Here is a 124,731-nt window from a genome sequence, read left to right as displayed (position 1 = left end):
CAAAGCCACCGGCAAAATGAAAATGCTAAGTTGGAACCGGCGGTCTTGGGTCTACCCTTACAGTTCAAGCCCTTCAGGCCCTTGTGGCTCGAGAACGACCGGATCTCCTGTTTTTAATGGAGACAAAGAATGGTCCTGCAAAGTTATCAAAAATTCAGAAACAACTTAAATTTCCTCATTCTTTTTTTGTTAACCCTATTGGTATAGCAGGGGGTTTAGCTATCTTTTGGCATGCTCAACTCAATATCAGCATAGTTCATTCAGATCCTGACTTTATCGACCTGTTTTGCACTACTTGGGGAACCATATACCTACTCGTATCACCTGTATCCATGCGCCGGCAGTGTTTAGGCTTCGGCAGCAGTTCTGGGATGTTCTTCGGCGAATTGCAGTAACCAACTCTTTACCATGGCTCTGTGTAGGAGATTTCAACGAAGTTATTTACCACTGGGAGAAAGTAGGGAAAAAGTTAGCTGATTTTCATCGTATGTCCTCTTTTCGCGAGGTCTTACATGACTGCTCCTTGATTGATATGGAGAGCAAAGGCTGTGCATTTACCGATAAATAACCGCAAGGCGAAGATAGTATTAAGGAGCGTTTGGACAGATCTACGTGCAACTTTGAATGGAGAATAGCTTTCCCGGATGCTTTGTTGTCGGTGCTCTTCCGCGGTGGGTTACGATCACAGCCACTCCTTCCGAATACTATAGCTTCCCAACCTCGGCGAGCCCGCCCCTTCATATTTGAAGCTTTTTGGCTACAACACCCGGACTGTAGCAAGGTTATTTCCAATGTTTTGCAGCAACCAACCAATGCACACCATGCTTTACCATACCTCTTAAAAAAGGTCAGTCTCGCACTTTCCTCGTGGAGCCGCCAGACCTTCTCAAATGCTAACAAAAGAATCTGCGAACTGCAATATAAACTTCAACAAATCACAAACCAACTGGATATTACCTATGACAGACATGAAGTAACAACACTTAAATCAACAATTCAGCGGCTTTGGCAACAAGAAGAGCAGTTCTAGGCTATGCGGTCGATAATCAAATGGTTGCAATGGGGCGACATAAATACTAAGTTCTTCCACGCCACAACCATTCAAAGAAGGCAGCGTAATCGTATTACAATGTTACTAGACGAGGCACTCGGCTGGGTTAACGATGACACTATATTAAAGGACAAGACTCAACTTTCTCAAATCTATATCAATCCGTTGGGTTTCGTGATTATCATCCAATCCTCAACCAGTGCCCCTGCTTAGTCACCCCTGAAATGAATATGGCTCTCACCACCGGGGTTACTAAGGCCGAAGTCCGTGTAGCCACCTTTCAGCTAGGAGGGAACAAGGCCCCGGGCCCAGATGGCCTCAATGGACTGTTTTATCAATCCAACTGGGACACTCTTGAGGATGTAGTGTTCAATTCAGTCCAACAGTTTTTCCTTTATGGTAAAATGCCCATGGCTCTCAACCAGACTGCTGTTACCTTAGTACCAAAGATCCCCCTCCCACAGAGTCTTGACCACTACCGCCCTATTAGTTTATGCAATTTCGCCTATAAGATCATTTCCAGAGTCCTAGCTAATCGACTGAAACCTATCTTGCCACAGCTGATTTCACCTGAACAATCAGCCTTTGTTTGTGGGTGCCAAATACAGGACAATATTTTGGTGGTCCAGGAGGTTATCCATCAGATTAAAGCCAGAAAACGTCGGCGTAACTTCCCGGCAATCATTCGTATGGACATGCAGAAAGCTTTCGACAAAGTCGAATGGGACTTCTTGATAGCCTACCTACACAAGATTGGCTTCCATCCTCAATGGGTCCATGGATTTTCCAATGCATATCAACCGTATCTATCAATATCAAGTTTAATGGTCAACAGTTGGATTATTTCCGCCCTACTAGAGGTATTCGTCAAGGATCCTTTATCCCCTTATCTTTTCATCCTCTTGGCGAATCTATTATCCAATCACATTCATCGAGCCATTGACATGGGATAGCTCAAATGAGTTAAACTTAACGGGTTTAGTCCTACCCTCTCTCATTTGTTCTTTCTTGACGATGCTATTTTCTTTGTAAATGGCACCACTAATGACTTGCCATACCCTAGCAAGTATTCTGTCTCAATATTGTTTAGCTTCGGTCGGTCCATCAATCGAAACAAGTCTCGGTATCTTTCTCGGTAAGGGACTGCCGAGCCATCTTAAAGCTAACACGGCTAGTGAACTCGGAATACCTATCTTTGGAACGAATGGGTAGATATCTAGGCATCCCCACGATTGGGGTCAATCAAAACGAGCTCTTTTCTTGGATCTTAAGTAAGGTGAACTCAAAATTGGAGGGATGGAAGGAGAATCTAATCTCAAAGGGTGGCAAGGAAGTCCTTATTAAAACTGTTGTGCAAGCCATTCCCCAGTATGCAATGTCTGTTTTTAAAATTCCATTATCTATCTGTAAATCTATTGAAAAACAGATTGCTAGATTCTGGTGGCAGAATGATTGTCGAAAATCGGGGATACATTGGAAACAATGGGCTGTGTTGAAAGAGCCTAAGGCGAAGGGAGGACTAGGCTTTCGAGATTTGGCGGCTTTCAACAAAGCCATGTTGGGCAAACAGGCATGGCATCTCATCCAACAACCGTCCTCACTGTGGAGCAAACTACTTAAGGCACTCTATTTTCCTACACAAGACTTTCGCTATGCCCGGAAGGGACTTCGCCCTTCTTGGGGCTGGCAAAGCTTACTGTTAGGAAGGGAGGTTATACTTCCTAATCTACAGTGGTCGGTTGGCAACGGCACAAATATCAACATTAGGCAGGATCGGTAGCTTCCTAGGGGTATTTTTGGTGGACCTGTGCAGCGTGAAGAACCAACAATGGTGGCTGATCTACTAGTTCGAATTCGAATAAGCTGGGATATTAAGACTCTAAACACCTATTATGATGCACAAACAATACATGACATACTCGGCATTCCGGTGTGACGAAACCTCATCAGCGATAAACTAATGCGGACAGCTACAACAAAGGGCCGGTATACGGTTCCACCCGTGGCTATCATTCTATCGGAGGAACGAAAGAGAGTCTCGACCTTACATGCCTCATCGTCATATTAGTCGCCTCCTCAACTTTGGAAGCGCATCTGGAAGCTTCATCTCCCACCGAAGCTCAAGGTCTTCTCCTGGAATGTCTGCCATAACGCCTTGCCCACAAAGGACAACCTTTATCGACATCATATCAGCCCCGATCCCCTTTGCCCTCTTTGTCACACTCATCAACCGGAGACGATTGGGCACCTCTTCTTGTTCTGCCCCTGGACATCTGACATATGGACACACCCGTCAATCGGTCTTTCTCTCGCAGACACAAGTATCCGCCGCATCGATGAATGGTTTGCTAGCCTAAGTTTTGATAAAAAGCTCGTACCTTCCCTGGAGTTGATTATAGCCATCTGTTGGCAGCTCTGGAAAGCCAGAAATAGCGCGATCTTCTCCAACCGTTGCTTGGATCCATCCTCTGTTGTTCTTGCAGCCACAGCCCAAGTTTGTTCTACTCAGCTCTCCCATTCGTCTCTGTTGTGACAAAGTCATTAGGGCGAATCTTTGGATTGTTTCTAGAGATCTCCTCCTTCGGGGTCCCTCCGAATCAATATAGATGGGGCTTTCATCTCCGGCAACCTCACCGGATCTATTGCTGTCATTTGTCGAGACCATTCTGGGCTTCTGAAGGATGGATTTACCAGATCTGTATAGGCCGCGTCCGCTCTGCAGACAGAAACACAGGCGCTTATCTGTGCTCTCCGGTACGTGCTTCAGCGCCCTTCAGTGACTACCCCTCTGGAGATTGAATCGGATTGCCTTGTCTTGGTTGACGCCCTCAAAGGCCGGCAAGAGCCTCCATGGGAGATCCACCCCTTTCTCCACGAAGTCGCTCTCCTCTATCGCTCTATCCCTCTTTTGCAAATTAGGTCTTGTGCTAGGGTTGCCAATTCAGTTGCTGATTGGGCAGCACGTGCCCACAACAAGGGCTGCCTCTCCCCTTCTTGGGCCGAATCCCCCCCTCCCCCCTTCTCGACTTGCTGTTATCAGATCTAATAGCTGCTGACTGTATTTCCTCTCTTTATAATTAAGTTTTATTTCCTGATCAAAAAAAAAAAAAAAAAAAAAACCTTCCTCTTATTTATTGTTTACCTTAGCACTAAGCGAAGGATCTGCGAGGCTCGCCATAACCAACCATGATCAAAGGTGCAGCGAATGGCCGGACTGAGAGAGGCACGTATTAGTCACTATCTTTCCTTCTTGTTCTTGAGATTTACTTGCCGTCCTTGTCTTCATGCCCTTGCCTAATTCACTTGGAAACAATTTTCAGATGCAATTTCTGGATATACGAAAACTATGGACAGTATCCAACATAAAGAAATGGAGGGATATCGCTGAATCTTGGCAAAGACAAAAGACGAGCTTGTGTAGGTCAAAAGATGGACTGACTGGATCTAATTTGGAGGAACAAAAGAGGAAATGAAAAGAGATAGAGGAAAGAGACATGACAGAGTCTTAAGCAAAATTCAGCACTTCATATCCTGCTGTTTTGTGATGGTTGTATCTATTTATCTATTTCATGCGTGCCTTAAGTTTCGATATGAAGTGTTATAGCGAACATGCACGTTCTTGCTCCCTAGATTCTAGCTTGGTTTCAATGACTTACCATGACTTAGTCACCTTCATGCATATTAGAAAGGATAGAATCACCGAAATGCTTGTCATGCTAAACAGCGTGAGCATGGGACTAAAACTTCCATTCTCAAGCCTCCTGAGGAGTCTCCTAGTGAGTTTCACGACTCCCCCTAATACACTTGCAGATATTGAAGATCAGAGTTTCTTTTCACCATGGATACCTCCCTTCTATTATGCATGTGCACTTCACGACCCGCCCGGTCTGGACATTGGGAAACAACACGACCTAAAATGGGAGATTGATGACTAGAAGACGTCCCGTGATGAGCGGTGGTTTGGTCTACTTATTTTGACCCGATTATCTTACCATCGCCTCATCTCCTTCCTCTCGATTTCTCCCCAGACCATCCATTCTACGTGCCCAAGCCGGAACCAGTTTTACCTGAAGACGAAGCTATTTCGTAGATTGTGATATTGTGCCTAGTGTTTCTTTTGATGTATGTGGTTTTAGATTTTATTATTATTATTATTATTATTATTATTTTATCAGTTGAACGTTTCTAGGATCTCGCGTGTTGTTGTTATATAGGTCTGAATTTCCAAGTTTGAATGAATGTGATGATAAACTTCGTTTCCATGCTTGTCATAAGTAAGACAATAAAATTCATATGTTTGGTCACCTCAAAACGGACTTAGACATTACTCAATTCGATTTATGGGGCAATCGTTAATCTAGTTTATCAATGTTTTGTTTTGCATAAGAGCTGGAGAACCCCCTAACATATTTTATGTAAAAAGCAAAATTTCACGAATGCCTAATCTCAATGTCCTTCAAGATATATGATTCATTTTAGTGTTACAGTTACAAGTAGGGTAGAAAGTTATTTCAATAACGAGTTTCATGAAACGTAAAATTCAGATTCCTTACCACTGAGTTTACAAGGTTTTAATTTGAAAGATCATTTTTTTTTTTTACGACCTTCAAGATATGACAAGTGTACCCTTTGATGTTTGGGCACCTTTAGCTAATTTCATTCTTATGTTTTGTAACTTCATCAAACAATTCATTTGTTTGCACATTGGATTTGCTTTTCCTCGGAGATGACAGGCGTGTTGGATTTTTCATCCTGTTTCATGCTTTGGACAGGATTCACAGAGTAAAATCTAAACAAGTGCCCGGTCAAAAATCCCAGAAATAAACTGAACAAGACAAGAATCATCGAATCAAAAGAATCATGAGCTTAAAGAATGGAAAAACGGCATAAATTGAATGCAATAGATGTAAAATTCTTAGGTGGTCCATTAAGTACAATGTAATGTTAAGCGGCATCGCTATGTTACAAGCTCATCATCAAGGACAGATTCTTCTCGGTCCAAGACTCTTCGGCAGCTCTCCCTGGTTGTACATCAGATATGCGGTATCCACCTATGGAATTTCATCTTCTAGCAAGAAAAAAGCAGGCGCCTACAATGGGGTAATTGAACCGATAAAATCCTCAAAGAAAACGTCAGTTGGCCGCTATCTTGCTTTATCCACCCATTGAACAAAGCATTGCCACGATGAAAATCAGCAGCTCAGACAACGACGGTCAAAGGATTCAGGATCAGAAAACCCAAGGACTCCTGAGACAACGGTTAATGGTGACTGAAGTAGCTATTCTGAATCCTGAACCGGAAAACCAAGAGAAAGTTGGAATTACCCCTCTTGGAAAAAGTCATCTTTGCATGCAGGATTCTTGAACAGGGTATCTTTCCCAGTATTTCTCAACCGGAAGAACTCTTCAGAGGCTCAAAAAGTTTGAAATTGTCAGGTTTTTGATTTGCTTCTTGTGTGTCTTCTGCTGCTAGTCTGAGGCTCTGAAGCTTTAGCTGAATCATCTTGAAGGGCCTGTGTTTGATTTACTTGATCCGGACCAAAGACCACATTATCTGCCTTTTCCTTTCTCTTTCCAAGATGTGAACTATCGTAGCTTTTCCTATTCATCTGTGGACCACCCACTCCGCTATTCTTCACATCCTTGTCGATGCACTCAGGCATGGAAGCAACTCCACTAGGTTCGGCATTTGGTATTCCATTGCTAGGGGCATCGTCCGTAATCATTTCTGGAGCTGAGCTATGTGGTCCAGTACTGAGTTGAGGCCTGGGGTTCTCCATTATCATATCTTTAGCAGACACTCTCACTTTACTACCACTTGGGTGGTTAAAGCTCCAACGAGCATTCTCGAACCACTTTTTCACCTGTAACCAAATCCGTAGGCAGAAAGAACTTTAGACAAATTTAGTGGCCCAAACTTAGAAGGAAATAAAAAAAAATAAAAAAATAAAATCAATATTGTGAGTAAAAGAGAGAGTTACCTGCTGAGTAGTAATTCCTAGCTCCCCAGCTAACTTCTCTGATGCAGCTCGTTCTGGATATTGATTTTCCTTGAAGGCTTCATGGAGTCTCTGCCAAAAACGATTTTCTGATCAGAAAACATTTTGATCCTCACACTGCACTGTCTCCTAAGTTCTTTTACAACACCCGGGTCACTTTGTTGCCTAAAGTGCATTTTGTCTTACTTTATTCCCTACTTTTTCTAACACTACCAATTTGCCAGAGGCCCTGCTGCTGCTGCATCGTTGTCCAGAGAAAAGCATGCGGCACAAAACGTAGGACAACTGTGGAAAGACTGAGGGTTATCACCTTTGTAATAACAAGTGCATTACCCATTAGGAATGCATTCTCTACAAACATTTGACATGAAACATTGGAACCTTCGCACCATTTCGGCACCAATGTGTCACATGCTTTTGTGTGTGACATTAAAAAAGGTGTCGGTATGAAGGATATATGAAACAAAATAAACTTCAGGGAAGTGGAAACTAATGATATTTAAAGGAAAATTGAGCAGGAAAAGCGTAGTACTTTCCCTCTTCTTCAGACATAAAAAATCAAGGTACAAATGCAATCCCTGAAATCAGGCAAAAAAAAAAAACTCTTTCAAATGCAAAAGTGCTGACCCATGAACTAGACTCTTCTTAAAGACAAGACACAGAGATCATGATATATGAAGTAGCCACTAAACCAATACTGCAATTTGGATCATATGGTATTGGAAGGAGAAGGCAGAGAAAGGAACGTGAATGCTTTGAGCCATCATAATACCCAGGGAAGAATAAATTGGATAATTTCTCCAAAACTAAGACAGTGAAACATGCAAAGCATGTACATCCTGAAGTGACAATGAGAACACCAGATAAGAGTCAAGTCGTATGTGAACGGATGGAAGCACTTAGGGTTGGCTCAAGTTATTAGCTTATCCAAGGTTCTCCAGGTGCTCAAACTCATAACACACTACACACTACTTAGTCACAAACAATCACTGTCCGACAATTTGCAAAGAAGTTTATACACATTTGACTTAAAACTGCTTCAGGATTGGCATCAATGTTTACTATCCAAATGGAATATTTGTCTTTTCAATCATCTTGCATCCTAGTTCACTCTCTCTGTGAGAGAGAGAGAGAGAGAGATTTTGTCATATCCTAATGAGGAACTTTAGAAATAAATTAGCAGTGCTTGATCACCTGAGTTACAGCTTCTCCAAGTCTTCTATAAGTTGATCGAGCTTTTCTACCAGTCGATTCAGGTGCTGAAGAGCTTCTTCGTGGTATGGCTGTAATACTATTAGTACTTGGGGAATCCATCCTGTTATTTGTCCTCCTCCTTGGAGTCTGTTCATTCCCATTTTTGTTGGGCTCTATAATTTCTCCACTGGTAAAATTTCCATTGTTTGATGCCAAAGCGACTTTATCAGCACCTCTCTTTCTTTTACTTGGTTCAGCGGTATCACTCCAATCTTCATCATCACTTGAATCGGAAGATTTACCTCCAAATTCCTCCTATGGGAATAACACAAGAAAAGAAATCATGTCAATAATGAAAATACAAAAATGATAGCAATAATAAGAAAGGCCTTGAAGGGATGTGTACTTGAAAACTGTTTCCTGTTTTACACATAGAAAACGGATAAATCTTATAGACCTGTTGTATATTCGACCATTTCATTTATTTATTTTTTAACAATTTCGAATTTTAAAATCTCACTTCAATTGCTTCTACCTTTCTCCTTAATATATGAAGAAATAATGCAGCACCCACAACCAATATAAAGAACAGTTCCAAATTATTAAAATGATCAATTACTTTCAGTAAATCCCATGCGTGATAAAATAGTGTGTAAAAGATGTAACTGTAAACATGAAATAGAATACAAGTTACAAGTTAAACAACTGCTTCTTGACTGCTAAAATCCGTAATGCAATCTAATCGCTCACCAAAAACAAAAATATGAATTATGAAAATACAATCAAAAGAAATAGAGGAGGGTGTTCCTCTCTAAATATATCCACACCCTCAGAATGTCCCAACTCAGCATTCATCTTGTGCATGGACACTTAATACACAATAAAAATCTAGACATCATTGATATGTTAATTTTATACTCCTTCCATCCATAATCTTAGTTTCCTTCAGGTTTCTATTGAAAGTATCCAGTGCAACCACCTTAGCACTTGCCACATCAAATAAGACTTCTGTGGTTTCCCACATATGATGAACAGAGGAGGTATTAATATAAATATGAACAGTAAAGGGACTGCAGAGACTACACATGCCTCAATAGAGGGGTTGGCTGAATATTTCAACATCCACTACCTTTTTTCTTTCCGAGTAAATGGGCACAATTGATATTATTAAATTATTGAAAATGCCGAACTTGTGATTTCAATTTATCTCCAGCCTTTAAAAGAATCATAACATGATGTTGTCAATAGGTCAAGAACTTAGATCAGCCCCATCCCTAGATCAAAGCATCTAAATGTCAGATATCTGCAACTCCTTAAGCAGTGAGTCACTTCTAAAACAAGATAAAAAAGAGAATGCTTAAACTAGCTCTCTTAGTTTTTTTTTTTTTGTTTTTTGGATCAACAGCTGTCTCTTAGTTCAATGGGGCCAATGGTCTTCAACAATGTCATCTCCCACCCTCTAAAATAATCTTCACTTTTCCTTGCCGTCACCCTGGTCAACTCATGGCAATTAAATGCTTCCTAGCATAACAAAAGGGAGGGAAGGAAGAGAAATTATATTGCCTTGCCATTCCACATCTACTCCCAGGACAATTAGTAAACAAGCAAGCATTAGAAAATGTAGAACAAAATGCTGTCATCTTCCAAACGAATCATATGGAAGGATCCAGCTATTGTCCTAAAATTATTTGACGAGCACAGATATTTTCTTGATATGTCCCAATGGAACCCCAAAGAAAAATTAAATCCATAAAGAGACTAATTCTACTATTGTGGTTCTGTGGATCACAATGCTCCATGCAGACAAGCTTACAGAAAGTACTTTAATCAAACAATCACTAGCAACCACCCTATTTGTCCCATAAATTAGCTCATACTGGAAATATGGTAATTGCAAATTCTGCAAAAATCATTATATACTGAAACAACTGCAAAGACTCACATCATAGAGCTTTTTGTAGTCCAGACGCTCAACATGTCTTTTCCCAGGCATACAGACAGAGACATCTTTGTCAGCATCTCCCTCCAGCAAAGATTGCAGTTCACCCTTCACAATTTCCTTCTTTTCAAAACTGTTTCTAGAGCTTCTTCTGCCACCACCTCTGTAGGAATTAACCTCATCTGCTACACCTCCAACAGCGGCTGCAAGATCCTCAGAATCAGAGGTGAAATCAGAACTAGAACCTTCCTCCTTAACCTTCTCACTGTCCGGAGCATCAGGATCAAAATCATCATCTTCCGAATCATCAGAAGACAAACCGATGCGATCATATTTCAAAGAAGCCCCCGATTTATCAGATGTAACATTACATCCAGATTCATCAGAACTAGAGTCATTTCCCTGATCTTCAGAACTAGAGTCATCTCCCAGATCTTCATCAACCTGAGGCGCATCTGGGTCATAATCAGCATCATCTGAGTCGTCAGAAGGGAGACCTAAGTTTGGGTCCTCAGTCTTATCAGCTGTTGCAACCTCAGGAAAAACTTTCTGCATCATCAAGGAGAATGGTAAGGGAAGTAAGGCATAGTGGAACAGTGAGAACTAGCTAGAACCGCAAATGGAACGACAAAAATTTCCATTTCTGACCTCCCAGCTGTCAGCAATAGAAAGATTTGCTCCTTGTGATTCATTCAGCAAGTCTATGCAATCAACTCTACAATCACACCCAGGGCATAGCCAACCCTGGTCGGCAGGAGGAACTGTGCAATAAGCAAACTATTAGGCATGAAATAAGATGCCAATTATCAACAAACAATTACTAGCTTATTGAAAGGAAATTACCGTCTTCTGCATGCAACGGTGGTTCCAGACAGTACTGATGAAACCCGCGATCACAAGCACCATCGCACAGAATTATATCATTGTCAGCAGTCAAATCTTTTGAGCCACACTTTGCACAGAATATCTGCCAGGAAACCATCCCAGGTTATAGCATTACCCAAATCACTGTTAGTGAAGTGAAACAACACTTGGTAAGTTCTTCATAGATGTTTTAACAAATTCCCAAAAGACACTTGCGAAGGAACCAGTTAAGGAATTTTTGCAATTTCCAATGCACTACTTTCCTCATGCTATGCATAATTAATACTTGAAAAATTGAAATACTCCGCATTAAGTATACTTAGCAAGTGCCCAGAGGCACTTATTAATGAGACCCAATTTTGATATTGCACAAAAGCCAATTTAATCAAGCTTCTTCCGTACATCCTCACTGTCTATCATTCCTTCTGAATCAAATAGAGCTTCTGGCAGCTTTCCTTCTGCACATAATGAATCCAGCTGCTGAAATAGATCCCTTATTCTCAGCTTGCGTTTTACAATTTCTGATGTGGCCCGCTGAAGTTCCTTCTCTGGCTTTATCTTTTCCAAGCTGCCAAATAACATTAGCGATGAGCAGCTACAGCTAAAATTTTTATCTAGGCACTCTAACGGTCATATGAATAGCATATGCAAACTTAAAAGTTGGTCATTGTCAAACAAACTAAAGAAAGTTACCACAATAAAATTGATTGAAGTTCACTGGTTTCTGAACTTCACTGGATTTTGGTAAAAAATAAGTGGAACTTTACAAAACTATAAACAGAAATGAGATGTTAAGAAAGCTCCCTTTTTAGGCTGCAAACCATAATCCACAAAACCTTTTAACACCATCTAATCAATTGTATTTAAAAATAAAATAAAAAATACTTGCAAAAATCATTTAGTTCAAGCAATTTTAATGTGTAGATATGTGAACTAGTCTCAAAACTTCCTACTCCTCAATTCTAAGAAAAAATGAAAAGTTTCTAGTGATCAAACACTATAACCCTATGCAGAAACTCCTGCTGAGATACCGAATCCTCAGAAGGAACTGAAACACATTCTCGATATGAAGCACTGCTAGCAAATTGTCAGCCCTGTACGTTGAGTGCATCCAACTCGCCAGAACCATGTCCATTGAGGTGCCTTCAGAAGCTCAAGGCTATCATTCGGATATCTTTTACCCACATGACAATCTATCGCCCAAGATCATGTTAAACCTCTAGGGTGGACAAAGGAGCACCAGAAAAGAGAACATTCCCTAGTAGCTATAGATCATAGAACATTCCCTAGTAACTATAGATCATTCTCCTATGTCACCTTGATTGAAAGTGGAAGTGGGCAGTGTTCTGACTCACCATTTCAGAAAGCCATAGACTTCAGGACTCATCTAAAAGGATCCAGGAAAAAAAAAAGGACACAGGTATGGAGACATGTCATTATATTACATCATAGATTATCTAGAGCAGACAGACACATTTCTTTTCTTTATATATTAATGATTGACTGCACTATATCAATATATTATTCAAAATGTAACAAATAGCACACTTTTCTTAATATTATGTGTTCATCAAGAATCACATAACTAAATATAATATTACAACACAACATATTAACTATCTCAATTACTTGTGAATTTAATTAATGATACATGATTATCTAGAACTGGATCATTTTGTATATAAGATGATTCCGTATTATAAATTAGAGATAAGTACTGTAAAAATCCTAAAACTTGTCACAAAAATGCAATTGAGTTTTAAAACTTGCAAAAAGTACAATCAAATCCTAAAATTTATCAAATTGTTTCAATCGAGTCCTAAAGTTAACACCGTAGCCTTTTCTATTAAAAATGTTGACGTAGAATTTCAAATATCTTTTTATTTTCCAAGTGGATTTTTTAAATTATTTTTTATTCAAAATTTAAAAACTAAAAAGAAAAGTTAAATTTTTTTTTAATTGTCTAAAAAAAAAATTCAGTGGCTCCTCCTTGCCGCCATCCATTGCCGGAGGGGCCGGCGACAGTCCGGCCCCTCGCCTGGCCAAGGCGAGGCCACGCCAGCCCTAAGCGAGGGCCGGCGAACCTAGATCTAGCGTGCCCAAATCTAGGTTCGCCGGCCCTCGTGGGAGGCCGACAGATCGTCGCCCGCCCTAGACGAGGCCTCGTCGGCCCTTGCTCGGGATTGGCAAGGCTTGCTGGGTGAGGGTGCCCCGATCTAGGGCCACCGACCCTCGCGGGGCGGGGCCCAACGACCGTCGCCCACCCCGAATGAGTCGTTGCCGGCCTTGGGCGAGGCCTCGTTGGCCCTCACTCAGGGTCGGCAAGGCTCGCCGGCCCCGAGCGAGGGCCGACAAGGCCTTGCCCAAGGCGGGGACTGTTGCCAGCCCTCGCCTGGGGCCGAGTGAGGGCCGGCCACCCCCGCCCAAGGCCGGCAACCATCGCCAGCCCCTTCGGCGATGGGTGGCGGTGGCGGCAAGGGTGGGGGGTGGCAGCCACGATTTTATTTTCTTTTTTTTTTTTTATCTAAATTTTTAAAAATAAATTTTAACTTTTCTTTTTAGTTTTAAAAAAATTGAATAAAAAATAATTAATAAATCCATGTGGAAAATAAAAAATTATTTAAAATTCTATGTCAGCATTTTTAACGGAAAAGGCTAACGGTGTTAACTGTAGGACTCGATTAAAATAATTTGACAAGTTTTAGGATTTGATTGCCTTACGGTTTAGGACTCAATTGCATTTTCGTGACAAGTTTTAAAATTTTTGCAGCACTTATCCCTTAATTAACACCATCATCTCATTATTGTAATTTTTATTCTATTATATTATATGAATATAAAATAAGATGATTAATAAATATAGTACAAGTAAATCTTGATGGAATTGTGCCATTGAAATATGTTGTACTTTGGTCAGCTTAGATGATGCAACCAAAGTTGTTGTGGAGAAGAGATTCTTCTCCCATATTAAGCAACATAGGTTTCATTCATACATTGAAAAACAAAATCATAGTAATCAAAATGCATGAGGATTTTGATGGTGCCAGTGAAGTGGTCATGATCAACAAACAAAGAGATATTCATGATTATTCCATCTAACCTCATGGGTATGTTGGGTAATTTGATGCTATTCTTTACTTATTACATATGTTATTCATGAAATTAAATAGTGTCGGGGTAATAACTAAACTGAAATGCATAATAACCATTACATTACAACCTTATTCCATCTCTATACAACCAAATGGGCTCAGTTCACTGTATGTACCCTTGTCACTTGGTATCAAGTTCATCAATAATGACATGCTGCAGCACATAATCAGCAAAATAGATTTTTATGAAGCAATCTGACATACACATACCTTAGCCCTTTCCACCCTTCACCAGAATAAGCATCAATCAAGTTTCTCTCATATCCAATTCTGTTTAACATATAGCTCAGGTTTTTCCTAATTCTAGAATATTCATCTGCAATACCTTCCCTTGCTTGCCTCTTCTTTCTCTGCTTTCTTTTTACTTCTTCACCTGGGTTTACTACATCATCCTTAGACTCAGCTATAGACTTATCTTTTGATCTTGAGCGAAGAACTCTGTCGCTGCCAAGTGATGACCTCCATGTGTTTCTTTCTTTCAATCTCTTAGAAGTTCTTCTGTCCCTATGGCCTGACCCTTCGGAGTTCCCTGTAAGATTCTCCTGTTGCAACTCTGATGGATCATAACTAGAGCTGTTAGTCAGCTCCTCCATGTGGACTTGCAGCTGCTCATTAACAACAGAATCTCCATTAAATTCAATATGTTCTAATACAGAAGAACCAATCTCCACATTAGATCGTAATCCAGTACTTTCGGTTTCAATTTTATCAGACACGATAGTACTCACTTGAACTGATACATTTTCACCATGGTCAGGGACAGGTAATTGATTTCTTATACTACCAGATCCACAATGGGTCTCATGTAATTGAAGATGTTTAAGGCACAGAACACTTGCAGCTTCATCGCTCATTCTTATGTTCGGAGAAAGCAGCATCCTGTGTTCAAAGGTTGAATTCTCACAAAAAGGTTTGCGCAATTGCTCAGCAGTATCACTGCACAATGGACTACCAGTTTCTTTTATTCCAAGTGTGTGTCTTTTTTCTTCTTGACCAACTGAATATCTGGAACCAAACTGGTGTGCCGCTCCATTATTATCTTCCTGAGTCACCAGATTCTCAGAGAAGGCATGGCTAGAAGGCACAATTGTTGATCCTTCAACGCCAAGTTCACACCTCTTTTCTTGGAGTGAATGTGCACCATCTATGCATTGTGAATTGAACTTATGAATGCTTTCCCCAATATCTTCTCCAGCACTTGCAATCTCAGTGTTCTTTGTTTTATCTATCACACTTTCAGGAGATATTGCAAGATTCTTCACCTGGGATGGGTCTTTAGAAGGCATTCCCATCCTGTTTATTTCAAAAGACTTAGATACATGTGCTCCATCATCCACAACGTCTGCGCAAGATTGATTCCCCATATCCACAAGCCCAATTTTTATACCTTCTGAAACAAGGCCCTGTCTCTTTTCCAGGATACTCTCCTCAAGTCCATTAGCTTCACTACTTTTTGTAATCTGTTGTGCAGAAACATACTCCATCTGCTTATCCTCAGCCATTATTAAGGATCAAGACACCATGTAATTGATGCTTATTAGGCAGATTAGGGATGCTCACTTAATTAAACTCACTAAAAGACAGCTTCATTAGATGCTTCAAGCAATTTAATGTGGAAGACTTCACTCATCTATTATATCGAGCAGTCTCAAGAACATATACAACAAATTTTTCCCAGGAAATTATGCAGAATGAGTCTACAAATCTTGCCAAAAAACAGTAATGATGCCGCATATGTACCCTCCAGAAACCTGGCAAGAGGAGAGGAGACCAGTAATCAATAGAAGGAGAAGTAACCCATTATCAACAAGGATAGACATGCACCCAGGGATTATACATTCTCGTAAGGACACAGTTTTGTCTCTACAGCAGTTTGTAAAAGATAATGCACTCTACTGAAAGATTCACGGAAGCAAACTTTAAGTTACCTCATCTACAGGATTAAACAGCTTCTATGATAATGATTTTGATGGGAAAACAACATTTAAAACTTGATGGCGTGATGCAGTAGATAATAAAGGAAAATTTTGGCAAGAAAATCTCAAACAAAATTCTTATGAAGAGGGTGAACTCCACTCTTGTGCTTTAAACTCATAAAGCTCAGGTAATATCATGTACATGTAGTTCTCAACAACTTACCATATGGTTGTTCTCCCTTCAATAATTTTCTGTCTTTATAAATAAATAAACCAGTTTCAGAGGGATTTCACATGATGAATCTCCTATTTCTGATGTTTTGGTGTATAAGTTTAATATTCACATCAAAATTTGTACCCAAAGAACGAGAGATCGATAGAGATCTCTCCACAGAGCTCAAGAGGGATGGTTAAAGTGGAGAAATGTGCTGTTATTTTGTGCAATAACCAAATATCTGTTAAGTATAGTGGTAAACTCTAGATGACAGCAATAAAGCCATAGATGCCCTATGGCATGGAGTTTTGGGTTGGAATTCTAGGTAGTTAAACATCAAAATCTGCACAAAATGAGTGTGGTGTAGATGAGAACGCTTTGTTAGATGTAAGGGCACCTGAAAAAAACAAGACAAGAAATGAATCTATTTGAGAGATTACAAAAAAGTAGCCGTGGCTAAAATCAAGGATAAGATGAGAGAAATTAATGTGAGAATTGAGATGGTTTGGTCACATGGAAGTAGAGATGATCGATTCTAAGGTGGGCCAATTCCCAACCAAGAATTAGAAAACAACCTTGGGACTCCCAGTTCCAAAATTTTGAAACCGGGAACTGCACCTATCAGTTTTGGTTCCTGGTTCCACCCAGTCCAAAGCACAAATCTGAAAAATGTGCAAGGCAAATGGGAATGTGAAGGGGACACGAAGCCCACGACTATTTTGGAGACTTTCATGAAAAGATTCGCCTTGACCAAACAAGAGTGCCTTTTCATTTAAAGAAAACACCATTTTTTCTCATTTTAAATGAGAAGCCAATAATTGACCTAAAGAAAAAAAAAAAAAGAAAGAAAAAAAAAAAAAAAAGGCCAACGAGGAGAAGAAATTACCTTCTTCTTGAAGTTGAAGGGATCATGGATCGAACTTATTTATTAGGAAGGAAAAGAAAACAACAGCGAGAGAGAAGAAGGGTAGAAAGACGAAAAAATTTGCTTTTGCCTCCCGCCCCAAAAGCTGAAGAGTGATTAGGGTTAAAGTCCCCAAGGAAAGCATTACCATCGAGGAAATTCACTATTTTCCGGGAATCAGTGGCACTAGTATAGTGACAAAGTGGAGGAGGATGTTCTAGTGCTTCCAATCGTAAGCTAGGGCTAGGTCTTGCTTGGATAGCTCCAAGGGCATGGAGTCCTCAATGGCGACGCAACGGTGGGGCGCTCATAGAAGGACTGAGCACAGGTGGGGAAGCAAATGAGGGAGCAGAGCATTCAAGAGAGGTAGTCAATCTGCTTGCCCAGCACTCCTCAATTGGCTTCTCCTCCAGCTTAGTCATTTTGAAGGATATTTGTCAATGTTCTTCGTGGGTGTGTCAATACTTGTGTTTTGAGTAAAAACCCAATTCTATCAGGGTACAACAAGTAGTTTCGTCCTTGGAACCGGGAACTGAACCGGTTCTCTCTAGAACCATCCTTAAATCAATCCATCCAAGCCAGTTCGGCCTGGTTCGGGGTTGAGCCTGGACCGGTGCTCACCGGGATCGATGCTCACCCCTACATGAAATGAGGAAATTCAATGCTCCAGTGAGAACATGTGATCAAGGAATGGACATATGAGTTAAAAGTGGCAAGGAAAGACCTAGAAGAACGTGGAAGAATATTATAAGGAAAGATATGGAGCATCAGAGAATCTACTAGGATTCATAGAGTCAACCCAACCTAGTAAGATAAAGATTGGTTTCTTGTTTGTTACACTCTTCTATTTATGACATTAGTATTGATTTAGTACACAAAAATAGTGAAGCAATGGCAACTGTAATTGAAACTGGTGACAATGGCATCTTCAAATAAATGTCATCCCAATACATTGCCGTGAGGTACTATGAAAAGCTAATACTAAGCATTATTCAATAGCATTACCCTAGTTACATTTAGATTTTTTCCTGAGCAGAAAACAAAAAAGACACCATATGAAGAACAAAAACAGAAGGAAAGAAAAGAAAGTCATATGATATACGATATCATGATGATGATTAAGGGAACACATAAACATGGTTTCTTCACATCATCTTCTCAGCATCTTATGGAAAAGTATTCCTACTCTCGTAAGAAGATGTCATTTCATGATGCGATGACCTTACTAGTTTAAAGGATAGGGGAAAAGTCAAAATTGTGTAGGCATTATGCAAGAAATTTCATATCAAGTGCTTGGAACTTCGTAAAGATGCACTTGGAAACACAGTGCAATGGTATAACACGAACTATATCACTAATAGCCCTTTGGGTACAGATTTCTCAGAGAAGCTTCAATTGTGAAAAGGAGTATAGCAGCTTTTATGGAATGTTCGACAAACGCCTCATAACTGCAGTATCTCCAAAGCTGCAGCTATTAACATCATCTTTTAGGATTGTCTAGCCTACTCTTAAGGTGTTACTGGACGAAAATGTTACAGTTATAGCATGGCTACAGTGCAACCATAGCTAAACAAAACAAGCTCTGGCCCACTCACAAAAAGGTTTAAGCGGCCTGCCAAGGAAAGGGTTTTATGTTGTCAATCACCGTTCATGATGGAAACAACGATGTGCCGAAGAGGTCAGCATAGTTCAAACATCAAGTCTAATAGAAAACATCAAATGACATGAAATCCCATCAAAGAAGCTACGGCACGTGCTAAAAAACCCCACAACTTCTATCCAAGAACATCCCCCCTTCACACAAAAGCCACTGCATTAGCATCTTAAAGAGCACCTCCAGCACCCAGAACCCATCAAGAACGCACGCCACCCTAAACAAATTTTACAAATTCAAGAAGTCCCATTCGGCAGCAACTCAGCCAGCGAATGGAAAACGGAAATGACGACAACCCACTTCGTTCCCTACTCAGAACGCCACGCACCGCGTCGTTTCCGCGCAAACGGCACAGCTGAGAGGTCAGCTTCCACAAGAACACGGAAAACAAGAAACCGCGACGACATACACCCATCCATTGCACAACCCAAAAGGACGAGAAACGAAACCCGAAAGCGAGAAATGAAGCGCTCACCTCTTGCGGCGGGGCAGGCACTCGGAAGAAGCGTCCCTCTCCCTAATCGCAAAGCCAAATGATACAGTGAAAAATCATTACAATTCGTACAACAGCCCAGTACAAACACACATGCAGCGACCCCGACGAGCCCCGGAGAGAGAGAGAGAGGGGGTAGAGATGAAGACGGCGACGGCGGCAGCGGTGGCGGTGGCGGCGGCGTTTGGAAGAGCTCGCACCGGCGACAGAAAAAGCGGGGAAGATCTCCCTCTCTCTCTCTCCCTCGCCGTCTCCTGCACTCAACTTCTCAGGGGTCTAAAGGGAACAAAAAGACCGAAAGCGAAGGGGGAGCGGGCCTTCCCGGGCCGGGCTTCGTCGGAATCGGAGCCCGGCCCAAGAAAATGGGGCCCGCTTGGGCACGAAATACGACTATCGTACCCGCGTGGTCTACTTATTATATGACGATTTTTCTCTTTTGACTAGAAAATAATTCCTTTTGATGAGCATGCAGTTTGACATAATTGTGTCCCATACGAATAACCAGGAGTGGTTGGTCGTAGGGTAGGTAAGTTTTGCACCAAAACTATTTATATCCTTTTTAAAAAAAAGAAAAAAAGGAAAGCAAAATGGTTGATTGATTTGGACACGGTCTTACAAGATTCAAGTCCTCAATAGAAAAATATGGATTGGGTAAGAACACGAAAATTGAACTAGTCACTCTCAAAATTTGTTCCCAACTTTTAGAACTAGGAAGTGGATTAATCTTTTTGGGAAACAATCCAATCGGTTGTTGCTATAATTAAAGGGTTAATACTAACAAAAATCTATAATGGTATGTTTATAATAAATTTATTCAAAACTAATGTTTTTACCACAAAATATATCAAACTAATATACCTATGACAAATTTCTCTAAACTAATTTTTTTTACTATAAAAAATTCAGAATTTGGTATTTTATGATAAATATACCTTTCATTAATTTTCGTTGAATTGGATTATTAAAACCATCATCAAACTCAACATTTTTAATGGTAAAATTTAGTGAAAATTAATAAATGGTAAATTTGTTACTAGTGTCTTAATTTAAGATTTTTAATTGGAGTAAAATTGTTACATGTGTACCACCATCTTTGGTCCGGTTGGATAAGTATTCCAATTATCATTTGAGAAGAGATCCAGAAGTGGCTGGTTGGATAAGTATTCATGATCGCTCTTCAGAGGAGAAGAGTTCGAATCCCGTTGACCGCACGGGATCTTAAATGCGATGTCAGGATGGTGGATTCTCCGCTAGCATCGTCCCAGGATTTACCCCCGTTACCTCGCCATCTGGGCTTGAGTCCGTGTCAGGTGTTGGTACGGTGCGCGGGTCCTGGTCATCAAAGTGTGCATTAATTTGAGATTGTTTCTAATATTAACTCATGCCCAAATGACAATGGCATGGAATTGAGGCCCAGAGCCGACGGGCCGGCCGAGAATTGGGCTGCCCGGGAAGCTCGCGGTCAACGCCGGCCCGTCCCCTCCGATTTTGTCGTCTCCTCCGCCGCCGCTTGTGGCTGCAGTTGGCCACGCCTTCAGCCGCAAGTCGTGGGAGGGAAGAAGAGAGAGAGAGAGAGAGAGAAGGCGACGGGTCGTGGGGGGCGGTCGAAGTTGTTGCCCGCCATGGCAACCCTAGCCTCCTTCCTCTCCTCTTCTCCCTCCCTCCCTCGCCTCCACCACCGCCTCCACCGCCACCACCGCCTCCACCACCACCGCGGCGTTGACTCTCTCTCCTTCGCCGCCGCCGCCGCCGCCGCCGCCGCCGCCGCCTCTCCCGTCCGCATCTCCGTAGCCCCCAGGAAGGGCCGGGCCTTGATCGCCGCCGCCTCCGCCTCTTCGTCGCCGGATGCCTCCTCGTTCGATGATCTCGGCCCCGGAGAGGACGGCCGGTCGGCCGATTCGCCTCAGGTTGGTGCTCGATTCCGTCGATTGGCCGGGGGTGATTCACCTCGGAAGCATGTGATTTTCGGTTATGATGCTGTTTGCGAAAGCGCTGTGGCTTTGGTGTTCTTCTTTAGGAACTAGGAAATTGCTCTTTCTTAGGAGCCGCCGGGGGAATTTGATCTTTTTCCTAGTTTTCATGGAGATTCTTCGCATCGTTTCCAGTAAATAGCAAGTTTCGATATCTTGTTCATTTTTGCGTGTGGCGCGGATAGATATCTATCCGGAAGAAGATGCAATTTGCTCAGCATGGGTGTTTGTGGGATGAGATGTGAAGATTGAGTTGGAGGCTACAAGGGATTGCTTTTGAATTTGAGGGTGTAATGGATGGAACTGAACCACATGAATTATTAGAAACGAATCTGTTCTATCGCAGGAACCATTAAGGGAGCGAGAGAAAAAGTTTTGATTGATGAAGGATGAAATTTTGTCTAGTTGCTAGCGAGTTCTAGTTCTGAGCATTCGAGAATGGAAGCTTTTTCCTTAGCGAGATTCATTTGGCAAATCGGGACGTCCATTTTTCTGAAGATGTTTCTGTTTCAATCGTTAAATGTGGCTTTTAGGATTGCATGTTTAGGTTCTTGTCTTGCTCCCCCAAAGCTGACACTAAGCTGTTGGGATTATGCTTTTCAGAAATCGGCTCTCTTCGCTTTGATACAAGAGATAGAACCGCTAGATGTGAGCCTCATCCAGAAAGACGTAGCCCCGACTACTATCGACGCAATGAAGAGGACTATATCGGGAATGTTGGGGTTGCTTCCGTCGAATCAGTTTCAAGTATATATTGAAGCTTTGTGGGAGCCACTCTCAAAGTTGTTGGTTTCTTCAATGATGACAGGGTATGCTTATATTGTAAATATGCATAGGCATCAACAATTCATATCTTTGAAAACTCAATTCTCTTGAATTTATAGATATATAATGTTGCTCTAAAATCAAGGTTCTGTTTTTCTCTACTTGAATGCTCCATTAGTTGCATCAGGCCTATGCATTTGAGAATTTAAAGAAATTATCTGAGAATTCCATTTTATTTTCTTCAGTAACAGATTGTTTGTCTCCTCTTATGCATTTGTGATGGAAATTTTTCTTGGAATGCAGTTATACACTGAGAAATGCGGAATATAGGCTTTGCCTTGAAAGGAATCTTGATACGCATGAACAGAGCTTTGAAAATCAGACTGAGGACCGCTCACAAAGTGGCGTGCCAGAAATTTTACTAGATAGTGCTAGAAGAATCGACTTTTCAGGAAAGAACACAATATCACTCAAATATGAAAAAGTTAGAGAAGAGACAGTTGAGGACATTGATAGTAAACGTCTAGGCAAACTTTCTCGTGAAGCTCAGGAATATATTCTTCATTTACAATCTCGTTTATCATCTGCCAAAAAGGTTTGTGTTCCTTCTTACGCTACTTAAATGTTAATTTTTTTTTTATGAGTAACTTTGTTGTTAATTAAGTATAATATACAGTTGTATCTCTTTGTACTTGCAGTCGACTATGTTAGCACATGTGCTTAATCATGTCTCTGATAAACTAAACCAAATTGTAGTTTTAATCTTGGAGCCCCATTTTGTGGGCTGCTGTTAGTCATCAGATTGAGGAACTGGAAGCTATCCAGTTGTAAGTTTGACATTGACTGGACTATGGCAAAGCTTAATATGTCTTGATGAGAATAAAGTGGCTGAAGGAGATGATGAAGTGTGATAATAGATCGGTGTAGGCCAAAGATTATGTTTCCTAATAATGCTGTTATGAAACTGGTGCCTAATTTTTCAAAGCAATCTAATATCTACTTATGTCATATTTGATCCAGGAGTTTTTATGCCCAATGTCCTCAATTTTATGGCTAGATGTTTTGCTTTGAGGCATGGTTGAATTTAATATTTAATTGAAAGGTCTATTAGAATAATGGTGCAGAAATATTCATTCCTATATTTCTTTTATGAAGGAACTGCATGAGGTCAAGAGGAAAACTGCTGCTCTCCAAATGCAACAGTTCGTCGGGGAGGAAAAAAATGATTTGCTGGACTACTTGAGATCACTAGAACCAGAAAAGGTTACATCATGTTAAAATTAGATTCTTTTCAATGGCCACTATCTGCATATGGATATTATTTATGCATGTGTGTTACGCTTGTTTCCTTTTTTTGTGTATGGCTTCTGAAATCAACAGTGGCTATACCAAACTACTCTGACACCACGTTATTTCCATTAATTTTTCTGACACCCTCTTGTATTTTACAATGTCAGGAGATATCTACTGATAAGATCTCAAGATAGTTTTTGATGCAGAAGGAGTGTCGGAATAGTTTATGAAAATACATGGCATGGACAAGCAATTTGAGCAAAATAGGAGGGGTGTTGGACTAATTTGTGAAAATACAATGTGTGTTCGAGTAATTTGATCAAAACTAGAGGAGTGTGAGAGTATTTCCCATTTATTTGTAATTTAACTAAGGAAAAAGAACACCACGAGTGTCATAACTTTTGTATGGTGCTCAAGTGAGCGCCATAACTTTTTTTTTTCTTTTGATCACGCGGTACTCAATTAAATGTCATAACTTTTTTTTTCTAATTACTTGAGTGTCATATAACTTTTCAATCGATCATTTGAGTGCCATAACTTTTTAGAAATGTTCACCACAAGTGCTATACCATATGTTGGATTTCCCATAGTTCGGTGAAAGTTTTAAAAAAAATTTGGCACTAAGTGATCAATTGAAAGTTATAGCACTAAAGCAAATGTTTTTTAGGAGTTATGGCACTTAAGTGATCGAAAAAAAAAAGTTATAGAGCGCTGTACAGAAGCTATGGCACTTGTAGTGTCCTTATCCCCTTAACTAGGAAACCATCTTCCTCCACTCAATTCTTACCAAATAATTCCTCATATTTACCTAATACAAAGTATCCACTGAACTTTACAAAATAGTATTAGCAAACATATTTGAAGCAGCAGTGCTCCTTTACCACTTGAATATTCTCTGCTTTGGCAGGTAATGATTCAGAGAAATTCAATTTGTGTCTGTTACATATTCCCAGTCAAACCTAAGAATGATTTTCATGATGGGAACCTTGTTTGGTGAGAGAACTTTAGATGCATGTTCATGACAAAGAATGCCAAGGAGAGAAAATGAGTTGCAGGAGCATATCTAGAATGAATTAGATTGAAAAAAGTTCTCAACGATTTTCTCCTGTTTTGCCCTCAAGTCAATCTTTCTCCAGTGCAACTGATTTGTACTTTGAATTAATTAAAGCCACTTATTATACTTGTTCCAGAGCTACAAAATTCATCTCTCAAGTCCTGATCCTTTCATTATCGACCCAGATCCAGCACATAGATCTTAAATGTTTTGAACTTAGCATGTGCTTTTCCCATGGCATTACTGTTTTGAAAAGTGATGACTTAGCATGGCTTTATACTTTATGGCTTTCCATATCATTTACCTATCTTCTTGGTTATGTGGATTTGCATTTTGTTTGCCTTTCTAATTTTGTCTGTTATGACCATTCAACTATTTTTCATTTTTATGTTGGAACTGTCACAGCCTGCACTACTCATGACTGTGAATCATGTGTCGAGGTATTGCCAATTCGCCATCCCTCCTCTTTCTATTCTCCTTTATTTGCATGGATGCGTACTGCATGCACCTATTAATGGATGAAACTTTTAACTAGCAAACTTCATGTTTGGATGAGGACATGTAGCGGCATCCTCACTCCAAAGCTATTCTTGAAGTGCTTTTACTTTCCATATACAAATGGAGTAATGAAATATGTGTAAACAGGTGGCTGAGCTATCGGAACCTTCCTTGCCTGAATTGAGGGGAACAATCCACTCAGTCATTCATGGTCTTCTAGCAACTTTGTCTCCCAGAATGCACTCTAAGGGTCCTCCTTCATCAGAGTACTCGTCAAACCAAGAAGTATGTTCCGGCGATGATGATCACCCTGAACTTGTTGATAATGTGTCACTCCAGTTCCAGCCAGTTGTCTCATTAACTAGGGACTACCTAGCACGACTGCTCTTCTGGTTAGTCCAGCTCCTTTTATCTTTTTGGGGCACTGTATTGGATATAGTCAATTGTAGATGCTTGATTGCTTACCTGATTATGGGAGCTTAGTATATCTGAAAAATCAAGAACTAACTTGCTGGCATGATCCAATGTAAGCAAGTTTTGCCTATATACTCTCAATATGGCATTCTTTCTTGCTCGAACTTCCATAAATTAGATTTATCTCTTGTCCTAGTATTACTGTATGTTGTGTTGAGAATCACATCTACTGTTGCATTACACACTTTTAGTCAAGTTCATCCATATTTTACTTTCTGCCATTCCTGATGGCTTTAAGTCTGTACTTCACTGGACCAGAGATTGTCATAGTATGACACTCGATGGCTGACAACCTGGCCTGCCACATTTTCCGCGCAGAAACACTTTGCAGCTAGAAATTGAGCATCCTATTGTACTTGCTCTGAAATATATTGCAGATAAATATTGTCCTTCACTGTTTTATACTCGGTGAACTCTGTTTAACTGTTGAAACTGACAATGGTTCTAGCTATTCTCATCCATCATTTTGCTTCTCCAGGTGCATGTTGTTAGGGCACCATCTGAGAGGCCTTGAATATAGGCTGGAGCTTGTGGAACTTCTATCTCTAACAGTTGATACTGAAAATGATGCCCCTGAGAGTGGACAAGTTTCTTAAAGAGTCGGAAGCGCCTCTTTGTTGTTTCTTTAATCACTACATGAATGCAGGATAGAATTACGAGGGAGTTCATGTATATTGAAGAGACGCAGTCGCAGTTCACCTGTCCCGTCCTATGATCAACACAAGCTACATCTCGTCATTGCAAATTGTCATAGCACCATAGATCGAACCAATTCTCCTCCTGTAAGTACATATGTTTATGTCATTGTCAATAATAAGTTTACCCAGCCTGTTCATGAAAATATGAACATGCCTGTCTGCTGGTTAATTATTCTTTTTCTTGCGCATTCTTTGGGCCATGTCTTTCTGTTCAGTACTTTTGGAGATGTTGCTCTCAAAAAAGTAAGGCGTATGTGTGTTTTTTCTCGTACAATTAAGAGAGATCGCTTGAGCTTAATCACAAATTCCATATGACAGCTATAATGAGATATCTGGACTGTGGAATGGTATGTTTTGTACTCAAACACTCCACACATGGTCTGCCAGGAAAAATCTTAACGTATGCGCAAGGTGACCGTAGTATTTGGACGATGTGCAAAAAAGTAGAACAAAAGGAGTATGTGAAGGATAAGAACGACGCTGAGGGAGATTTTCGTAGAACATAAGGTATGTGGCACCTTGATCGGATTATTATTGTGGGAAAAGACTTCACGAGATCCCGAAAGAGGTGCCTTGGTTGGAACTACGAAATCACCAACCTGATGAAATTCAGTTTAGTGTCAAACCTTAACATAACTCGAGACAGCAATACATACGATCAAAGCCAACATTTAGCTGGAGAAATTCCCAGTAAAGCAGCCGATGGTAGCCTTCACCACGATCTTGGCCAGGATCAAGTAAATCTTCTACCGGCAGCTTCCGTGATGATGCGAAAACGCCGGAGCAGTCCTGGTCCGGCGATCCAGCGCTGGCTCTTGCAACGCGCACTTTAGATGGACGTCAACGGGGCACCCCTTGCAGTGGCTGGTGTACCGCCAGGAATCACACACATGCTGACAGACTGCGCATTTACGAGGCTCGTCACACCTGAGTGTGAGGAGTGGGTGGGGGTGCATGGCGTACTCCACCGTCACCGGCAGGTCCGTGCTCAGTGGGTGGATGTCGAACCCGCATGGCTCGCACCTGTAGTACAGGCCGCAAACCTCCTTGCGGCAGAGGTCGCAGACCCTACCGAGGGACAGGTAGACGAGGTCGAGCGGGTGGCTCGGGTGGAGGTGGGAGGAGAGAGTGAGTGGGCACATGGCGCAGCGTTCGTGGAGGTCGAAGTTGCAGCCGGAGCAACGGTAACGGCGTCATTGACAACCATCACTAAACAACAAACCTATGCCAGAAAAGGGGGATTCTCACATGTCATCATCCATCTTCACAAAATCTAGTGAAATGATGAATGCCTTCCACGCATGTCGCCAGTTTTGCCAAGCCTGAGTTGCAAAAGAGGGGAGGAGAGTGATGATGAGTGCACGAGCGATGGGATAACACAAAAGCTCCAAAGACATCAAATTAAAACTTTGCACACGAATTTACATACATGCTTTCCCAAATGCGAAACAACAATCATTTGTTCATCACTTTAAAGACATTCACAAGTCCTCTGGCCCATCTCTCTTTGGAGAGAGGGAAAGAAGGAGGGAGAATTTGTGGGGTCGGTTTAAGCTGGGTGGCGCGATTTGATTAATTATGGGGTAGCCCCTTTACCTTCTTCTTTTGGATTCTTTTTCTAGTGCAATATTTTGTTTAATTAGGAAATTTTCGTACCTAAACAGATCTAGGTGGATGTGATATATTGTCCTAATGTGGTTAACATACAAAGCAAACCCCATAAGGGATTGCAATCTCAAACTTCATCTAAAAAGTTCCATCAAGTCTATGTATAGCAATCGTAATTTATATTCTATGCGATGAAAAAATTAAGTGATTTGAAATCTGTGAATATTATTCTCATGTAATGGGATTTAGAAATCGAGTTTAGGGTTTTTCGTCCTACAACCATTTGTTCAACCCTCGTTTCTTTTAGCTCAAAAGGATTGTCCACTGGAAAATTGACTAGAACTAGTGTTAGGAACACGAGGAGGGAGTAGGCATGGATGTGTGACAATCAGTGTCCGAATTGACACCCTTTGTTCCCCAATACCATTGACTCCACAAAGGCCCCCATCAAATCGCCCAAGCACATCATCCGAAGTAATTAGGGTGTTCATAATCCCAAAAAGTAACGGAAATCCCATTGTTTACAACAGAAACGTGGCTGCAGACATTAGGGTGTTCCAAACTTAAGCCAGTTCAACAATCTTGTTAGGAACATATTTGGGAAAAGATAGGTCACACGATCAAACGAAACAATATAGAGGTTAGCTAGGAGACTAGCCTTGATAGGACATTAATATAATGCTCTCCAGGTCGGGGTTCATCGTCTTGGAGATGGTGAGATTGCACCTAAATGCTTATGCTAATCATAGCATGATTTGATGAACTTAAAGTTTCATAGTAAGTGTCATGCCGTACTATGATAAAGGCACGTAATTCTCATAAATATATTATAAAATGAATGAACCATCAGCCAAAGTTTCCTTTCTCTCTCTCTCTCTCTCTCTCTCTCTCTCTCTCTCTCTCTCTCTTTCCTTTTCATCTCTTAATTCGCACGAAGTATTCCCATACAAACAATGATGAAATGATTTATTAAAATGAATTACACATTTAGGAGGTAAACTAAGATTTGTAAGGCAATGCTTACTTTTTCTTTTGGACCCATGTATCTCCATGTTTTGAATTTAAGCCAAAAAAAAGAAAGCATGAAAAAAGGTAACATATATACTTGGTCAAAATTATTAGTAATTAAAATAATTGTTAGTCAAATTTCTTAATATTAAATAAAAAAATTTAGGTCAATTAGATTCAAAAAATTTAATATTCTTAAAAATGCATGGTTTAATACTAACCCATGAACCCTTTGAAATGGTGGGGTTTAAGGGTAACCAAGAAACCCTTGAAAATACATGGGTTAAGGCTAGCTCATGAATTCTTTGAAATTGCATTGATTAAAAATCTCTTTAAAATGCATGGTTTAAGCTTAACCCATGAACCCTTTGAAGTTGTGTGGCTTAAGGATAACCAAGAACCTCTTAAAAAATATAGGGTTTAAGGCTAACCCATGAATCTTTTGAAATTGCTTTTTATTTTCATTGGGGAAACATGTCATTCAAGAATACTCTGAAATGGGCATTGCATATCAAACATAATTCATTATAAGAAGTGTTTTGGTAGTGAAAGCATATTAGATGAGATCAATTTGAGCACATGTCGAAACAATATCTATTTAAGAGACAGAGGCTGCAGGCCATATTTTCTCGGTGGGAAGAGAGAGAGAGAGAGAGAGAGAGAATGGCGGCATCGACGACCCCTCAAGCTCAAGCGATTCCACCGCAAGCTTCCAGGACTTTTTTATTTTTTTTGTCAATCATACTCTATTCCTACTCTACACTCACTCTCACTCTCAAACTTTTGCCATACTTCTTGTAGAGCGTGAGAGTCGAAACCCACTCCTGAAACTTACACGTCATCACCCCATCCCTCCCTGAGAAGGTGGGGATTTGAATGAACCACTGCTTTCATCCCCACCCTCTCCTTGAGATCTACATCAATCGGGAGTTCGAGTGCGATGGTTGCAACGCCCTCGGCCAAGGAAGGCGTTACGGTGACACCATACAAGTAGGATGACGTTTACAGGAGAAGTTCAAAAGAAGTATAGGTTTGTTGTTTAGTGATGGTTGTCAATAACACTATACAAGTAGGATGACGTTTGCAAGAGAAGTTTGAAAGAAATATAGATTTGTTGGTTAGTAATGGTTGTCGATAACATTGTACAAGAGTACTTGCCTGTCCCCACTTCTATTGTTTCCATCGGAGAGATTTTTAAGATGCTTACTGACCTCAATGCATCCGTAAAAAATGTGAATGTTTAAGTATATACAGATTACAAAACAGATTATTAACCGTGCACTACAAGTTAAATTCCAATTATTCTATTAGTGAATGACCGAAAATTCAATCAATTAGGGGACGGAGTTGCATAGAGAAGAGAAGGCATTCGCATTCTTGCTATTGTCCTGCGTGTGTGACAAAGCAAATACATGTTGGTGGTCGAGGAAATTGTAGTCAAGGAGTCTCGAGTGCTACTAAGAAAACCTGACAATCGTTGGCAAATTCTTCCTACCTAGTATATACGAAAGTAAATTTCATATCAAATGAATAAGCACATCACATTTTGAGTGGTAATCCCTTTTTTGCCTCTAAATGGGATTTGCTGCGATATAGGGACAGATGCATTAACGTGGGTGCCATCAATACCCTGTGATTTTATGAAAGTATAGCATTACACAATATTATCAGCTACATATATTTTAATAATGTAAAATTGATATAAAAATCATACCTTGGAGTAATGTCTATGGTATGATCGATAAGAATCTCCTCTGGAACAATATCAAAGGAAGGCGGCCTGATAATCTCTTTTAATAATTTGAGAAATGCTTTTAATACTACAGTAAAATATTTACTAATTGTTTCTCTTGAACGTTGAAATCTCTCACATAAATCTCTATTGGAGTTTTTGTGACCAACCATAGATAAGAAAATCTCAACTTATTCATCTACCCTTACATATCGACTATATTTCAACCAGCCTCTTGCCCTCATTAGATCACATAGGTTAAGAAAAACATGTCTCTCTAACCTAAACACTTCATATATCCTATCTGAATATCCGTAAACAATTTCCCTTATTATGATAATTTACTGTCCTTTATAAGTTCTTTCATGTGCACAAACATGTTCAAAGTAATAAGACATAACCGTGCTATCATTATGTTAATATCAAACTCATCCAAATACCGTTCAATTGATCCCTCTTCCATAGTACCTATGTCATCACACAAATACAAGAACATCAATATAGATATATGTAAAAAAAAAAAAAAACAATAGAAACCAATAACGTAAATAATAGAGTGAAAGCAAACCAAATATAAAAAATCAACACAATTCATAATATCCAAATTACCACACAAATGCAAAAGTCTCAACATCAATATCTTGAATAACAAAATAACAACCAACAACATAAGTCACATAGTCAAATAAAACTCCACGTAATCCACGACACATTTTCTAAGATCTACTAAAGACATTGGAGAAGTCCATATCTCCTTTTAGTAGGGGATTTGACAAAAGCCTCACTCCATGTAGCACTAACGCAGGCTCGTTTCACTGCTTTGTTGTAAAGATTATGCTCTAATGTAGGCATGGCGACTAGGATATCAATCATGGTAGATAGGGAGAATGGGTCTACATGTGATAATGTTACTTGTGAGTTGATAGAACCACTCATAGATTGACTAGTCCTGGTTTTGATCATCTCTTGTATGGCTTTGCAAGTGCTAGCAACACCAAATGAGTGACTCCTCCTTCTCCTCTTACCATTTGGAGTTTTATCCATCCTATGTTTGTCATAAACTAGAGTAGGAGTTTTGTCTAACATAAAAACTCCCTCATCAATATGGTGTTCACTTAAGTCCTCTCGTCCATCGTCTACATCATCACCACCGGTGCCAAGTTCATCTAACATCACCAAATCTTCGACATTCTTGATGGGCAAGGTGGGTTCTCTTTGTTCTTCCCCCATTTGTTGTCATGGCTCTGATTCTCTCTCTTGATTCTCACTTTCAATTGTCCTCTGTTAGAGACTGGTTAGTTTTACCCTAATAATTCAACCTCATACAAGAAAAACCATTGATTCATACAATTGGTCATCACGCTTGGTTAAAAAGCCAATGGCGTGAAACTACCGTGCACTGGATTATGATTGAACGCCTCTAAGTCAAAATCCGGCTAAAAGTGACGCATGCGCTCGTCACTGGATTGCCGACCTGCAGTAGGGGACTTGTCCCCATGGGCACGTGTTGTTGGTGAAGCCCTCGCGATGGATGAACCACGTGGGCCGCCTTGAAACACAATTCTTATTGAGCGACGGGTATAATCTTTTGCAGACGACTTACATACATGATGGGGTATTGTAAGTGGTGGCCTTGTTGTCATGATCCACTAAAATTCAACCATTGTCGCTTCGATTTGTGCCTCCTCCCAACTTCTAACTCCACAACCAACAAATTCCTCTTCCTCAAACAAAGCTCGAGGGTCACCATCCTTCATAAGGCCCCCGCTAATTTCTCTTAAGTCCCAAGCACTTGAGATCGCACCCACAGCTTGAGAGCGAGGAGTGCATGCATCATTGGAAGCCTTGTCATCTCCTAAGGCTTAGGCAGAAGGGGAACGCTCTAATGCTTTAAGCCTCTAAGTCGTAACTTGCTCCCCATGCCAATGCCCCATGACTTGAGTGCACACATAAGCGGAAATGGCTGACGCTCCATGACTTGAGTGTGTTAACACCTGAAATTTTTTGTCGACATTTTAATCATTCATTTTGCAAGAAAAATATAAAAAAATAAAGAGCAAAAAAATAATAATGAAAAAGAATGAAAACAAGAAAAAAAATAAAAAGAAAACAAAAAGGAAACAAAAAGAAAAAAGGGAAAAAAAACACTCAAAAAAATATATAAAGGCTCGCTCTTTTTTTGGCGGGAGGAGGCCATTTGACGATTTTTTTCTCTCTCTTGGAGGTCTCTCTCTCTCTAAAAAAACCGTTCGGGCTCTTTCTCTCTGGGGATTCTCTCCCTCTCCTCGGTCGTAACTACCTCCTCTCTCTCGGCTCTTCCTCCATCGGGACTCACATACTCTCTCCCTAGATTCTCTCTCCTTTCGCCGTCTCCAAAACCGACGATCTCTTCCTCTGAATCGGTGGTTAGGGCCCTTCCGCAATGGCGCCGGCCACTCCTTGATTTAGCCGCCGCGCACGGTAGCCGCCCCGATCTAGTCCCGCGCTCTGACATGGCGCCCGAGAAGAACAGCTTCGGTGCCAGTGGCGGCATCGGTGAGGCTCGTGAACTTTAGCTTGTGCAGGAGGAAATCTCTCTCCCTCGCCGATTCTCCCACAGCAACCGAGAGAAGCGAGCAACCTCCTCCTTCGCTGAAATTCTCGTCTCTGGCCGAGTGGAGTGGGAGTTCGTTCCGGATTCCACCGCCAGTGTTCACCTACGCAAGAAAGACGGAGAACTGTTTTTTTTTTTCTTTTTTCTCTCGGTTTTTCTCTTGGAAACTGACTCTTTCTCGATCGATCGCTCTTAGGCGCTTGATTGGAAGTTCTCGCTCTCTCTGCAAAACGGCCGAATGATCTTGGAGTTTTACACGATCCTCCTCGATCCCCTGGTTGATTGATCTATCAATCGTCATCACCTCATCATCGCCAAGTTGTTTCTTTTCTGTTAAGTGGTAAGAATTGCTTGTACACATAGATTTTCTACTCTGATGTCTCTATTATGTATTACTCTATGCCATTCTGGTGTTAATAGTACTTCACACTACATGCTTACAACATGTTCGACAGAAAGCCTGACTCCATTGCCGATAGTTCATATTGCATTCTGTTTACCAACGTCTTGATATTCAATTGAAATTGCGTTGGTTGTGCCTTTGCTAGATTTCCTGCACATAGTTAATTGAAATGTGAACTAATTAGATGTATAGGTGATGTAGGTTGAATATTGTTCATGATTGTTTGCATGGATTGAATCATGTTCATATGTGATTTTATATATCAAATGGTGTTCCTGCATGTTACTTTGAGATGTTGAGTCTGCCGAGGAGAAGGAGTAGACTGTTCTGTATGCTCTTCTGCTTTGCTTGGTTCATTGAGTATTTCAATGTTGATGTATACAGTTTTGTAGCTCTGTTCTATATGGGTTAGGTTGTTGTGAGCCCTTTTGTCTACCTCCTCATGTGGTACAAGAATGTGCACTTTGTAATGTGTTCTTTTGATGAAGTTCTGCTAATTTCAATCTGTAGACATTGTAATTGTGTCAACATGCAGGCATGTCTGGATAGATTTTGCTTCTTTCTTGATATTTTATAATGGATGCCGAGAGCACTTGGATTTGGTCAGCATTTACTAGATTCAACAATTGTTAAACACGGAGCTATAGTTTGTAAATGATTAAGTGTTCTGTTTTCATGCCTTTAATGACCTGTGTTGTTTGACATTTTCACATGATTTTTTGTGATTAGATTCTAAAGTTGATGCCTAAATGAAAGTTGTTCATTAGATTCCAATCTATATCAAATAAATATTTCGTGATAATCGAAGATAATTTACTCAGGTCGAGTATGTCTAGAATATCCTCGACCTTATTTGAAAATTTTCTGTTCTGATTGATTCTCTGTTTCGAATGACCTTTTGTGCAAATGACCTGATACGAGCTGGTTACTGTGGTTTTCTGTGTTTGATGCCTTCATGAGAGCTGAAGATGGTTCGACTAGCTTTCCAACGAGCTATAATACACCCTAATCCGATATCATTAGCCACATGAAATTTTCTTTAAAAGTTAGGAAGTAATTCTGGAAAATTGTTGTGTTCTGCTCTGATGTGGAAATTCGTATGCCTGTTTTGACTGATATGTTTTGGTCCCTGGAACGAGCTGGTAGATGATGTTATTAGGACTTAATGTCTCTAGAGATTTGTAATAGACTTCTCAAGCTTTTCATAGACATATTATATGTGCGATTTGACTATCGTTTGCTCTGCCTAATGAATGTTACCATATCAATGTTTGATTCTGGAAATTAAGAGGATATATTAGATTGATTTTCATTCGTGCTATGATTTCTATGATGATTTTTTGATGAAGTTGTCTGCATGAAGCTTGTGCCTCATTGTCTTCTTGACATTTGAAACACGTGTTACAAGTTTCGCATTAATGCATGGCATATCATATTTGGATCTCGTTTGATGTGAATATCATGCACCCATTTGGCTAATTGCAATTGAAATTCGTCAAGCATGACATTCTTAGTTCCAAGTCATTTTGCAATGTTAATGACTTGTGTGACTTCTTTGCATTCTGATTTAGGGTTAAATGTTTACCCAAACCTTTTTCGCATTCAACCTTATGTCATGTGCAAGTTTCACATTTTTGTATATTGTCTTGGTGATCTTACGAACTTTTAAACATGCCTTGTATTTTATCCTGTTTGTGACTTGAATTTGCTGGATTCATGTTCATATCTGATGCCTCTATCTATTCGTTATCATAATGATTTATATGCGTTGTCTTAGTCATATAAGATGAGGCAAGGGATCCTTGTTTCTTAGATTAGGTTTAGATTAGGACTCCGAAGATGGAGAAGGCATAAGGCATGAAGATGGTGGAGGTCGATGTCCACTCCGACCATTATCATGTAATGCTCATTTTCCCGACATATGTCTCGGGTTCCATTCGTTGTATAAAATCCGACGAGTTGCAGGTTTTCTTTCTTTTCTTTTTAATTGTTTTCTCTTTTATATTTTTTAGGACTACCTGATAGATTTATTGTTTTTCCTTGATTGCTTACTTAATGTCTTGCAATTTCAATTTCATTGGTTGTTTTCCTTTCTATTTTTTTAGAAATAGAATAGCATGAAAATAATAAACATGCATGATCACTTAGTCTAGGAATTGATGATCCCGAAAATGTAAAAAGAAACGCATGGACATGTTAGGAAAAACACAACATACTGTTTAGGTACCGAAAGGGCGCTAATAGCAATATTAGCGTAACCCAAGTCCCCAAACTTAGATATCCGGTTGCGTAGGAATCGAGGGAACACTCCCGACCCTCGATTGGGTTTCAAGCCGACCCCCAAAAATGAAGCTAGTGGCAACTCCTGTATATTTTTAGGTTGTTATAAACAACTAGATCGCAAAAATAAACCTACTGTCACGCGGGGTACGAGCTTGGGAGAGCTTGCGATCTTGAGATCAAGTACCCCTAAACCCGACCTTTTCCACCTTGGACATTTCGAGGGGCGGTGAAATTAGGTCGCGACAGAGTGCATACACAAGCGGAAATGGAAATGCTCCGAGTATGTGTGTATTGCTCCAAGTATGTGCACGTGACTTGGTTCGGCCAACATGCCACGACTTGAGTGATGCATAAGTGGTATGAGTGGAAATCGAAACGCTCTAAGTATTGTGTATGCACCCATGACCCGAGTGAATGCATATAAGTCTTGTTGTGACAAGGCATAAGTGAATATGCTCTAGCTCTGGGTATGTGTGTATTGCTCCTAGTGAATGCCGATCGATCTTGTGCTTGGTCGACATGCCATGACTTGAGGGAAGCGGAAACGGCCGGCGCTCCATGACTTCATCATGTAACTTGCCAAGGCCGACGTGCCACGACTTGGGCTCCATGACTCCAGCTCCATGACTCCTAGTGAATGCGGATTGAAGAATGACCAAAGGTTAGTTCTGATCACTGACCTAATTTCAGTTATTACCTCATGGAAGAGGATGAATATTTTTTTTTTTTGGGATATGTGTTCCAGAAGTCCTACAACTTGTCACGAAAATGCATTTCAGTCCTAAAATTTACAAAAAGTGCATTTAAGTCCTAAAACTTGTCAAATTGTTTCAAACGAGTCATAAGATCGATGCCGTTAGCCTTTTCCGTTAAAAATGCTGACATGGCATTTTAAATAATTTTTATTTTCAGATTTATTTTTAAATTAATTTTTATCCATTTAAAAAAATAGATTTAAAAACTAAAAAATTAAATTTATTCTTATCTTATTTTCAACAAAAACTAAAAAGAAAAGTTAAAATATTTATTTTTAAAATTTTTAAAAATAAATTTAAAAAATAATGTTAACTTTTTAAATATGTTTTTTTAATTAATATTTTAACTAAAAAAATTATTTTTAATTAAAATGTTTTTTTAATAAATATTTTAACTAAAAAACTATTTTTAATTAAAATGTTTTTTTAATAAATATTTTAACTTTTTTTTTAAAGTTTTTGCTGAAAATAAGATAAAAAGAATAAATTTGATTTTTTAGTTTTTAAATCTATTTTTTTAAAATAATTAAAAATAATAATTAAAAAATTCACGTGGAAAATAAAAATTATTTAAAATGCCACGTCCAGCATTTTTAACGGAAAAGGCTAACGACGTTGATCTTAGGACTCGTTTGAAACAATTTGACAAATTTTAGACTTAAATGCACTTTTACAAGTTTTGGACCGAAATGCATTTTCGTGACAAGTTGTAGGACTTCTGGAACACTTATCCCTTTTTTTTTTTTTATCGTAATTAGACATTTCATTTAAGTAATGCTAAAAAACAACCCGCTTGTACTGCGTTCGAAAGCAGTATATTAAACAAAGCTGGGGGAGGGGGAAAAACATCAGCGAAAGACAGGGACCCGCGAGAATGGGCCTTGGCAACCCAGTCCGCAAGTGCGTTTGTCTTGCGTTTGGTAAACCTAATGAGAAGATGAGAGAAACAGGGGAGTAAGGCAGCTGTTTCCGCTAGCAGCGAGCGGCTCTCCCATGGCGTCTTCTGAGGGTCGTGCACGGCGTCGACCACCTGGAGACAGTCCGTTTCGATGATAAGGGGCTCATCAGACTTCTCGATCCGCAGAAGATGGCGCAGTGCTATATTCAAAGCTTGGACTTCGATCTGCAAAGAAGAATTTGCTGTGGCTGCACAGGTGAAACCTTCTTGCATAGAACCAGTATGATCACGACAAATATATGCAGTTGATCCTGAGATATTACCACTTCTGAAGGCTCCATCTATGTTGATTTTTAATGTACCAGGATCAGGGGGCCTCCACAGAGATCCTGGAGCCGAGCTAGGGGGGATGGATCTTGTTATGGTGGACTGCAAATGCTTCCCCAAGTTGGAGGTAGCCCATGCCGCTTCCACAACGAAGACGAGATCTGGCTCCTGGTGATGAAATAGACATCTGTTGCGTGCTTTCCAAACATGCCAGAGGAGAACAGCAATAACCTCCATACCTGGTGAGTTTTGATTTTCCACGAACCTGTCAATTAGCCACTCTTCAATATGCTTAATTTGAGTAGGTGGAATTCGTATGCGAACCCGAGGGTGAGACCATACGGTCGAAGTCCACGGACAGAGAAGGAAAAGATGTTAGTGTTTCCGGAGTCTGAGTTGCGCACACCCTATAGATAGGGTCTACACTAATATGTCGGTGAAAGAGATTAACCTTAGATGGGAGGGCATTTTGAGTGATGGACCAAAGGAAGAACCTAATTTTAGGTGGGATGTGGAGTTTCCAAATTTGCTTCCATAGGGTTGAAGGTAGTTGGAAAGAAGAGGATGGTCTGCTGTCCTGAATGTGGATGTTGGTTTGTCGAATTATTTGATAGGCACTCATCACAGTTAATTGACCAATGGTAGTCTCTGTCCAAATAAGCTTATCTTTTGTATAAGTTGGGCGCACCGGGATGCTGAGAATTTCCCTGATAATGTCTTCATCGAATAACCGATGAAGCAAATCTTCATTCCATTTGTTCTGATCAGGTAGCAATAAGTCAGCCACCATTCATGGCTCTTCTCTAGTGACAGGGCCTCTTAAAATTCCTCGGGGCAGCCAACAATCCTCTCTGATGCGGATCTAGACCCGTCCCCTACTGACCATTTCAGTTTAGGCAGAATAGAATCCCTTCCTATAAGCAAGCTCTGCCAACCCCATGAGGGGCGAGCGTCTTTTTTAGCACTTGTAAAGTCTTGTGCATGGAAATAAAGGCCTTTGAATAGCCGATTGCATGAAGATAAAGGATTTTGAAGTAGTCTCCATGTCTGTTTGCCGAGCAATGCTCTTTTAGATGCAATAAGGTCCCTAAAACCTAGACCCCCTTGATCCTTCCTTTCCTTTAGTAAATCACAACCCTTCCAATGGACACCCCGCTTTTAACTATCATTTTGCCACCAAAATCTCGCAATCTTCTGTTCAATTGCCCGGCATATAGACACAAGAAATTTAAATATAGACATTGCATATTGAGGAATAACTTGAACAACACTTTTTATTAAAATCTCTTTTCCCCCTTTTGACATGAGGTGTTCTTCCACCCATCTAGCTTGGAAGTCACTCTCCCTAGGATCCAGGCAAACATATCTCTCTTCAAACCACCCCAGTCAAACGGGATTCCAAGGTATTTGCCAGTCTTGTGAAGTACTGGTATCCTAGATCATTGTGCCAGAGTATCCTTGAGACTAGTTGGGCAGTCTTTACTAAGAAAAAGACCGGATTTATTTCTATTAATGACTTGACCAGTAGCAAGATAGTATTGATTCAGGATATTGGATAGATTATGGCATTCTAGAATAGTCCCATCTAAGAAAAATATTGCATCATCTACAAAGAAAGGGATAGTCTTACTCTGAATGGCTAGTGTGATTCATTTAGTAACGAAAAATTTGACCTACCTAGATAGTATAGTATAAGGTCAAAATTAGATTTGATAAATAGCAATGCAATGAATTGTTTCAAGGCCTGCCTAATTAATTAATAAATTGACTCCCATTAAAACGAAATTCATTTGATTGAGATTATTTACCAATTCGACATAGATTCAAAATATTTTATCGAATCATATGATGAAGAAATTGAATTTGTTCCCTGAATCAAATAAATTCTTAAAGAAAAAATTTCGATAACTTCTTGATCTTGATCCCCCTCCCCAGATCAAAGGAATTTATCTTATTGAGAAACCCATGTCTTACTCCATAAGTTTTAGGGAACAAAACAAGAGAACAATAGCCTGACAAAAGGTTCTCAATTCGATTCGGGTGCCCATTTCAATTAAGCACTAAATAGAACCTATCCTTGATTTGAGATATTGATAAGGTGAATACCCAGTATATTCAATGCTAGGCTTATAATGAGTATAAGGACGTCCAAAAATTCTCTTTTCTCCTTATGAACTTTAAGGTGTATGAAGTTTCATATTTGGTTCTTTAAGCAGGGCCGATAGAGACTCCATTTAACTTAGGTTAATCTCGGCAAAAAGCAGACCTACATCAAAATAACCCTTCTTTGAAACACTTTGGTAGTGCTCCTAAGTCAAAACCAAAATAATGAATCAGAGCACATGGAGACATCTCCTTATTGGCAAGAAAAAAGATGGCAGACTAACTGATATTTCGATCAATTAATGAAAGAGCCCAATGCAAAAAAAAAGAAAAAAAAGAAGGCATGTTGGGTCTTTGAACCAGTTCGAATCATTTTGATAATAATCATGTAATCAAAAGAATTTATCTTATTGAGAAACCCATGTCTTACTCCATAAGTTTTAGAGAACAAAACAAGAGAACAATAGCCTAACAAAAGGTTCTTGGTTCGATTCGGGTGCCCATTTCAGTTAAGCACTAAATAGAACCTATCCTTGATTTGAGATATTGATAAGGTGAATACCCAGTATATCCAATTACCATCCTTCCTTTTAGAGCAGTTAAAAAATACTATGATGGCTCCGTTGCTTTTTATATATTTATCTCGTCTTTGATTCAACAATCCCAAAGTTTTTTTTTTTTTTCGTACTCTTTCCTAACAATAACATAAATATTGTTAAAAGTTTTCTGTTGTGAAAACAAAAAAGTTTGTGATGCTGAAATGGTAATGGTCACCGATAAATAAGGTAAAATTGAGAATACCCTTTATTTTATACTAATTTCATACTACTCTTTCGATATATAATCTAACTTCTTGATTTGAATATTTGAAATATTGGTTAAAGAAGAAAGATTTATAATAATTAGGAATAGAAAATTCTATTTAAGTATTCCATATCTTGATTTTTTATTGAACCTATAAAAAGATATAAGAGCCGGTGAATTATAAAGAATTAATTAAAAATAAAAAGGTTTTTTTATGGAATATACATATCAATATTCATGGATTATCCCCTTCATTCCACTTCCAGTTCCTATGTTAATAGGAGTGGGACTTCTACTTTTTTCCAATGGCAACAAAAAATCTTCGCCGTATGTGGGCTTTTCCTAGTATTTTCTTGTTAAGTATAGTTATGATACTTTCGGTCTATCTATCTATTCAGCAAATAAATAGAAGTTTTATCTATCAATATGTATGGTCTTGGACCATTAATAATGATTTTTCTTTCGAGTTCGGTCACTTAATAGATCCACTTACTTTGATTATGTTAATATTAATTATTACTACTCCCATTTCGGCTCTTATACATGCCGCTACTATGGTAGCAGCAGGCATTTTTCTTGTAGCTCGACTTCTTCCTCTTTTTATAATCATACCTTACATAATGAATTTCATATCTTGAATAATCCACATCAGCTTCTATTGTAACAAAAGATTCCCCTTTTACGTGGAAAGGGCCCGTATCAATAATTCTGATTTTACATATGGACAATTCCTCAATATCTTGTTCATTCGCAACAAAATATTTTCTTTGTGTGGCAGTAAAAAAAAGATACGCTTTTTTGGAGAGATACTATTTCACCAATCGAGTCACAGGTATCCAACATATTCATACCTAATGATTTTCCACAAAGTGGTGACGAAAGGTCTAACTTGTACAAATCTTTCCATTTTGCAATTCGATCCGGTCCATTAGTTCGTAGAGCTATTTACTCGATCGTAGACATTTCTGGAACACCTCTAACAGAGGGACAAATAGTCAATTTTGAAAGAACTTATTGTCAACCTCTTTCAGATATGAATCTATCGATTCGAAGGGAAGAACTTGTATCGGTAGGGATTTACAATCTAATGGTTACCATGAGTATTTCTTAATTCTTTTTTGTACAGTACCGGTATTTACAATCTTTACTTCTCTATAATATTGCTCAATACGTTCACGGATAATATTACTAATTTCGTCGGCTCTAATGGTTACCATGAGTATTTCTTAATTCTTTTTTATACAAAAAAAAAATTCGAATGAGAAAAAGCAAAATAGGGTAAACGAGTGAGTTTTCAAACCTTTCTTTTTATTTTACAGCAAGTTACTTTGAAAGCCAGATTACAAGGCCAATACAATAAATAAAAAAAAGAGACTTTCTTTGTTACTGGACCTTACCCAAAAGAAATAGGGGCTTACCAAAGCCAAAGAAATGAAATGACTCGACGAAGACTAAAAGGTTTGACCTGCTTGCCCCAGAACCTGCTTTTTAACTTGCTTAAGGGACAAGGACTTACACTCTATCTCAAATTTCATACTACTCTTTCGATATATAATCTAATGTTTTGAAAAAAAATTTCTCATATCAAATTCGAAGTGCCATGCTATTATTACTTAATATTCCTATTTCATATGGCGAAGGCATAGTCTTTTTTATTTTATTTTTGTTCTTAAAAAACTCATTAGCGCCAAGCGTGAGGGAATGCTAGACGTTTGGTAATCTCTCCGCCGACCAGGATAAAAGATCCCATTGAAGCGGCTAATCCCATGCATATTGTATGCACATCAGGTTGAACAAATTGCATAGTATCATAAATAGCTACTTTGGGGATTACCCATCCGCCAGGAGAGTTTATATATAAATACGGATCCTTGTTATCATTCTCTATAGTAAGATATACCATAAGACCAATAAGTTGATTCGAAATCTCGCTATCAACCTCTTGGCCTAAAAAAGGTAATCTTTCTCGATAAAGTCGGTTGATTAGGATAAAATTTATATCCCTTAAGAGCCGTACATGCATCTTTTGATGCATACAGTTCAACAAAAATTGCGAAAAAAAAGAATCAATGTGTAAATTCCAGACCTCTTTCCTTCTTTTTTTGTTCATAGTAGGGCCCTTTTCTAATCTAATTTTTGAATTTCTTAATGAAGCGGCTTTTTTTTTCTTCCATTTTTCAAGAAAGATGAGTTTTGGTTTTGTCCCCTTTCCCTCCACAAAAAATCCATTAAACTTATGAAATAAACTTCTCATTGATGTATTGTTTCATCGAGATCTAATCCAAATCACGATGTCATTTTCTTGTTCCTGAATGGGCCTTTTTTCAATTCTTTTAGGTTTATGCTTTACTTGAGTAAAAAAATCTGCCCAATTTTTATTTGGACATATAGGACAAATGACACTAATACTACGTCTTTTTTTCTACGACTTACTTTTTTTTTTTTTTTCAATTCAATTCATGTCTTCTGCCAATGCCAAATATTCGACGTATTTATATATTACTTGCTTGATTAAAAGTTTAAGACTACTCTTATATATATATATATATATATAAGATTTTATGATCTATAATATAAGTAGTAGTAATCATAAATATATTACCAATTGGGTTATTTCGAAACGGAGTTTGAATACTTCATTTTATTGGTCCAACCAATCCAACCATAAATTATTCTATAGACTTTTCTAATTGATAATAGAAATTTGAATACCCTCCAAAACAAAAAAAAGGATATAATTTCACTTGATTTCACTTCACGCTCCAATTTTTTGATAATTCAAAATCTTTTTTGGGTGAAACAGAGGATATCTCGATCGGGGAGAGAACGGGGAAATCCCATATGACCCGATATATTTGACAAGTCGCACTATACCGGTACCTCTATTGTAGGCATTATTTTTTTTTCGTACAAAAAAGAATTAAGAAATACTCATGGTAACCATTAGAGCCGACGAAATTAGTAATATTATCCGTGAACGTATTGAGCAATATAATAGAGAAGTAAAGATTGTAAATACCGATACCGTACTGCAAGTAGGCGACGGCATTGCTCGTATTTATGGTCTTGATGAAGTAATGGCAGGTGAATTAGTAGAATTTGAAGAGGGTACAATAGGGATTGCTCTGAATTTGGAATCAAATAATGTTGGTGTTGTATTAATGGGTGACGGTTTGATGATACAAGAGGGAAGTTCTGTAAAGGCAACGGGAAGAATTGCTCAGATACCGGTGAGTGAGGCTTATTTGGGTCGTGTTATAAATGCCTTGGCCAAACCTATTGATGGTCGAGGTGAAATTTACACTTCTGAATCTCGATTAATTGAATCTCCTGCTCCGGGTATTATTTCGAGACGTTCCGTATATGAGCCTCTTCAAACTGGACTTATTGCTATTGATTCGATGATCCCTATAGGACGTGGTCAACGCAGGGATTCTATAAAATGACATTGTAGAAAGCAATACTCTAACCACTGAGTTAAGTAGGTCATTTATCATCACAAAGAGAAACAAAAAGAACTCATCCCATCGATGAATTATAAATCCAATATTACTTCTAAGCAATACCAATCAAACTGGGAGATATGTGGTTGAATAATGTAATATTTATCTTGACAAGAAATTATCTACATAATATGATAAAATATGTATCATAAACACAAGGGCTATAGCTCACTTAGGTAGAGCACCTCGTTTACATGTGCGCCAATGTTTTTCAGAGGAGTCCATCACATCATGTAATCAAAAGAATTTATCTTATTGAGAAACCCATGTCTTACTCCATAAGTTTTAGGGAACAAAACAAGAGAACAATAGCCTGACAAAAGGTTCTCGGTTCGATTCGCGTGCCCATTTCAGTTAAGCACTAAATAGAACCTATCCTTGATTTGAGATATTGATAAGGTGAATACCTAGTATATTCAATGCTATGCTTATAATGAGTATAAGGACGTCCAAAAATTCTCTTTTCTCCCTATGAACTTTAGGGTGTTTGAAGTTTCATATTTGGTTCTTTAAGCAGGGCCGATAAAGACTCCATTTAACTTAGGTTAATCTCGGCAAAAAGCAGACCTACGTCAAGATAACCCTTCTTTGAAACACGTTGGTAGTGCTCCTGAGTCAAAACCAAAATAATGAATCAGAGCACATGGAGCCATCTCCTTATTGGTAAGAAAAAAGATGGCAGACTAACTGATATTTCGATCAGTTAATGAAAGAGCCCAATGCAAAAAAAAAAAGGCATGTTGGGTCTTTGAACTAGACTACTTAACAGGGGGATTCACCACAAATACTAGCGTGGCTCATTATTGCCGAGATAATGGTCTACTTCTCCATATCCATCGTGCAATGCATGCAGTTATTGAGTTCCCTGGGATTGGCTTTGGGCCTTTCTTGCGCAACTTAGGTGGAAGGCGAAGAAGGCCTCCTTCCGGGGGGGCCCTAGCCATTAGTGAGATACCACTCTAGAAGAGCTAGAATTCTAACCTTATGTCAGGACCTATGAGCCAAGGGACAATCTCAGGTAGACAATTTCTATGGGGCGTAAGCCTCCCAAAAGGTAACGGAAATGGGGCGTTTGTTAATTTCCTAGCTTGTTGTGAGATAAAGATACTTCTATCTCATCTGAAGAAGGAGTGAATCAATGAAAGTGGAAGAACTGGAGTTTAACCCCTTTTTCCGGGCAGACCAATCACTTCCCGAAAGGATCCTTACTTCGTATTAATTCTATTTCTTTTTATTTTATTTATTTTCATTTCATTCAAAAATTGTAATTTTTCTTCTTATTTTCGGTTTTAATAGAAATAGAAAGATATAGACTAGAAACGACATCTCTTATGTCAATGGACACCAAAGTGATATTAAATGAATGGAATTGTGATATGGATGGAATATAATGAAATAGAGCCACTTTGAGGTTCCCTATGAAATGAGGCATGTAACGAAGCCACTATGAAGATGTTCCGGGAGTTACGAATGAAACTTCGAGCTCATATTGGTTATGAGTTGAGAACAGGAATTGAACTCTATGAGATCGGATCTCCTGTTGTTCCTCAGTAGCTCAGTGGTAGAGCGGTCGGCTGTTAACTGACTAGTTGTAGGTTCGAATCCTACTTGGGGAGATTTGATTCATTTGGAATTAAAGTCAATTCGAATTAAAGAATTTAGAATGAAAGGGTTCGTTAACCGTTAAGAGTAGGGAACCCGTTCCACCGACATACGTAAGGCTTTAGCTAGTACCCTAAAGTGTATATCATGATTTTTCTGTCTATCAATAACTGCATGCATTGTACGATGGATGTGAAGAAGTAGACCATTATCTCGGCAATAATGAGCCAAGCTAGTATTTGTAGTGAATCCCCCAGTTAAGTAGTCATGCATTACAATAGGAACTCCCAATTCTCTGGCAAATACAGCCCTTTTGATCATTTCTTTGCATGTACCTATAGTAGCATTCAAGTAATGCCCTTTACTTGTGTGGATAAGGCCTATGTTATAGAGTATATAGCTTCGATCATAGGGATCAATTTCTAGTCGCATAGCTTCATAATAATTCTGTAAAGCACCCCGTAGGAACTACGAGATCACCCCCAAGGACACCTTCGGCATCCAGGGGTTGCGGACTGACCATAGAATCCTGTTCAATAAGTGGAACGCATTAGCTATCCGCTCTTACATTGAGCAGTAAGGGTTGGAGAAGGGCAATCACTCATTCTTAAAACCAACATTCTTAAGACCAAAGAGTCGGGCGGAAAATGGGGGAAAGCTCTCCGTTCTCGGACCGCCCGGATCCCACGAGTGAATAGAAAGTTGGATCTACATTGGATCTCACCTGAATCGCCCAATCTATCCTCTTGAGGAGAGGTTTGGTTTCAAACCCGGTTCGAACAGAAGAAGTATGCCATGCTAATGTGCCTTGGATGATCCACATCTCAGGGTAAAGGTTTGGTTTCAAACCCGGTTTGAATAGGAGAAGTACGCCATGCTAATGTGCCTTGGATGATCCACATCTCAGGGTTAGGCGTTGATGAGCACAATGAACTATCCAGTACAACCTACATGGACGAATTCGTTAGGTCGAATAATTGAATAGCATAGGTAGAAATATCAGTATTTCATTAATTTAAAAGGAAAAGTTCATACCATTTTTATTTATATATATTTTTAGAATTATTTTCTTTTTTTTTATATATAATATAATTTCTATATATTTATTTTTATTATTTTTTTATTTTTTTTATTAAATAAAATAGTAATAGAAAATATTTATTGGGGTAGGTATTATATAAATTAAATGGGCCAAGCAGGAATTTTAGGAAAAAGATCTTTTAGATCTCTTTCCTTTTTTTTTACCATTCCTAAAATCGAAATATCATAATCTTTTTCCTATTCCTGTAGATCGTATATACCTTATTTGTCTATTTTTATCTTGCCTAAGTAGATTATCTTGAGTTACACATACATTACCTTGGGCTAAACTAAAAAACGACTATTTTGAAAACGAGTCAATGATGACCCTCCATGGATTCACCTATATAAGCCGCAGCTAAAGTTGCAAAAATAAGAGCTTGAATACCACTTGTTCCCCCCTTCTTTCTTACCATGGCAAGTCTTTGTGAAATAATTCCGATGAGAAGAAAAACAAATTTGGGTTGCCTATTATGAAGACAACAGTCCCATATTTGAAAAGAAGAAGCAAGTCGAATAGTTTATACTAGCGATGGAGCCGTGCCTTCAGCATAATGAGAATAGTAATATATTCAATTATCTCAATCTAACTTTTTTAGGATTAAAAGTTGTATCATGAATAAACTTTTATGACAGTAGCACCATCAATTTTGCAAACCCAACACCGCGCCTAGGGCTCCTTTTTTATTTTATTTTATTCTTTACCGAAAAGGAGTTAGTTAGAGGAGGAGTTGGCATCGATCTATTTCATAGGCGGACCGGCCCTAGGGGCTTAACAAGAAGGAAAAACTAATCGTCTGGGAAAAATTAAGAAAGCAACTGATTTCTAACAAAAACAATTCGCCAAAATAAGGGTGAAAACAATTAGTTAAAGTAGATAGAGTGCTCTCTCAGACAATCTATAAGATAGGTCTGCATCTTAGGCATTCAATTCGATTCCAAAATTAGAATTCAGAATGCATACATGTATCCATGACAACCTGTGTAAATAGGGCTTTACACGGACCATATAAGTAAGAATTTCAGCCATGAGTTCTCGCAAAATCAATCGTACAATCACTGTCTCGAAGAAGAAAGTGAAGATCCGCTGGGCTTGCTCTTCAAATTCTTGTTCAATTCTTGATTGCCAACCGTGACGTGATGACCATCTTTTCTTGTGCTGTGCTCTGTAATCTTCCCCTGCACAACTGACCCTCTTTGAATTGTTGTTAGAGAAACAACCCCATAAGCTCCAGAGGAGACTCATATTGATGTTGACAGTAATAATGAAGGTGTGAGGGTTAAATTTAGCCGATTTTCAAGGACTACTTAAGAGATCTCTCTAGATTGAAGTAGTGACCTTTCGTGCAAGCTCTTAGTAAATATTCTTCAGAAGCAATGTGAGAATTTTCCTCACTCCACGTTTGCATTGATGTCTAGTGAGCACACTTGAACGAAGCCACCATGAGTTCGATCACTTGGATTTCTTGGCCGCTGATAAAAAGCCTGTGGGCCGTGTGGGGGATTCAGTTCTTGGTCGCTGTTGGCCTTGTCTGCGAGATTGTTTTGGCGATGTTAGGAAGCCATCGGAAATACAAGATGCAGATTCCACTCAAACAAGGTGGCCATACAAGCCGACGATCTCATAATCCGATTAATTAAATTAGGATTAACATCAAAATCAAGTAAAATATTACCTAATTATGAATCAGGTAAACTAAATTCAATCACTAACAAAATGCCTCCCACGTGTCAAAAAATCACTCGCCCAAAGCAAATAATCAAAGCTCCCTGCAAGACAAAGTTTGTGGGCGAAATTTTAGAATTTTGCTTCAATCAAAAGTTTATTTCTTTGGTCAAAAAACAAAAATGTTATTTCATATCGACTCCTATCAAATCTCATGACTCTACAATGCTTTAATCTATGGTTTCCATGAGATTCCACAACTTATCAACTCCAAAATCAAATTTTACGATTCAAATTTCACATAATTTGATTTTTACTCTAACTTAGAAAATTACTCCGACTAGATGAATGGATGGCTTGAATTTTTATTGGGCATTGTGAGACAATGCTAATCTAGCTTGGTAAGGTCTCCGTGCCATTTATGCGCAAAACCCTCTTTTGTCTTTTCCTTTTTTCTTTATTTCTCTTTCTATTTCGGTGTGCTATGTGTTATAATATGAGTAGGGGTGTGCATGATCCAGGCGGGCGGTTCCTGACCTAGAACCGGGAATTGCCCGCTAAGGACTGGTTCCGAAAAATTGGAACCGGGATCCACCCGTTTGTTGCATGGATCCACCCAGGAACAGGATCGCCGGTTCGGTCCGGTTCCTGGATGGATCCATTGAACCAATCTTGACGCGAAACAATTTTGGTTTTCAATATAAAACGGTCGGGTCTATGAGTTGGGAAGGAGGGGAGGAGGTCTATGGTCGGGTTTTCAACATAGAACGGTCGCGAAACAATTTTCCGCGGTTGTGGCGGGTGGCAGCCGACGCAAGGGGGTGAATAGCAACGGTGGAGGAGCAGCGGCGGCGGCGTCGATGCTCGGGGAGGAATCGAAATGGCGATAGGATTAGGAGGAATCGAGGAAGAGACAAAGAGAGAGAGAACCGAAGACGAATGGAGTGAGGGGATGAGATCTAATCTAAGGTTTTTTTTATTATTTTTTTTTTAATATTAAAAAGGTTCCGGTCCAGTTCGGGTGGGCGGATCCGCCCATGGAACCGGGAACCGGACCGGGTATGCACCGGTTCCGAAAAATTGGAACCGGGAACCGGACCAGTTCCCTCAAGAACCGCCAGTTCCGGGCGGTTCCGGTCTGGTTCCGGGCGGTCTGGGCGGTTCCCGGGTATTTTGCACACCCCTAAATATGAGCCGGGACGTCCACTTTTCTCCTTTTGTTGACTAGTCAACCTTTATTTTTCCCTTTTATTGGTTGTCAACCCTTTTTTCACTTTTTGACCAATCAAATTCTACGCGAGAATAGTTTCTTCATGACCCGATCGAACTGCCAATACTTTGGAAAATAGTGAATTGACGTGGATTCAAAACATCATGTAGACTACTTATACCTGAAAAATGCTTTGTCTAATAACAAGTTGCATTAATTTGATTGGCGGACCACGTGTTCTATACTATTTTTGAATTGGAGTGAGAGAATTTGCGCCTCTTTTACACAGCTTTTGTAATGCGAATGGCCCCCTAGTGTTCTGCGCAACGGCCCTCGTTGCATTAGCAAGGAGAGACCTTAACATGTCTTAATTAAATCCACTCAAGTCCATAAGGCATCCAAGCGGAGTTTATGTAAACTCGCATCCCTCTCACTCCTCTTCCCAGCCACCTCTCCGACAATGGCATCCTCTCCTTTCATTCCCTCCTTCCTCTTCGGCTTCATCTTGGCCTCTGCCATCTCCTCAGCCATGGCCACGGCCAAACCCACCGCACATGTATTCCCCATCAAGAAAGATAACTCCACCAACTGCTACTACGCCACCCTCCAGTTGGGGACTCCCACCCACTGCCATGAATGCCGTCCTCGTCCTCGACCTCGCAGGCCAGTTCATGTGGCTCGACTGCAGCAGCTACAAGTCCTCCTCCTTCCGCCACATCCCTTGCAACTCCTCTAGGTGTGACATCACCGGCAGCGGTGGCTGTGTCGACTGCTCCTACGTCCCCGGCGGACCACCTGCACCAACAGCACTTGCGGTGTCATCTTGGTGAAATCTTTCTCGGACATGATGACGTCCCGCGGACTTGGCGAGGACGTCCTGGCCTTGCACTCCCTGAAATGGAACAAGCACACGTCCAAGAGTAAATTCGTAAGTCGAATATCTTCTTTCGTTTACTTTTTCCTTTCAAGGTGTTGGCCAAACGCTAAACACAATAAATGATTGTTCGTAAAATTCTAAATGCAAGTGAACGTGTCGAACAAGTAATATAATGATAAGAAAGAGTATCATCCCAATGAGATCGAGTATCATCCCAATGAGATTAATGATTAATAAACTAATTAAATACGGTAGAACTACAAAAAAAAGTCATAAACCTATTACAATTGTACCAATTCAGTCATAAACTTTTTTTTTGCCAATTTAGTCATAAATCTTTTATAATTGTGTCAATTCAATCCATCCAGCCAAAATTGGCTGACCGGCGCGACGTGAACACCAGCCGTCGACAAACGCTAAAGTGGCATTTTTTAAATTTATTTTTATTTTTTCGAATTTTAAATTTTCTTTTCTTTTCTTTTTCCCATCTTTTTCTTCCCTAGCCGGAGGCGAGGGTTGGCAAGGTCAGCCTCGTCAGCCACTGGCAAGGGTGAGGCCCAGCTAGATCCGGCGAGCTTGGCCCTCGCCAAGGCTTGGCGAGGTCAAGCCTCGCCAGATCCGGTAGGGCCTCATCCAACCAAGGCGAGGATCGACCTTGCTAGCCATCGGTGGGATGTCAGCCAGCACACTAGGGCCGTCAGCGGACGATGGGGCGTCGACGGAGCCGTTCGCGTTGAGCACGGAGATCTGGAGCTTCTGCTTCTTCTCGCAGTGGCCCGAGGACCCGCTAGTGAAGTAGAACACGTCGGGGGAGGTGACGTTGAAGAGGGAGTTGCCGTCATCCATGAATAGGATCGAATCCATGACGTTGTAGGCGTCGAATGCTCCCCGCATGACCTGGACCATTGAGTCATTGGCTGGGCGAGGCCCTACCGAGATCTAGCAAGGCTCGACCTCGCCCGGCCTTGGCGAGGGCCGAGCTTGCCGGATCTAGCGGGGCCCCGCCCTCTCCCCCGGTTGGCAAAGGCGAGCCTCGCCAATCCTCGCTGGCCCTCACCTCAAACTAGCACCGGCCGACCGGGGAAAGAAGAAGATGGAAAAAAAAAAATTCAAAAATTAAAAATATATATATATATATATATATATATATATTACAAAATTTGAAAATAAAAAAAATAAAAATATTTTTAAAATGCCACGTCGCATTCGCTGGACAGCCATCATCCACATCGGTGTCGGCTAGCCAATTTTGGTGGATGGACCGAATTGGCACAATTATAAAATGTTTAGGACTAAATTGGCAAAAAAAAAAAAAAAAAAAGTTTTTGACTAAATTAGAACAATTGCAATACGTTTAGGACTTTTTTGGTAATTCTCCCAATTAAATACTAAAATAGATTAATTCTAAAATTTATCTAACATATCAAAATATAATTTAGAATAAATTAAAAAAAATTGGAGACTAAATGTAATAAATCAATAAGATAAATATGTTAGAGCATCCGATTTCATCATAACCACTTTGTATATGAATTTCAAATTGTTATGGGTATAAGAATGATATCAAACGGGTGACAGCAGAATTTCCTAATCTATTTACTATTCTATCTCTAGGTATAGTAAACCTACTCAGTTTATTAATCCACTTTATCTCTGTATGAATTAATATAAATATAAGTGCATTAAAAATTATGAAATCCCGAAAGAGGTGCCTTGGTCGGAATTACGAAATCACCAACCTGTTGAAATTCAGTTTAGTATCAAACCTTAACATAACCCGATCTTTTAAGATTGACCATACTTATTTGATATACAAAAAAAAAAGAAAAAAAAGAACTGTCATTCCTTTGCCACATTGGAAAATAGGATCCAGTAACAAATAGGCCAATGTAGGAACAGAGCTATAGCTAACTGGTTTTTTTTACTGTAGAGATACTCCTTTGTATATCTTTCATGATTCAAGCCGAAAATCTCTCTCTCTCTCGCTCTCTCTCTCTCAAAACCACATTGCTCTCATTGTGAGACGGTGATTATTAACATGTAATGATAAATGCTAGTCATATTTTTTCTATATCAATGTTTTTATTTTTTTCTTTTTATGACCCGAGGAACCCGCGCACCTGTCCAACATGGATAGCGTAAAAGGCCTGTGGTAACGCAGGACCTCAGGGGCAACACGTGCTAGCCACCACACATGTGCCACCGGATAAGTCACCTTGCGACGCCCGGGAATCAAACTCCTCCCCTTGCGATAGGGGGAGAAGCTCGCCGCCAGCAGCGCCACCCAGGTGGGTGGTATTCTATATCAATGTTTTCTCCTAATAAATACCCTCAAGTGAACTTGTCGCTTGAAGATATATATGTGTAATTTATAGTAATAGGCCGTGCGTGTTTTCAATTGAATGAGAATGATTGAATACATTGGATGTCTTAATGAGCTGGGGCGGCAACGATAAGGACATAAATAAAGCGCTATCACAATAATGTGTGATCAATACATAATACATATAATAGAGGAGAAGTATACTATCAGTGACATAAATTGTATATTGGTGGGTTGCACTCATTCAAGAACTCAAATTCAATCACACATTCATTATGTCTCAAATCAATGATATGGGGTGCCAATCTGTCTTATTAAAGTATATATGGCTTAGTGAATCGAATTGGGTCCTTCGAACTAGGTAAGTGATCATATGCAAAGAAGCTTGTATTAGTTTGAGCGGTATGTACACCGGCTAAAACGTTGGAAACCAACACGATAATGTATATCTCCGACAAGGTCGAGCTATCAAATTGAAAAGAAGAAAACCCCTTGCAACTCCAAGACAAAGACCCCCAAGAAAAGCTGAAAACGAGAGGGGCTTTAAAGCCAGACCCACGGTCCATGATCTAAGCCCTACTCTTGTCCTGGCCGTTGGCTTTATCTTTCCCCTTTGAAAAGAAAAGCTTTATTTGACAGATAATTGTCTTTTCTTTTAGTTTATAATAATGCTTTTTAAGATGATTGGGTTTCCATCTCAGCTTGACGTCTGCGAAGGCACGCGCCTGGGCCGGAGTGTGACGGCGAGAGGGTTGGCCATCTCGCAAGAAAGCTTGAGATACTCCGACAAGTCAACTTTGTCCTCACTCACCGCCGCCCTCCAATCATACTCCTCCAGCATCGCTGCCACCCAATACGTGACAGTCGTCAGCCCCAGCATCTTGCCGGGGCAGGCCCTCCTCCCCGACCCGAACGGCGCCAGCCGGAGGTCCGAGCCGAGCACCGAGAACTCCGCCCCTTCTTCGCCCAGGAACCTGTCGGGCCTGAACCGGAGTGGGTCGGGCCAGACACTGGGGTCCCTGCAGATGGCCCACATGTTGACCATAGCCGTGGTTCCTGCTGGCACGTGATGACCGTCCACGGTCGTGTCAGTGATGGCCAATCTTGCCCAGGACAGCAGTGGGCCCGGCGGGTGGAGCCTCAGCACTTCCTTCACTACGGCCTGGAGATAAGGCAGGTCCCGTATGTCCGATTCGTTGACCTCCCTTGACCTTCCCACCACCCGGTCCAGCTCCTCCTGGACCCTCCCTTGAACTTCCAGATGGACCACCATCCTCGCTAGGATCCACTCCATCAGCACCGCCACCGTGTCCGTCCCTCGAAATATCATCTCCTGCGATTTTTTTCCATTCATATGTTACTCCCAAATTTTGGTACCGACCTCCTCATGAAAAACGTCAATTGTAGACGAGTGCCCATGATTGAAAACTCTGAAAGTTCTAAGTATACTCTGCAAAGAAAGTTGTTAAAAACTCGGTGCTTACCCACAGAACGGCGATGATATCGGAGTCAGGCAGTTTATCAGAACCCTGAAGCGAGAGCAGAACGTCCACAAAGTCCTGGTGGTCGGCGGCCGGTTGAGCTCGATGCTCTGCGATGATTCGGCTAACAAAGCGGTTGACTTTGGGCACCAGCCTAGAGCACCTGAATTTGATCTTCTGAGGGTCCAGCTCTGCCATCCAGGGAGATGATCGGACCAATTCAGCGTGCCTAATAACTCGTACCCTTCGTCCACCAGCCCCGTCAGCTCTTCCACTTCAGGGCTCGTGCGGCTCAAGTCGTAGGATTGTCCGAACACACGGCTCATCATGTGGTTCAGTGAGGCTCGCTTCAGCACTTGGCGAACTGTGAAGGGTTGCTCGCGGGGGAAGCGAACAGAGCCGCGGACATCTGAGAAGCGACAGTGCGCCGCTGAGACTCGAAAGCCTTGATTTTGTTCGGGCAAAAAAGGTGAGTAGTGGCAATTCTCCGGAGGGTTCGCCAGTAGACGTCGTGGGGAGAGAAGCCAATTGCCCTGTTGAACATGAGCCTGTAAGCAGACTCTTTCACAGGGCGATCAGCAAACACGGAGCTGTTGAGGATTTCTCTAGCGACTTCAGGGTTACATGTCACGATGACCCGACTATCGCCCAGGCTGAAGGCCATCAGGCGCTTAGCCTCGAAGGCTTCAGCAGCAGCGGCAACCCGGTGATGAGCCAAGTGGAGCATGAGGCTCATGCTTCCGAAAAGAGGCAATCCCCTGGGACCGGGGATCGTGTGGGATGAAGAAAGAGAAGAGGAGGATGGAGAGAGGAAGAGTGCCTTGCGCCAGAAATATTTGCCCCAGGCAGGGCCACCAGGGTAAGACCAGTGGAGGAGGGTGATGGCAAGCCAAGTTAAACCCAGCAAGAGGAGGGACCAGGCAATGTTATCATGGGTGAAGGCTCTGCATTTGGAAGCGATGGCGAAGAGCCAGGGGCTTTCGAACTCTGAACTCATGGTCATGCTTGGTTTGGAATGAGGTTTTGAGGTAATTGAATGTGTTGGTTGGGGGCTGGTATTTATTGGGCAGAGCACGGGACGACCCCTGCGTAAATTAATGGAATTTAAGTTAGAAGAAAAGGAAGGTTAAAAGAAGAGCGAGTGAGGTCCTCGGCATGACCTTAAACTGCAGCGCTCTGGGAGGGACAACCCCGATAACAAGGCCCCCGCGCACGGGTCGCTGCGTGCCCCCCTCTTTGGGGACCCTGAGGGCTATTCCTGGTTTACCGGGAAGAAAAACAACGGTTAGGAGCAAAGTCCTGGCTCCCGTAAAACACATTAAGAACCAGGCAATAGGACCTTAGCAGGTCCTTAAACTACTCCGTCTGGTCGGAAACAGCCCACGGACGTAAAATGTGGGCAATGTTAATCGCGGGGGACCGTCCTAGCATATTAGGCTGGGTACAGGAAAATGAAGAGCGAGTGTATGTATGTAAGCAATCATATTCGTATAAGACTAATCATTGCGCATTTTTATTCACTGTCTTAATTTTAAAAAAAAAAAAAACACTGGAGAGAGAGAGAGAGAGAGAGAGAGAGAGAGAGAGAGAGCAGCGCCGTCACGAGGGCATGGCATGAGTTTAGTGTGAAAAAATCTTCTTCCTATCACCTGGGGGGATTTCTATATCCTACTATTATCTCAAAAAAATTTCACTGCTGGTTGTCGGGGCATTTGTCTCCCAAATCTAGCCACTAGGGAACCCCGCTGGTTATAATAGATCGTATCTATACATTTTCCAAACCAGTGAGAATTAGATACTAAATCCGGGAGTCATATGTGTACGCGTATACGAAAAAACGACGAGTCCGATGAGAACCTCAAACAGCTAAGCAGGATCTCAGAGTCAGAGATATCTCTTGTGTTGGAATTGGTTTCCATCTACTTCCAGGTTAAGAACGTTATTGGTCCGGGAGTCATATGTGCACACGTATCCGAAAAAACCGGCGAGTCCGATGAGAACCTCGAACGGCTAAGCAGGATCTCAGAGTCAGAGGTATCTCTTGTGCTGGAATTGGTTCCCATCTATTTTCTGGTTAAGAACGTTATTGGTTGAGAGGAGAAAAAATGCTACTGGTTTAGTGCTGATATGAAAGACGTATGCTCTGATTTAGTGCAGCGGAACTACTCGTCCTTTCGATTCATTGGCAGCTCGGGCCCCAGCCGCCAACCCCTCCCCCCGCCCCCCAAAAATCAAACATCAGCAATGACTCCTTTTAATTATTCCCGAGAACTTTCCACGGGAGACGAAAGTGACGCCCGAAATTGTTTTTTCACCAGCTCCTTCGAACATAAGAGAGGGGAGTTTTTTTAAGCGCCTAGGGTACAGGACATTTCTCGGTAATGATCCTGCACTTGTGTCTATTGACTCATTGCTTCACAACAAAAGCAGCCAGAGTTTCCCCATTTTCCAGGAATGGTCGGGGAAGGTTAATGACCCTTATAATACAGACTCTGTTTTGCTTTTAGCTTGATGGAAACAGAGGAAGCAAAGTCCTACAAGAGTCTTCTTTTTCCAGGAAAAGTCGAGGGAAGAGAAGCCCAACTTGAATTCTTTCTAATTCAACTCGACAGTCTGTTGATCATCGTTTAAGCTATGACCAAATCCTAAGCGGGAGCTCGCCATATGTTTCGAAGTAGCAACTCGGTTTTGGGTATCTCTATTATTGTCTTTCTTCAGGTTATGTGCGTGATACCCGCACCAGGAGCATATATTCGACTGTTCGGGCTCACTCCATATATTCCAAAGCGTGGGTAATCAGATCTAGGCACTGATGGCCGTTGCCTTGGAGGGATGCAGATGGCAAGATGACTTACGGTCAAGAGACCTTGCCATTTCTGATGGGCCATCCATGACTTTGGAATCATATCATATGCGGTCAAGATGGAGTCATATTTCCTTTGGTGTCAAAAGTTTCTGTTGGATCACTTAAATACCAAATTGAAGAAAAAACGATCACTTTGGTGCCACCAGCAAAAGATTCCGGCCAAAATGATTACGTGGCTTTAAAAAAAAAAAAATCGACAAGGCCTTTAAATGACGTTGTTTTCGGTCCTCCTTAAGAAAACGACGTCATTTTGCTGTCCTACATGGATGGCATCACAAAAACGACACCGTTTAACTCATTTGGGGATTGAAATTAGGGTTTTTTCCGATCATCGTCGCTCGGCCGTCGTCACTCGGCCTCCGCCGTCGTTGGGCCACCGTCGCTCGCTTAGCCGCCATTGCTCGACGCTGTTCGGACGCCTTCGACGGCACATGAGGGAGCACTAGCCCCAGTCGCCAGAGCCTAGGTACTAGAAGACGCAAGCCAGGCACTCGTCGGGGAGATCGAAGATGGAGAGGGAGACATCAATGGCGGCGCACTCGTCGGTGGCCTCCTCGAGCATCGGCTAGATCATAGCCTTCAACTTGGCCGCCGAGTGGCTGTCGTCAAGGTTGGGGTTGGGGTTGGGGTCGGGGTCAAAGTTGCAGCCGCCGAGTGGCCATCATCGGGGTTGGGGTCGGAGCCACGATCGCCAACGGCCATCGCCGAGGTCAGGGTTGGGGTCGGAGTCGCGGCTGCCGAGTGGCCATTGTCGCGATCGGGTCGGGGTCGGGGTCGGGGTCAAGGTTGGGGTCGGAGCCGCGGCTGCCAAGTGGCCATTGTCGCGATTGGGGTCGGGGTCGGGGTCGGGCTCAAGGTTGGGGTCGGAGCTGCGGCTATCGAGTGGCCATCGTCGGGGGTCGGGGTCGGGGTCAGAGCCACGGTCGCTGAGCGCGGGGGCTGTTGAGGACAACGACTGGCTGAAGATTTAGGGTTTTGAATTAGATGAGACACCAAATGGCGTCATTTTGGTGTTAGGATGCTGATTGTACTCTCCGACAAGCCACATCAGCTTCAAAAATTAATAAAAAAGTGTCACGTTAAATTTCCAACCAACCATATCGAAGTTGACACCAAAGTGAGCGTTTTTCAAACTTTTTGACACTTAAAGTGATCCGACAGAAAATTTTGGCACCAAAGTGAGCGCCATACACAACTTATGGCATTGATAGTGTACTTATCCCCATATAATAGAGATAGGAAAATACGTGGCAACCCAACATAAACAATAACAATCTTAGGTGACATCTCGTAATCAACAAACATGGTAATAAATTCTAATAAAAAATATCATGAGGCACCCCATGGATCAATGGTACTAAAATCTTCAGGGGCTTGTGGCTGGAGGTGGGGTGAGGAAAGGAATAGAGGGGATCTTAGGGAGGGAAGTAGGGATGCTTGGCATTGGTGGCAAGCTAGTCGGCACAGTTGGCAGGCTCGGAAGCGGCGGCAAAGTAGTCTTGGGCAACGTTGGCTGGGTGGCGGGAAGCGTTGGTAGTGTGGGCTGGGGCAAGGTTGTTGGGATGGCAGGCATGGGTGGCATGGCGACCTTAGGCAATGTTGGCATGGTGGGCATGGGTGGCATGGTGACCTTAGGCAATGTGGGCATGGCAAGCAATGGAGGTAGCGACCCCGGTTTCGGTAAAGTTGGTATGGTGGGAAGAGTTGGTATGGATGGCATGGTTGCTTGTAGCAGATGACGAGCTCCGAAGCTCATGTTCATGCTAGAGAAAATTAGGGTGATGAAGAGTACAAAGCTCTTCGAGGGAGAAGCCATATCGGGAAGTGGGCAATAGATCTTATGTTGTGATAGGCTCGAGGACTTGAAATTGGTGAGCTGAGAGGAAGGGGGATTGGAGTTTATATAGCAAGAAATGTTGGGTAGAATTAGGGCTATCAAGATAGGTTGGTGACTTCCCTTTTGCTTTCGTTGGGAAAGAATAGAAAGATGATGTCTTGATTGGTTCTTTAGTTAGTTCGCCTCCTCACGTCAATGTTCCACCGGCATAACCAAAGGTCAAGCCTGCTTATTGCTGTTTGAACTGCCACAAGACACTGTGTCCATGAAGTCAAAGCTTCGTTCGAATATCTGTCTTAATGAAGTATTTCGGATTTAATTTTGGTGAATAAATAAGTAAATAACTTGCTTCCTAATAAGTAGGGTGATTATTACGGTATCAACTCCCTTATTGATTCTCGAACATATGGTGCTTTGGGCTTACTTTTGAAGATTATGAATCCTAATATTTGACTCTTGTTACCTTCTATCTGTCCTTTTTCTTCTGGCAGTAACTTTAGATTTGTTGAATTACCGCTTTTTATAGGGACAGGCATGGGATGTGGATTCCTTGTACCTGGAACCTATTTATTAGAACATGTTTATAATATTTTGGAATTTAGAACCTACTTTACATATTCTAAAGTCTAGAGCTTATCCTATCACAAGTTCCAGAATCTATTCAGATTCAATTTATATTATTAATTGAACATTTAATGATCGCTACTTACTATTCTAATTCATAAAGGCACATGAAAAGTATAAACATTAATAAAGTAAAAGTCTCAATCATAAAACAAAAATTCAAATTACTGCTTTCAGATTATACACTTATCATCAAACGGTATAGAATATCATAAAATTGCGTGAAGATATGAATCAAGGAAAACATTAAAACTTGTTTTAGGTCCTAGATTTCAAATTCTAACTTCTTCCAACAAAAAACGAACGGTTCCTCCTTGTTGGAAATGTGAAACCTCTCCTACATACTTTGAATCTGGAACCTAATTTTCACCGGTCTGATTTTAATTTTAGGTTGGAGTATCAATCTTATAACCATGTTCGCCCTTACTTCGATGTCCCCTCGTCAGACACCAAATCTCGTAACCCATTTCTAGTTCCGACTCAAAGATGCGAACTTTAACTAGTCTCCGACATGTTTTCTGGGATTCCGAAGTCTCCAGCCAACCTCGTACCTAAAAGCTACCGCTCACTTCACTCTGCAGCAGCAGCAGCAGAAGCTCGACTCGTGCGTGCTTCCGATCTTTCCACTCTCTTGCAAGGCCGCGTTCCCCGCCCTCATCTCCTTCAAATCCACGGCCGGGTCTTCAGGCTCAACGCCCAGCAGGACAATCTGGTGGCGACCCGTCTCATCGGCCAATACCCATCTCACGTCGCGTTCAGAGTTTTCGAACATCTGAAGAGCCCCAACGTCTTCCCCTTCAACGCCATCATAAGGGTCTTCGCCGAGGAGGGCTTGTTCCCAGAGGCTTGGTCCCTGTTCAGAGCCTTGACGCAGCGCCGGCTCTCGCCTAATGACTTCACCTTCTCGTTCCTTCTCAAGGCGTGCTTTCGATGCGCGAGCGTCGGTCAAGCGGGTCAGATTCATACCCACGTGCTCAAAGCTGGTTTTTGTGAGGATCCTGTCGTGTGTAACGGCCTTCTCTCTGTTTATGCCAAGTCCGTTATGGATGTCGTTTCCGCGCGTAAGCTGTTTGATGAAAGTCCCCAGAGGAATTCGGTCTCTTGGAGTTCTTTGATTTCTGGTTATGCTCAGTCGGGTCGGGCTGAAGACGCGTTGCGACTTTTTGTTGACATTGTCTAGGAGAATTTGAGGCTTGAAGATGAAATCCTCGTGAGCGTCTTATCGGCTTGTTCTACTATTCAGGTCGCCCATTTAGAAAGATGGGTTAATATTCTGTCGAAATTTGTTGAAGATGTGAATCTTGATGATATTAAACGTGATTCAATCAATATTGTTCTTATACATTTGTATGGAAAATTGGCAAGAATAGATAAGTGTAGGGAAAGATTCAATGAAATAACTAATCATGGAGTTGGAAGATTGCTTCCTTGGAATCTCATGTTGTCCTATGGAGGCCCTGCATATTTTCCACCAAATGATAGAGGATAGCAACCGAAAGCCTAATGAAGTTACGATGGTTAGTGTCCTTTCTGCTAGTTCTCAGGTTGGTGATTTGGATCTTGGCAAATGGGTTCACAATTATTTGAGGTCAGAAGGCAGCAAAGGCATTCTTCAATCAAACAAAATTCTGGCAACTGCATTGATAGACATGTATTGTAAGTGCGGGAGGCTGGAGGGGGCTAAAGAAGTTTTTGATCAGATGATATGCAAAGATATTGTCTCGTTCAATGCTATGATCATGGGCCTTGCAATGAATGGTGAAGGAGAAGAGGCATTGTGGCTATTTTCCAGCATCCAAGATTTAGGTCTGCATCCTGATTCTAGCACATTTCTTGCAGCTTTATGTGCATGCAGCCACTCAGGTTTGTTGGAGGAGGGACAGAGGATCTTTTCAGAGATGCAGATGAGAATTTCAGTCTCTCCCAGTTTGGAACACTATGCCTCTTATATTGATCTCCTTTCACGTGTGGGTCATATTGAAGAAGCCTTAGAAGTTGTTGCCTCTATGCCTTTTGAACCTAATAACTTTGTGTGGGGAGCTTTGCTTGGGGTTGCCTGCTCCATGCTAGGGAGAACTAGCTCAGCATGTATCGAAAAAGCTTGTGCAGGTCGACCCTGAAAACTCTGCTGGTTATGTGATGTTGGCAAATGCATTTGCAGCTGACAGGCAATGGGATGATGTCTCGGTTCTGAGGTGGGTCATGAGGGAAAGGGGGGTCAAGAAGCAGCCAGGGCATAGCTGGATCCAAATAGATGGTATTGTGCATGAATTTCTTGTGGGGTCGCCAGGGCATCCACAAATGGGGATGATATATGAAATTTTAGGCACATTAGAGAAAGCAATGAAGGTTCCTTAGACTTGAGCTGTATTTTTAAGACAGTACAACTGTACAAGTCATTTCATTTTGAGGGACATCTATTGCTTTGAACAGACTTACCTTCACATCCTTTTGATGAACCCCTTTTCATCACTACCCTTATTTTATGACTCTGCAGTGTGAGAGCTGGAGCATTGACTCATTTATAAATAGGGAAGCTAAACTGTCATCTGAAAAGAAACTAAAAGGCAAGGACTTTTCTTGTCCAGCTTGGGTATTTTTCCGTTGCTGATGAAGCATTGTGAAGCTTTGCCGTGAAAAATGGGCCTTTTCCTTTCTTCCCTCTTCCATAGTGTCCTTTAACCGAATCTCTAAAAACTTACAGGGGAATGACATGGGCTTTCCCATTCAATCAGAGATATGGCTAACTTTGAGGAAATGGACTGGAATGGTATGTTTTGTACTCAAATACTCCACACATGGTATGCCAGGAAAAATATTCACATATGCGCAAGGTGACCGTAGTATTTGGACGATGTGCAAAAAAGTTGAACAAAAGGAGTCTGTGAAGGATAAGAACGACGCTGAGGGAGATTTTCGTAGAACATAAGGTACGTGGCACCTTGATCGGATTATTATTGTGGGGAGAAGACTTCACGAGATCCTGAAAGAGGTGCCTTGGTCGGAACTACGAAATCACCAACCTGATGAAATTCAGTTTAGTGTCAAGCCTTAACATAACTCGAGACAGCAATACATACGATCAAAGCCAACTTTTAGCTGGAGAAATCACCAGTAAAGCAGCCGATGGTAGCCTTCACCACGATCTTGGCCAGGATCAAGTAAATCTTCTTCCGGCGGCTTCCATGATGATGCAAAAACGCCGGAGCAGTCCTGGTCTGGCGATCCGGCGCTGGCTCTTGCAACGCGCACTTCAGATGGACGTCAACGGGGCACCCCTTGCAGTGGCTGGTGTACCGCCAGGAATCACACACCTGCTGACAGACCGCACATTTACGTGGCTCGCCACACCTGAGTGTGAGGAGTGGGTGGAGGTGCATGGCGTACTCCACCGTCACCGGCAGGTCCGTGCACAGCGGGTGGATGTCGAACCCGCACGGCTCGCACCTGTAGTAGAGGCCGCAAACCTCCTTGCGGCAGAGGTCGCAGACCCTACCGAGGGACAGGTAGACGAGATCGAGCGTGGCTCGGGTGGAGGTGGGAGGAGAGAGTGAGAGGGCACATGGCGCAGCGTTCGTGGAGGTTGAAGTTGCAGCCGGAGCAACGGTAACGCCTTCCTTGGCCGAGGGCGTTGCAACCATCGCACTCGAACTCCCGGTTGATGTAGATCTCAAGGAGAGGGTGGGGATGAAAGCAGTGGTTCAACGTCCTGGAAGCTTGCGGTGGAATCGCTTGAGCTTGAGGGGTCGTCGATGCCGCCATTCTCTCTCTCTCTCTCTCTCTCTCTCTTCCCACCGAGAAAATATGGCCTGCAGCCTGTGTCTCTTAAATAGATATAGTTTCGACGTGTGCTCAAAGAATCCAAAAGAAGAAGGTAAAGGGGCTACCCCATAATTAATCAAATCGCGCCACCCAGCTTAAACCGACCCTACAAATTCTCCCTCCTTCTCTCCCTCTCTCTCCAAAGAGAGATGGGCAAGAGGACTTGTGAATGTCTTTAAAGTGATGAACAAATGTTTGTTGTTTCGCATTTAGGAAAGCATGTACGTAAATTCGTGTGCAAAGTTTTGATTTGATGTCTTTGGAGCTTTGTGTTACCCCATCGCTCGTGCACTCATCATCACTCTCCTCCCCTCTTTTGCAACTTAGGCTTGGCAAAACTGGCGACATGCGGGGAAGGGATTCATCATTTCACTAGATTTTGTGAAGATGGATGATGACATGTGAGAATCCCCCTTTTCTGGCTGGTAAAATCTACTGTGACTTGCCTTTATACTCGGGGTTCTAGTAATTTTTCCAAAATCAATCTTCCATCATCTCGTTTCTACGAGCTTTGTTTCCGAATATACTAGGCACTCGTTTCTCGTCTTTCCTTTGGTAAATACTCCATTTAGCAAACAAGTGAGAGAATGTGTGTGAATGTCAATGATCGGAAGCCGGATTACGCCAATAGATTATAACTTAGTTGCATGTAAACGAGTAATTTCTTCATAAGATTTCGAGATATGTGAAAGTATGGGGAAAATCTTATTGAATCTCTGCAAGGATGGAATTGTATCTTTCTTCAACCCAATTTGTTGAATTTTCTTCAAAGTGTGCTCAAAGAAAAAATTAACCCACTTGAGAGAAACATCTTGTCATTCTCAAACCTTCATTGAAGAGCAGGCTCGTGCTCTTGTTACATCCTGTCTTCTCAATTTGTGACATCGGATCATGCCTTTGAACAAGGCAGTACTCATCTTCAAGATGCAACCTTCGCTGCCCCAATCTAAATATCATCTGCATATGGACCCCCTAATTTTATTTACTCCATTAATGCCTCGTTCCCTTTCATTGGTGCTTTCTGCTTTTCGCTATGTTTGGAAGCTTAGAGAAAGGGTGGGGAAGGAAATTTTGAGGGGAAAATTCTAATTTTTCCTCACTCTCCCTCTCACAAAAATTTCGAAATCTCTCTTAATTTTCATACGAATTTTCGTCACCCTCCCCTTCCCTTGAGGCTATCTAACATCAATATATTCGGATTAGTTTTGGCCAGTGTAATAGAGTCTCTAAGGCATTATGTGAATTTATATCATCTCTATTTTTCCAACTATCATTCCCACGCCTCTAAAGAACCATTATGTTGAAAAGGGGAAAAGTGTTAGAAAAATCGTAAACCTATTACATTGATGTTAATTTAGTCCTAAACTTTGACAAAAATAAATAAATAAATTTAGTCATAAACTTTTTAGTTGTGCCAATTTAATTCTAAACATTTTGACTTAGTACCAATTTAGTCATTTTGATTTATGTTGGCCAAATATTGATGACGTGGATGCCGGTTGGCCTACATGGCACTCCCGGTGTTGACATGAATAATTTTTAATATATGCTATTTTATTTTTTATTTTTATTTTTTCTGATTTTTTCCCAATTCACTACTAAGTTCAATTTATTTTGAATTAAAATTTTCATTTTGTCCAATGTCAAAAAAAAAAAAATTATGACTAAACAACGTGTAAAGAAGTTGTCGTTCATGCAACAGAATTATATTGAAAGAATAGTTAGATTCCTATATTTCAAAACGTGAATATATATAATCTTCTGATGCTAGTTATGGTAATTATACCTGTTTTTTTTTTTTTTTTATCAACAATGAACAAAATCAAAGGGTTTGGACTCATACATGCTTAGCAGAGAAATAACTAATATTATGAGAAATTTATCCTCTTTTTTCCTCCCCTTTTCTTTTTTTCTTTTATATTGCGTTTTTTTTTTTTTTTTTTTATGACTAGTTATATCTATTTTCCTTGTACTTCAATGCTTTCATAAGTGCAATTCCATCATCGATCTGGTGGGATTTTGTGGATGAGATCTTGGTAACACTTTACACTTCCATAAAAGCCTAAGAGTTGTCCGGTCCAACCCATTTGCCAACCCTAACTCCTTTCTTTTTACCTATTGAGAAGTGAGGATCACGCTCACACTCATCTTCTAGATTATCAATGACAACCCCCTTCCAAAACCACTTAAACTATCTTAATCATAGGTTACTTTCTCTAATTTTTAAATAATCTCTTTTATGTGCAAGAATTGAACTCATTATTCTTTTGGGAAAAAAGAAACTCTCACTCCCTCCCTACTTTCTCCCACTCATTTTAAGTTCTCTCTTCATGCTAGTTCCGGATGACAAGTAGGATGACGTTTACAGGAGAAGTTTGAAAGAAGTATAGGTTTGTTGTTTAGTGAAAGAAGTATAGGCTTTTTGTTTAGTGATGGTTGTCAAGGACACTATACAAGTAGGATGACGTTTACAAGAGAAGTTCGAAAGAAGTATAGGTTTGTTGTTTAGTGATGGTTGTCAATAACACTATACAAGTAGGACGACGTTTCCAGGAGAAGTTTGAAAGAAGTATAGGTTTGTTGGTTAGTAATGGTTGTCGATAACACTATACAAGAGTACTTGCTTGTCCCTACTTCCATTGTTTCCACCGGAGAGATTTTTTAAGATGTTTACGGACCACAATGCATCTGTAAAAAATGCAAATATTTAAGTATATACATATTACAAAACAGATTATTAACCTGGGATACGTGCACTACAAGTTAAATTTCAATTATCCTATTAAATGAATAACCAAAAATTCAATCAATTAGAGGACGAAGTTGCATAGAGAAGAGAAGGCCATCGCATTCTTGCTATTGTCTTGCTTGTGTGACAAAGCAAATGCCTGTTGGTGGTCGAGGAAATTGCAGTCGAGGACTCTTGAGTGCTACCAAGAGAACCCGACAATCATTGGCAGATCCTTCCTACCTAGCATATACGAAAGTAAATTTTATATCAAACGAACAAGCACATAGTAGTAGTCCATTTCTTGCCTCTAAATGGAATCTGTTGCAATATAGGGACAGATGCATTAACATGGGTGCCATCAATACCCTATGATTTTATAAAAGTATAGCGTTACACAATATTATCAGCTACATATATTTTAATAATGTAAAATTGATATAAAAATCATACCTTGAAGTAACGTCTACGATTAGGATCGATATGAATCTCCTCTAGAACAATATCAAAGGAAGGCGACCTGATAATCTCTTTTGATAATTTGAGAAATGCTTTTAATATTACAGTAAAATATTTACTGATTGTTTCTCTCGAACGTTGAAATATCTCACATAAATCTCTATTGGAGTTTTTGTGACCAACCATAGATAAGAAAATCTCAACTTATTCGTCTACCCTTACATATCAACTATTTTTCAGCCAGCCTCTTGCCCTCATTAGCTCACATAGGTTAAGAAAAGCATGTCTCTCTAACCAGAACGCTTCATATATCCTATATGAATGTCCATAAACAATTTGTCTTACCCATTCGGGTCTTGATAATTTACTGTCCCTAATAGGTTCTTTCATGTGCACAAACATGTTTAAAGTAATAAGACCTAACCATGCTATCATCATGTTAATATCAAACTCATCCAATTACCGTTCAACTGCTACTACCTCTCCATTAGACACACTATTTGATCCATCTTCCATAGCACATATGTCATCACACAAATACAAGAACATCAATACAGATATATGTAAAAAAAAAAAAAAAACAATAGAAATCAATAACGTAAGTAATAGAGTGAAAGCAAACTAAATATAAAAATTCAACACAATCCATCATATCAAAACTACCACACAAATGCAAAAGTCTCAACGTCAATATCTTGAACAACAAAATAACAACCAACAACATAAGTCACATAGTCAAATGAAACTCCATGCAATCCACGATACATTTCCTAACATCTACTAAAGACATTGTAGAAGTCCATATCTTCTTTCAGTTGGGGATTTGACAAAAGCCTCCATTCACATGGCACTAACGCAAGCTCGTTCCATTGCTTTGTTGTAAAGATTATGCTCTAATGTAGGCATGGCAACTAGGATATCAATCACAGTAGATATGGAGAATGGGTCTACAAGTGGTGATGTTACTTGTGAGTTGACAAAACCACTCACAAATTGACTAGCCTTAGTTTTGATCATCTCTTGTATGGCTTTGCAAGTGCTAGCAACACCAAATGAGAGACTCCTCATTCTCCTCTTACTATTTGGAGTTTTATCCATCCTATGTTTGTCATAAACTGGAGTAGGAGTTTTGTCAAACATAAGAACTCCCTCACCAATATGGTGTTCACTTAAGTCATGTCGTCCATCGTCTGCATCATCACCACCAATGCCAAGTTCGTCTAACATCACCAAATCTTCGACATTCCTGATAGGTGAGGTGGGTTCTCTTTGTTCTTCCCCCATTTGTTGTTGCAACTCTATTCTGGCTCGATTCTCTCTTGAGTCTTGCTTTCAATTGTCCTCTCTTAGAGACTAGTTAGTTTTACCCTAATAATTCAACCCCGTATGAGAAGAACCGTTGATTTATACAATTGATCATCGTGCTTGGTTAAAAAGCCAGTGGCTCGAAATTACCGTGCGCTGGATTATGACTGAACGCCTTTAAGTCAGAATTCGGCTAGAAGTGATGCATGCGCTCATCACAAGATTGTCGACCTACAGTAGGGGACTTGTTCCCCATGGGCACGTGTTGTTGGTGAAGCCCTCGCAATGGATGAACCACGTGGGCCGCCTTAAAGCACAATTCCTATTGAGCGACGAGTATAATCTTTTGCAGACGACTTAAATACGCGACGGGGTATTGTAAGTGGTGGCCTTGTGCCACGATTCACTGAAATTCAGCCATTGTCGCTTCAATTTATCCCTCCTCCCTCTTGGAGAAAACCCTTTTATTTTTTTGAAGCCGACAAAACATTTACATCAATTTAGTCTGAAGACTTCAAGACTCAAGTGTTAAAGTCTAAAGACCGCCAGACTCAAGACTCAAAGTCTACTCTCACTGACAGTTTCCAAATGAAGAAAGAAGACTTATCCAAATGACGGATTATCTTCAAAAATTCGATTCGTATGGATTTGGAAGACCTTATGACCTTATGGCTGGATACAACATCCACATGATTGGTTATTCTTATTAGAATATACTCCGATTTGAAGATCATTTGAAAGACGAGCAAACTTGGAAGGTTCTACTTATGGGGATAAGTATACTAATGGTGCCATAAGTTGTGTATGACGCTCACTTTAGTGCCAAAAGTTTCCGCCGGATCACTTAAGTGCCAAAAATTTTAAAAAATGCTTACTTTGGTGCCAACTCAAATATGGTTGGTCGGAAATCAGACGTGGCATTTTTTTTATTAATATTTGAAGCCGACGTGGATCGTTGGAGAATACAATCAGCATGCAAACAACAAAACGACACCGTTTAGCATCTTTTCCTCCAAATAAGAAACCCTAAATCCCCAAATTCGAGTAGAATCGGAAATTGAAAACCTTAAATCCCCAATTCAATCAATTAGTGCATACTTCGATTTTCTCTCAAAGTTATCAGCTCGCTCTTGCGAATGGAGGGCAGAAGCTTCAGCAGCGGCTCACATTCCTATAAAAAAAAGTGAATTAGATGGTGAATGTTACTGTTATTGTGGGTTATCGAGTCCGAGAAGAACATCTGGGACTCGGTTGAATCCCGAGAGAAGATTCCATGGGTGCGGCGGATATAGAGAAGGCTCGAAGTGCAAATATTTCAAATGGGTTGATAGGAAATTCTTTGATCGAGCGACAAAGGGGATCCTGGAGTTACTTGAAGGCCGAAATAAACCTCCACCTGCGTTAATGGACGAGTTGGAGGATGTCGATTCAATGCAAGCTCAAATGAAGGGTTTAACATCTCTGGTCAACCATTTGAAGAGGGAGGTTTCAAGGCTGAAAATTGAAAGAAACTTTTATTGAGTGTTGTGTAGTTTATTCAAATGTGAAGTTAAGTAATGAGAAGAAGTTTGTATGTCTACTATAGTCGAAATTTGTATGTCTACCATTTTTGTATGAAGCAGAAGGTTTTGTTGTAATCCATGATAGAAATGTAAGGTTGGAGTTGGAATGCATTAATTGTAAGTACTTCAGAAATGCAATGTTTGCTTGCTGCATTATTTATTTGCCCTTCTGATTTGTGTTAAGAGAACTATACAAAGTACTAGTAATGTCAAGAACAGAGCAAGGAAAGAAAATGTCGAGAATAGAGGAAGGAAAGAAGCTGACGAAAATGAAGAAAGCAACAATAGAGATTATAGCACGTGTAGCATGTTTACATTGAGGAATCAGTATTCAATTTTAAGCGAGTAAAGTCAAACTTTCGGTTTTCGTTTTCAGTTAGTTAGTTGGTTTTCATTATGTTGTTATCCTCCAAATTGATATAAAAACTGATGAGCCAAGAGTAAACAAGTAGAAAAGTTCTTTGATGCAAGCAAGCTCTCATTGAATAATAATACATTTTTTCTCTCTGCATCGTTTTTCATTTTTCTCCCTCTCATTTCCATTTTCTATTATGTTCATCAAATCTCTTCAAGCTGGTTTGTTGGTTTGCTGCAACTGCAAACTATGCTGAAATGGAAGGTTGGAGCTAGAATGCATTAGTTCTGAGTACCTTTTATTGTTTAGTTGTGTATTGGCAATGTTTGTTTTGGTTAGTTTTTGTTTCAAATAGAATGGTTGCTGCATTTTTATCGTTGTAATGGTTTGTTGGTTTGCTGGTTTGCTGCAACTGCAAACCATGTCAAAATTAAGGGATGGTGGCAAATTAACGATTGACCATTTTAGTACCAAAAGTTGTAAATAGTGATCGCTTGAGTGCTAAGTTTTTATAAAAGTAATCATTTAAGTGCCAGTCGCGATTACAAAGTGATCACTTCTATTGCACAAGTTGTAAATAGTGATCGCTTGAGTGCCAATTTCAAACTTGCACCAGTCGTGGTGCATCCTGCATCTTGTTCTTGCACCAGTTGGCTTGCTGGTGCATCTACTTGCAACACAACAGCCCTGCAACGAGATGCACCAGCACCTAAAACTGCATCTTATTCCAGCACATATAACCAGAACTCCACAGATAGCATCAACACATCAACTGCATCCTATTCCAGCACATACAACCATAACCCGACAGATAGCATCAACGCATCAACGACTTCAACCAGCAATACTATATGCACACATTTAAATATAAAAATAATAGCAATCTCATAAGAACATTGCACCAACAACAAAATATACATAAACAACTATTGTTATTGATATTGATTGATTGTTTACAAAAGAAAAGAAAAACATGAACTTCACTCCCAATCACCGAAGGTTCAGCACCTTCTTAAAAAAAACCAATGTCAATATGGAGGTAGCAACTACCATCAGTGATATAATATCTAGCACCCTCCTAAAAAAAGAAAACATAAAAAGATGTGAGCATGTCCAGCACCACATAAAAATAAACATAAACTATGTCCAGCACCCTCCCATCAGCAGCACCACATAAAAAGAGACAAAGTCCAGCACCCTCCCATCAGTCAATATGGACAACACCCTAATCTCCTTTTTGTCTTGGGGCTTTGAATTGATTCATAATCCGAGCACTCTTTTCGAATTGGATGTGCAGGTTCTTTAACTGGGCGTTCTGTCACCTCATTTTCCTTGTTTTTGACGGTGGCTATTCTTGTTCTAGCACGTGTCATATGTTGGTCCATATCATCACTATCGCGCCCAATCGTTGGTTGAGATGGAACTGGTGCTGGGTTCTGTTTGGATGGCTGTTTTGCAGCTATTCCCACTGTCTTCTTCTTTGGAGCACTCTTCTTTGGTTGCGCTCTTGATTCTTGAGTTAGCCCATCTTGAGAGAGAAGTACCTCCGAAGTTCTCCCAGGCTACAAGAACATAGCGATATTGTCAACAAAATGAATTGAAGTACAACAAATTAAATGCATGAGGCCTACAAATCTTACATTCAAAATAGTCATTCCAGTTCGTTCATCTGTGTAAATCGCATAACCATATTGCCTTAATCTTTTTCTAATAATCCTTCTTATTCGTTGTGGTGCATCATTTTCAGCAACAATAGATGGGAGAGCAGCCTCGCAACTTGTGCAATTGCTCGTCTTCTCACTTGAGAAACACATAACAAATTTAAAATTCAGCTCATAAAAGATAAACACAGCGATGTACAACTTACATGAAATTTTTTTCTTCTCGTTTGCTCAACGGTGGACTCAGTTGTTATTGATGTCCTACCTATTCCAGTCCCTGTCCCTACACTTGAGCCTACAACAGGGCCTTTTTCTAGCCCTTTAGAAGGCCTTACAACAATGTACTATATCAGGATCATGACCAACTACAATGAATAATTAGACATCTACTCATTTTTATGGTGGAAACAAATGGAGAAAACTTATCAAATTACAAATGCATGATAGAGGAAAAGCACAAAAGAAGTCAGTGCACATGGTCAACCATCAAACTCTATCGAATAAGAAATGTAAAGTTACTAAGGTAAATATGATACTTACCTTATAGCAGGGCTTTCTGTTTGCCCTTTAGTAGGCACTACTGTAGAGCCTTCTGTCCTACCTTCACTAGGCCCAACAAGAAGCTCTTCAATAGAGCCTTCTGTCCTACCTTCAGCCATTACATCTTGATGTTGATGCTACCTTTTCAGCTCACAACCTTTCTTATTGTGCCGTTCCTTGCGGCAATATGAGCATTTCATCTTTGAGTCAGTCCTACTCATCCTCTGACTTAATGTCTCTTCCTACTGCATTCTTCTTTTCTTTTTTGGCCTTCCAATTTGCATCTTCAGCGGCGAAGGTAAAGGGCTTTCATGATTTGTTGGATCCCAAAATTTGCTGCTTTTGATAGGCTGCATCATGAATTGGTATGAAGCAATGTATGAGTTTTTTTTGTACCAATCATGTAGGTAATCATCTGGGTTTTCTTGCTTCATCTGAATAACACAAATTGCATGGGCACATGTGGAATTCCATTCGGTTACACGTGCTCGGCATGAACACTTTTTCTATCCAAAGTTGACAACATACTTATCCTGATTTTGAATAATCTCATATCCATTATCTCCATTCCAAACCGGATGGCGTAACCTACTAGCAGCAATGTTTGCATCCAATATCTTCATAATCCTAAGGCCACGCTCTAGTCCATTTCGTAGCCTCATCTCTTTGTCTATGCAGTCTAGTCATCACCATCACTCGAATATCATCAAGCATGCTGATGATTGGTTTGCACCTGGCCTCTAAAATTCTGCCATTGAAAGCTTCGCTGAGGTTGTTATCAATGATATCACATTTGAACTCTTCGCTGAAGAAGGCCCGACACTAATGCTTAGCTGTTGTTTGGAAGAGTGCATCAAAACCTTTCTTTGTTAGCTGCAACAATCCTTGTTTCGCTAATATGAAATCAGTCATGTTGGTACTCTTTGCTATCTACCACAACTACTTCTGGAGCCTATCTCCTTTGAAGTTCCTTGACTAGTTTGCATATATGTGCCTTGCACACATTCTATGCTCAGCATGTGTCATCAACTCAGCCAATGCAGGAATAAGTCCCTACAAAAATTCAAACCAATAAATATAAGTCAGGAAAAATATGTAAATGATTAATATTAAAAATGAGTGAATTAATTGACAATGAAATTACATTTTGTCGGTCGCTCATGAATGCCCATCCTCCCCCATCGGTTATCTCAAGGTCAGCCATTAAATTTTTGAGAAACCAGGACCAAATATCCTTGTTCTCTATCTTCACCACTGCCCAAGCTATTGGAAACATTTGATTATTAGCATCTCTCCCCACAACAGCCAACAACTCCCCCTTACACAAACCCTTTAAAAAACATCCATCAAATCCTATAACTCTTCTACAACCAGCCAAGAAGCCCCGTTTGCATGCATCAAAACAGACATAAAATCTATCAAATCTAGGCCCAAGATCAGGGAGTGGCCTCTCCACAACCTCTACATACACCATACTAGATGGGTTTTGAAACATGCATTTGCCAGCATAGTCCCATACCTGCGCATATTCTTCCTTATACCCACCCATCAGTATTTTCATCACCCTCATCTTAGCTCTCTTGCATTGATTCCTTGACACATTAACCCCTACTTGCTCATTCACTAATTGTTGAAATTGAGGACTCTTGATCCCGGGCATTGCTTTGATAGTGTTGAAAAAATGCTTCGATAACCACACACTTGTTATCCTTTTATTGTTAAAAATAATTGGACAAGTATATTCCTCTTGCAAGGACCTAATCTGAAATGACCCATTCTTACTCAGCGCGCCATAGAGCTTCCATGGACAATTGGGTTGTAAGCACTTAGCTCTCACAAATTCCTTTGTGTTTCTAATGAATTTAACACTCCTCTGTTCACTAATGGAGTTCTTCACAATAGCTTCCTTGAACTGTTTGGCATCGTCAAATCTCATGCCTACAGACAAAATAGGTTTATCAACAATCGGATCATAACAATGGTACTTACTTTTTCTTGGACGAGTACGTTCTTCATCATTATTGTCAAGCTCATTCTCCGAACAAGCAACTTCATCGCCACAGCTTTCTTCATCTTCACTTCTATTACCTTCAGCTGAAACTCCATCCCCATTTACTGGCTCAGGCTTCTTTGTTGAAGGTGCAAGTTTTTTTTCTCAGAAATTCCCTTTGCTTTTGTCTTGATTGTGCGAGTTCATCATCATCTCTGTCACTTAGGAAATTTACTGAAGCAAAATATTCATCTTCCGATTCACTGGATAAAGCAATTTCCCATTCTAATCCAATGAAGTCCTCATCGCCCAAATATTCACCCAAATCTTCACCCAAGCTTTCAGAACATGTCACTGTTTGTTCATCTCTATCAATGTGAGTTCTCTCCTCTTTTAATGGTGGTCTGCTCATCCCCATCCTCAGCCTCACCATCCTCATCATCATCCTCATCCTCACCATCACTATAATACTCAACATATACCTTAGCTTCTTCGCCGTGAAGATAATAGTAAATGATATCCTTAATACCATCATCGTCATTAAAAAATCTCAAACCATCCTTCAATTCATTCCCAGGAACACAGTAATGTAGTTTTTGCACTTTGCATCGTAAAAAATACACCAATCCCTCATAAAATCAATATATGATGGCTTTCGAACATTGACATAAATAGTATCTTCATTTCCACCAATATATTCCCAATCATCGGTGCCAATAAGAAACTCTCCACCATAGCAAACAATGATGCCTACTTGATTCGCGTCCATATCGATGCTGCACCCAATAAAAAAAAAATGTCATTACTTGTTGAGACCATATGACAAAATTAGCAACTTCACATGGAGGTCCTTGTCATTTTGTTGTCAAGAAACAAATGCAACTAATCTCCCCAATTCAGTGCTTTTACAGAAACAAAAGAAACCGAGTTGATTAAACAAAGTGAGGTCCCACCACCCATTTTTCAAATCAATCACATTCAGTCCCCCTGTTTCCCCCACGAAGCATTCCAATTAATTAAATAAATTCAGTCCCACCACTGTTTCCCCCTGAGTCGAGCCTCATTTTCCCTCCTCCGCGCCCTATTTTTCTATTCGGTCCCCACGACTTTCCTCACAACTTTCCCACGACTTTCCCCCGAACCGAGCCCTCAATTTTCCTCCACACCCTAACTTGCCCGTCGGAACCCTAAATTTTTTAGTAAATTGACAAACCTAAGTGAGCGACAGTTGAGGACGCAACCAGTGAACGATCGTGAACAACGGCGCAACTACAGCGGTGGCCGAGCAACGGCGGCCGAGTGACGGCGGGCGAGTGAACGACGGTGGATCAGTGAGCTACGGTCGGCGGCGTCGAGCGAGAACCCTATACGAACACCGTTTTTGGCCCGCGTCGTTTTTTACCGTATTGAATCCACTATACGACGATCGTTTTGTAGGTAATCCACGTGGAATGGTAAAACGACATCGTTTCTTATGAAAAAAAGGAAACTGCGTCGTTTTATGCCATACATTGTGGACAATATTAAGAGTTGTAAAAAAAAATTAAATATAAATGCCACGTAATCATTTTGGCCGGAATTTCTCGCCGGTGGCACCAAAGTGAGCGTTTTTTCTTCGATTTGACACTTAAGTGATCCGGCGGAAATTTTTGGCACCAAAGTGAGCACCGTACACAACTTATGGCACCATTAGTGTAATTATCCCCTACTTATGGAAACTAAAGATCCTGATTGTATGGATGAACATGATTGACGGGCTTTCATCACCAATTCTTCAACGACTCGAGATCACCTTAATTGACTCCGTCCAATGGGTAGATTGAAAGAATTCCTTTGGAAAGTGCCAAGGGTTGTGAAGGCATGAATGAGTATTTAAGGCGGACTCTTCAGTTGTTCGAAGTAGTGCGTGAAAAAAGAATTTCAAAGTCTGAATCTCTTTAGTTCCCCGTTCTTTCATTCGTTGAGCTTAAATTGTACACAAAAGAGAGAAGCACATAGTGAGACTTTGTGAAAAGACTAGCTGAGACTGTCCACTGAGGAAGTCGAATATTACAAGCTGTATAATCTTTTTTGATTTATAGTGGAATCTAGCCAGTGGGTTGTTAGCGTGGGAGAATAGACGTAGGCTTTGATTAAGCTGAACCACTATAAACCTTGTGTTCCAATTCTCTTTCCTTCCTTAACTCCTTATTTCATTGCTTTTATATAATTGTCTTATAGAATTGTTTAAAGCAGCTTACATCCTTAGTCAATCGTTTTACAAAGGCAATCTATTTTATTAAGTCTCGCGAGAAAATTTTTATATATACCTATTCACCCCCCTCTAGGTGTGCGTACTAGCCCTTTCACTCCCAACTCCTAACTCCACAACCAACAAATTCCTCTTCCTCGAACTAAGCTCGAGGGTCACCATCCTTCATAAAGCCCTGCTGATTTCTCCTAAGTCCCAAGCACTCGAGATCGCACCCACAACTTGAGAGCGAGGAGTGCATGCATCATTGGAAGCCTTGTCATCTCCTAAGGCTTAGGCGGAAGGGGAACGCTCTAATGCTCTAAGGCTCTAAGTCGTAACTTGTTCCCCACACCAATGCCCCATGACTTGAGTGCACACATAAGTGGAAATGGCCGACGCTCCATGACTTGAGTTCATACACAAACGGAAATGGAAATGCTTTGGGTATGTGTGTATTGCTCCAAGTATATGCACATGACTTGGTTCGGCCAACGTGCCATGACTTGAGTGATGCATAAGTGGTATGAGTGGAAATCAAAACGCTCTGAGTATTGTGTATGCACCCATGACCCGAGCGAATGTATATAAGTCCTCTCGTGACACGACATAAATGAATATGCTCTAGCTCTGGGTATGTGTGTATTGCTCTTAGTGAATGCCGATCGATCCTATGCTTGGTCAACATGCCATGACTTGAGGGAAGTAGAAACGGCCGGCGCTCCATGACTTCAGCATGTAACTTGCCAAGGCCGGCGTGCCATGACATGAGCTCCATGACTCCTAGTCTCCTAATGAATGTCGATCAAAGAGCTCCATGTCTCCCAGTGAATGCCGATCGAAGAATGACCAAAGGTCAGTTCTGATCACTGACCTAATTTCAGTTATTACCTCATGGAAGAGGATGAATATTATTATCATTAGAAAATTTGGGTTGCCTTTTATGAAGACAACAGTCCCATATTTGAAAAGAAGAAGCAAGTCGAATAGTTTATACTAGTGATGGAGCCGTGCCTTCAGATAATAAGAATAGTAATATATGCAATTATCTCAATCTAACTTTTTTTAGGATTAAAATTTGTATCATGAATAAACTTTTATGACAAAGCTGCTGCTGGATGTCTCTCGTCTCTGCGAGATGCTCTCTACCTCACGGTAGCGTCTACCCCCCTTCCTTCAAACCCTAAACCCTAATTTACAGGTGTTTGTCCCAATTCCTGTTCCTTTCCGCAGTGTTTCTTCCTCCCATTTTCAAAAACAAAACAAAAAAGCCCCGAGCAATATGTTGGAGCCTCTTCTCAAAGATCCGGGAACCGCCGCTTCTTCAATCGGGATGACCATGGGCGAAAAAAATTCATCGTGGAGAGTATTCCTCGCCGCACTAAGCACCGATCTAAGTATCAGCCTCGCCTTTCGGAAGTTTGTTGTTTGGCGGTTTTATTGGTGCGGTAGAAGTCCGGATCCAGACAAACTTGAAGCTGGGTAATCTTCAACAGGTGGTAAGCCTAGACCTGAGCCCTAGATAAGTTTTGGAAGGTTAGCGCAAATTGAGAGTAAAGAGGAAAACGAAATGAGAGTGGCTGCTTTATGTAAAAGTCTTGGGCACCTATGGTCTGAGGACGACGTAGTTGAAGTGTCTGATGAAATTCCCCAACAGAAATGGGAGGAATGTAGACGTACTCTTTTCGGAAATTTTTTTTATCAAACCAAATGTGAACTATCCTGCTTTCATAACTACAATGAAGAAAGCATGGAAATCAGAAGGGGTTATCTGCTCACAGAAGGAACCAGGGCACTTCACATTTGTATTTCCAACGAAGGAGGAAAAACAGCGAATAATGAGGAACTCACCTTGGTCATACTCAACTAATTTGCTTATTCTCGCAGCGTGTCTCCCGTGAAGTCCCCGAGCATTGCTATGATTTTACTAAGGCAGCTTTCGGGTACGCATTGGAGGAGTTCCCCCCTGGTTGGAGAATAGATACGTGTTCAATGATATGGGGAAAAGGATAGGAAAAGTAATAGAAGTTCAACCGGACTCAACAGCAAATGCACAGAACAGGGGAGGTCGAGTCAGAGTTGAGATTGACTTGGCTTTACCTTTGAAATCAGGAGCTATCCTGGATATCGGTAACAAATGGCTCTGGGTGGAATTCAAATACGAGCGGCTCCCACATTACTGCTACTCTTATGGCAGAATCGGTCACTATGCAACTGATTGCTTAGAAATACCATATGCAACGTCGCCCTGGGCAATGAACAAAAAAGGATTATACGGTCCCTAGTTGAAGGCAGAAACCAGTGATCACAGTCCTTATTGGGACGCTTTCTACGGAAAAATGGAGGAGGAGTACGTAGTGGAGGAAACAGTACCTGAACCACCACTTAAAACGAATGAAATGAACCCCATTGAGCTTGATCCTGCCTCGAACATGCAAATAGTAGCATGCACAAAAAAGAGACCCGAAAGCAGCTCAGAACAAATGATAACTTCAGCACCTGTACCTATGGCAGCACAAGACCGAGACCGAGGAAAACAGGTGATATGCCCTGAAACTCAAAACCCCTTGCTATTAAAAGTTGGAAAAAGCAGTAAAAAGACAATGAAAGTACAAAAGGCCAAAAAACATAAATGTATGCCAGAAAAATCATCTCTCCTCCTAGACGAAGTAGACCTATTGGAGACACCAGTGAATTTGATCTAAGACGACCAAGCATGGGCTTTGGTGGCTAGCCCTAATAAGCCACCACAAAAGCCATGAAAATTGTGAGCTGGAATTGTCAGGGGCTGGGCAACCCCCTAACAATTTAGGAATTAAGAGCTTTAACAGCTCATGAAAGGCCTAACTTACTCTTTATCATGGAGACGAAAAACAAAGCAATGATGGTAGAAAGGATTCGTAGAAAACTCAAATTCCAGAACCTTTATTTGGTGGATCCAACAGGAATAGCAGGGGGATTGGCAATCATGTGGCAAGAGGAAATCGAATTGAAGGTGCAAGCAAGCTCAAAGCAATTTATAGATGTGCAGTGCATTGACCCTGATAGTAAACAAGGTATGCAGATTACCTTCGTCCACGCATCTACAGATTTTGGAGAGCGCCTGGCTTTATGGCAAGTGTTGGGAACCCTTAAACCTCCAGCTTCTCAACCATGGATCTGCATGGGAGATTTCAATGAGATACTGTACGTTTGGGAGAAAAGAAGCAGATAATAGACGAATCACAGCTTTCAGAAACATGATTAATGATCTATCTCTGATGGATGTCGACAGTCATGGATGCGCATACACATGGACAAATAAAAGGGAAGGGGCTGAATTAGTAAAGAAACGACTCGATCGAGTGCTCTACTCCCTCGAGTGGAGAGTTACCTTTCATGAAGCAGAAGTGCAAGCCCTTCCAGCAATCGGTTCAGACCATAGCCCCCTAGTCCTTCGACTGCACCCTGGAGTAAAGACAAGGAAGAAACAGTTCAAATTGGAAGCTTTCTGGACAGAACATGCAGAGTATCACGAACTCATCCAGCAAGTATGGGCAGAAAAAACAACTCCGACCTCCCCTTTTGCAGAGAAACTAGTGAGGACATCACAACAATTAATCAAATGGAGCAGAGAGAAGTTCACAAATGCTTACACACAAATCAAATAGCTTAACCAAACCCTCACAACACTAACGAATCAAACAGAATGAAAGACACGACAAAGCGTAGTGCACCGGATCATCAATCAAATTGATACATTGAGAAGGCGGAAGAACAGGTTCCGGGAATGAGGTCACGCATCCAATGGTTGCATTGGGGAGACCGAGAATACCCGGTTTTTCCATGCTACAACAAACGGAGGCAACAAAATCGAATCACAATGCTGCAATTAGAGGATAAAAGTTGGTGCAGAGAACCCCGATGTTACAAAGAACATATTCAATCTTACTATGAGAACCTATACAGATCGAAGGGTCACGATACTACCAACCTATCCTACATCAATGCCCTCCCCGATAACAGAGAATATTAATGAAGAACTGGTGGCAGTACCTTCATTGGAAGAAATCCATGCAGTTGTTTTTCAACTGGGAGCTCTTAAGGCTCCTGGCCCTGATGGTTTCAATGGCACTTTCTATCAACAATCCTGGGAAAGCATCAAAGATGATCTGGCTCAGCTAGTACATGAGTTTTTTTTCAGAAGGGTGTTCTCGACAATCGGCTAAATCAGACCCATATTGTGCTGATCCCAAAAGTCAAAAGCCCTGAAAATATCAGCCAATTTAGACCGATTAGCCTGTGCAACTTCAGTTATAAAGTCATCTCAAAACTCTTGGCAAACAGACTTAAAAAGTGGCTGCCACTTATCATTGAACCGTAGCAGGGTGCGTTCGTTTCAGGGAGGCAAATTTAGGACAATATCTTCATCGTCCAGGAAGTTCTGCATCAACTGCGAACAACAAAAAACAGGAAAAACATCAGGCTATTCTGAAGCTTGATATGCAGAAAGCATATGATAGAATATAATGGGATTTTGTGATGGATGTCATGCTGCATATGGGGTTTCATGCCAAGTGGGTCTCCTTAATCATGCAATGTATATCCACAAATCACTTATAGCGTGAAAATCAATGGAGAACCTACCTCTTTCTTCCATCCTTCGCGAGGCCTCAGACAAGGTGATCCACTCTCACCTTATATATTCATTTTGATATCCAATGTGTTAACTTGGATGATGAAAAAAGCATTAGCAGATGGAACACTCAAAGGCATACAGTTAACTAGAAATTGTCCCAAATTATCACATCTAATGTTTGCCGATGATGCGATATTCTTTCTGGATGGAAATCGACGAGTGTCGAATCGCCCAAATACTCGACCAATATTGCTACGCTACAGACGGCAATTAATCTAAATAAATCAGGGGTTTCTTTTAGTGGCAATTGTCCAGAAGTATTGAAACACAACTTGGCCACACAAATGAAAGTACCTGTTCTACAGAAAACAGGAAAGTACCTGGGTATACCTACCGAGTGGGGTCAATCCAAGAAAGAGCTGTTTGCGTGGATCTTGGCCAGAGTAAATGCAAAGTTAGCAGGTTGGAAGGAAAAATTACTGACAAAAGCAGGAAAGGAAGTGCTAATCAAGAGTGTTGTGCAATCCATACCTACCTATGCAATGTCTATCTTCAAGCTGCCTGTGTCCATCTGTAGAGCCATAGAACAACGTATTGCGTCATTTTGGTGGCAGAACGGAGATGCTAAAAGAGGGATGCATTGGAAAAGATGGGAAGTCTTGAAAACTCGAAAAGATGTAGGCGGCCTCGGGTTTAAAGATCTGCTCACCTTTAATAGAGCCATGTTAGGCAAGCAGGCATGGCGACTTGCCACCTCCCCATCAGCTCTATGGAGCAAAGTGTTGAAAGGGATTTATTTCCCCCACGGTGATGTCTAGACAGCTTCAAAGGGACACCGACCATCATGGGGTTGGCACAGTTTAATCCTCGGCAGAGACACCATAAAGAACAACACTAAATGGTCAGTAGGAGATGGAAAATCTATTTGAATCAGAGAAGACAGATGGCTCTCACAAGGAGTAATTGGCAGGGAAGTAAACCAAACAGAACCTATTTTAGTATCGGAATTGATCAATGCAGAATCCAGAGAATGGAAACAACAACTCATCCATCAACTGTACGAAGAAAATGTTGCAAAAGAGATTCTAGCAGTTCCCCTAAGCCAACAACCATAGCCAGATATGCTTATATGGACGGGTAACAGAACAGGGCAATACTCTGTCAAGAGTGGATACAACAGAGCAATCATAAATACAAGTAAAACAGATCACAATCGTCCCTCCTGTTCATATCAACCACCACGCACCCTATGGACTCAAATCTGGAGTCTTGATGTGCCACCAAAGGTCCGATCTTTCCTCTGGAGCATATGTCAAAATGCCCTCCCAACGAGAAAACCTATATACAAGGAAAATAGTCAGCAATCCCCTATGTCTGCTCTGCAGTACAAGTCCAGAAACCATAGAGCATCTTCTGTTTTTATGCAAATGGACCAAGAAAATCTGGGAAGACCCTGTATTTACAACAATCAGACCAAGACGCAACATTAAACGAACAGATCAGTGGCTGGTTAACGCCTTCTGAAAAGATCAAGACTCACCTGATCCAGAGCTTACTGGTATGGTCTTGTGGAACGTCTGGAAGGCTAGAAATAGATGGATTTTTCGACAGAAAGCACCCAGACCAGAAGATCTGTTGATCACAGCACAGGACCAACAACTTTCGTTCAGCAGAAGAAAACCAAATCGAAATGAAAGGAAACCCAACCGAAATAAACCTGCTCACTGGAAGCCTCCTGTAGGGACGGATCTGAAACTAAACGTGGATGCGACTTGGCGAGAAGGCGAATTTCTCTATTCGGTCGTGGGCGTGTTGCGCGATTCCGAAGGAAGAACCCTCAAGGGCTTCGCGGCCACCACTAGGGTTTCTTCGGCAAATGAAGCTGAAGCAAAGGCGATCTCACACGGGATATTGTACACACACGAACTAAAGACGACGCACGTGGAGAACTCTGGAAGTCGAGCTGATATGTGCTTCATCGAAAGTGACTGTTCCGCGATTGTTGAAATGGTGATGGGTCGGGCCGAACCTCCATGGAACCTAAAAGAAGTCGTCCAGCGATGCAGGAATGGGCTAGCCCAAAATAAAAATATTACGGTTATCCATTGTCCACGCCAAGCAAATGCCGCAGCGGATTGGATCGTCCGGAATCATCGACTCAACACTCTACCAACTAATTGGCTGCTTTCTCCTCCTTTTCCTCTTTGGAATATTTTATGTACCAATCTTTCTCCATCGGTATTATGTAAGACTCCGAGTTAATCTAGTAAATGTCAGTTCTTTTCGACCAAAAAAAAAAACTTTTATGACAGTAGCACCATCAATTTTGCAAACCCAAGACCACGTCTAGGGCTCCTTTTTTATTTTATTTTATTCTTGACCGAAAAGGAGTTAGTTAGAGGAGGAGTCGGCATCGATCTATTTCATAGGCGGACCGGCCCTAGGGGCTTAACAAGAAGGAAAAACTAATCATCTGGGAAAAATTAAGAAAGCAACTGATTTCTAACAAAAATAATTCGCCAAAATAAGGGTGAAAACAATTAGTTAAAGGAGATAAAGTGCTCTCTCAGACAATCTATAAGATAGGTTTGCGCAGAGACCAGCCGGGATGTGTGTTACTTAGGCATTCAATTCGATTCCAAAATTAGAATTCAGAATGCATACATGTATCCATGACAACCTGTGTAAATAGGGCTTTACACGGACCATATAAGAAGAATTTGAGAGATGAGTTCTCGCAAAGTCAATCGTACAATCACTGTCTCGAAGAAGAAAGTGAAGATCCGCTGGGCTTGCTCTTCACATTCTTGTTCAATTCTTGATCGCCACCCGTGACCTGATGACCATCTTTTCTTGTGCTGTGCTCTGCATGTAATCTTCCCCTGCACAACTGACCCTCTTTGAATTGTTGTTAGAGAAACAACCCCATAAGCTCCAGAGGAGACTCATATTGATGTTGACGGTAATAATGAAGGTGTGAGGGTTAAATTTAGCCAATTTTCAAGGATTACTTAAGAGATCTCTCTAGATTGAAGTAGTGACCTTTCGTGCAAGCTCTTAGTAAATATTCTTCAAAAGCAATGTGAGAATTTTCCTCACTCCACGTTTGCATTGATGTCTAGTGAGCACACTTGAACGAAGCCACCATGAGTTCGATCACTTGGATTTCCTGGCCGCTGATAAAAAGCCTGTGGGCCGTGTGGGGATTCAGTTCTTGGTCGCTGTTGGCCTTGTCTGCGAGATTGTTTTGGCGATGTTAGGAAGCCATCGGAAATACAAGATGCAGATTCCACTCAAACAAGGTGGCCATACAAGCCGACGATCTCATAATCCGATGAATTAAATTAGGATTAACATCAAAATCAAGTAAAACATTACCTAATTATGAATTAGGTAAACTAAATTCAATCACTAACAAAATGCTTCCCACGTGTCAAAAAATCACTCGCCCAAAGCAAATAATCAAAGCTCTCTGCAAGACAAAGCTTGTGGGCGAAATTTTAGAATTTTGCTTCAATCAAACGTTTATTTCTTTGGTCAAAAAACAAAAATGTTATTTTAAATCGACTCTATCAAATCTCATGACTCTACAATGCTTTAATCTATGGTTTCCATGAGATTCCACAACTTATCAACTCCAAAATCAAATTTTACGATTCAAATTTCACATAATTTGAATTTGTACTCTAACTTAGAAAATTACTCCGACTAGATGAATGGATGGCTTGAATTTTTATTGGGCATTGTGAGACAATGCTAATCTAGCTTGGTAAGGTCTCCACGCCATTTATGCGCAAAACCCTCTTTTGTCTTTTCCTTTTTTCTTTATTTCTCTTTCTAATTCGGTGTGCTCTCAGTGTTATTATATGAGCCGGGACGTCCACTTTTCCCCTTTTGTTGACTAGTCAACCTTTATTTTTCCCTTTTATTGGTTGTCAACCCTTTTTCACTTTTTGACCAATCAAATTCTACGCGAGAATAGTTTCTTCATGTCCCAATCGAACGGCCAATACTTTGGAAAATAGTGAATTGACTTGGATTCAAAACCTCATGTAGACTACTTATGCCTGAAAAACGCTTTGTCTAATAACAAGTTGCATTAATTTGATTGGCGGACCACGTGTTCTATACTATTTTTGAATTGGAGTGAGAGAATTTGCGCTTCTTTTACGCAGCTTTTGTAATGCGAATGGCCCCCTAGTGTTCTGCGCAACGGCCCTCGTTGCATTAGCAAGGAGAGACCTTAACATGTCTTAATTAAATCCACTCAAGTCCATAAGGCATCCAAGCGGAGTTTATGTAAACTCGCATCCCTCACTCCTCTTCCCAGCCACCTCTCCTACAATGGCATCCTCTCCTTTCATTCCCTCCTTCCTCTTCGGCTTCATCTTGGCCTCTGCCATCTCCTCAGCCATGGCCACGGCCAAACCCACCGCACATGTATTCCCCATCAAGAAAGATAACTCCACCAACTGTTACTACGCCACCCTCCATTTGGGGGACTCCCACCCACCGCCATGAATGCCGTCCTCGTCCTCGACCTCGCAGGCCAGTTCATGTGGCTCGACTGCAGCAGCTACAAGTCCTCCTCCTTCCGCCACATCCCTTGCAACTCCTCTAGGTGTGACATCACCGGCGGCGGTGGCTGTGTCGACTGCTCCTACGTCCCTGGCGGACCACCTGCACCAACGGCACTTGCGGTGTCATCTTGGTGAAATCTTTCTCGGACATGATGACGTCCCGCGGACTTGGCGAGGACGTCCTGGCCTTGCACTCCCTGAAATGGAACAAGCACACGTCCAAGAGTAAATTCGTAAGTCGAATATCTTCTTTCGTTTACTTTTTCCTTTCAAGGTGTTGGCCAAACGCTAAACACAATAAATGATTGTTCGTAAAATTCTAAATGCAAGTGAACGTGTCGAACAAGTAATATAATGATAAGAAAGAGTATCATCCCAATGAGATCGAGTATCATCCCAATGAGATTAATAATTAATAAACTAATTAAATACGGTAGAACTACAAAAAAAAAGTCATAAACCTATTACAATTGTACCAATTCAGTCCTAAACTTTTTTTTTGCCAATTTAGTCATAAATCTTTTATAATTGTGTCAATTCAATCCATCTAGCCAAAATTGGCTGAGCGGCGCCGACGTGAACGCCAACCGTCCGACAAACGCTAACGTGGCATTTTTTAATTTATTTTTATTTTTTCGAATTTTTAAATTTTCTTTTCTTTTTTTTTCTCTTTTTCTTCCCTTGGCCGGAGGCGAGGGCTGGCAAGGTCAGCCTCGTCAACCACCGGCAAGGGTGAGGCCCAGCTAGATCCGGCAAGCTTGGCCCTCGCCAAGGCTTGGCGAGGTCAAGCCTCGCCAGATCCGGTAGGGCCTCATCCAACCAAGGCGAGGGTCGACCTTGCCAGTCACCGGTGAGATGTCGGCCAGCACACTAGGGCCGTCGTGGACGATGGGGCGTCGACGGAGCCATTCGCGTTGAGCACGGAGATCTGGAGCTTTTGCTTCTTCTCGCAGTGGCTTGGGACCCGCTAGTGAAGTAGAACACGTCGGGGGAGGTGACGTTGAAGAGGGAGTTGCCGTCATCCATGAATAGGATCGAATCCGTGACGTTGCAGGCATCGAATGCTCCCGCATGACCTGGACCATTGAGTCATTGGCTGGGTGAGGCCCCGCCGAATGCCGCAGGCTCGGCCTCGCCCGGCCTTGGTGAGGGCTGAGCTCGCTGGATCTGGCGGGCCCGCCCTCTCCCCGGTCGGCAAAGGCGAGCCTCGTCAATCCTCGCTAGCCCTCACCTCCGGCTGGCACCGCCGACTGTGGGAAAGAAGAAGATGGAAAAAGAGAGAAAATAATTCAAAAATTTTAAAAATATATATATTACAAAATTTGAAAATTTGAAAATAAAAAATATTTTTAAAATGCCACGTCAACATTCGCTGGATGGCCAGCATCCACATCGGTGCCGACAAGGCAATTTTGGCTGGATGGACCGAATTGGCACAATTTTAAAAAGTTTAAGACCAAATTGGCAAAAAAATGAAAGTTTATGACTGAGTTTTCACAATTGCAATAGGTTTAGAACTTTTTTTGTAATTCTCCCAATTAAATACTAAAATAGATTAATTCTAAAATTTATCTAATATATCAAAATATAATTTAGAATAAATTAAAAACAAACTTTGGAGACTAAATGTAATAAATCAATCAGATAAATATGTTAGAGCATCCGATTTCATCATAACCACTGTATATGAATTTCAAATTGTTGTGGGTACAAGAATGATATCAAACGGGTGACAGCAGAATTTCCTAATCTATTTACTATTCTATCTCTAGATATAGTAAACCTACTCAGTTTATTAATCCACTTTATCTTTATATGAATTAATATAAAAAAAGTGCATTAAAAATTATGAAATCCCGAAAGAGGTGCCTTGGTCGGAATTACGAAATCACCAACCTGTTGAAATTCAGTTTAGTATCAAACCTTAACATAACTCGATATTTTAAGATTGACCATACTTATTTGATATACAAAAAAAAAAAGAAAAAGAACTGTCGTTCCTTTGCCACATTGGAAAATAGGATCCGGTAACAAACAGGCCAATGTAGGAACAGAGCTACACTAACTGGTTTTTTTTTTACTTGTAGAGATACTCCTTTGTATATCTTTCATGATTCAAGCCGAAAATCTCTCTCTCTCTCTCGCTCTCTCTCTCTCTCTCTCTCTCAAAACCACATTGCTCTCATTGTGAGACAGTGATTATTAACATGTAATGATAAATGCTAGTCATATTTTTTCTATATCAATGTTTTTATTTTTTTCTTTTTTATGACCTGGGGAACCCGCGCACTGTACCAACATGGATAGCGTGAAAGGCCCGGGGTGATGTGGGAGTAAACCCCGGAGGCAACATATGCTAGTCACCACACACGTGCCACCGGGCAAGTCACCCCGCGACGCCCGGGAATCAAACTCCTCCCCTTGCGATAGGGGGAGAAGCTCGCCGCCAGCAATGCCACCCAGGTGGGTGGTATTCTATATGAATGTTTTCTCCTAATAAATACCCTCAAGTGAACTTGTCGCTTGAAGAGATATATGTGTAATTTATAGTAATAGGCCGTGCGTGTTTTCAATTGAATGAGAATGATTGAATACATTGGACGTCTTAATGAGCTGGGGCAGCAACGATAAGGACATAAATAAAGCGCTATCACAATAATGTGTGATCAATACATAATACATATAATAGGGGAGAAGTATACTATCAGTGACATAAATTGTGTATTGGTGGGTTGCACTCGTTCAAGAACTCAAATTCAATCACACATCCATTATGTCTCGAATCAATGATATGGGGTGCCAATCTGTCTTATTAAAGTATATATGGCTTAGTGAATCCAATTGGGTCCTTCGAACTAGGTAAGTGATCATACGCAAAGAAGCTTGTATTAGTTTGAGCAGTATGTACACCGGCTAAAACGTTGGAAACCAACACGATAATATATATCTCCGACAAGGTCGAGCTATCAAATAGAAAAGAAGAAAACCCCTTGCAACTCCAAGACAAAGACCCCAAAGAAAAGCTGAAAACGAGATGGGCTTTAAAGCCAGACCCACGGTCCATGATCTAAGCCCGACTCTTGTCCTGGCCGTTGACTTTATCTTTCCCCTTGAAAAGAAAAGCTTTATTTGACAGATAATTGTCTTTTCTTTTAGTTTATAATAATGCTTTTTAAGATGATTGGGTTTCCATCTCAGCTTGACGTCTGCGAAGGCACGCGCCTGGGCCGGAGTCTGACGGCGAGAGGGTTGGCCATCTCGCAAGAAAGCTTGAGATACTCCGACAAGTCAACTTTGTCCTCACTCACCGCCGCCCTCCAATCATACTCCTCCAGCATCGCTGCCACCCAATACGTGACAGTCGTCAGCCCCAGCATCTTCCCGGGGCAGGCCCTCCTCCCGACCCGAACGGCGCCAGCCGGAGGTCCGAGCCGAGCACCGAGAACTCCGCCCCTTCTTCGCCCAGGAACCTGTCGGGCCTGAACCGGAGTGGGTCGGGCCAGACACTGGGGTCCCTGCAGATGGCCCACATGTTGACCATAGCCGTGGTTCCTGCTGGCACGTGATGACCGTCCACGGTCGTGTCAGTGATGGCCAATCTTGCCCAGGACAGCAGTGGGCCCGGCGGGTGGAGCCTCAGCACTTCCTTCACTACGGCCTGGAGATAAGGCAGGTCCCGTATGTCCGATTCGTTGACCTCCTTGACCTTCCCACCACCCGGTCCAGCTCCTCCTGGACCCTCCCTTGAACTTCCAGATGGACCACCATCCTCGCTAGGATCCACTCCATCAGCACCGCCACCGTGTCCGTCCCTCGAAATATCATCTCCTGCGATTTTTTCCATTCATATGTTACTCCCAAATTTTGGTACCGACCTCCTCATGAAAAACGTCAATTGTAGACGAGTGCCCATGATTGAAAACTCTGAAAGTTCTAAGTATACTCTGCAAAGAAAGTTGTTAAAAACTCGGTGCTTACCCACAGAACGGCGATGATATCGGAGTCAGGCAGTTTATCAGAACCCTGAAGCGAGAGCAGAACGTCCACAAAGTCCTGGTGGTCGGCGGCCGGTTGAGCTCGATGCTCTGCGATGATTCGGCTAACAAAGCGGTTGACTTTGGGCACCAGCCTAGAGCACCTGAATTTGATCTTCTGAGGGTCCAGCTCTGCCATCCAGGGGAGATGATCGGACCAATTCAGCGTGCCTAATAACTCGTACCCTTCGTCCACCAGCCCCGTCAGCTCTTCCACTTCAGGGCTCGTGCAGCTCAAGTCGTAGGATTGTCCGAACACACGGCTCATCATGTGGTTCAGTGAGGCTCGCTTCAGCACTTGGCGAACTGTGAAGGGTTGCTCGCGGGAAGCGAACAGAACCGCGGACATCTGAGAAGCGACAGTGCGCCGCTGAGACTCGAAAGCCTTGATTTTGTTCGGGCAAAAAGGTGAGTAGTGGCAATTCTCCGGAGGGTTCGCCAGTAGACGTCGTGGGGAGAGAAGCCAATTGCCCTGTTGAACATGAGCCTGTAAGCAGACTCTTTCACAGGGCGATCAGCAAACACGGAGCTGTTGAGGATTTCTCTGGCGACTTCAGGGTTACATGTCACGATGACCCGACTATTGCCCAGGCTGAAGGCCATCAGGCGCTTAGCCCCGAAGGCTTCAGCAGCAGCGGCAACCCGGTGATGAGCCAAGTCGAGCATGAGGCTCATGCTTCCGAAAAGAGGCAATCCCCTGGGACCGGGGATCGTGTGGGATGGAGAAAGAGAAGAGGAGGATGGAGAGAGGAAGAGTGCCTTGCGCCAGAAATATTTGCCCCAGGCAGGGCCACCAGGGTAAGACCAGTGGAGGAGGGTGATGGCAAGCCAAGTTAAACCCAGCAAGAGGAGGGACCAGGCAATGTTATCATGGGTGAAGGCTCTGCATTTGGAGGCAATGGCGAAGAGCCAGGGGCTTTCGAACTCTGAACTCATGGTCATGCTTGGTTTGGAATGAGGTTTTGAGGTAATTGAATGTGTTGGTTGGGGGCTGGTATTTATTGGACAGAGCACGGGACGACCCCTGCGTAAATTAATGGAATTTAAGTTAGAAGAAAAGGAAGGTTAAAAGAAGAGCGAGTGAGGTCCTCGGCATGACCTTAAATTGCAACGCTCCGGGGGCAACCCCGATAACAAGGCCCCGCGCACGGGTCGGTGCGTGCCCCCCTCTTTGGGGACCCTGAGGGCCACAAGAAGGGTATTCCTGGTTTACCGGGAAGAAAAACAACGGTTGGGAGCAAAGTACTGGCTCCCGTAAAACACATTAAGAACCAGGCAATAGGACCTGAGCAGGTCCTTAAACTGCTCCGTCTAGTCAGAAATAGCCCACGGACGTAAAATGTGGGCAATGTTAACCGTGGGGGACCGTCCTAGTATATTAGGCTGGATACAGGAAAATGAAGAGCGAGTGTATGTATGTAAGCACTCATATTCGTATAAGACTAATCATTGCGCGTTTTTATTCACTGTCTTAATTTAAAAAAAAAAAAAACAACAACACTGGAGAGAGAGAGAGAAGAAGAAGGAGAAGCCCAAATAGAGATAGCAGGGCCGTCACGAGGGCATGACAAAAACTCCTTCCTATCACCTGGGGGGATTTCTATATCCTACTATTATCTCAAAAAAATTTCACTGCTGGTTGTCGGGGCATTTGTCTCCCTCAAATCTAGCCACTAGGGAACCCCGCTGGTTATAATTGGTCGTATCTATACATTTTCCAAACCAGTGAGAATTAGATACTAAATCCGGAGTCATATGTGTACGCGTATACAAAAAAACGACGAGTCCGATGAGAACCTCAAACAGCTAAGCAGGATCTCAGAGTCAGAGATATCTCTCGTGCTGGAATTGGTTCCCATCTATTTTCTGGTTAAGAACGTTATTGGTTGAGAGGAGAAAAAATGCTACTGGTTTAGTGCTGATATGAAAGACGTATGCTCTGATTTAGTGCATCGGAACTACTCGTCCTTTCGATTCATTGGCAACTCGGGCCCCAGCCGCCAACCCTCCCTCCCGCCCCCCAAAAATCAAACATCAGCAATGACTCCTTTTAATTATTCGCGAGAACTTTCCACGGGAGACGAAAATGACGCCCGAAATTGTTTTTTCACCAGCTCCTTCGAACATAAGAGAGGGAGTTTTTAAGCGCCAAGGGTACAGGACATTGCTCGGTAATGATCCTGCACTTGTGTCTATTGACTCATTGCTTCACAACAAAAGCAGCCAGAGTTTCCCCATTTTCCAGGAATGGTCGGGGAAGGTTAATGACCCTTATAATACAGACTCTGTTTTGCTTTTAGCTTGGTGGAAATAGAGGAAGCAAAGTCCTACAAGAGTCTTCTTTTTTTCCAGGAAAAGTCGAGGGAGGAGAAGCCCAACTTGAATTCTTTCTAATTCAACTCTACAGTCTGTTGATCATCGTTTAAGCTATGACCAAATCCTAAGCGGGAGCTCGCCATATGTTTCGAAGTGGCAAGTCGGTTTTGGGTATCTCTATTATTGTCTTTCTTCGGGTTATGAGCGTGATACCCGCACCAGGAGCATACATTCGACTGTTCGGGCTCACTCCATATATTCCAAAGCGTGGGTAATCAGATCTAGGCACTGATGGCCGTTGCCTTGGAGGGTTGCAGATGGCAAGATGACTTACGGTCAAGACACCTTGCCATTTCTGATGGGCCATCCATGACTTTGGAATCATATCATATGCAGTCAAGATGGGGTCATATTTCCTTTGGTGCCAAAAGTTTCCATTGGATCACTTAAGTGCCAAATCGGAGGAAAAACAATTACTTTGGTACCACCGGCGAAAGATTCTGGCCAAAATGATTACGTGACTTTAAAAAAAAAAATCCACAAGACCTTTAAACAACGTCATTTTTGGTCCTCCTTAAGAAAACAACGTCGTTTTGCCGTCCTACATGGATAGCCTCACAAAAACAACTCCGTTTAACTCATTTGGGGATTGAAATTAGGGTTTTTCCGATCGTCGTCGCTCGGCCATCATCACTCGGCCTCCGCCGTTGCTGGGCCGCCGTTGCTCGCTCAACCGCCATTCCCGGCGCTGTTTGGACGCCCTCGACGGCACACGAGGGAGCACCAACCCTAGTCGCCAAAGCCTAGGTACTAGAAGACGCAAGCCAGGCACTCGTCAGGGAGATCGAAGATGGAGAGGGAGACATCGATGGTGGCGCACTCGTCGGCGGACTCCCGAGCATCGGCTAGATCACAGCCTTCAACTTGGCCGCCGAGTGGTCGTCGTCGGGGTTGGGATTGGGGTTGGGGTCAAGGTTAGAGCTGCGGCCACCGAGTGGCCATCGTCGGGGGTCGGGGTTGGGGTTGGGGTTGGGGTCGGAGCCTTGGCCGCCAAGGCTGCGCATGGTAACATTTTTTGGCCGGGGAACAATTTTTTTCAAAATAGTTCTTTTCTATTTCTATTATGGGGAACAATTTATATGTAAAAAAACCCGTTTGGTAACTACGCAAAATTTTTACTCTAGAAATAGAAAAAGAATAGAAATGCGTTTGGTAAAAAATAGTTTCTTTTTTATATTTATTTGTTTTTTATTTTTTGCCGATAGACCACCGCCACCGCCGGCAGCGGTCGGTCGGCCTTTGACATCCGACGGCGGCAGCGGCAACGGTCGGCCGACGGCGGCTGGTGGCGACCGCGATGACCAGCGGTGACCGGCGGCCGACCGTGGCGGCGGCTGGTTGGCCTCCAGGACCGGTGGCGGCAGAGTCGTCCGGCGGCGGCAACGGCCGGTCAACGGCGACGTGCGGCGATGGCGGTGGTCGGTCGGCGACGGCGGCGGCGATCGGCCGGTGGCGGCGGTCAAGGCGGTCAGCAAGAGAAGAATAAAAGAAAAAAATTCACTTATTTTCTTAAACTTGTTCCCGAACAAGAAGCAACTTTTTTACTTCTCATTTCTATTCCAAAACCATTCCCGGGCTAACTTTTTGTTCCCGGGAACAAAAACTAACTTGCCGTTATCAAACAGGTTTCTATTCTTTTTTTTGTTCTGGGGAAGAGAAGAATATAAATTGTTGGGTTGGGGAAGTTTACCATGCGCAGCCCAAGTGGCCATCGTCGAGGTCAGGGTCGGGGTCGGTGCCGCGGCTGCTGAGTGGCGATTGTCGCGGTCGGAGTTGGGGTCGGGGTCGAGGTCAGGGTTGAGGTCAGAGCTGCGGCCGCTGAGTAGCCATCGTCGGGGTTGGGGTCGGGGTCGAGGTCGGGGTCGGAGCCGCGGCCGCCGAGCGTAGGGGCCGTCGAGGACGACGATTGGCCGGAGATTTAGGGTTTTAAATTGGGGGAGATGCCAAACGACGTCGTTTTGGTGTTAGGATGCTGACTGTACTCTCCAACAAGCCACATTAGCTTAAAAAATTAATAAAAAAGTGTCACGTTGGATTTCTGGCCAGCCAGATCGGAGTTGGCACTAAACTGAGCGTTTTTCAAACTTTTTGGCACTTAAGTGATCCAACAGAAACTTTTGGCGTCAAAGTAAGCGTCATACACAACTTATGGCACTGATAGTGTACTTATCCCCATATAATAGAGGTAGGAAGATACATGGCAACACAACATAAACAATAACAATCTTAGGTGACATCTCATAATCAACAAACATGGTAATAAATTCTAATAAAAAACATCCTGAGGCACCCCATGGATCAATGGTAATAAAATCTTCAGGGGCTTGTGGCTGGAGGTGGGGTGAGGAAAGGAATAGAGGGGATCTTAGGGAGGAAGTAGGGATGCTTGGCATTGGTGGCAAGCTGGTCGGCATAGTTGGCAGGCTTGGAAGCGGCGGCAAAGTAGTCTTGGGCAACGTTGGTTGGGTGGTAGGAAGCGTCGGCAGTGTGGGCTGGGGCAGGGTCGTCGGGATGGCGGGCATGGGTGGCATGGCGACCTTAGGCAATGTTGGCATGGTGGGCATGGGTGGCATGGTGACCTTAGGCAATGTGGGCATGGCGGGCAATGGAGGTAGCGACCCTGGTTTCGGTAAAGTTGGTATGGTGGGAAGAGTCGGTATGGATGGCATGGTTGCTTGTAGCAGATGACGAGCTCCGAAGCTCATGTTCATGCTAGAGAAAATTAGGGTGATGAAGAGTACAAAGCTCTTCGAGGGAGAAGCCATATTGGGAAGTGGGCAATAGATCTTATGTTGTGATAGGCTCGAGGACTTGAAATTGGTGAGCTGAGAGGAAGGGGGATTGGAGTTTATATAGCAAGAAATGTTGGGTAGAATTAGGGCTATCAAGATAGGTTGGTGACTTCCCTTTTGCTTTCGTTGGGAAAGAATAGAAAGATGATGTCTTGATTGGTTCTTTAGTTAGTTCACCTCCTCATGTGAATGTTCCATCGGCATAACCAAAGGTCAAGCCTGCTTAGTGCTGTTTGAACTGCCACACGGCACTGTGTTCATGAAGTCAAGCTTCGTTCGAATATTTGTCTTAATGAAGTATTTCGATTTAATTTTGGTGAATAAATAAGTAAATAACTTGCTTCCTAGTAAGTAGGGTGATTATTACGGTATCAACTCCCTTCTTGATTCTCGAACATATGGTGCTTCAAAAAAAAAAGAAAAAAGAACATATGGTGCTTGGGCTTACTTTTGAAGATTATCAATCCTAATATCGACTCTTGTTACTTTTTATCTGTCTTTTGTATTCTGGTAGTAACTTTAGATTTGTTGAATTACCGCTTTTTATAGGGATGGGCACGGGATACATCCCATTGTACCTGGAATCTATTTATTGGAACATGTTTATCATTTTTTGAAATGTGGAACCTACTTTATATATTTTATAACCTGAAGCCTATCCTATCACAAATTCCATAATCTACTGACATTCAACCTATATTAATAATTGAATCTTTAATGATTATTACTTGTTCTAATTCATTAATCATAAAGATACATGGAAAGTATGGATATTGATAACTAAAAATCTCAATCATAAAATAAAAACTCAAATTAGTGTTTCTAGTTTATACAATCATTATCAAACAATACAAAATATGGTAAAATTGCATGAATATATGATCAAGAAAAATATTAAAACTTGTCTCAGTCTAGATTTTAAATTCTAAATTCTTCCAATAAAAACTTAGAATTCACCCGTCAGAACAGGTTCCTCTTTTTGAAATCTCGAACCTCACGTAACTTACCTTAAACCTAAAGCTTACAGATTTTCACCGGTCTAAATGTAGGTTCCAGATATTATCTTGCGCTGACCCTTAATTAGATGTCCTCTCATGCAGACACCCAATCTCGTACCCATTTCTTGTTCCGACTGAAAGATGCGAACTTTAGCTAGTCTCCGACATGTTTTCTGGGATTCCGAAGTCTCCAGCCAACCTCGTACCTAAAAGCTGCCGCTCACTTCACTCTGCAGCAGCAGCAGCAGCAGCAGCAGCAGCAGAAACTCGACTCGTGCGTGCTTCCGATCTTTCCACTCTCTTGCAAGGCCGCGTTCCCCGCCCTCATCTCCTTCAAATCCACGGCCGGGTCTTCAGGCTCAACGCCCAGCAGGACAATCTGGTGGCGACCCGTCTCATCGGCCAGTACCCATCTCGCGTCGCGTTCAGAGTTTTCGAACAACTGAAGAGCCCCAACGTCTTCCCCTTCAACGCCATCATAAGGGTCTTCGCCGAGGAGGGCCTGTTCCCAGAGGCTTGGTCCCTGTTCAGAGCCTTGAAGCGGCGCCGGCTCTCGCCTAATGACTTCACCTTTTCGTTCCTCCTCAAGGCGTGCTTTCGATGCGCGAGCGTCAGTCAAGTGGGTCAGATCCACACCCATGTCCTCAAAGCTGGTTTTTGTGAGGATCCTGTCGTGTGTAACGGCCTTCTCTCTGTTTATGCCAAGTCGGTTAAGGATGTCGTTTCCGCACGTAAGCTGTTTGATGAAAGTCCCCAGAGGAATTCGGTCTCTTGGAGTTCTTTGATTTCTGGTTATGCTCAGTCGGGTCGGGCTGAAGACGCGTTGCGGCTTTTTGTTGACATTGTCCAGGAGAATTTGAGGCTTGAAGATGAAATCCTTGTGAGCGTCTTATCGGCTTGTTCTACTATTCAGGTCGCCCATTTAGAAAGATGGGTTAGTATTCTGTCGAAATTTGTTGAAGATGTGAATCTTGATGATATTAAACGTGATTCAATCAATATTGTTCTTATACATTTGTATGGAAAATTGGCAAGAATAGATAAGTGTAGGGAAAAATTCAATGAAATAACTAATCATGGAGTTGGAAGATTGCTTCCTTGGAATCTCATGATAACTGCATTGGTGCAAAATGGTTGCCCTATGGAGGCCCTGGACATTTTCCACCAAATGATGGAGGATAGCAACCGAAAGCCTAATGAAGTTACGATGGTTAGCGTCCTTTCTGCTAGTGCTCAGGTTGGTGATTTGGATCTTGGCAAATGGGTGCACAATTATTTGAGGTCAGAAGGCAGCAAAGGCATTCTTCAATCAAACAAAGTTCTGGCAACTGCATTTATAGACATGTATTGTAAGTGCGGGAGGCTGGAGGGGGCTAAAGAAGTTTTTGATCAGATGATATGCAAAGATATTGTCTCGTTCAATGCTATGATCATGGGCCTTGCAATGAATGGTAAAGGAGAAGAGGCATTGCGGCTATTTTCCAGCATCCAAGATTTAGGACTGCATCCTGATTCTAGCACATTTCTTGCAGCTTTATGTGCATGCAGCCACTCAGGTTTGTTGGAGGAGGGACAGAGGATCTTTTCAGAGATGCAGATGAGAATTTCAGTCTCTCCCAGTTTGGAACACTATGCCTGTTATATTGATCTCCTTTCACGTGTGGGTCGTATTGAAGAAGCCTTAGAAGTTGTTGCCTCTATGCCTTTTGAACCTAATAACTTTGTATGGGGTGCTTTGCTTGGGGGTTGCCTGCTCCATGCTAGGGGAGAACTAGCTCAGCATGTATCGAAAAAGCTTGTGCAGGTCGACCCTGAAAACTCTGCTGGTTATGTGATGTTGGCAAATGCATTTGCAGCTGACAGGCAATGGGACGATGTCTTGGTTCTGAGGTGGGTCATGAGGGAAAGGGGGTCAGAAGCAGCCAGGGCATAGCTGGATCCAAATAGATGGTATTGTGCATGAATTTCTTGTGGGATCGCCAGGGCATCCACAAATGGGGATGATATATGAAACTTTAGGCACATTAGAGAAAGCAATGAAGGTTCCTTAGACTTGAGCTGTATTTTTAGGACAGACAAGTTGATTCATTTTGAGGGACATCTATTGCTTTGAACAGACTTACCTTCACATCCTTTTAATGAACCCCCTTTCATCACTACCCTAATTTTATGACTCTGCAGTGTGAGAGCTGGAGCATTGACTCATTTATAAATAGGAAGCTAAACTGTCATCTGAAAAGAAACTAAAAGGCAAGGACTTTTCTTGTCCAGCTTGGGTATTTTTCCGTTGCTGATGAAGCATTGTGAAGCTTTGCCGAGAAAAATGGGCCTTTTCCTTTCTTCCCTCTTCCATAGTGTCCTTTAACCGAATCTCTAAAAACTTACAGGGGAATGACATGGACTTTCCCATTCAATCAGGGATATGGCTAACTTTGAGGAAATGGAGGCAGCTCAGTGTGGTCTAATGTCATTAGATAACTTGATCTATTCACCAATTCTTCCACAGGCTTCTTTGGGAGCAGGTTCGCAGGGTAAGCTCCTTCTGGCTATGACTAGCGATATCTTTATACATTGATAGAGAATATGTCACTAGCCTATCTTCTGTGCAACCATCACAGCCAAAGGTTTTTCATTTTTATTTTTTAATAAACATGGATTACAACAATTGCGATGGTCATTGATTCCTTAAGGGACCATAGCTGGATCCCTGAGTTCTCACTTGTATATCAAATTGTTCAAGAATACACGCTTCATTACTCTGGCTTTCCAATATGCATTTTTTTCTTCGATACTGATGTTGTCCTTCTCTGAGCAGGAAAATAATTATCAGTGAGAAACCAGGGCCTTCTCATGGTTAGATAATTGCCACTGAGCGAGTTATAGTTATTCTTGCTTCCACCATTTCCGAGAAAGGTTGCTAGATTTAAGATACTGCTCTCAGTAGCTCCACCTGCATAACTGGTGGAAGATTGTGACATCGGGGGGAACGGTGCCGCATCTTCCATCTTTCAGCTGGAAATCTCATGGTTTCGGTCATCAAGATGATATCAAATTGGCTTTACCTCATATATGAATTTCTTGCATACTTGATGCAGAAAAAGGGCAATTGAAGCACAATGAAACTTTTGTCACATTAGATACAAGGGGCGATGGATCCACATGCTCCTGGCCACAATCAAAGCTAAAGGTGGCCACAATCGAAGCTAAAGGTCTATTTGTTTTATGGAAAATGAATGAATTGGAAAAAAAATTTCCTAAAAATAATTGCTTGTATCGCTTACAAAAATGAATAAACAAAATGTCATCATTTGTGAAAATATTAAGATATAAATCGTTGTTGATAATAAAACATTTTTTATTAGCTAATTCTTTCAAACGATACAAATGATCGTTTGTAGGCAAATATTTTCCAGATCATTCTTTTTTTGCGAAATATATGGAACTTAAAGATATTATGACCTTAGGATGTCCAATGTTCATATTTGAAGATGATGATTCCGTTTGGATGTTATTCCAAATAATCCCGGGTGGGTAACTTGGTCTCTTTAGGATGTCTTTGGAAAACTGACAAGCTTGTGATCAAATATGAGAAATGGGAACTCATGAATGAAATTGTATAAAGATCTACTTTCTTCAGTTTTGACTGCATGGGCTCCTTATTTGCTGGAGGATTGGAATGAAATGCCAATCAGAGTTGTATGAAGAGAAGAAAACAAGTTTTCCTCACAAAAGTTGTCCAAAAATTCTTAAACTTATTGTATGGCGGCTAATTCAATCATAAACTTTTCAATTATGCCAAGTTAGTCTTAAGTCTATTGACAATTTGTCAATTTAGTTCTAAATCTTTTAATTGTGCCAATTGATGGTAAATATTTTGATGATTTGTCAATTTAGTCATAAACTTTTTAATGATTTGTCAATATAATCCTTTCGGCCAATTTTAGCCTATACCATTTGTTGATAACACACATAAGATTCATCAACTCAACCCCCACATTCTATTCCTCATCTAGTGATTACCGATTTATTTAATCTTTGAAAACATTGGGTTATTATATATGCATATGACTCGTTGGATCATGGGAGTTTTACATGAGTTTCGCACGATTCAATGGATCGTGTGCATTGGTAGATGAGACCCATTTTAAATTAAGATAAAACCACCGAGGTTCATCTAGGACAAAACTACAATTCATTAAGGTTATTAAACGATGCTAAGTGAATAGTTCCCGATAGCTATTTTCCTGAATTCATTTCTCGTAGCTTGAGCTGTTCATTTGAATTTCTAGCTGTGGAGTCCTACTATGTGGATGTCTTAGATGATGTCCTCATCTACGATTTCCTGCACTAGTAGATCATGACAAGTGCGCATTTTTAGTTCTAATTTTTTTATTTATATAAGTAAAGTGAAGATGAGAATATGAAAGTAGCTGAGCTTATTGATCCTCTTGGGCAGTTTTGTATGTAAAGATGAATCTGTAATTTAAAGTATCGTATTATTTCGGTTGCATCATTAATATTTCTTTAATATATCATAAGAACATATGATGGCATGGTTGATTATGTATAAATATGTATTGATTGCTGTATGAATGGAAGGATGTCATACTCTTATCAATGTCAATGATATAGCCCAAGTAATTAGGTAGAACAGATTCTTTTTTTCTATTGAGAAACATGCGCTGCATTGATATAAATCACCGTGAAGCAAAGTAATAGTAACCAATGTTCATCTCAATATTGCTACAGTGTAATAAAAAGGATTCATCAATGGATATTATAATCATGATTAACTATACATTAATCGATACACTTTATTCTATGTAATTTTCGCTTCGATAACGTTTTAGGTATTATGATACTATTCATTTCATATTATCTCATTCATGAGATTAAATTATGCAAAATATATTATATTACTTAAATCCAACATCATAACAAAAGATATCTCTATTCTGCGATCCGCCTCGCACCCTATTTTGTCAAAGCAAATCCTCACATCCCAAGCTCATCCCTACAAAGACTGTAATTCACCAAATAGAAACTCATATTTGAAATATTAAGATTAATATAATCTACAAAGTATGGAGAACCACACAACACAACCCATAAATCGCTAGCTCCATATGTTCAAAATTAAGAATAAAAATAAAGAATCGAGTTCATACCGCAATAACCACCCAACTTACGAGGAAATAAGTTATTTACTTAATTATTCCCGAAAACTAAGTTGTTTATTAGTCACCTACCATTAAGACAAAGATTCGCATGAAGCTTGACTTCATGAACATAATGCCATCTGGAAGGTCAAACAGCAACAAGCAGGTTTGACCTTTCTTTATGCCGGTGGAAGATTGACATGAGGAGGTGAACTAACTAAAGAACCAATCAAGACATCATCTTCTAATTCTTTCCCAACCGTGCCCAACGGCAAGTCACCAACTTATCATCACAACCCTAATTCTACCCGACATTTCTTGCTATATAAACTCCAATCCCCTTCCTCACAGCTCATCAATTTCAAGTCCCTGAGCTTATCACAACATAACATCTATTGCCCACTTTACAAATATGGCTCCTTCCTCAAAAGCTTTGTCCTCTTCATTGCCGTAATTTTCTCTAGCATGAATATGAGCTTCGGAGCTCGTCATCTGCTACAAGCAACCATTCCATCCATACCGACTCTTCCCACCGTACCAACTATACCAAAACTAGGGTCTCTGCCTCCTTTGCCTACTATGCCAACATTGCCCAAAGTCGCCATGCCGCCCATGCCCACCATCCCAACGACCTTGCCTCAACCCACATTGCCGACGCTGCCTGCAACCCAGCCAACATTGCCCAAGACTACTTTGCCACCACTTCCGAGCTTGCCGACCATGCCGACCAGCTTGCCACCGATGCCAAGCATCCCTACTTCTCTCCCTAAAATCCCCTCTATTCCTTTCCTCACCACACCTCCAGCCACAAGCCCATGAAGATTTTAGTACCTTTTAGTACCATTGATCCATCATTTGTCTCAGCGTGTCTTTGATTAGAATTTATTAGAACGTTTGTTTATTATCAGATGTCTCTTGGGATTCCGTTTGTTTATGTTTGTTGCCATGTATCTTCGTACATCTATGATATGTATTGATCACACATTACTTTGCTTATGTTTTATTATGTTCTTTTTGTTGCTGCCACAGCTCATTATCACGTCTAGTATATGCAATCGATCTAATTTCAATTGAAAACATGAGTGGTCCATAATTATAAATTACAGACAAATCTCTTTAAGTGACAAGTTCATGAATTGTATTCATTAGGAAAAAAAGATTAAGATAGAAGTGCACTTTGAATGTCGTTCTAGACAAAAGAAAATATATATATATATTGTTTGGAGTCTCAAATTGACTGTAGCGACGTGCTTCTAAAATGAGCACTTGGCGCGTCAATATGATTGCCAGACATTAGCTCCCAGTCCAGTTTCGAGCTCTCCTAAAGGTCAAAATATCGACTAGCCTAAAAAATATATAAGTGTATCACTTTTCGCAACACACATGAAAGGGTGTCAAGGCATTCTTGATTCAACATATGTGCTTTTAGAATGCCATCTTTGCCACAACAAAGAACCCGTTTGCATAAACAGCACAAGCTAGAACTATCTCCTTAATGGCTCTTATGAATCCTGCACAAATAGCTAAGATCAGAAATTTCTCAAGAAAAGTTCCACATAATCATAAGACAATTGTTTTCCACGACAAACTTGTAATGTGAATGAATCAGTAAATTTGATGAACAAAATTGTTGGGAATGACTGATCTCCGAAAAACCGGATTCGACACTAAATCGAACCCCTAAACTCAAGCGGAATACAAGCCTGGGAATTCTAACACGTATCACCGATCCTAAAGCACACCACAGATTCGAGCGTACCTTTTAGCCACAGATTAAACACGCGCCAATGGAGGAAGAGAAATCTTGTCCCGTTGATCCGGTGAAGCAAAAACGCCTTCGGGAGTCACTGTTTCCCTTTTGGAGGAAAACGACGAGAGAGGGAGGGAGAGAAGCGTACGTCGTTTCTTTTAATTAAACAGTACATTTTCTCTCTCTCTCTCCTCCCTTTTAAACCCCCTTCTTTCCACGGGCCCTATTCCCGTGGGCCGGGCTTTCTGGGCCCAACTTGGGCGGACGGGCCTTAAGCCCAAATCAAATAAAGTCTTCATCTCCCACTCGCACATGGTGGGCCGAACATGATTCTCTTTACCTCTCTTCAACTTTCATACCGGTGAATAATCCGTGCGACCAGCATACTTTGAGAGCTCGTTGCTATACATCTGTTAGGAATATGTAGCAGCTCATAATTGGGCGTCACACTTTGAGTAGATTTAGTATGCAGTACCTAGATCGATTGATCACATTTATATCTCCCTTGATCTCTTTTAAACATGATATATATATTGTATTCACAATTATAATTATCACAAAGACACTCATAATTGGTCGACCAGTGAATACAAAACCACAATGTGATTCTCTGAAATCGATATTCCTCTTTCCTTCAAACTCTCAATTTCAGTCCAGCTTGCTTTTCTAGAAATGCCCCATTAGATCGAATCATCTCATGACCATTGGCAACACCCTAAGATAGCAAACACTAAATAGAAATCTTGAGAATAAGTAAGAGTCATGAGGGGACTTAAAAAATTGAGGAACTCTTTTTCTCAAGAGTCTCACATGTCATAAAAGTTGAGATCAAACTTTTTGCCACTCTTATTGGTCGTCTCATGCATACGTAGTATGGAATACGTATTACGGTATTAACTCCTTTCCCATGGAGCGTATGTCTACACCTTTCAATACCGTACAGATGATAGTTCGACATACCCAATGTCGACTTGAGTTCACGTATCTACTCTTTTTACAAAATTCATCAGAACTCACATCTGGCATCTTAAACAGATAAAGTAAAATATGTGGGGTATTTTACTTTCGGACATAGTAAGTATTATGTCCTCATCTTAACACTCAGTTAAGGCGACATACGTATTTTAAGCTTGAGCTCTCGATTATCACCTAGATAATAAGCTTAAAAACAGTCTCATCTTTATTTATCACACAGTAAATAGAGGCGATTACCCATGTGAGTGGGCTAATCTTATATCTGTCCGACATACTTCTCAACAAAAAATAATGCACTGAGCATTAAAATGCATAAAGATCATACAAAGATTCATAGGCATTAATAATGAAACAACACAAGTTCATTGATGTGAATAACTCAGGGAAATTACAATATCCAGTACATCAGACTCTACGCAATCCTAGAGATTTTACATGACCACAAAACACATCTCTAGGTATTGGTTTTGTCATAGGATTTGCTACCATTCTATGTGTAGATATGTACTGTAAGTTCACATCCTTTCGTGCAACCATATCTTTCACAAAGTTATACTTGGTATCTATATGTTTGGTCTTGCCATGATACTTTGGATCTTTGGTGTACGCTATAGCTGATTGGCTATCACAGTTAACCAACAATGGATTTGCAGCTTTCTCATTAACACCTAAATGATCCAAAAATCTCTTAAGCCAAACTCCTTCTTGTACCGCTGCTGATAATGCCACGAACTCAGTTTTCATCGTGGACAAGGCTATACACTTTTGTTTCTTACTGCTCCAACACATGGTGCCATTATTCTGTAAGAGAACAAACCTAGAGGTAGATTTCCTTTCATTTAAATCTCCTCCCCAATCAACATCATAATAGCCTTAGAGTCGCAGATCCTTTCCATAATAACTCAACGTATAATCAGCAGTCCACTTTAGATACCTCGGTATTCTCTTAACGGCTTTCCAACGTGCTTGACCTGGATTGGATTGGTATCTACTCACCATTCCAACTACATAACATATGTCGGTCTTGTACACATCATAGCATACATCAAGCTCTTTACAGCACTAGCATAAGGAACATGTTTCATTTGTTCCTTCTCTTGTGGAGTCCTTGGACACAGTTTATGGCTCAATCCTTCACCTTTTGCAATAGGAGTGTCAATGGGTTTACAATCCCATATCATTCAATTCAAAAAATTTGGAAGACAACCAATTTTTGACAGTATTGACTAGCTCCATATTGCTTCCGGCAATTAGTATATCATCAACATATAATGATATGATCACAAATTGATCCTTGGATCTTTTGATATATACACAATGATCCTCATCTATCATTGTAAAGTCATATGCCATTATGGCATTATGAAATCGTATATACCATTGTCTTGACGGCGCTTAAGGCCATATATCGACCCCCAAAGTCGACATACTTTTTCTTCTTGGCCTTTCACTATGAAACCAGCAGGTTGTTCCATATATGTTCCTTCCTCTAATTCTCCATTGAGGAAAGCAGTCTTTACATCCATTTGATGTAACTCAAGATCCATACCAAACACTATTGCCAGAATTATGTGAATCAAGGTAAATCTCACTACAAAAGAAAATGTATCTTCATAATCAATTCCTTCATGTTGATTATACCTCTTCACCACAAGGCGAGCCTTATGCTTTCTATCGAGCCATCAGTCTTTCGCTTTATTTTGAGAACCTACTTGTTCCCAATAGCTTTGCGTCCCTTTTGGAAGATCAACCAGTTCCCAGACTTAGTTTGACTTCATTGACTCCATCTCCTCTTTCATTGCATAAATCCATTTTTCCTTACTAGGGCAATTAAGAGCCTCATTAATGTTTCTTGGCTCATCCTCATCTTGCGGAGCAATCATAAAAGTTTCCCTTTCAATGCCAAAACGTCGACGGGGAATACTTTGGCGACTTGTTCGCCGTATAGGAGATTGTACACTTTGCACATCATTCCCCATCGTGCTCCCACTCGGATTAGATAATGACGATATCATCTCATCATGTGGTTGTAATTGAGAATGAGTTGAATTCAATTCATCACTTCTCATATTACTCCCACTTGGACGAACTTCACTAATATCATTATCTTGATCCAAGGTTTCAAATATGGAGTAATATTCCCTTATTTCGCCCTTCTTAGGAAATTCATCCACTAAGAATGTGACATCCCGTGATTCAAATTCAGTTATACTCCCACTTTCCTGCTCACTTACGAACACATACCCTTTCGAGTGTTCGGAGTATCTCATGAAAATACTCTTCTTTCATTTGGGACCATATTTCCCAAATTTGTGAGAGGATTCATTATAGGCAGCACAACCCCATGATTTAAGAAAACCTAAGTCCGGTTTTCTACCTGTCCATAACTCATATGGAGTGGAACTAACTGATTTGGAAGGCACCCGGTTAAGTATATAGAGGCAGCGATTAACAACGCATCACTCCAAAAAAGTGATATGTAAGTTAGCATGCGCCATCATGGACCTAACCATTTCCAGTAGGGTTCTGTTTCTTCTCTTTGCAACACCATTTTGTTGAGGAGTATATAGAATAGATAATTGTCTTTCTATTCCTTTTTCATCACATAATTTTCTGAACTCATCAGATAAATATTCTCAACCTCGATCGGATCTAAATACTTTTATTTTCTTGTCTAATTGATTTTCTACCAAGTTCATAAACATTTTGAAACAACTTATGCTTCAGATTTATGAGAAATCAAATAGACATATCCGAATCGAGTAGAATCATCTATAAAAGTGATGAAATAAACAGCCACATGCCTTCCTCTCACATTCATTGAACCACAGATGTCAAAATGGATTAAATGCAGAGGAAATTCAGCTCTTTTACCTTTTTCAAATGGTTTCCTTGTTGTTTTCCCTTCTAGGCAATGCTTACATATGAGCAAATCGACTTTTTCAATATTGCCCAACAAGCCCTCTTTGGCTAGTCTTTTCATATGTTGTTGGCCCATATGACCAAGTCTAGCATGTCACCATATTCACATCATTATTAGATGAATTAGGAGACGTGATAAGGGAATAACTAACATTTGCATTGACATACTCAATATCTAATACAATGAAACCATCCAGAAAATAACCACAACCATAGTAGTTTATATCCAAATACAAATCTACACATTTATTATGGAAGTTCATATTAAAACCTAGTCTAACCAACACTAAAACAGACACTAAATTCCAACGAATCTCCGGAGCATACAATACATCATGAAGGAACAAAGTGTGTCCACCACGCATATTGAGTTGGCATGTGCCAATTCCTTTCACTTCAGCTCGGGTTGTTTCCCACATAGATCCACTTAGTTCCGGTTGGCACTCGTCGGGAATTCCACGAAGGATCCTCTATCCTTCGCTACATGGTCCGTCGCTCCTGAATCTACAGTCCACAAAGGATTAGACTCAGTCAAGAATACATAACTCGACACATAAGTAAAGTTCTGAAAAGTACAAGGGGTGTTTACCTTTTTTGGCTCACGACAATTGCGAGCATAGTGAACCTTTTGGTCACAATTGTAACACTTCACCCTTGACATTTTCTTCACTTGAGGACGTTTTCCTCTCTTGTGTTGGTTAACTTTTGATTTCTTGCAACAAGGACTTGATCCTTTGCAATCCCACATATTGAACGAATCAATACGCTTGCGCTTAGAGCTCAAAGCCCTTTCTGAGCTAGAACAGCATTGTAAATGTCTACTTTTGACTCAAATGCCGTTAGACGGTCCTCTATTAGCTCAAGGTGGCGCACAACATCCTCAAGATCTTCCATAATATGGTCAAGAGCTTCTAGTGCTTCTTGCTTTTCCAGCACATATTGGACTTTCATGTGCCAAATTTCATAGTTGTCACCATTGAGCTTTTCACCTTTGTTCAGCTCGGCAACTATGCTCTTTGTGGCTGAAGTCATTGATCTGAACACATCAGACATATGCACGAATTATTAATGCCTATCATTTATGCATCCCTTTTTACATAGACCCATCATATTAATGAATAATTTCAAGTAAGGCTTCAGAATCAAAAGGTCACTATGTTTCCAATCATCCTCCAAAAACCTAACTTAAAACTATCATCAATATAATTATCTTATGCAAAATCAATTCTATGAAGCTACAAAAACTTCTAAAACTACCCACAGCTAATTACCCACAGCAACCAGCAGTAACAGAAAGCAACACATTATAGGCATCCAATAAAACAATAATGCTTTCAATTAACACCAATAACATATAAGTTGCTACAGTAACAACAATCAGGTAGTAATTATTACATTAAGTTGTCCACAAAGCACACTTAATATATATCACCAATACAACTAACACCAAGTCGACACGAACCTGGGAAAGATCCTCTTTTGTTCAATTTCTTGATATTTTCCCTTGAAACAATACAGTAATATTCATTTACAAAATCCATCACAATTTTCTTATAGGAAGCAGCTCTGTTGACATCCTATATGCAATTCAACACATCTTGCCATTCAGGTGGAAGAGTGTTTATGAAAAATCGCACCATCTCTGACTGTGACATTGGACGACCATTCCATATGACCTGTTGAATTTTCTCGTTGACTTCAAGGACATGATCAATTAAGTCACCTCTCTCCCATCGATGATCAGTCAGCTCAGCTATCAACTTAGACAGCTTATCCTTTTGCTCATCGGTAATTGCACGAATAGGTGCGCGTAATCTCAGAGGAGGCATTGTTCCTGCAACAAATGCAGAACAAACAAGGGATCACATTATAATCCACATAGACTTAATTGAAAAAGAAACATATTCTTTTCCCTTTTTTTTTCTTTTTTTTTTGGGTCAACGGTCAACGGTCGTCAACGGTCAACGGCGGTCAACGGTCAACGTCGGTCAACGGTCGTCGGACCGGTTGGGCCGGCCGAGCCCGGTCGGGCCAGTGGGCCCCGGCTCGCGCGAATCGGCGGCACGTGCCGCGCGCGTGCCGAGTCTCGCGCGAGGTGGGTCGCCGACGGTGGCCGTCCGGCGGAGCCGTCGCCCCGTCTTGGCGTCATCGATGACGTCACCCTAGCGGTTATTGACCGTTGGGTGACGTCATGTTGGCGTCGGCACGCGTCGATCCGCGGACCGGCGCATGCCAGCTCGCCCGGCCAGTGTGCGCACGCGCCTTATGACGGCCTTGGCGCTTCCGGGCGCGTCGCGCCCATGCGCGGCGGCTTACGGCCGCGCGTGTGGGCACGTGCGGCGTCGCCACGACATACCTCCAGACTCGTCTCGACGTTGCCTTTCTCCCCATCTTTTCAGAAAACAGTTTCGACTTACGAAAACTCAGTAAAAAGGTCGAAGAACGCTCGGGTGTCGGGATTTTTGTCCCGATCCGTACGGCCGAAAATTTCTTCGCGAAAAATCAATCAAAGAACATGAAATTGATCGGAAAAACGTGAACTAGGGCTCGATACCAATGTTGGGAATGGCGATCCCCGAAAACCGGATTCGACACTAAATCGAACCTCTAAACTCAAGCGGAAGACAAGCCGGGAATTCTAACACGTATCACCGATCCTAAAGCACACCACAGATTCGAGCGTACCTTTTAGCCACGTTAAACACCGACGCCAATGGAGGAAGAGAAATCTTGGTCCCGTTGATCCGGTGAAGCAAAAACGCCTTCGGAAGTCAGTCACCGTTTCCCTTTTGGAGGAAAACGACAGAGAGAGGAGGGAGAGAAGCGTACGTCGTTTCTTTTAATTAAACGGTACATTTTCTCTCTCTCTCTCTCTCTCCTCCCTTTTAAACCCCCTTCTTTCCACGGGCCCTATTCCTGTGGGCCGGGCTTTCTGGGCCCAACTTGGGCGGACGGGCCTTAAGCCCAAATCAAATAAAGTCTTCAAAAATTATATAGTTACAAGAACCGGTAGAATAGAAAATTTTTCTTTTCTCATACCATGTTTACTTCAACATATATAAAAAGATAAAAAGAAATACAAAGAGGACAGTACGAAAAGCAAACAAATAAAACCGATCTTATAAATTATTTACCTTGTCCAGCCAATTGCTTGGCCTGCATTATAGTAGGCTAAGACCCAGCTTCCTTGCCCAGTTGTCGTGGTTCTTGCTGTTGTGCTCCTGCTCATTGTCATCTAAATCTTCATCATAGTCCACAAAATGATTGCTCGAGGTATCCTCATCACCCGAATGGGCAGAGCCGCTTTCCCTACTTGGATCATCATTTCCAAACCTGTCTTGCTCTCTACGCCAATCCCTTTCACAGCGATAGCCATTGCAACCTGTTTTTGCTCTCTACCTCTGTCCCTCTCATCACTAAAACTTGATCCAGCTCCTCTAGTCTTCACACCATTGGCCCCAATCAACCATCCATTAGAAGTCTCAAGCCAAAACTTGACAATGTCAACAAAAGAACCAATGAAAAAGATGGAACCAAAAATGTACACCCTTCCATTCATCTCGTTGATATCAGGGATATTCAAAGTAACGAAGTTGTTGCGTTCCCTGTTTGGATCAATCTGCGAAACCTATTTTTCCTTTTGCCATGGAGATAATATCAATGGCTGTTTTCAGTAACACGACCTGAAACTTAATAACAACCAAATTGACTCACAAAACGTAACAGTGAAGCCATATTGCAAAACCTATAATTTTGGTTGGATCAATCTGCAAAACCTATTTTTCTTTTGCACATGGAGATGGCTGTTTTCAGTAACACAACGTGAAACTTAAATAACAACCAAATTGCACTGTAGATCCAAACATGTTGCGGACATACACTGAGGTATCCTCTTCCTCAGATTGTCTTCTTCTTCATTTGTTCTATGTATCCCTTGCAGTGCCCTCAGAGAAACAAAAATAGTTACAATATACATCGGATTTGGAACCCGGATCCAAGATCAGGTTGTTTAATCGGAGACCTGTTCCAATTTTCAAAAATTTAAAATTAGTGTTCACAGGACACTGGCTGAAATCCTACCTTGAAGTCGGCGCGGCCTTTTCGTTTATTACCAATCATCTACTGGATTTCCAACTGAAACAAGTAAGATGCATGGCCCAACAAATTTTAGAAAGAATACATTCGATCTTAATTATCATCAATAAATTTAATTAGAATTATCAGATGTGAATAAATAATTCATACATTCATTTTCCTTGACGAAGAAAAACCTAAGCACGTATTTTTTCCCACAAAAATTTTGGGGATTATGGTCTACTTTTATTGTTGTTTTTTAATTTCATTTTATTCTATTGATTCATTTGTAAAATAGTCCTAACCAAAGGTGTAACACTGAAACTCTTTCAAAAGCTAATAAGCGCATGCAATGCGAATAACCGGCCCAACAATCATGACATTTATCATCATCATCATCATCATCATCATCATCATCATCATCATCATTTATTTTTGCGAGAAGGGTCATGAAAAGCGAGGATTTTTCTGTGTTTACGAGTGCCTATTGTATTTATAGACTTGCATGAAAGCATGTTCGGAGGCCCTTATCTTCATTTGAAGGTCAACAATATCGATTGCCTAATTTTCTTGGTATGGTTTGTAGAAAAGATCAGTGCATGCCCGCGTCATGTACTTTGAAATTGTTGAAGTTGAGAAATTTTCGGCATTGTTGCATCTCATCTTGTTATAGTATTTTAATTTGATTTTAGAGTCGAATGCTTCCTAATGCCTCCTACTTTTGTTCAATTGTTTAGCTTCCCTAGCAAAGCTGCTGGTGTTAGAGTAGCCTTATACGCACTGTCTCATATCCTTTTCTCCGACCAATTCGTCTGTTGGCTCATAAAGAACCAGCAATCAGCTGTGTTCAATTTTGTCAACCAAATCAAACCGCTGTCTAAAAGGCGCAAGTGGTTCAATTCCATCGGCCAATTCAGCCTAATGAGGTGCTCCTTCAAAGAAAATGACTTCTGCTAGTTGAAATTCCTTAAGCTATTGCACGTTGACGAGATGGGGGTGAAGTTTCTCTACCATGGTCGTGAGGACATGACAAGATATATGAGAGAACTAATTCTTGAGATGATCACAGGTAAGGAAGCGAAGGGTGAGCAGCAACTGCCCTCCTTGTGGATCGACATGGGAGGCCACGTGTTCAGCACACATAATTTGCTAGCACACGCGAGCAGGAGAAACCGCAGGCGCGTGCAATGCACGCGTGCGGCAACCGTTGGCGCCTGCGCAGCACGTGCCAGCTGACGTCATCATGACGTCATCCAGCGGTTGCCCGCACATGCACCAGGTACTTGCCGGGTCGGTTGGTACGGCCCGACCCGACCCGTCTTCGGTGACATGTTTACCGTTGACCATTGACTTTGACCATTGACCATTTAAAAGAAAATGTGTTTTTTTTTTTCAATTGTGGAGGAATGCGAGTTGAAGGAGGCCAAAGGGTATAGTGTCGTGCCTCATCAAGTCATTGGCATATGGGATGATGCAGTGATTATGATCAATGATGCAATCACGAACCGTTGACCGTTGAACATCTGTTGACATACACATGTGGGCAACTTATAATGTCACCGAGGCTAAAGTTCCTTCGATTGAGGAACGCGATTGCAAGTGGAGACTTAAATGAATTCTTTTCCCAAGTAAGGCGGCTTCGGTGGCCTCACATTGAACCCAATCTGTCTTTTTGGGCAACCAATTTGCATCTACCAAACTTAGTGGTGCTGCAGTTGACATACAGTTCAATCACGGAGGATTGGAGAGGATGGAATTCAATCATGGTAAGATCGACAAAAGATACCCTCTATGATTTTTTGTTTATCTTGTCTTGTCGACGAACTCATTTGTTAACAGCTTATTCCCTTTTGTATAGGTAGCAAAGCGGCTAAAAGTTCCGCAACTCGAATATTTTGATTCTTTAAGATGTACTCTTAATCTCTCGACTTTCACAGAATTGGAGATTCTCATCTTCAAAAATTGTAAAGAACTAAAGCAGGTCCACCATTCTATCGGCGAAGTCAAGAGCCTCGTTCACTTGGACTTGAGTGGCTGTGGAAGTCTCAAGGAGCTACCAAGAGAAATGGGCAAATTAGAAGGGTGAGCAGCAACTGCCCTGCTTGTGGATCGACAGGGGAGGCCATGTGTTGAGCACACATAATTTGCTAGCACGCGCGAGCAGGGGAAACCACAGGCGCGTGCAATGCACGCACACGGTAACCACACGCGTGTGCTCGGCACGAACCGTTGACATACAGTTCAATCACGGAGGATTGGAGAGGATGGAATTCAATCATGGTAAGATCGACAAAAGATACCCTCTATGATTTTTTGTTTATCTTGTTTTTTCGATGAACTCATTTGTTAACAACTTATTCCCTTTTGTATAGGTAGCAAAACGGCTAAAAGTTCCGCAACTCGAATATTTTGATTCTTTAAGATGTACTCTTAATCTCTCGACTTTCACAGAATTGGAGATTCTCATCTTCAAAAATTGTAAAGAACTAAAGCAGGTCCACCATTCTATCGGCGAAGTCAAAAGCCTCATTCACTTGGACTTGAGTGGCTGTGGAAATCTTGAGGAGCTACCAAGAGAAATGGGCAAATTAGAAGGGTGAGGAGCAACTGCCTTGCTTGTGGATCGACAGGGGAGGCCACGTGTTGAGCACACAAAATTTGCTAGCACGCGCAAGCAGGGGAAACCACAGGCGCGTGCAACGCACGCGCACGGTAACTGCACGCGTGTGTGCGGCACGTGCCGCCTGACGTCACGATGACGTCAGCCAGTAGTTGCCCGCACACGCGCCAACCACGTGCCGGGTCGGTCGGTTCGGCCCGACCCAACCCGTCTTTGGTGACCCGTTGACCGTTGTCCGTTAAAAAAATGCGTTTCTTTTTTCAATTATAGAGGAATGCGAGTTGAAGGAGGCCAAGGGGTACAGCGTCGTGCCTCATCAAGTCATTGACATACGGGATGATGCAGTGATTATGATCAATGATGCAATCGCGGACCGTTGACTGTTGAACATCTGTTGACATACACATGTGGGCAATTTATAATGTCACCGAGGCTAAAGTTCCTTCGATTGAGGAACGCGACTGCAAGTGGAGACTTAAATGAATTCTTTTCCCAAGTAAGGTGGCTTCGGTGGCCTCACATTGAACCCAATCTGTCTTTTTGAGCAACCAATTTGCATCTACCAAACTTAGTGGTGCTGCAGTTGTCATACAACTCAATCACGGAGGATTGGAGAGGATGGAATTCAATAATGGTAAGATCGACAAAAGATACCCTCTATGATTTTTTGTTTATCTTGTTTTGTCGATGAACTCATTTGTTAACAACTTATTCCCTTTTGTATAGGTAGCAAAGCGGCTAAAAGTTCCGCAACTCGAATATGTTGATTCTTTAAGATGTACTCTTAATCTCTCGACTTTCACAGAATTGGAGATTCTCATCTTCAAAAATTGTAAAGAATTAAAGCAGGTCCACCCTTCTATCGGCGAAGTCAAGAGCTTCGTTCACTTGGACTTGAGTGGCCGTGGAAATCTCAAGGAGCTACCAAGAGAAATGGGTAAATTAGAAGGGTGAGCAGTAACTGCCCTGCTTGTGGATCAACAGGGGAGGCCATGTGTTGAGTACACATAATTTGCTAGCACGCGCGAGCAGGGGAGACCACAGGCGCGTGCAACGCACGCGAACGGTAACTGCACGCGTGTGTGCGGCACGCGTGCGCAGTGCATGCACGGCACGTGCCGCCTGACATCACGATGACGTCAGCCCATAGTTGCCCGCGCACGCGCCAACCACATGCCGGGTCGGTCGGTTCGGCCCGACCCAACCCGTCTTTGGTGACCCATTGACCATTGACCGTTAAAAAAAATGTGTTTCTTTTTCAATTGTAGAGGAATGCGAGTTGAAGGAGGCGAAGGGGTACAACGCCGTGCCTCATCAAGTCATTGACATACGGGATGATACAGTGATTATGATCAATGATGCAATCACGGATCGTTGACCGTTGAACATCTGTTGACATACACATGTGGGCAATTTATAATGTCACCGAGGCTAAAGTTCCTTCGATTGAGGAACGCAACTGCAAGTGGAGACTTAAATGAATTATTTTCCCAAGTAAGGTGGCTTCGGTGGCCTCACATTGAACCCAATTTGTCTTTTTGGGCAACCAATTTGCATCTACCAAACTTAGTGGTGCTGCACTTGTCATACAGCTCAATCACGGAGGATTGGAGAGGATGGAATTCAATCATGGTAAGATTCACAAAAGATACCCTCTATGATGTTTTGTTTATCTTGTTTTGTCGATGAACTCATTTGTTAACAGCTTATTCTCTTTTGTATAGGTAGCAAAGCGGCTAAAAGTTCTGCAACTTGAATATTTTGATTCTTTAAGATGTACTCTTAATCTCTCAACTTTCACAGAATTGGAGATTCTAATCTTCAAAAATGGTAAAGACCTAAAGCAGGTCCACCCTTCTATTGGCGAAGTCAAGAGCCTCGTTCACTTGGACTTGAGTGGCTGTGGAAGTCTCAAGGAGCTACCAAGAGAAATGGGGAAATTAGAATAATTAAAATAACTTATTCTAGATTCTTTTGGAATATAAAGATTCCTAAGTTAATTGGTTCTCTGAGAAAGTTGGAGAAGCTGAGTGCTCGTCATTGTTAGTCATTGAGAGAAATCCCTAACTCAATTTTGGATTTACAGAATTTGCAATGTCTATACATTATGGATTCTCTAATTGAAAAGTTGCCCAATGTTATTATAAGGTTTGAAAAACCTAATCTCTTTGCCTTTACAAAGTTGGAGATTCTCAACTTGAGTTTATGTTAAGAACTAAAGCAAATCCCCCTTGTATTGGCAAAGTGAAGAGCCTCATTCACTTGGATTTGAGCCACTGTCAAAGTCTCAAGAATCTACCAAGAGAAGTGGGCGATAGAAGAACTAAAAGAACTTATTTTAGATTATTCTGGAATTACAGAGATTCCTACGTCAATCGATTCTCTGAGGAAGTTGGAGAAGCTGAGTTCTCATCGTTGTCAGTCATTGAGAGAAATCCCTAACTCAATTTGGGATTTACAGAATATGCAACATCTATACATTACGAAGTCTCCAATTCAAAAGTTGCCCAATGTTACTATATGGTTGGAAAAACCTAATCTCTCAGCCTTTACAAAGTTAGAGATTCTCAACTTGAGTTTATGTAAAAAACTAAAGCAAATCCTCCTTTCTATTGGCAAAGTGAAGAGCCTCATTCACTTGGATTTGAGTCACTGTGAGAGTCTCAAGAATCTACCAAGAGAAGTGGGTGAATTAGAAGAACTAAAAGAACTTATTTTAGATTATTCTGGAATTATAGAGATTCCTACATCAATTGGCTCTCTGCGGAAGCTGGAAAAATTGAGTGTTTGCAATTGTCCATCATTAAGAGAAATCCCTAGCTCAATTGGGGATTTACCGTATTTGCAACATCTAGAAATTAGTTGGTCCATGATATCCAACCTACCAAAAACCATCCAGAATCTTTCTTCTCTCCGACACCTTGAACTCTGGAATTGTAACAATCTCATATCGCTGCCGAAACTTCCTTGAAGCTTAAAATATCTAGGGGCTTCTTATCGAGGGCCCACGTTGCCAGAGCTTTCTTACCTAATCCACCTAGAAAAACTTGATCTATTATGGAAGTCATCCACTTGAATACCTCTCGAAGCTTCGCTCAAGACCTTGAAACTTCATGTTGCCTCAACTAATTTGTAGAGGCGACAAAGTGGCGATTATAAGGTACTTATTGATCAACTCATTTTTTGATAGCTTAGTCTCGTTTGTATGGTTGGTAATTAGTTATGTAAGGAAGCAAAGGGTGAGCAGCAACTACCCTCCTTGGTGATTGACAGGGGAGGCCACGTGTTGAGCACATATAATTTGTTGGCACATGCGAGCAGGGGAAACCGCAAGCGCGTGCAACGCACGTGCACGGTAACCGCACGCGTGCGGGGGGCGTGCGCGTAGCGTGCGTGGCATGTGCCAGCTGATGTCATCGTGACGTCAGCCAGCGGTTGCCCACGCACACGCCAGACACATGCCAGGATAAGAAAAAAATACATACAATAGTCCTAATTATAGCAGCTGTTATATCTTGATTCTTGAGGGCTGATGCGTCCTGGTTCATTTACGTTTATACTTGATATGATCGGTAAGTGAACTTTGCTCTGCAATAAAGAAAACAAAAGATAGATAGATGTATACACCTTGCTTGCTTGAAGGTGTTAACCTAATTCTTAGAAACTTATTTATTGTGTTGATTAGGCTACTTGCTAGCCTGAACTTGTTTCTCTTTTGGGAATAAAATTCTCATCAGTGATTTCAATATCTTGGCTTGTGTGTGTATCTGGTTCCTGTTATAGGTGGAAAGTCATTTGTCCTCTTGGATGTGAAACCTTGGGACAATGAGATAGACATGAAGAAGCTGGAAGAGGCTGTTAGGAGTGTGGAGATGTCTGGGCTCTTCTGGGGAGCTTGTAAGTTTTGACTGTCTCACTATATCGCCAGTATGACCATAATGCTTTGTCACTAAATGTCATGTTTATCCCCTTATGAGGATTTCTTCTTTTTTGCTTTCTTCCTTGCAGCGAAACTGGTTCCGGTGGGTTACGGGATTAAGAAGTTGCAGAGATCATGATGACCATTGTGGATGACCTTGTCTCAATGGACACTCTCATCGAGGAGCATCTTCAAGCTGAGCCTATCAATGAATACGTTCAGAGTTGTGACATCGTCGCCTTCAACAAAATCTAAGAACAGTGCTCAAGAATTTACTAATTAATTTCTATCCCGTTTGATCCTATTGTGACCATGGCATAATACTATCACATGATTTATCTGGGTGCGGCTAACTTTGCAGACGAACTTCAAATTCCATTATAGAAACCTGTCAAAATGAAGACGAGGGATTTTGCAAAGGAAGAATTGGCAACGGCTTAGGCACATCTGGCGTGCCAACTTGGAAGAGGCTCGTGGGCCAACTGGCATTCCTGACAAGTTTTGATGCTTTGACGATCCAAACACTTGATCTGGTCTCAAGAGCATAGACTTGAATGATTGTAAATGTAGTTTTTTCAATTGAATATGCTTTCTGTATGCTCATTAGATCCTACATCTCTGTTTTTGAAATATGAACGTACTGATTTTTTTTCTTCTGTATGTTGCCCCAATGCAGAGTTGATTGATGCGATTGCGTACTAATGGTTTCACTCTTGAACTCGATGAGGCTTGGCAGAGGGAGGTATGCATTACCAATTGTACCATGACTATGAAATATAAAATTTGAGCTATGGAATTTCACCTGAAAATTAGTTTACAAGGATGCATGATGAATATAAATATCAAAATAAAGAACAAAAATAGTAGGAAAATGCTAGTCTCGGTTAGGTAGTTGCATCTTAAGCAATACTTTTCGTTGAATTTCACTTGGTTCACGTTCGTCTGGTTTAGATAAATATAAATGTATGAGCGATGACACAAGCTGAGGATGGCGTAGGGTGCGGATTCTCCATGATCGGTGGGGCCCCGCATCATTTGGGGCGGATTTACACCACTAGAGTGGGGCGCCAGGCGCCAGGCACCAGCCCCAGTTACACCCGCTCATTCCACCCCCTACTAATTACAAGTAATCTTAATAATTACCGATTGATTTAATCTTTGAATATACTGGATTAATGCATGTGACCCGTTGAATCATGTGAGTCTCAAGTGAATTCCACACGATCTAATAGGTGGATTGTGTGCATTGGGTGTATATGCACATGCAATTGATAATTTTCCAAAAAAATGAAAATGACTTAGTGGTAGGTGGGACATGTTTTAAATTAAGACAAAACCGCGTAAGTTTTTTTTTTTTTTTTTTTTTTTTTTTTTTTTGGAACCGGCTTGAATCGATAAGCCAGGGCCGTAAACCCCTGGGTGACACTGCGCGGGGGCCGACCCACCACCCCCGAGCCACACTTAACTGCCTAGCGCCTCCCGGGTTTTGAACCCTTCACCTCTTCGTTGAGAATCAGCAGAGTCTTATCTAGTGGAGCCACCGCAATTTATCAAGTTTATTAAACAATGCCAAATGAATAGTTCTATGCTTTAATCGATATTCACTTTATTTCATGTAATTTTCACTTCAATAACATTTTAGGTATTCTTATTCTATTCATTTCATATTATCTCATACATGAAATCAAATAATGTAACATATATTATATTTATTTTAAATTGAACATCACCATAAAATGTTATCTCTATTTTGCGATTCGCCATGCACTCGCCAATCTAAAACTAATAGGGATGTTGTCTTGTGAGTGTTAACACTTAAATTTTGACTAAATATTTAGGATTAAAATTACATAAAAATTAGGAATCAATCTAGCCCTAACAAAAAAACGATTTTTCACATTACCCAGATATTAATATCATTTGCATCTATGAAGTTGAATTTTCTATTTTCTTTTCCCTTGTTTTACCATATTTTCGGATAAATAATTTTTTTTTTAAAGGAGAGAAATGACTTGGGGCTGGGCCTGACCCTAGTCCCTTTTCCTTTATACGCAGGCCCAGGGCCAAGCCCTTTCCGCCCGGCCCACCTCTCTCCTCCTTTCTTCTTCTTCTTCCTTCCTCCTTCCCCCTCCGCCTCTGCAACTCGCGCGAAGATGACGACGCGCACGAGGACGACTTACGGCGGAGTAGGCGGGTGACGGATGGGACAGCTCACAGGTGTCATCAATGCCGTCGAGCTAAGAAGCAGAGCAGGGCTAAGCCTGCTGCGGAATGGACGGTCGAGCATACCGGTTCGGCGGAGATGAGGCCCGGTCGGCGCGCCAGGACCGGCGGCCGAAGCCTCCGTCGACCGGCCTCCTCGGCCTATAAAAAGGGCGTCCGCGAGCCCGCCAGAGGAGTAGGCCAGCAAGCTCAGAAGACCCCACCGAGAGACCAGTGGGGCGTCCGGAGTGCGAGCAAGCCGGAGAGCAGAGAGAGGTCGGGGCCAGATCCAAGCAGAGGATGGCTGAAACCACGGCCGCGCCTGGTTTCAAGCGCCGAAGCTCCGGTAGGCCTCGGTCCTTTTTGTGCCTCGCTTTGGTCGGGCCAGGCCGGAGCTCGCGGTCGTCCGGCGCACAAGCTCCGGCCGCAACGATGCCGCCCTTCGCTGCCGTGGCGCCCCAGACAAGCCACGCCGTCCACCGCTGCTCGCCGCTTCGCCGACCCGCCGCCATCCCTACTGTTGCTGCCGCCTCGCCATCGCATCCGCCGGTCCCTCAACGCGAGCTGCTGCAGATCCGTCGTGCGCAGCCGCGGCGACCGGTGCCGCTCGCCTCAGTTGGCTTTGCGGAGCTGTCGATCGGGTCGGGTGCGGGGCTTAGCCGGGTAGGGTTCCGGTCGGTTTGGGCGGGACGTTCGTGGGCCGGCTTGGTCTAGGTTTTAGGTTTAATTTGGTGCATGGACTACGGGCTGGGTTCTTTTTATTAAAAATATAATCGGACAGGGCCCACTCGCTGAGCTCAGTCCGGCTTCTTGCGCCCGGACTGACTTCAACCCGGGTCGGAGGCGAAGATTCGACACCCGTCCCTTTTTATAATTTAATAATATATAATTTATAATAAAAAATATATAACAATAAAAAATCAAAAATCAGAAAAATGATTTTTTTTTTATATTTCAGAAAAATTAGAAAAAATCACAGAAATAACTTTTATCTTCCAAAAAAGAAGAAGCTCTTGAGTGTTTTTTTTTTTTTTAAATATGTGAAAATACATAAAAGAAAAAAAATCGTGTTTAAATTCTTGGAAGCAAATATCAATTTATTCCAATTGTGTCCTTATGTTGCATGGATTTCCGTTCCTTATGATGCATGGAAATCCATATTCCCTTTGCATGGGTAATAAATAAAATCCTAAAACTCGTTATTAATATAAAATGCTGCATAAATGTCCTATTGAGATGTATAAACAAAGTTAGGTATCAGAATGAGGTTAGTGATTAATCAGTATAATCAAGCCCCTGATCATAGTTTCTTTTATGGTCACGTAAGAATGAAGTATTTATTTTAATATTTCAATTAGATTTCTAATCAACTCGTCTCAAATTGATTAATGGTTAATCCTATTTAAAATTGACTTGCTGGTTAGAAACTCGAATCATAAGTCATGAATTGGTGGCTTGGGAGAGCCCGGACTAAGTTTAATACTTGGTGAGCCATTAGCCTCCACATGCGACCGCATGTAAGAGATGTCGAAAGGGATGCCGCGATAGTGAGGCATGAGAAATCTGCATCCCAAGGTCATCCCCACGAAAGGCTATAATTCAATGGATAGAAACTAACAGGAGTAAAATATTAAGACCAATATAATCTACAAAGTGCGGTGGAACACACAACACAACACATGGAATCTTAGCTCCATATGTTCAAAAATCAAGAAGTGAGTTGGTACGGCAATAATCGCCCTACTTAGGAGGAAGCAAGTTATTTACCTGATTACTCCCGAAAACTAAGTTGTTTATTTATTCACCTTCCATTAAGACAAAGATTCGAATGAAGCTTGACTTCATGAACATAATGCCATCTGGCAGGTCAAACAGCAACAAGCGGGTTTGACCTTTCTTTATGCCGGTGGAAGATTGACATGAGGAGGTGAACTAACTAAGAACCAATCAACACATCATCTTCTAATTATTTCCCAACCATGCCCAACGGCAAGTCACCAACTTATCATCACAACCCTGATTCTGCCCGACATTTCTTGCTATATAAACTCCAATCCCCTTCCTCTCAGCTCATCAATTTCAAGTCCCTAAGCTTATCACAACATAACATCTATTGCCCACTTTACCAATATGGCTCCTTCCTCAAAAAGCTTTATCCTCTTCATTGCCGTAATTTTCTCTAGCATGAATATGAGCTTCGGAGCTCGTCATCTACTACAAGCAACCATTCCATCTATACCGACTCTTCCCACCATACCAACTATACCAAAACCAGGGTCTCTGCCTCCTTTGCCTACCATGCCAACATTGCCCAAAGTCGCCATGCCGCCCATGCCCACCATCCCAACGACCCTACCTCAACCCACATTGCCGACGCTGCCTGCAACCCAGCCAACATTGCCCAAGACTACTTTGCCACCACTTCCGAGCTTGCCGGCCATGCCGACCAACTTGCCGCCGATGCCAAGCATCCCTACTTCTCTCCCTAAAATCCCCTCTATTCCTTTCCTCACCCCACCTCCAGCCACAAGCCCCTGAAGATTTTAGTACCATTGATCCATCGTTTGTCTCAACGTATCTTTAATTAGAATTTATTAGAACGTTTGTTTATTATGAGATGTCTCTTGGGATTCTATTTGTTTATGTTTGTTTCCATGTATCTTCGTACCTCTATGATATGTATTGATCACACATTACTTTGCTTACGTTTTATCATGTTCTTTTCGTTGCTGCCACAGCTCATTATCACGTCCAGTATATGCAATTGATCTAATTTCAATTGAAAACATGAGCAGTCCATAATTATAAATTACAGACAAATCTCTTTAAGTGACAAGTTCATGAATTGTATTTATTAGGAAAAAAGATTTAGAAGTGCACTTTGAATGTCGTTCCAGACAAAAAAGTTGTTTGGAGCCTCAAAATTGACTGTCTCGACGTCCTTCTAAAATGAGCACTTGGCACATCAATATGATCACCGAACATTAGCTCCCAGTCCAATTTTGAGCTCTCCTGAAGGTCAAAATATCGACTTCCCTAAAGAATATATAAGCGTATGACCTTTCGCAACACACATGAAAGGGTGTCAAGGCGTTCTTGATTCAACATATGTGGTTCTAGAATGCCATCTTTGCTACAACAAAGAACCCGTTTGCATAAACGGCACAAGCTAGAACTATCTCCTTAATGGCTCTTATGAATCCTGCACAAATAGCTAAGATCAGAAGTTTCTCAAGAAAAGTTCCACATAATCATAAGACAATTGTTTTCCACGACAAACTTGTAATATGAATGAATCGGTAAATTGCATGAACAAAATTATGTAGCTACAAGAACCGGTAGAATAGAAATTTTTTCTTTTCTCATACCATGTTTACTTCAACATATATAAAAAGAAAAAAAGAAATACAAAGAGGACAGTACAAAAAGCAAACAAATAAAACCGATCTAATAAATATTTACCTTGTCCAGCCATTTGCTTGGCCTGCATTATGCAGGCCTAAGATGGCTAAGACCCAGCTTCCTTGCACAGTTGTCTTGGTTCTTGCTGTTGTGCTCCTGCTCATTGTCATCTAAATCTTGATCACAGTCCACAAAATGATTGCTTGAGTTATCCTCATCACCCGAATGGGCAGAGCCGCTTTCCCTGCTTGGATCATCATCTCCAAACCTGTCTTGCTCTCTACAGCAATCCCTTTCACAGCGATAGTCATTGCAACCTGTTTTTGCTCTCTATCTCCGTCCCTCTCATCACTAAAACTTGATCCAGCTCCTCTAGTCTTCACACCATTGGCCCCAATCAACCATCCATTAGAAGTCTCAAGCCAAAACTTGACAATGTCAACAAAAGAACCAATGAAAAAGATCGAACCAAAAATGTACACCCTTCCATTCATCTCGTTGATGTCAGGGATATTCAAAGTAACGAAGTTGTTGCGTTCCCTGTTTGGATCAATCTGCAAAACCTATTTTTCCTTTTGCCATGGAGATAATATCAATGGTTGTTTTCAGTAACACGACCTGAAACTTAAATAACAACTAAATTGATTCACAAAACTTAACGGTGAAGTCATATTGCAAAACCTATTATTTTGGTTGGATCAATCTGCCAAACCTATTTTTTCTTTTGCACATGGAGATAATAACAATGGCTGTTTTCAGTAACACAATGTGAAACTTAAATAACAACCAAATTGCACTGTAGATCCAAACATGTTGTGGACATACACTGAGGTATCCTCTTCGTCAGATTGTCTTCTTCTTCTTCTGTTCTATGTATCCCTTGCAGTGCCCTCAGAGAAACAGAAATAGTTACAATATACATCGGATTTGGAACCCGGATCCAAGATCAGGTTGTTTAATCGGAGACCTGTTCCAATTTTCAAAAGTTTAAAATTAGTGCTCACAGGACACAGGCTGAAGTCCTACCTTGAAGTCGGCGCGGCCTTTTCGTTTATTACCAATCATCTACTGGATTTCCAACTGAAACAAGTAAGATGCATGGCCCAACAAATTTTAGAAAGAATACATTAAATCTTAATTATCATCAATAAATTTAATTAGAATTATCAGATGTGAATAAATAATTCATACATTCATCTTCCTTGGCAAAGAAAAACCTAAGCAAGTATTTTTTTTCCACAAAAATTTTGGGGATTATGGTATACTTTTATTGTTGTTTTTTAATTTAATTTTATTCTATTGATTCATTTGTAAAATAGTCCTAACCAAAGGTGTAACACTGAAACTCTTTCAAAAGCTAATAAGCGCATGCAATGCGAATAACCGGCCCAATCCATTATTATTATTTTGAGAAGGATCATGAAAAGCGAGGATTTTTTGTGTTTACGAGTTCCTATTGTATTTATAGACTTGCATGAAAGCATGTTCGGAGGCCCTTATCTTCAATTTAAGGTCAACAATATCGATTGCCTGATTTTCTTGGTATGGTTTGGAGAGGAGATCAGTGCATGCCTGCGTCGTGTACTTTGAATTTGTTGAAGTTGAGAAATTTTCGGCATTGTTGCATCTCATCTTTTTATAGCATTTTATTTTGATTTTAGAGTCGAATGCTTCCTAATGTCTCCTACTTTTGTTCAATTGTTTAGCTTCCCTGGCAAAGCTGCTGGTGTTAGATTTACCATATATGCACTGCCTCATATCCTTTTCTCCGACCAGTTTGCCTGTTGGCTCATAAAGAACAAGCAATCAGGTGTGTTCAATTTTGTCAACCGAATCCAACCGCTGTCTAAAAAGTCAGGTGTGTTCAATTTTGTCAACCGAATCCAACCGCTGTCTAAAAAGCAGAAGTGGTCCAATTCCATCGGCCAATATAGCCTAATAAG

General features: G+C 41.4%; 12 protein-coding genes, 1 non-coding gene and 2 pseudogenes across 18 annotated transcripts; 8 read left to right on the top strand and 7 right to left on the bottom strand.

The window, feature by feature from the left end:
* Positions 1 to 5,917: 5,917 nt before the first annotated feature.
* Positions 5,918 to 19,628, bottom strand: LOC104453129 (homeobox protein HAT3.1). 5 transcript variants are annotated; one of them, XR_005552731.1, is made up of 10 exons: positions 19,363 to 19,628; positions 14,410 to 15,950; positions 11,450 to 11,615; positions 11,027 to 11,150; positions 10,832 to 10,944; positions 10,187 to 10,732; positions 8,245 to 8,559; positions 7,033 to 7,122; positions 6,377 to 6,915; positions 5,918 to 6,299 (listed from the first exon to the last, which is right to left on the bottom strand). XR_005552731.1 is itself a non-coding variant. In XM_010067647.3 (10 exons), the coding sequence occupies exons 3-10, from the start codon at positions 15,699 to 15,701 to the stop codon at positions 6,484 to 6,486; spliced, it is 3,078 nt and encodes a 1,025-aa protein (XP_010065949.2). In that variant the 5' UTR covers positions 15,702 to 15,950; positions 17,382 to 17,872; positions 19,363 to 19,628; the 3' UTR covers positions 5,918 to 6,483. The 5 variants fall into 5 exon arrangements, 4 of the variants coding, with proteins under 4 accessions (XP_010065949.2, XP_010065952.2, XP_010065948.2 ...); XM_010067647.3 differs by adding an exon at positions 17,382 to 17,872 and having other exon boundaries at positions 5,918 to 6,915; XM_010067650.3 differs by having other exon boundaries at positions 5,918 to 6,915; positions 14,410 to 14,804; positions 14,928 to 15,950.
* A 1,281-nt stretch (positions 19,629 to 20,909) lies between these two features.
* LOC104453127 lies at positions 20,910 to 26,309 on the top strand. 2 transcript variants are annotated; one of them, XM_039317130.1, is made up of 6 exons: positions 20,910 to 21,287; positions 21,954 to 22,159; positions 22,419 to 22,710; positions 23,271 to 23,378; positions 24,868 to 24,902; positions 25,108 to 25,294. In XM_039317130.1, exons 1-6 carry the CDS (start codon positions 21,003 to 21,005, stop codon positions 25,142 to 25,144), a joined length of 963 nt encoding a protein of 320 aa, XP_039173064.1. In that variant the 5' UTR covers positions 20,910 to 21,002; the 3' UTR covers positions 25,145 to 25,294. The 2 variants fall into 2 exon arrangements, with proteins under 2 accessions (XP_039173064.1, XP_010065946.2); XM_010067644.3 differs by lacking the exon at positions 24,868 to 24,902 and adding an exon at positions 25,913 to 26,309 and having other exon boundaries at positions 20,912 to 21,287; positions 25,108 to 25,352.
* Positions 26,310 to 26,878: 569 nt separating this feature from the next.
* LOC104453128 lies at positions 26,879 to 27,274 on the bottom strand. Its single transcript, XM_039317654.1, has one exon. The coding sequence runs from the start codon at positions 27,272 to 27,274 to the stop codon at positions 26,879 to 26,881; it is 396 nt and encodes a 131-aa protein (XP_039173588.1).
* Positions 27,275 to 37,277: 10,003 nt separating this feature from the next.
* On the bottom strand, positions 37,278 to 37,976 carry LOC120296010. Its single transcript, XM_039317653.1, has one exon. The coding sequence runs from the start codon at positions 37,974 to 37,976 to the stop codon at positions 37,278 to 37,280; it is 699 nt and encodes a 232-aa protein (XP_039173587.1).
* A 5,603-nt stretch (positions 37,977 to 43,579) lies between these two features.
* Positions 43,580 to 44,092, top strand: LOC120296008 (ATP synthase subunit alpha, chloroplastic-like). The gene has a single exon (XM_039317652.1). The coding sequence runs from the start codon at positions 43,580 to 43,582 to the stop codon at positions 44,090 to 44,092; it is 513 nt and encodes a 170-aa protein (XP_039173586.1).
* Positions 44,093 to 45,693: 1,601 nt separating this feature from the next.
* On the top strand, positions 45,694 to 45,765 carry TRNAN-GUU. Its single transcript has one exon. It is a non-coding gene; the product is annotated as a tRNA-Asn (tRNA).
* A 4,508-nt stretch (positions 45,766 to 50,273) lies between these two features.
* LOC104455279 (early nodulin-like protein 1) lies at positions 50,274 to 51,490 on the bottom strand. Its single transcript, XM_018877168.2, has 3 exons — positions 51,239 to 51,490; positions 50,571 to 50,599; positions 50,274 to 50,502 (listed from the first exon to the last, which is right to left on the bottom strand). The coding sequence occupies exons 1-3, from the start codon at positions 51,488 to 51,490 to the stop codon at positions 50,274 to 50,276; spliced, it is 510 nt and encodes a 169-aa protein (XP_018732713.2).
* A 1,892-nt stretch (positions 51,491 to 53,382) lies between these two features.
* LOC104453126 (cytochrome P450 78A6) lies at positions 53,383 to 55,460 on the bottom strand. The gene is given in 4 exon segments (XM_010067642.3): positions 53,383 to 54,240; positions 54,392 to 54,594; positions 54,597 to 54,755; positions 54,758 to 55,460. Coding segments are annotated over 4 exon segments (1,632 nt in total). The 5' UTR covers positions 55,392 to 55,460; the 3' UTR covers positions 53,383 to 53,604.
* A 4,766-nt stretch (positions 55,461 to 60,226) lies between these two features.
* LOC120296007 (pentatricopeptide repeat-containing protein At4g21065-like) lies at positions 60,227 to 60,895 on the top strand. The gene has a single exon (XM_039317651.1). It carries the CDS (start codon positions 60,227 to 60,229, stop codon positions 60,893 to 60,895), a length of 669 nt encoding a protein of 222 aa, XP_039173585.1.
* A 334-nt stretch (positions 60,896 to 61,229) lies between these two features.
* LOC120296006 (pentatricopeptide repeat-containing protein At1g08070, chloroplastic-like) lies at positions 61,230 to 62,073 on the top strand. Its single transcript, XM_039317650.1, has 2 exons — positions 61,230 to 61,682; positions 61,786 to 62,073. The coding sequence occupies exons 1-2, from the start codon at positions 61,230 to 61,232 to the stop codon at positions 62,071 to 62,073; spliced, it is 741 nt and encodes a 246-aa protein (XP_039173584.1).
* Positions 61,803 to 63,485, bottom strand: LOC120295368. Its single transcript, XM_039316427.1, has 2 exons — positions 62,828 to 63,485; positions 61,803 to 62,738 (listed from the first exon to the last, which is right to left on the bottom strand). The coding sequence occupies exons 1-2, from the start codon at positions 63,354 to 63,356 to the stop codon at positions 62,731 to 62,733; spliced, it is 537 nt and encodes a 178-aa protein (XP_039172361.1). The 5' UTR covers positions 63,357 to 63,485; the 3' UTR covers positions 61,803 to 62,730.
* Positions 63,486 to 88,495: 25,010 nt separating this feature from the next.
* Positions 88,496 to 90,561, bottom strand: LOC120295593 (annotated as a pseudogene).
* Positions 90,562 to 94,276: 3,715 nt separating this feature from the next.
* LOC120296005 (peroxidase-like protein 2) lies at positions 94,277 to 94,663 on the top strand. The gene has a single exon (XM_039317649.1). It carries the CDS (start codon positions 94,277 to 94,279, stop codon positions 94,661 to 94,663), a length of 387 nt encoding a protein of 128 aa, XP_039173583.1.
* A 1,268-nt stretch (positions 94,664 to 95,931) lies between these two features.
* Positions 95,932 to 97,698, top strand: LOC104455277 (putative pentatricopeptide repeat-containing protein At3g08820). Its single transcript, XM_010070093.3, has one exon. It carries the CDS (start codon positions 95,932 to 95,934, stop codon positions 97,696 to 97,698), a length of 1,767 nt encoding a protein of 588 aa, XP_010068395.2.
* Positions 97,699 to 111,635: 13,937 nt separating this feature from the next.
* On the top strand, positions 111,636 to 117,837 carry LOC120296004 (annotated as a pseudogene).
* The last annotated feature ends 6,894 nt before the right edge of the window (positions 117,838 to 124,731 follow it).

The sequence above is a fragment of the Eucalyptus grandis genome, chromosome 7 (assembly GCF_016545825.1).
Source record: "Eucalyptus grandis isolate ANBG69807.140 chromosome 7, ASM1654582v1, whole genome shotgun sequence".
In the NCBI taxonomy this organism is placed as follows: domain Eukaryota; kingdom Viridiplantae; phylum Streptophyta; class Magnoliopsida; order Myrtales; family Myrtaceae; genus Eucalyptus; species Eucalyptus grandis.
Note: the sequence above shows the minus strand (reverse complement) of the source record. Positions and strands in the feature narration are given on the sequence as shown.

Coding starts and splice junctions, on each gene's coding strand:
- LOC104453129 (XM_010067647.3), bottom strand. CDS start 15,701: ATGGCTGAGGATAAGCAGATGGAGTATGTTTCTGCACAACAGATTACA. Junction 10,945..11,026: donor ACCGTTGCATGCAGAAGACG/GTAATTTCCTTT, acceptor CTTATTGCACAG/TTCCTCCTGCCGACCAGGGT. Junction 7,123..8,244: donor TTGGAGAAGCTGTAACTCAG/GTGATCAAGCAC, acceptor CGTTTTTGGCAG/AGACTCCATGAAGCCTTCAA.
- LOC104453127 (XM_010067644.3), top strand. CDS start 21,003: ATGGCAACCCTAGCCTCCTTCCTCTCCTCTTCTCCCTCCCTCCCTCGC. Junction 22,160..22,418: donor GTTTCTTCAATGATGACAGG/GTATGCTTATAT, acceptor CTTGGAATGCAG/TTATACACTGAGAAATGCGG. Junction 22,711..23,270: donor GTTTATCATCTGCCAAAAAG/GTTTGTGTTCCT, acceptor TCTTTTATGAAG/GAACTGCATGAGGTCAAGAG.
- LOC104453128 (XM_039317654.1), bottom strand. CDS start 27,274: ATGTGCCCACTCACTCTCTCCTCCCACCTCCACCCGAGCCACCCGCTC.
- LOC120296010 (XM_039317653.1), bottom strand. CDS start 37,976: ATGGAGGTTATTGCTGTTCTCCTCTGGCATGTTTGGAAAGCACGCAAC.
- LOC120296008 (XM_039317652.1), top strand. CDS start 43,580: ATGGTAACCATTAGAGCCGACGAAATTAGTAATATTATCCGTGAACGT.
- LOC104455279 (XM_018877168.2), bottom strand. CDS start 51,490: ATGGTCCAGGTCATGCGGGGAGCATTCGACGCCTACAACGTCATGGAT. Junction 50,600..51,238: donor TCCCACCGATGGCTAGCAAG/GTCGATCCTCGC, acceptor GTTCCATTTCAG/GGAGTGCAAGGCCAGGACGT. Junction 50,503..50,570: donor GGCCAGGACGTCCTCGCCAA/GTCCGCGGGACG, acceptor CTGTTGGTGCAG/GTGGTCCGCCGGGGACGTAG.
- LOC120296007 (XM_039317651.1), top strand. CDS start 60,227: ATGTTTTCTGGGATTCCGAAGTCTCCAGCCAACCTCGTACCTAAAAGC.
- LOC120296006 (XM_039317650.1), top strand. CDS start 61,230: ATGGTTAGTGTCCTTTCTGCTAGTTCTCAGGTTGGTGATTTGGATCTT. Junction 61,683..61,785: donor ATATTGATCTCCTTTCACGT/GTGGGTCATATT, acceptor GCTCCATGCTAG/GGAGAACTAGCTCAGCATGT.
- LOC120295368 (XM_039316427.1), bottom strand. CDS start 63,356: ATGGTTGCAACGCCCTCGGCCAAGGAAGGCGTTACCGTTGCTCCGGCT.
- LOC120296005 (XM_039317649.1), top strand. CDS start 94,277: ATGGTAATAAAATCTTCAGGGGCTTGTGGCTGGAGGTGGGGTGAGGAA.
- LOC104455277 (XM_010070093.3), top strand. CDS start 95,932: ATGTTTTCTGGGATTCCGAAGTCTCCAGCCAACCTCGTACCTAAAAGC.